Here is a 144,179-nt window from a genome sequence, read left to right as displayed (position 1 = left end):
TCCGGTTAGGGTGGGGGTGGTGGGTCAGGTGGTGGTCAAGGGTGGTGGGTCTGGGCATGGGTAGTGGTGTTGGGCCTGGACATGGGCATGGGTAGTGGGTGGGTTGGGCTGGTGGGCTTTTAGGGTTAGGTTTTTGGGTTAATTAAGTTTAGGGTTAGGGTTAGTGTTAGGGTTAGGTTTAGGGTAATTAATTAGGATTAAGTGGGGGTTTAGGGGTTAATGACTAACGGAGTTTAACGCCGTTAGTCATTAAGGGTAGTTTGATGTATTTTTTGAAAAGTGAAGGGTATATGGTGAATTTCAAAAGTCGAAAGGGTATATGGTGCAAAAAAAAATTTGTCAGGGGTATATGGTGAAAAAATCGTATTTATATGTTTTTTAATATGTGAGTTCTTTCTTTCTTACTCCTTTCATAAATCACGTGGGTAATATTAATAGATGCGAGATAAACTTTTATCCCACATTTTCTATGAAAAACTATAGCACTTAATTGCAAGAAAAACGTATAAACATGTACTCTTCCAATTTTTTTAACTTCTTCCTATAGAAAATGTGAGAAATAATTCAAGAATACTCGCTTCTTGGAATCTATTCTTCGCTTTTTCTAACTTATCTTTACTTTTGGAACTTATCAATCTCTTACTTTTCATCGCTTAAATAAGGTAATATTTTCTGTAAAAGCTTTCTAAGACACCCTAATTAAGAAATCATTAAAAATATAAGATAAAGTATGTAGAAGATAAATCCAAAAATTATAGGGCATGTATATGATTTTTGTTTTTCTTTTTTAAAAAAAAAATCTCCCATTTTGATTCTGAGATCTTTGACAACGAAGGTATCTACTGTAGGCAAAAAAAAATTGGTTGACAACACTTGATTAAGAATAAAGTACTTCCCCCGTTTCGTTTTAAATGCAACAAATAAATATTTTATATCTCACAAATAATATCCATTTGTTGCATTTAAAACGAAACTGTGGAAGTATATATATTTCATTGATGATAATTTTTCTATATTTTTCATCTCATTTTGCTATCTCCCTTTCTACTACACGATAACCCTAATTTACGTTAGTTAATAAAAAAGGGGTTCATAACCTAATCCTATTATATAAAGTTGGATTAGGATCCCACATATGGCAGGACATGAAAAAGGGCTGGGATATCTTTCAAAAGTCACTAGTAGAGAAACATCGATTTACGTCGGACCTGGGACACCTATTTGCATCGGACATGGGTCCGACGGCACAGGTCTTGACGCAGATGACCTATAATTGATCTGCGTCGTATGCGGAAACGACGCAGATCGTTTAACTATTTGCGTCGCACCTTGTATACGGTGCGACACAGATGGCTCTCACCAGCCCAACACAGAAAGGAAATTTGTGTCGCACATAGCCAATGGTGCGACGCAAATCACGCATCTGTGTCGCACCATTGGCCATGTGCGACGCATATTCTTCATTTTTTTTAAAAAAAAGTAGGATTTGCGTCGGATGGAGGGCCACATCCGACGCAAATGGCTCATTTTTAAAAAAAAAAAATTCATTTCACCATCAACAACCAGATCTAAATTACAGACTTGAAAATAGAAAGACAAACTCACATGAACGAAAATAAAACACCAACCAGATCTAAAAATGTCAAAATCATATTATACAACATGGATGAAACATAATTACAACATGGTCGAACCCAACATGGATGAAAATACAAAATGTCATAACAGAATGAAACACATGAACGAAAATAAAACAAAATCAGATCTAAAAACTGAACGAAAATAAAACAAAATTGAACGAAAATAAAACGAAATTGAACCTAAAAATTGAACAAAAATAAAACTAAATTGAATCTAAAAATCGAACGAAAATAAAATATTATTCTTCTTCAATTTTGTTCTTTGTCAGAACAAAAAAATACAAAACTAAGATAAAAAATTGAACCTAAAAATCAACAAAATCAGATCTAAACAAACAAAGAAATGTTCGAACTGGAAGTCACGAAATTTCTGGAAGTCATGGCTCTTCCTCAGTTGTTCTTTGTGAAATTCTGGAAATTCGAACTGGAAAAGCGAAGAAATGTCGACAGTCACGAAATTGAAAAAATGAGGAGGTCTTCAAACAGATCTGGAAAAAATGACAAATAACTAAAAATTAAGACATGCGAAAAAGAAGAAAAAGGAAAAATAAACAAGTTACCTTATTCTTGGAGTGCGAAGAACGAAATCAGTAGACTCATAAAACAAAATCGGTATTTCACGAACGAACGAAATGGAATGCTGAACGAACGAAATTTCACGAACGAAATTGAGTGAAGCGTGAAGAAATTGAAATGATGAGCGAACGAAATGGAGCGCTGAACGAACGAAATGGAGTGAGTGAGGGAGGGAGAGAGAGAAGAGAGAGGAGATGAGTGACGGCCGCTGGAATTTTTAGTTTAAGGAAAGAAATGGAGTGAGTGAGGGGGGGGGGGGAGAGAGAGAGGAGAGTGAGAGTGGAAGCGGATCCGCGTATAAGGCTGGAGTTTTTAGGTTAAGTTGTGGGCCGCGGATCTGCGTCGGACGGGCCATGAAGTCCGACGCAAATTGGGCTTTTGCAACGCGCTAAAGTACCATGCGACGCAGATCCGCGAAGACGATTTGCGTCGTATGTGCCTGAAGGTCCGACGCACATTGGGCTTTTGCAATGCACCTATGGTATATGCGACACATATAGCTCATACGGGTGCTCATTTACACATGATGTGTGTCGCACTTTTCTTCGCGTGCGACGCAAATGACCCTTTTGCGTCATTTCCGTTTCAGTGCGACACAAATCAGGGGAGGCAAATCGTGGTTTTTGTACTAGTCAGTAGTGATCAGGCTGGTGCATAGGGAATGGGCTTATTTCTATGCTCTTCTAGCACGATTTTTGGAAGCCGTTTGGTCTCCCAGGGGGTGCAGTTCATGAGCCTATGATCTCTTATGAGTCTGAAAGATCAGTTATTAGTGTAATAAACAATGGGCATGTGAAATAATCTACATGATCTAACTCTTTCACCTCCCCCCATATTGCGCTCTGGATTTCTAGATATAACTTATCAGGTGACCACCAAGAAATTGAGGATTAACTTGTCTATTGGGCTGCTAAAGGGGCCTTCTTTGACTCTAAGACCATCTATAGAGAAGAAATGTCCAAATATCCTCCCTTTCGAGGTAGAGTGGAAGGACATCTGAAATACCCCCTGCCATCCTAAGATACAACGTTTTCTTTGGGCATATATATGGAATGAGAATCCTACTAAGGAAATGCCACATAATAGAGGGTTAGGAAATAGTCCAACTTACGCCTTCTGTCAAACTGTTAATGAAACCAGAGAACATGTCCTCCGTGGCTTCCATAAAGCTATAGAGGTCTGGAACAAATGCGACCTCCCCCTAGCTTCTTTTTCCTAGATTTTAATAAATGGTTTACAACAAATATTCTCTTATCCAAAAGCATGATTGAAACCTTTAATCTCCTTTGGGCTACAATATTTTCTTTCCTATGTTGGAGAATATGGATAAGAAGGAATCAATGAATTTTTAATAAAAAGGATCTAAAACTAGAATATTTTTGGCGCCAATCAATCCTCATGGTTGTAGATTATAATTGCTCAAGACTTGTATCATTTTCTACCCTCCCCAAAATTGCAAACCTTGAACCCTCCGAAAACCACCACTTCGCCATTGTTGTAGATGCGGCCTTTTGCCAAAATACATATAAGTAAAAATTACATATAACCACCACTACATCCGTTTCACAATACATATAACCACCACTACATCCGTTTCACAATACATATAACCACCACTACATCCGTTTCACAATACATATACCATTTGCTTTTCACATATTCTAACACGCTTCTTTGGACAATAATATCTCTAGTTACATATAAGTAAAAATTATAAAAATTTAATATTTGAAATGCTCTCATTGAGACGAATTTAACAAGTTCACACTTGACTATGTCTTTTCTTACATAATGGTGAGGGAATTGTTGTCAAAATTGGTTAATAAATAGTGACCAAATGAGAAATGATTCATGTATTGTGAAACGGAGGTAATATTAACTTAGAAGATCTATCTTTTGAATACTTGCGATAATGTTCTAATGCAGGTGGCCGATGACCCCTTACCTATCTATAGTAATTTGTAATAAAACTATAACAGTCTAGTAGTTTAACATATAGCTTCCTTTAACCAGAAAAAACCAAATTAGGTTTGTGGGAATGATATGGAGCATGATTCATAAGACCATAACTGATAACTCATAAGGAGTAAGGACCAAAACCCTAAATAATCCTGTGCATGACATGATGACAATTGGAATCAAGAACCTCGTCCGGTCTTTACTAAAAACAGTTGGATTTGGTTACTAGTTTTACGTTCTGACAACCATTTTGTTTGCCTAGTTTGGAAGCAAAGTCGATATATACAAATTAAAAAAGGAATCAACACATTTAATACCCTCACTTCCTCACTTTATGCTACAAATATGTCATCTATCAATCACTACTATTGGCGTTGAAAAACTTGATGGAAATTTTACTTGTGAAAGTGAAAAATGTTAGAGTATATTGTAAATATATTGTATATATTTACCTCTGTGTATAATAGGAAAGGAGTGATTAGCCTCCTTGATAGTTGCCTAGATTATAGGACATATTGTTATGTATTTAAACGATTTTGGTTAATGAAAATCATTATGGGATTATCTTCCTTCATGGTATCAGTCTAACCTTGATCCTCTCTACCTTCCGCCTTTCTTCTTCCTCAGTCCATCTTCCTTGTTCTCGGCGCCGCCATGGCCAACACCAAGGGGTCCTCTTTTCACCCTGCCTTAGCCGTGTCCAATATCAAAAATAATATTCCCATCATGCTTGATATGGAACACGTCCAATATGGAACGTGGGCTGAGCTTTTCAAAGTTCATGCTCGATCTCACCGGGTATTACAACATATTATTCCACCGGAAAATGCCACGCCACCGTCTACGGACGCAGAGAAGGACCTTTGGGCCACCCTTGACGCCACCGTCCTTCAGTGGATTTATTCCACAATCTCCACCGATCTTTTACACACAATTATAGAACCTGACTTAACCGCCCTGGCTGCGTGGCGCCGCTTGCGGGACATATTTCAAGATAACAAAACATCACGGGCGGTTGTGCTTGAACAAGAGTTCACGCATCTTTCTATGGCCGATTTTCCCTCGGCTTCTTCTTACTGCCAGAGACTTAAGGAATTGTCGGACCAACTCTGGCAAGTGGGTACCACCATCTCCAACGACCGTTTGGTATTGCAACTTGTGTCGGGCCTCACACCTGCGTATAGTACAGTTGGCACCTTCATTCGCCAAACCACCCCACTGCCACCGTTTTATCAGGCCCGGTCAATGCTCACCCTCGAAGAATCGGGTCTCGCCAAACAAGCCGCTAATGACAACTCCGCCATGGTGGCCACTTCGAATTTTGATGTGGCGGAGCCTTCATCAACTTCGGCTCCTCCGTATCATGGGAAACCGAAATCTCAACCTTGGGTGCTTTGAGTTATTTTTTGGGTGTTGCAGTTACTCGTCATACAGATTGTCTGTTTCTCTCCCAGCGCCAGTATGCTTTTGAGATCATTGATCGGGCTGGTATGTCTACCTGCAAGCCCTCTTCTACTCCGGTTGACACTAAACCGAAGTTGGGTGCTACTTCTACTGCTCCTTATGCTGATCCTTCTCACTATCGGAGTTTAGCTGGTGCTTTACAGTATCTTACATTTACTAGGCCTGACATTTCATATGCAGTGCAACAGATTTGTCTATACATGCATGATCCTCGTGAGGCCCATATGCTCGCTCTTAAGCGGATTATTCGATACATACAGGGTACTTTGGATCATGGCTTACACCTCTATCCATCCTCCACTTCCACCCTCATCTCATACACTGATGCTGATTGGGGTGGATGCCCGGATACTCGTCGTTCGACGTCTGGATACTGTATGTTTCTTGGTGATAACTTACTCTCATGGTCAGCTAAACGCCAGCCTACTCTATCCCGATCCAGTGCTGAGGCAGAGTATCGGGGTGTTGCTAATGTGGTTTCAGAATCTTGTTGGTTACGAAATCTCTTACTTGAGCTTCATTGTCCTATCGTCAAGGCTACTCTGGTTTATTGTGATAATGTTAGTGCGATATATCTCTCTGGGAACCCTGTCCAGCACCAGCGCACTAAACACATTGAGATGGACATCCACTTCGTTCGCGAAAAGGTGGCTCGCGGCCAAGTGCGTGTCTTACATGTTCCATCCCGGTATCAGATTGCTGATATCTTTACTAAGGGCCTTCCCTTAGTCCTCTTTGAAGATTTCCGGAACAGTCTCAACATTCGTGAACCTCCAGCTTCGACTGAGGGGGTGTGTTAGAGTATATTGTAAATATATTGTATATATTTACCTCTGTGTATAATAGGAAAGGAGTGATTAGCCTCCTTGATAGTTGCCTAGATTATAGGACATATTGTTATGTATTTAAACGATTTTGGTTAATGAAAATCATTATGGGATTATCTTCCTTCAAAAAATGTGATTTGTCTGTGACTCTGTGTACTAGTGTAGTAGTTTATGGCTGTATGCGTATCTTTCTTCTACCACAAAAGGATAAAATTACATAAACACGCAACAGAAAAATAGATATAGTTAACTCCTCTCTCCCTTCTCATTGAAGTCACTTTGAGACCCAGGTGACATGTCTACGCCTGTTACTAATCATGGCCAACAATTTAAGGCCGAAACTAAAACCTGTTTTTTTGGGCTCAGTTTTGTTTTACTTTAGTTCAATTAAATTTCATTTACTTTTCTCTCACAGTTTCAATTCAGTACCGTTCAATTCAGTTTAATTCAGCTCAATTGAGTTCAATATTAAAAAATAAGGTGTAAGGCAAGATAATGACAATATTGATCAAACAAAGATGATCGCAGCATATGCCAATATGAAGGGGCGATGAATTAATAATGACTATTGTAAAAATAGTGCACTTGTAATTTTTTTTAGGGGAAAAGTAGTGAACTTGTAATAGTATATAGAGAGAGACTTTTGTTCCCCTTTTAGTGCACTTGTAATATAGTAACTATTGTGGTATATTATTATAGGATATTAAACATACTATTACAACATAATTATCATCAATAGTTATTTATTATTAGCTTATATTTGCTCACCAAAGAGTGAGGGATTTTTTTTTGACAAGCTAAGGACTTAGAAAATAAACTCGAGAAAGTAATATCACCCAGCATAGAACAATGGAGGAATAGAAATGAAGCCATATTGGGACTTTACAGTTAAGGTGGTTTAAGTGAAGTATAGAATTACCTAGAGTATACCTCAAAAAGTTACTCAAAGTGATAGCAATTATTGGTCTAATTTCCTATTTTCCTTGTATAATTCTAAATGTTCATAGGAGGAGTTCTTCCTAAAGGTTTGCTCACCTCTAATCATTTTTAGGTTGTAATTACCTTTATGCAATACAAGTCACTTAATTAGCAATAATATAAAATAAAGTGGAGAGAAGGGCACATAAAGTCAAAACTATATAGAAGTGAATCTCTCATTTCAATATTTAGAGTTTTATATTTAAAAAGTTGTACATTACCGACTAGAAGTATATAATAATTTCTTTTTAAAAAAAAAAATTTCAGAAGACCTTTTATATTTGAACACTAACTTTCCACCATTCAATATAATGTGTTACACTCTCAAATGATATCGTGACATAATTAATACGTTATATATGCATTAATGGTAACCTAATTGCAACCTCAATTATTTTTGCTAATAAATCCATTAAATTCATTTATTAGTATTGTGATCATGCTAATAATAATCAGTGATTAAGATTACAACCAGGCCATCAACTAATAGCTTAGTGTGTTGCTTTGCATATGTTTGTTTGGAATACCACCCTATACTTTAAGTTCTAGAATGAAACATTTAGCATCCATTTTGTAACCCTTAATTAGAAAATGATATCGTGAATAACAATTACTATAAGGATTATCTTATACGTTATGATTATGCCTTTCTAAAAGCAATTATAATGGAATGAAAACTAACATTCATTTTAAGCATGATAACGTAATTAAACAAAATCCTTATCATGATGGACTGTGTCTGTGAGCACACACTTGCTTCTATGCATTATAAAAGTACCACGCAGCACAATATGCAATTTCTTCATAGCTCCAATGAGTCAAATTAGTATTTAATACTCCTTAAATTTCATTATAAAGTCTAGTTTTCTTTAAATCCGTGCAATAAACGAGCTAAAAAATGAACAATATTGTATTATGATCTCATACTTCTATACATATTATCATCTTGTAGTCTTACTTTTGATACAATTTCTTTGTATGTTGTTATATATGCTCCTAAACATATATTGTAAATTGATAATTGTGCTGCATGGTTGTATATAACAACATAGTTAACTACTGGTTTGTATAACTATATTGTAAATTGATTTTATTATAGAGCAAATTTTGCTTACGTTCCGATGACAAAATTATAATATGTGCATTATTATTATTCACTTGAAAAAATTATATATTATATAACTATATAATCAATAGATCGTGGTTATGAGTATATTATGAATCATCAAATCTAGTATAGAAATTAAAATCTGTTTACCAAAATTATAATCAAACTAGAAAATTTAGACCAAACTACAATAAATTAAATTAAAATACAAACCAAAACATCTTATTTCAAGTGCAATGGACTTACTATGGACACAAATGTGATCGAGTTTAGTAGACGTCGGCTTAATGTGGAAGAATTGCTTCAACTTTTTATATACTATACTTTCTCCGTTTTAAAATAAATAAAACGCTTCTCTTTTGTATGTGAATTTTTTTCTAAAAAAAAATATTTCATTTATTTTAAAACGAATTCTTATATATAAAAGGATGCATAAATTCATACCATTTCTAAGATTTGTCATTTGCCTGTCAAAAAGCTTGTATGTATTGCTTATCATGAAATTTAAAAAAGGATTTTGTCAACCAAGATTTGACCAGCTTAGACCTTTTTGAAAACTTTTTGATGAATCGGGCACTGCACAAAAGAATTTGCACCGGAAACAGAGACCAATTAACCTGACAAATACCGGCACACTCCCTGCATGCTATGCTCTCTTCACTGGCTAGCTCTCACCCCAAGACATTAATCACCTAGTTTAAAACCAAGACCCAATAATATGAAACTAATATCCCACACTCACATTCACATGCATAGTCTGCCCTTCCCACTCATTGTAACCACCATGCTCATGCAATAACCTCTACTCTTGCTTACACTTTGTTATAATATTCTATTCTTTTTTTTGTGCAACAAAACTTGCTATCTTGGATATACAATATTAACCAAAAGGTCTTTTGAGTTAAGATCTATGTATAAGTATTGACTAAAGATTTTCAAAACAAATTATGTAATCTTTTCCCTCATTAATTGGTAAAAGCATGCATGCATAGTTTCTACTTTCTATTACAAAATTTATTTAATATATATTTTTTTTTTCATTAGGAAATTAAATCAGTTTAAGGACTAATTCATCAATATATAACATGTTAAGGAAATACACCAACATGATGCTGAGGGTAAGGATCGAACCTCTGACCTCAGGGGTCAAGGAGGAGCGTTCTACCCACTTGAGCTAACTCCTATCCTTAAATTTATTTAATTTATGAAACCACTATATATATAATTTGCATTTAAATATAGTATAAGATAATTAAATTATTAACCATTTAGGGTAACTAGAGTGGAAAAGTTAAGGTAGATAAATCGCCTCATAAAAGAGCAGAAAAAAAGATTGATGAAATATTTTGGTAGAAAGGGTAGGATAGTATTAACAGAGTTATGCTTATGCATTATTGTTAATTTTCTAGGAGGGAGAGAATAATAATAGTTTATATTATATTAATATGTTTAGTAATGAACTATATATATATATATATATATATATATATATATATATATATATATATATATATATATATATATATATATATATATATATATAGGAGTAAAAAGGACTTCTAATGCTAGAAAATAAACCATCTATAAAAGATATATTATTCTTAATACTAATCATATACTTATTGAAAGAATTTCTAAGATAATATTTTCCTAATCATATACTTAATACTAATTATATATTTATATAAGTGAAGGGGAGCATAGTGCCCCCTATGAATTGGCATTTAAACCGTTCTACATAAACAAAATTACAAACAAGGGTTTTAAAGCTACATAAACCATACGCAAACACTTGCCAATTTTCAAAAAATGCAATTAGCCTTAATTAGTAGCACGATCAAAGCAAATTACACAGCTATTTTTGACCAAAATAATAAAATAAAAAACTTATCTTAACAAACTGAAACAAAAAATATACAAAAATAATGTTGAATTGAACAATATAGAATCAAAGGTGCTTCTTGTAAAACAATCAATTTCAAACAAAAACTCAAAAAATACATTAGTGTTTTCGAATTGCTTGCTTGCAACATCTCAACAATAATCTCAAATTCTGAATACTACACTTCGAATCAAGGGACGTAATATGTTTACTTATCTTCTAACGCAATATCACATGCTCTCACTCTATATTTAAAAGATCAAGAATGAGTTAGATAAAAAAATGGTCATCTTAAATGTTACAACTATGAATAACACTTAGAAATTTCTCCACACACAGATCATACATAAAAAATTAAAAATCTAGTAATAATATATGCTAAAGATATTTTATCATACTCTAATAATTTTAATAAAATGCGTAAATTATAAGATGGTTATTATAAAAAAAAAATCAATTGCATTATAATGTACCTTATGATTTATGTATATTAGAAATTATGTGAAGGTTACATATATTAATTAAGAGCGTTGTCATCAAAATAATATCAACTATTCAATCAAAAAAATAAATAAATATCAACTATAGTGTGAAAGTGAAAACTTTGGATATAATAAAGGGTTAATTGGCTAGAACAGCACAACCTTGGGCTCAAGTGCAAGGAACAGCACAACCTTAAGCGGGTGCAAAGCATAGCACCAACTTAAACACGTGGTGCAGAAAATAGCATAAATGGCACCGGAGCACGGAGATTCCACCGGAGCTAGGGAATCTCCATTATTTTAAGGGTTAATTGGCAAGGAACAGCACAACCTTTGGCTCAAGTGCAAGGAACAACACAACCCTTATTTTAATAAACACACCATTTGCTTAACCTCCACTACACTAAATCTACCTTAAACCACACTACATCACCGCCACCCTCTTCCCTAGCCCACAACACTACAACACTACCACCTCCCTCAACATTATCATCTTCCTTCACCACACCAAACAACACCTCTACTCCAACAATGTCATCCTCTGCCCCAAACACTGCAACACCACCACACCAAACACCATCTCCACCACAACCTCGCATTACTCCCAGTCCACAAGAGCATGCGCTCCGTACTAATTCAACACAAAACAGAAGAGTTCCAAAAAGTTTGAGTGACCATGGCGCGACCTCGAAGCAGGCGCTCATCAAACCAACTCTTTTACAAACAGCACGTGGAGTGGTCTTTGGTGAATCAATAGTGAATATTGAGCTAGGAGAAACTGAGATCAGCGTCCACAATTATTACACGTCAATTATTAATGATGATAGATGTAAATCCAGCGACTTGATTTCGATATTTGCGCTGATGCAATTTGTTGATGATGTGAAGATCTGTGTTGCGTCGAACAGGGAAGAAAATCGCAAAATGAGGAAGTAGCACAGCAACAAAGAAGAGTAAAGAGGAAATCAATTTTTTTTTTGAGATTGAAGTTGAAAGTTGGCTAGAACAGCACAACCTTTGGATCAAGTGCAAGGAACAACATAACCTTGAACGGAGATTCCCTAGCTCCGATGGAATCTCCGTGCTCCGGTGCCATTTATGCTATTTTCTGCACCACGTGTTTAAGTTGGTGCTATGCTTTGCACCCGCTTAAGGTTGTGCTGTTCCTTGCACTTGAGCCCAAGGTTGTGTTGTTCTAGCCAATTAACCCTATAATAAATATACAAGACATAATACAGAGGTTTAATTCATGTACTGTATTCTCATACATTCTTTAAAAACACCCTATTACAAAGTGCAACATTAGTATTACTAGAATAACCCTCTTCCTACTCATCGAAAAGATGACGGTATTGCTGATAGCACAATGACGCATACATCGAGTGAAAGCAAGTTATAGCATTTGCAACGATAATAGTGGAGAAACATAAAACCCCACTTAACTTCATTCGAGGAACATGCAACGACGTTCATCTTTACATAATTACATATGCAACCACAACAGTTTTCCTACATCATCCATTTCATCGTTGTTGATTTAATAACATGCGCTAATCTATACACGCACTCAGAAAAGAAATTTTGAAAAAGACGAAGCTAATTTTAGACCTCACGAGGTACACAATTTCGCTTGCTTATGCAATTCATGTTACAACTGCATATGATATGTGCCGATGTGCGATGGCACCCTTCACAACCGGGAGTCACAAGTTAAATTTCTATAAACCGGCAAATTCTGCGGATACAAGGGGTTATCGGTTTGGTCCTACTTCTTCCCTTATGACAGAAGCTTGGAGGCTTAGGAATGGACTCCTTATGAGTTATGATGCTTAGAGTAATATTCAAGACCTCCATATTAAAAGCGACAATCAAGTAGTGATGTGAATATTACGAGGACATGTCTCTTGCCTATGGTCTATTCATACATCTATCTATATATATATATATAAAACAAGGTTCAATTGACTTATGTGTCAAGCTAATGCTCATTTTGCCACATGTCATCACTATACTTATTCTTATTCTTTTAGTGCCACGTGTACAATGGATCAATTACAATCTTATAAATTTGGTAAGTTTAACTCAACAAATGGAATTGCTTTACAATCATATTATTTACGGCACAGTTGCTAACTAATAGTAAACAATATTAATATTGATAAAACTTACCATTTTACATTACCATTTATGTAACTTATCAAAAAATTAATGTTATTATATAAGATGTTCATGTAATCACACCCTAATATAAACTGATTTTCTTCCACTTCTTTCTTTACACGAAAAATAAAAAAAATTCAAATGAATTAATCTCAAATAAAAAAAAATAAAACTACAAAACTACCATGTTAGCACAAAAACAAAATGGCGTTACCGTAAACAAAAACAAAAAAGATGAAGTTTACTACAAAAAATTTAAATTCATAAAACCCTAAATATTTAACAATGGAACAAACTTATATTGTCTATTTATTTTTTACTAACTTTAAAATTATTGTGTCACTCACCGGTAGAAATCGTCCTTATTTCAATAATCTTAATTCTAAATTTTTTTATTTGATGGGTAATTTTTAAATTCCTAATTGAAAGTTATACTACGAATATATTGAATTAATTTTCACTAACTGTTAAAACTTAGAATCTTAATTTTTTTCAATAAATTTCTCACTCACTAACTGTAATAAATTACAAAATTTTCAATACATTGGCATATTGACTATTTCATTCCAACCTTAGCTTATATTATTGATTTTTCTCACTCACTATTATCAATTTTAAGAATTACTCCCTACGTTTCCTAAAGATCTTCCCTCTTTCCGTTTAAGGGTGTTTCCAAAAGATCTTCCCTCTTTTGCTTTATTCCTTATTTGGCAAAACAAATTTCCCTATTTACCCCCTCATCATGTCACTATCATATGGTTCACCATTACATTATTAATTCAATTTTACTCCCTTTCTCTCTCCTACTTTAACTCCTTTTATTTGTTTATTTATCTTAACCCCTTTCTCTCTCCTACTTTACTCACACCATGCCCCACACAACTTGATTTTCCTTGGTATCTGTAGGAACAGTAAGTGGGAAGATCTTTAGGAAACGGAGGGAGTATATGACTCATTTTAGTATTATAATTATATATATACATGGAAACATAAAATCAGTTCAATTTCATCATTATTAGTCAAAAGCAAAAATTTTTAAATGAACTTACCAAATAATTTCAATCAATATTGACCCATTTAGAAAATTTCTTAAACTCCATATCAATCCAACTCCATATATTCCCCTCAAAAAAAAAAAACCAATCCATATATTTGCGGTTTTGCATGCGGTCTTTAAATCTTCTTCACTTTGTAGATCGAATGATTCTACACCTTGGTTGTATCAAGGAATTATAGTAACCATGCTTCAAATGCAAAGAACATGGAGATCAAAGGCTTAATTTCTTCATGAAAACCACATGCATGAGTTTTATATTTGTTGTTGATGCAAAAATCGATGACTTGGAGTATAATTTTGATGGATAATTTGTAGTTTTAAAGTATAAAAAAAATGTAGCTAAGAGAGATTTGCTAAAAAAACGTAGATAAGTTGTATGCAATAATCGGTAATAAGATATTTTGGTTCTATAAGTTTTAGAATCATCTAGGCGTGGGTTGTAATAAGATAGAGATTGTATGTAGAGAGAGATTTAGAATCAATTTATGGAGAAGATGATGTATGTAGTTGTAATAAGAGAGATTGTATGATATTTTTTATTAAGTTAGAACACATAGTGGACTTAGAGCATTATTTTATAACCAAGGGCCAAATTGTTTGAAGCATCATTATAGTAAAGTGGTATGCTCATTTATGGAGAATACAAAATTTGAAGCATTTTGATTGTGTCCAAATATAAGAAAATATAACTTTTACAATCAAAGTTAATCTTTAAATAAACACTATTTTACTAGCTTCCATTTCACTCTTTTTCACTAAAGGAAAGAACTTACCACTTCAGATATTCAAATGTGTAAAAAAATTATATGGACTTGGCCCACACTAAAATCGTATGGATCTATGCTAATTCATGTTATTTATTAAAAAAAATCACTATATAAAAAAATAGATATAATATCTGAGTAAATATATGATTGTAAAGTTTGATGATGTGGAAAAAAAACTGCAAAACTTTGCGCTAGCAGACATTGAAGCTAAGCTACAAAGCAATGGCAGCACATTACGTAAATTCAGCGAAATGCCATATCCTAATGATCTTATCATAGAAGACGGGCAAAACAAAATGATAATGGACGAGCTTTCCTATGACCGAGGGAAGTTAGAAGAGGAGTTCCAGCGACTGTTTCAAGGATTAACAACTGAGCAACGTGGAATTTACAATGAAATTATGTCAGCTGTATCACGAGGAAAAGGAGGGGTGTTCTTTGTATATGGATACGGAGGAACAGGTAAGACGTATCTTTGGAGATTGTTGTGTGCCTCATTAAGGCGTAAAGGAGATACCATTTTGCCAGTCGCATCAAGCGGAATAGCTTCTTTATTGCTTCTGCGCGCGAGGAAGAACTACTCATTCTAGGTTTGGACTCCCGTTAAATGTTGCTGAGAAGCAACATGTGTTGGCATTAAGCCAGGCTCGGAATTAACCAGACTCCTTATGAAGACAAAGTTAATCATATGGGATGAAGCTCCCATGATGCATAAATACTGCTTTGAAGCTCTAGATAGGAGTTTAAAGGATGTTATGCAGTTTGTGAATCCTGCAAATCAAGATATCACATTTGGTGGCAAGGTTGTAGTTTTTGCTGGTGATTTAAGAAAAATATTACCCGTGGTGCCTAAAGGAAGCAGACAAGACATTGTCTTCTCAGCAATAAATAGTTCTTACTTATGGGACTTTTGCCGAGTACTTAGGCTGACAAAGAACATGCGCCTTACAACAGGTTCAAGTAATTAAAATGTTGATGAAATTAGAGAATTTTCATAATGGATACTCAATGTTGGAGATGGCTAAGTTGGAGGGCCAAATGATGGTGAGGCCGATATTGAAATACCCCATGAAATGTTGTAGATGGGGGACATGACCCTATTGCGACAATAGTAGAAAGCACATATCCTGACATAGCGGATCACATTTGGGAACCAAGTTATTTTCAAGAAAGAGCTATTCTTGCTCCAACCAATGAAATTGCTGAGACGGTTAACGATCACGTGTTATCTCAATTGCCAGGTGAAGAAAGAACTTACTTGAGTTCAGATGCAATTTCAGTGGAGGAAGGAAATTTTGGAATTCATGAGATGTATTCAACAGAGTTCCTAAATACAATTAAATGCGGAGGATTACCAAACCATAGTATACGACTGAAGGTTGGAGCACCAGTGATGCTCCTAAGGAATATTGATCAAAGTTCTGGGCTATGTAATGGCACAAGATTGGTCGTTAAGCACTTAGGCGATCGCATTATAGAGGCTATTGTGGTATCTGGTAGTAATTTGGGCAATAAGTCTTCATTCCACGAATGACGCTGACTTCGTCAGACTCAACAAAATTTCCCATCAAGTTCCAACGGAGACAATTCCCTTTGGTTGTGTGCTTAATGACAATCAATAAAAGTCAAGGACAATCACTTTCGCATGTTGGCCTATATCTTCCTCGGTCTGTTTTCAGCTACAGACAATTTTATGTGGCCGTATCAAGAGTTACTAGCAAGAAGGGTTTGAAAATTTTAATAGTTGATAAAGAACGTGGAACATCAAATGTTACCACGAACGTAGTGTACAAAGAAGTATTTCAGAATGTTGGTTAAATACTCTTATTATTAATGTTACTCAATAATTAATTTTTATTTTCATCCACTTTGTTGACATGTATTTTTTTTACCTCAGATTTTCATGATTTATATTGCATGCGAACTTTAAGTGCTTCAAAATATGTTGCAACAATATTTACAGATATTACATTTGATGTACACAATTATCTCAAAAAATAAACTTCCCGTGCATTTTTGCACGGGTTAAAAGCTAGTACTAATATATTAAAAGGCGTGCGAAAGAACGTTTATGTGCCACGTGGCACTCTCCTCAAATTTCTAATGCAAATGCTTTATGTTTATGTATACTCCTCACTCTTAAAAAAAATGTGTAAGCGAAAGGAATCGAACACGTGACCTTTGAAATGAAAAGTAAGCGCTTAACCATCAGTACACTATGACTTTGTTGTTTAATGTTTGAAATAAAATATGATAAAGTCTTGTAATAATTGTAGTTAACTAAAAAGACTTAACAAGTATATACTCTCTCCGTTTTTCTATTGCTACATTTATGCCATGTCACTTTCAAATTAGAGTGTATTTTTTGATCCATTTAATGTATAATAATGAGAAAACGTGAAAAGTTGTATTTTTGGGTCGAAAAAGAGAAAAACAAATATAAACGTATAATTTATGGTGTGCCAAATAGGAAAAATGTAGAATTTTTTTTAAAAAACAACCATTTAAGGAAAATGTACGAATTAAAAAAACCGAGAGAGTACATCTTTAACAATCTTATTACGTAACTTCCAAGAGAATTTGATGTCATATTCTCTTACCACAATTCTTTTTAAGGTATTGTTTTCAAACTCAAAGCTTTTTTTTTTTTTTTACTTATCACGTTGTGACGTGAATTTTTCAATTTCTTAATGGATAAATTAAAAATTACAAAAAGTAGCAGAATAAAGTATGAAATATAAAATAATAACATATTTGTTTATTGTAACTGACCCGAGGCATCGCCCGGGCAAAAAAACTAGTGTTTATACATTAATTGTTTACATTAATCTTCTTTTTCGTCAATTCAACATTGGTGCCATTACACACGCATGTTTTTAGGGAAACAGATACGAGAGCATGTTTTTTGTCTAAACAAGTTCACTCCTCTATTATCTCACTCAATGTTCCTTCTTCAGAACCAACTTTGAATCATTTCCTAATCTTAGATTCCTTAGGTTTCTCCCTTTAGAGAAAGATTCCCTAACATTCTTTCTTGTACCTTAAAAAATTATGTTGGTCGGTTTGTAGAGATAGCGTGGTAATAAAAATATGTATGATCAATTCATGTGTAGAATAAACATTCCTCTCATATAGGATTGCTAGCATTGTCCTAAAAAATTTACTATATTTCACCCTACGAACCTAATTTAGTTTTTTTCCTTATAAAAATTTTAGAAAGACTGTATCCTTCAACTTTCCCAATCTATCTTACTTTATCTAATTGATAAGCATTTCAAATAAAACCTGTCCTTAAATTTGTGGTACGCAATATAGCTTGTGAATTTTGTATATATCTATTGTTAAATAGACTTCTACTCAAATTTAGTTTAATTAATTCGAGTTTATTACATATTTTTCAGTTTAAAACTTTTGCCATTCCTCTATACTTTATCCTTCACCACCGCTTACATCTCACTCTTCTCCTTCGTAAAATTATATATAGTTTTTGGTATATGATTTTCAAATAATATCACTAGTGGAAAAAACTTTATCTATCACTTAGTAACAGATGCGGTTTTTACAAAACCGCATCAGAAAATCAATTTAAAAAATGTGAAGGAAAGCTGGTAGGAAAATCTGATGCGGTCCATTAAAAAACTGATGCCGTTTCTTAAAATTTGAGGCGGTTTCTAGAACCGCGTCAGATTTTATTATAATTTTTTTAAAAACATAAACGAGCTTCTTTGTACAAGCCCAAAACAACGCGGTCTTTGTATGCCCAACGCGTTGATGAAAGGCCCAATGGTTGATGAAGGCCCAACACATTTGATCACCCTCATTACCACACCTCGCAGGCCGCAGATTAAACGACCCATACTAATCTCTCTCCCCCCTCATTAAAAAATCAAAATCCTAATAATCTCTCCTCTCTACTCGTTCCTCACACCCCGTAGATCAAAACCTAACCAAATTCTCACTCAAATCCCTCCTCTATCCTCTCATAAACGCCTCCACCTCCTCTCTGTCGTCTCTACTCCTCCCTCACAAAACAAAAACGAAGAACGAAAATGGCGTGAAGATGAATGAAAGCAAAGAAACGAGATGAACGAAGATCGAAAATGAAGAACGAAGAAACGAAATGAAGAACAAAATGAAGAGCGAAACGAAGAACGAAGAAACGAAGATATGTACACACAAGAAATTGGTTTGCTTGAGTTTTTATGGGATTTAGTTTTTGGATATGGTTTTAGGTGTTTTTTTTTCATTTTTTTTGAGATTTTGTTTTTAGATTTGGTTTTGGGTTTAGGCTTTTATTTCATTTTTTTGGGCTTCCATTTTCGTTTCGTTTTTTTAGGCTTCCATTTTCGTTTGATTTTTTTGTTCGAACTCTTAATTTTCCTTCGTTTTCGTATAAATATTTCTTTCATTTTCTAATTTTCGTTTTTTCTTATATATTGCAATTTTCGTATACTTAGTGACTGAATAATTATCTTTTTCGTATAATTAGTTTTATATCTAATTTTCGTTTCGTATATTGCAATTTTCATATAATTCGTATATTGTAATTTTCGTATAATTAGTTTTTAGATCTAATCTTTGTCGTTTATTTGGTATAGTTCTTAATTTTTGTCGTTTATTTTGGTATAATTCTTAGTGACTGGATAATTATTATTGTTTATTTGGGATTTAGTTCTTAATTTTCGTATAGTCTCAATTTTTAGGTTTGTAATTTTCTGTATATATGTTAAATTCTTATTTTTGTGTATTTGTGGAATTTTCTTTATTTATATTAATGATGAATTTATGTTTAGTTTATACATATAAATTCTTATTTCTATGTATTTTGAATAATTTTATTTTTGATAAGAGGTTTTTAGTGTGTCGTTAAGACACCAAAAATCACTTTCAAAACAATATTTCTAAATCCTAACAAGCATTTACTAAGAAAATAGTAAGGTAAGTCAAGGGTCGATCCACAGGAAAAATGAAATTAGACTACCTAATTGAATGACATTTGGGGTTTGAAAATATTTGGTAACAACTATGACTAGCTAATAACAAGTGTTTAAATATCAAAAAGGAAGACACTAGAGTTAAAGTTACTAATCTGAATAAGAACGTAATGGACAATGATTGTTGATGCGATTGTGAAGCAATGGAGACGATCATGCAAGGTTTAGTTTTCCTCTAAAATACTCGAGTCCTCTCTTGAATGGTCCTCAAAGAATAATCTCTTAATCAATCAACTAAATCCTTTATCGAATGGTCTTTAGTTAACTGATTAAGAGATTCAATAAATTCGGAAAACCCCTAATAAAGTATCCCCTTTATTTCTACCCAATATCTTGGCCTAGAAATTAAGTTGATTATTGGGGATGATAAAAGAGTTCAAAATTCGATTTAAGAATATTTGAATTCAAACTACCAAAGTATAAATGTGATCAATATATATCCTAAGGTTTCAAAATACCAAGATCAATGCATAACTTTCTTTAGAACATCACAATCTCATCAACAAAACATTTAAAACCCTAATTCATATTTTCACCCTAATTAACCCTAGATATGAAACTACTACTAATCATAGATTCTGAGCAATTAAACATAAAATCTATGAAGAATCTAAGGCTAAACATGATTAAAAGATAATTAAACTAATAGAAATCACAATTATGAGAATATGAGAACGAAATCTAAAAGTAACTAAGAGCAAGAACAAACACGAAGAGAATGAAATAAAAAACTGAAACTTCAAATAAATTCAATGAAAAGTACCTTCAATGTTCTCGGAATCACAAACTATGATTGCTAATTCTCAAATCTCAATAAAACTCAAGTGTTTTTTCTCTCTAGTATGAACTCTAAAAAATACTCTCTCAAAACTAGAATATAAAAGCATACATTTCAACTAAAACCAAAAACTTCGTTTAATGAACCCACAAGCTTCTTTTTTCGGAAACAACGGGTGCGGGCGCACCATGATTACGTGCAGGCGCACCAATATCAGGTGCGGGCGCACCTAACTCGTCTGCCTCAAACTGGAATGTTTCGTTAGATGGTGCGAGCGCACCTTATGCTTGGTGCCGGCGCACCGATGTGTTCTGTGATTTGCCTCTAAAACCGCTAAAGGTGCGGGTGCACCATTGTGTGCGAGGGCCTCCAAGCGCACCTCAAGCTCCCTCGGTGTCTCTCGCTCTTCCCCTTAACTCGTATCTCGCAATACTCGTCCCGAAAGGGTCATACCTGCAATAAAAACACGAGAAAACATGATGAAAGCATATGTACTAGAAATTCGATCAAAATAGATCGAAAATCTAGCAAAATGTCACTATATGATCAATCAATGATCAAGTGAGGAAGTATAAAGGGAAATGAGGAGAAAAGAGGAGAGAAAAGAGAATAAGGAGGACCAAAATGAACCAAAAAGAGGTCATAAAGTGCGTTAGAAACGCACTTATCACATTTCTGTATAATGTATTATTGTTGGTATATATATGTGGTAATAAACTGAGACTTGAGAGAGGAATGTTAGCGCTAAAACTGAGACTTGAGAGACGAATGTTAAAGCTGCAAACCTGCCGCTACAGGTCTGCAACTTTTTTTTTACCATTAATTTCTACATACTGATGCGATTCTTACGTAAAACCGCATCAGTATGTAGATTTAGTGATGCAGTTTGACCTTAAAACCGCATCAGGAAATCATTTTCTGATGCGGTTTTGGACCGCATCAGAAAATATTTGTAAGCTCCTGCGAACCCACCTGATGCTGACCGAAACCGCATCAAAAAGGCTAGTTTTGACCGCATCAGGTGGGGTTTTTTCCACTAGTGTATTGTACTGTTTTTCTATATAATTTTCCTTTCTTCTTCATATGATTATAATTTAATAATAATTCTCCAAGCAAATATATTCTACTTCGATCTATTATTATTAAAACATAATCCATTGACACATTAATACATTATTCATGAAATCCATATGAAGAGAAGAGAGATAGATATAGATAAAAAGTAAAACTAGTGTGACAAGAGAGATATATAGGAAAAACATTACCAAATTAAGAAATTTTGCAATAAATTTGAAATTTCGAAGTAAGAGAAAGATTGTAATTTAAAAACTTTGGCTCGTGTGGCGCCTCTAATAGAATCGATACATATTGCTCAATGTGCTCCCTCATTTTCAAACTCGACTAATATAGATCAAATTACAAATATAGAACATACCAATAATCTGGATCTGATCTTCGTAAAACCTCTAAAATAGTAATATGCACTTCCAATATCTACTAATCTCTCTATTTCAAAATATAAGGCATGAATGATATTTAAGGTCGATCTTTGACCGTTAGTTACTCTTAATTCATGTTGATAGAAAAAATTAAAAAAATGATGTTGTTATAGTATTTTTAAGACGAAATGGTCTAATCTTTATCATATTTATTTGTCATATTATAAGAGATACTTGTGGTACGGTCAAGATAAATTTTCACATAAAACCTAAATGTCTTATATTTCGAAATGGAAGGAGTATCAACCAAGTGACAATACCGACATTTGTCTTCTGAAGTAAAGAACTCATAATCTCATATAGATAGTTAATAATCAAAACCAAGACATAATGATACTACCAACCCCACCCAATATGATTTAGCTTTGATTGTTAAAACTCTCCTCTAGTATTACTTCATCTTAGTATGCATTTTCTTAAAGCTCTCCTCTCCTATATATAAATGTATTAATTTATCTTAGTATGAATTCTTCAAACTAGAATTTCACTTTTCAAAACCTATTAGCCTTTACAATAATATATTTGAACTTGTTAATTGGGCCATATTATAGCAATTTATTGAACAACCCTTATATGAACTTAAAACTGAACTCCTTTATTGAACTTAGCTTCTTATGAACGAACTTTATTACTATAACTTATATTCCTAAAAATTGAGCCTAAATATCAATTTATGTTATTATATCTAGTCCCACTTCTATGATCCTTAATGATAAATATAAGCGGCCTTCACACACAAGCCTTTGTTGACAGAATGTCTTACATACCATATATTTATATAAGGCTAATAGATCAATGCCATCTGAAGATTATTTGGCATCAGAAGGAGTAGCCCGTCAAATCTATTCTATGTTACTCACTATTTTTTCTTTTTTTTTCAATAAAAATGTGGACAAATTAAACTCAAATACACATTTTCTCTTAAGACTTAAATGGCTAATCTTAGCTAAAACAGTCAAAAGATTATACAAAGCACAACCCCATATTGTGATTATGAGTTATCACGTAATAGTAGAATATTAAACATTTGATAATATAATACTCGACGTTATTTCCGTACTCATCAATAGTTTATTAGGAAAAGAAAAGAAATATAATTAATTATTCGAGACATGCATATTAAAAGTAGTTCATTTATGAAATGATAAGTATAATTCGTATACCCCTCAAAAAAAAAAAAAGTATAATTCGTATAGATTTTTGTTTTCCAAAATCAAAGAATAAACTTTATAATGGTCAGTAAAATTTCAAAGGAAAATGGATATAAAGATCTTATTTTTATTTTCAGACGTAAGTTTTACTACTTGGTTAGGGACCCAACTGTAATAATTTTATATGGAGTAGTACGCATTGGCATTTGGCATCACATAATTCCAAATGTTTGTGCTGTTTTAGTTAGTGGAGCTTTTTACATCTTTAGTTATTTTTCTTTGATAGTAATGTCGTTGGTGGAAGGAATATTCAAGTACCATTATTATGCATCGCTTGATCAAAGAGGGGCCGCCACTGAAAAGTACAATTATATACTCACGGAAGAGCTCAGCGTACTTCTATTGCTAATTTTCCGCTTTTCTCATCGAAGCTTTCGATATAAGTATAATATTTCTCATGCGATAATTAATTTAACTATCCTAATACAAAAAATTGCCGTGTTTTTACCCGCTACTTATGTTGTATTTCAAAATTTATGGGAATTCCTATTATTTAAAAAATGCATCCTGTAACCTTACTATCTTAACAAAATGCATGAAATACTCTTTCATGACATGTTGTCATGTTTTCGTTAGTCACTAATCCTAATTAACCCTTCTTATTCTAATTAGACACTCTAGTCCAAACTCCAAAATCCTAACACCTAAACCCTGCGGCGGGTGCGGGAAGGGGCCAACAGGGTGGGGGTGTGGGCTACGGGGGGTGGGAGAAGGGTAGGGTTGTGGTGATTGGGTGGTTAAGGTTTAGGATGTAGTTAGGTGCTAGGTGTTAGGGGGTTAGAGCCTAGGGGTTAGGGTTTGCGGTTAGGTTAGAGGGGTTAATGACCAACAAAACTTGACATCGTTAGTCATTATTAAGGACATTTTGTGCATTTCACCCCTAAAGTAAGGTTAACTGGTGTATTTTTGAAACAACAGGGGTACCATATGAGTTTTGAAATACTATAGGGGTATCTGATGAAAAACTGAAAATTTGCCATCATCTTGTAACAAGACTAGGGAATTTTTATTAAATTTTAAGGAAAAAAATATGTAACTCATGACATATTAAGCTATTTCGCCAAATTCCATATCGATCTCTTACCAAATCGAGGCTACTGAAATACTTCCTTCGTTTTTTATATTTGCAACCTTCTTTTTACACAAGAATCAATATAAGAAAAGAAATAAAAAAAACTTCGTGTGCTAGGAAAGAGAGAACATATTGCAAAATAATAATAATAATAATAATAATAATAATAATGGAAATATGGAAAAAGATGCAAGTAATATAAAGGAAGGAAGTAAAACCAAGAAAGAGAGTTTAATTAACTACTAGTAAAGATCCATATGCTTCCTTCTTACAATTTTTTTTTTTATAATTAGAAAGGAGCCTTATTACTTTCTCAAATCTATAGAAAATATAGATGCCATAGCTAGAATGATCAAATCTTGATCAATGGAGGCATCATTGTGATTGTCCGTATGTAAGTCTTTCTCTCGACCAATTTATAATTGCTTTGACTTGTCTCTAATCTAAATATCTTAATAATTTTTAAACAAATTCTACATGTCAACTACAATTATATGTGCAAATCAACTTAAACTACATGCTTGTCATATGACGAAGAATTTATAATTTATTGCAACTTCCGCTTTCTTCCCTTATTTTCTCCAACTTGGGTTTCAATTTAATTGACAAGCCAATGTTGTATGTTTGCATGCAGTCTACTATATAGTTAACGTATCTTTGCATCAAAAAAATATACTAACGTATCTAGTAGAAGATTTTATTGCATAATTTAAGAGATTTGACATTAAGCCGGCCCTTAACTAGAATAATAGTGTTTGACTTTAATTTTCTTCTTTGGATGTGCATATAATGAATTTAATTAACTAATTCATAGGATTAGAAGAATGTATTTGCGATCTTTTAAAGAATTGGTTATTTTCCCTAAAAAAAGAAAAAAAGAATTAGTTGTTAGAATTTCGAGACTTAGTTTTACTCTTTTTTCTTTATAAGTTTTTCTAAACAAGAAATTCAACTACAATTTTCATGTTTAATTCTTTAATTGGAAATATATTTTTATTAATCAAAAAATGGTTTATTTTCTCATTTTTTTTATTACTTGTCAAACTTATTTAGAATGACTCTTATCATTCTCTTTAAAACTTGACTAGTTATATCCTTATATACTCTCTTATTTTTTTTTTGATTCTTATTGTATGATATCGTAGATTTGACATTAAGCATGTATCCAACAGTTTGTTCATATATTCTTTGTTCCTTCTTTAATTTGCCATAGTTTTAGAAACGTTTCATCTATTAAGTTATGGGGAAAATCCGGCCGGTTCAACCTAGGTCCTTTTTCCTTCTTCATGCATGCTACTTGCACCAAAATGTTCCATACAGAAGTTGCAAGTGAGACCAAGTCTTTCAACCAATAAGGTTTAAGACTTTTATTTATTAATAAGGACAAACATTTCACACCTCCCATCAATTCACACATCTCTAACTCTAAAATAGTTTGTATAAATGTATAAAAGCTCTTGGTTACTAAATTTTACAGAGTTGTGGGATCAGAAGTCACACGTATGATTGACAGCAAAAATATACTATATCTGTCACAAAATAAGTGAAACACTTCTCCCAAAAAAATCTCACATAAAATAAAAAATTATGTCATTTATTTTGTGATGGAGAAAATAATTAGCTAAATTAAGTGATGATAATCTGGCCGAGTAAATATACGTTAAATTGTTAATACTCCTCCCATATTCATATCCAACTACGTAATAGTAGCACGTACAAGAAGTTGGGGTGGTAAACCCCAACATCAACATTGAATAAAAAAGATAGTCTTACACACTTGTGGAAAAAAATTATTTGGCAGAAGTTTAGCCATGTATGTAGTACATGTTAGTGGAGCATGGAGGGACAAGGAGAAGAGATGGACCGATGAACATCATCCATTTTCAGTAATATATATATATAGACATGCATAGTGGTACATAGTATTAGTAAACTACATGACCATGCGTTCGTTACATAAATACAAGTGTCTGCTAGAAATGCATAAGATACGATATAAAAGGTACTTTACCTGACAACTGCTCTTCAAAGGGGAATAATTGTCCCTAATGATTTTGATAATACTACATCTTTAAGCTTTCTTTGTTGCTTAGGAACGTGAGTCATATAATCAATAATATAAGTAGGCCCTCCTCTTGTCTAACTTATTTTTATTTATCTAAATCTTATCTAAATATATTTAAATTTACATAAAATTAACTGAACTTATTAGATTTTGTATGAACTTATTAGAACTTAAAAGACTTATTTTGTGAGTGTGTATGTAAAATCTTACTTTTATTGCAGTGAACTTATCTAAATTTATCAGATCTTATTAGTACTAATTTGAACTTAACCAAACTTATTTTTTCTTATAAGAACTGAAAATAAGTTAAAAAGAACCATCAGTGTTCTCTAAATTTGTGGATTACCAAATGTATTATACTAAAATAAATTTGAAGTTATATATGTAAATAATTATTACTCCACTAGAATAATCAAGGTGCTAGGCACTTGAAAATTATTATTGAATACTATGTTACAAACATTCTTTGGATTGTTTGCATATTAAACTTTCACTTCACGAAAATTTCTCACCACGTCCACGTTAGAATTGAGTGGATATTTTCATATACAAAAGCAAGGAACTCATAAAAATGAAAAAGAGAAACCATAAGTAACCAATAATGATTACATAACAGCTCCAAAATATACCAACAATTTCCTTTTCTTTTTACTAGTACCACTATTAACTTGTTATATACTTCTGTCGATAGCTAAAAGTTGCTTTTAGCTCAAATAAAGGTCATAAATTTCAGCTACATATTTCATTAAAAAAATTGAATATAAGAAAAAATTCAGCTACATAGAATCTAGAAAGTTTGTACAAACCCAACAATATCTCTCGCATGGTTCTAGGGAAGTGATTTCACAGTTTGGTAACCTTCTTGTCCCAAATTGGTTGCAAATGTAACATTTTTTGTTTTATGGTCAAAAGTTCATAATTTTAATCCTATTTTTTCATTTATATACAAGAAGAATTAATTATTAGCATATATGCTATTATTAAATTCATTTCAAAGTGTATACTATATTATATTTATTAATATGCAAATAAAATATCAATAGTCAAATGTTTACATTAAGTATGGTCATTAAAAAACAAATGTTGGAAATAAATTAGGACATATGGAATGATATCTACATTATCTTGACGTATAAGAAATTGAAATAACTTACTTAGCATAATATTTTTTCTGTCCCATAATAAAGTTTTCATTTACTTTTTTTGGAAAGCAGTTCAACTTTCAAAAAGCTAACTATGAGTTGTCACTAGTGTGTATATGTATAGTTAGGTCATTCTCTCAAGTGAGTATCCTAGTAAATCAAGAAAAACAACATTATCTAAGATGGGATCAGCTCTAGCAACACCTTGATATATAGCATAAATAGTGTGCTCCTTTTAGATGGAATAACTGCTACGTATTTTGTTGGCTTCTTGAAAAACCTAAGCTATGAAGTAAGTAGAAAATCGAGCTAGTAGAGCTCTGATATCGTCAATGAGGGTTTGAATAATCCACGGACTAGAATAAAATCCTTAAGGGATTTATATCACTATTTGATTATCACACTTAATACAAAGATTATGACTTTGCTGAGATTGAGCTAGCAGGAGGCCTTTTTTAGGCCCCAAGCTTTTGCAGTAAAAAGAGCTGGCGTAGAACCAATATAACGATGTTGCATCTTATTAGATATGTCTTATTATATATATACTCCTTTTTTTTCTTTTTATGGAATCTTTTTAAAGACAAAATTAGTCATATTAGAAAAAAAAAATAAGAATATTAATATTTTTATTTATACTCCAACGATAGCTTTTAATCTTGTATGTTTGGTTTTGCCATTCTCCAATGCACATACGAAATTAGAAACAAAAAATTGAATAATAATAGGCGTTTTTCAAATTTCAATGGTTAAATCACAACAAAAAATTTCCTTGTAATACATATGTATAAGTAAATTTACTTTTTCTAATATGTACAAATAATAGTTTATTATGCTCATAAGCCAATAGTTCATGCTCATAAACTAATAGCAAGACGCTTTGATCTTCAAATCCCAAAATCAAAAACTAATCAATCAATAATGTTACCAAATACTCACTCAAAAAAATCATTTTATATGAACATTTATAATCTACGATAGACATAATACATATGACCATGAAAATTTAATAATTCCGAATAATTTTGATCATATATTTCAAAACCTGAAATCATTTTAGATAGACTAAGGGTGCGTTCTGTTCAACTTAAAAAATTAAGTTTCAGGTCCAATAAGTTCAGATAAGTTCAGATAAGTTTAGATAAGTTCAGATAAGGTCTAATAAGGTCTAATAAGGTCCAATAAGGTCTAATAAGGTCCAATAAGTTCCAATCAGGTGCAATAAGTTCCAATCAGGTGCAATAAGTTCCAACCAGGTCTAATAAGGTCCAATAAGTTCCAATCAGGTCTAATAAGGTCCAATAAGGTCCAAATAGTCAATGTTTAATAAACATTTGTATTATTGTCCACTATTTTGTTATTCATAATTTCATATCACTATTAGCGGATTATGTTATTATTAAAATTTTAATTAAAGTACCACAATGATTATATAGTATTATACTTGTATTAGTGTCTATTATTTTATTATTATTTGTATTATGTCTATTATTTTATTATTTATTTGTATTATATCTATTATTTTATTATTCATATTACTATTAGCTGATTATGTTATTATTAGAATTTTTTATTAAAATACCACAATGTATAGTATTATACTTGTATTATTGTCTATTATTTGATTATTCATATTGCTATTGAATAATATTATAATCATGGTCAAATAATTAAGGTTAACAATAATAATAATAATAATAATTATAATTACAATATTTTGCAATTCGTCTTTAAATAACTAGAAATAACAATTATTATAATTACAAAATTATTTTTTTGATTTTCTACTAGTGTTTTATAAAATTAAAACAACACAATTAGATATATTAGTGATGAAAGTTATGTATAGGAAAATATATAAATAGTAATTTTTTTGTTAAATTAATTATCATAAGAGATAATTAATAATCATTATTTTTTAAAGGACGAATTATAATAATTATTATTCCGTAATAAATTTTGAGGGGTAGTATTTACGTTAGTGGTAATATTTATGTTATTCATGGTCAATGTTTTTGTCTAATAAGGTCAAATAAGTTTCAATCAGGTTCAATAAGGTCTAATAAGTTTCAATCATGTCCAATAAGATCTAATAAGTTTCAATCAGGGTAAATAAGTTCCAATAAGGTCCAATAAGGTCAATCAGGTTCAATCAGGTCCAATAAGTTCCAATCAGGTTCAATCAGGTCCAATAAGTTGAATCAGGTCCAATCAGGTCCAATCAGGTTTAATAAGTTCCAATAAGTTCAGTTCAGGTTCAATAAATTCAGTTCAGATAAGTTCCAATAAATTCAGGTCCAATAAGTTGAATAGAACGCACCCTAAATCTTTATATATAATCGCATCAATTGTTTAGGCTATGAAAATCAGGATTTCCCTGATATCACAATATTTCAAGTTTAGGTGTTCCAAATCTTTGAGAGTAGATTGGTTGATTGACATCTCCACAAAAGTGTACATAAATGTGACTGCAACAAGATGGTGTGTCTGGATTACTCATATTGAAAGTTAGGAGAGAGAGAGAGGAGGCATGATGGGCTGGAAAGGGAATGATCAGCTTTTCAGAATACAAAACTACAAAAAGTTAATTAAAAGATAGAAAAGATAAATTGTGGAATTGAACAGCAAAATTTAGCTAATCTTAGATCATTTTAATTTGTTGCATAGAAAATAATCACGTCTCTGCCATATTATAAAATAGTAGTAATAGTACATATTCATAACAACTTAATACTCCAAAAATGCTTGACCAACTATATATAAATATATAGTATTATTATCTTAATTAAGTGAATAAATTATTAATGAACATAAAGGAGTAGTAAAATGAGGTATTAAATATATAAGGGAGAAACTAACAGCTAAAAGGCTGGACATGAAATGTTGCATGGAGGGTGGGAAGCACATGCACTCTCTCTCTATCTGCTTCTACAAGAGAGCACGTTTATGGCTAATTGGTGTTAAGCTTCTCTGTTACCAATCTCGTTGGATTCATATCATGGCAAACACCATCATGCATACCAAACTCGTCCTTTTTTTTTATATATAAACAAAATTGAATGGACGACTACGTTTGTGATTTTGTTTATAACTATCTTACTCAGACACGGATTGAGTGTGTACTCGGATACGAGTATCTAAGTATCCAACTCGGCTATTTTGTAGGAAAAAGTCAAGTTTCTAGTTTAAAAAGAAGTATCCAAGTAAAATCTTGTGTGGGAGACGACATGACACGACACAACACCCCGTTTTTGGGCTAAAATAAGGTGTCGGAGTAACACTGATTTATACCATATTAGTTTTGTTACTTTGGTCATTCTTTGATGAGTATTACTAAGTTGGTTATTATTTTGATTAAATATATAATGTTATATAGTCGATGATATCTAACATAGTTGGTAAAGTTTTGTGGAAGTAGTATTCGAGATATGGGATCGAATCCCATCTACATTACTATCCTAGTTTACTTTCTCGCTCTATTTTTTAATTGACCCATTTTCTTTAGACACACTTGCCAAGGCATTATTTTGAACATTTATATCTTTTGTTATCAATACGCAAAAATGCAAAAGTTGATATTTGAAAAATATAACATTGAGACAAATCTAACAAGATTCCAAATGACTATATTTTTCCTTAAGTACAAATCACAAGAGATAATTGAAGTTATATACTTCCTCCGTTTTGATTTAATCACAACCATTCACTTTTCACGCTTGTCGAGACATAAATTTGATGGTTAATATCTACTATAATATATATGTAAAAATTATAAAAAGTTGATATTACGAAAGTATTTAACGAGACGAATCTAACAAGATTCCACTTATAAATAGTGCAAAATGCTGACTGTTGCAATTAATTCAAAACGGAGGAAGTATGTAAATAGTGTCAAAAGTCAAAACGGTATCTAAAAACAACGGGAAGTATACACTAAGATTAGTTTACATGTGTTTTATTTATCAAAATTTAAGTGTGTTTTTATTTAAATTTATTGGAACCTATTGAAACAATTATGAAACTTTTATCTAAGATATAATTATTTATCTAAAATCAAATGAAAAGATTTTTAAATTAAAAGGAAGAGAAAGAATTGTTTGCATATTTTAATGTGTATATGCATTTTTTAGCACAATGTGTGTGTATCTTTTATTTTTCAAAAAGAAGTACTTGCGATTCGAAAATTAAAATATGCGGATGCACATTCTATTTAGAAATTACATTTATCCTTTTTATAGTTCTAATTTAAGAATTCCCTTATAAATAAATATATATATATATATATATATATATATACACACACAAATTTACATATGGTTACATATATTTACTATTTTTAATTGATTTTAACAAAGATTATCTATTTTGTGTCAAAAAGAAAAAAGATTATCTATTAGCATTCATTTATTGTCATTTTTTCTAAATTTAAATTGATAGGAATAGTAGCTTTTTTTAGGGGTAATTTGGTAGGAGTAATATGTAAAAGCAAACTTCATCCCAATCATCAATATTGAAGGTAGTACATACTACATAATGACATCAAATGATTCACATATATTCATTATGATCAATAAAGATAGTTCATAAGTAACATTGATATTTATTATTATGCAAGTGTGTTTCTTCATCCTCCATATCAAGCTCTCCATCATTCACATCATTTCCGAGTGACTACTCATTTGTTCATTGCTTTTTTTTGGCAAATTCTCACACTTTTTGTAATCAACTCTTTTGGTTCCATTAGTTCAAACTCATTCGATATCAAATTTCCTTGGATATATATATGTAAACGAATACATAACGAAGTGTACCTGGTGCAGCAATGATAGCAAATTGATATTTTTTTTCCCATATTTGATGTCTTTCATTAAATTTTATATCGTTGTTTTATTACCAATTATAGCATTAGTGCTGTAGCAATAGTGGTTAGGACCATCTCTCTTAGGTTTTTGAAATTAAAAGGACATACTCACATAAGAGATAATATAAATAATCATGTTTGTTTAATTATAATTTACTAAAGACCATCATTTCATATGAACTAAAAACCATTGTATATATTTTTCTATCTTTTTAGTTAATTAACATGTTTGTATTCCAAAATTAAATATGCATGAATGATCTAGGAAGTTGCATAACCAATACAATTTCAATCAGGATTTATTTTGTCGGAAAAAACGTATTAAAATAGTCATTTTGTTGGAAAGACCTAATAAAAACTTTTTTGTTTAAAAAGACCTATTATGATACTTACTTTTGTTATGCAAGACCACCTTAACATTTTACTGTCAAAAAGTCAATTTTTTGACATTGACGTTTCTTCCCTTGCCTTTCTCATAAATGGGACCAATTTATTTTTTTTCTATTCTAATCCCTTAACTTTACCAAACCCTTTCATCTTGCTTCTCATTTTAAGGGATTAAGGTAGAAAAATAAAATAAAAAATATGTTGCTCCCATTTAATGAGAAAGGGAGGAGAAGAAAGTTCATGCTAGAAATATTGACTTTTTTGGCCAAAAACACATTGAGGTAGTCTTAAGTAATAAAGAAAAGTATTATAATAGGTCTTTTTTTAAAAGAAAAAATTATTAGTTATTTCCAAACAAAATAGCTAATCTAATAGATCTTTGAATTATATATTTATATATGTACCACTCACTAGGTATGTTGTGTGCGCGCATGCATGGTACAAGCAAAACAATCGTCGGTTTTGCTCAATAGCATAATTCAAATTTGAAGCATTAAGAACAAAAATCCTATTGACACTGTCTCAGGTTCAATGGAGAATTAAATTATGATTCTACTACTTAATATTTTTGAACGTTTAGTTTAGGCCTTGTTCTCTTGACTCGCTCTTAGACTTATTTAGGGTTGAGTTCAATTCACTTCACTTATTCTCTATTGTTCAATTTCTCCCAGTATAAAAGAGCGTGGCCTTAATGTTTTTTTTTTTCCTTTCACTTCACTAATCTTTAGCTACCTGAAAAATTAGGTGTTTTTTACCATACATTTTCATTGCTTTTTAAAGATATATTCAATTTTTTTTTCGGCCTGTATTTTGGAAAATCTACATACAATACTTAATTTATTTCTCTTTCGACAAAAAAACATACTTCCTATGTTCTGAAACAAATGAAACACTTCTCTTTTTTACGAGAGAGCTTTTTGAGATAAGCATTTCATTTATTTCAGAACCGAAGAAGTATGAAACTTTTATTTAGATGCATTACAGAGGTTACCACTAGGGGAAAAAACATAAAGGGCTGCGCAGGAAGGGCTGCGCTTTTCGTAAAAGCGCAGCCCTACTAGTGAAGGGTTGCGCTTTTTTAAAAAAGCACAGCCCTACTAAGAAGAAGGGCTGCGCTTTTTTTAAAAAGGCGCAGCCCTTCCTGAAAAAATTTGAAATTTCGGAATCGCGCGCTTTGAAATATTGAGCGGGGATTCGTCAAATATATTATCCCTCATTCTCTCTCCTCTCTCACGTCCCTCATTATTCCTTTCCTCCTTATCTCTCACCCTCTCTTCTCTCTCTACCTCTCTTCTCTCTCTCAAAAACTCCCATAAACATTTGTCTCAAAAACCCATTTTAAGTTTTTCCGATTTGCACTAAACATGGCGACGGAGTCCGATTGCCTATTGTGATACCTTTTCGGAAGCGGAACGAGCTAACGAGTCAAACTCACCGCTATGCTGTGACGTTTAGGCTTTTTAAGCCATCCGAGTTCGTTTAAGCCTCCAAATAGCCATTTTAAGTTTTTCCGAAATTTTTTTTTTCCTTTAAATTATGTATTTGGGTGTTGTTTTATGTATTTAAACATTATTAGGTTGTAGTTCTTGTATTTTTTCAGATCTATAATGTTCTTGTATACTTCTCTTTGTTTATATATTTTGATTAATGTTCTTGTATACTTCTCTTTGTTTTGATTAATGTTCTTGCTTGTATACTTCTCTTTGTTTTGATTAATGTTCTTGCTTGTATACTTCTCTTTGTTTTGATTAATGTTCTTGTATACTTCTCTTTGTTTTGAATGTTATTCTTGTATACTTCTCTTTGTTTATTTTGATTAATGTTATTCTTGTATACTTCTCTTTGTTTATTTTGATTAATGTTATTCTTGTATACTTCTCTTTGTTTTATTTGATTTAATGTTCTTGTATACTTCTTGTATACTTATTGTATACTTCTCTTTGTATATTAGTTTTTGTTCCTATTTTTCATTTTCGTTTCATTCTTTTTATTGTTTTGGGTTTAGTATTTTCGTTTCGTTTCTCTTCTCTTCTGTTTAATTTCAGAAAATGTGAGATTATGAGTAAAAAAATGACAAAAAAATTTTTTTTTTTTTTTATTTTTCTTTTTGGTAGGAAGGGCTGCGCTAGTTAGGAAAAAGCGCAGCCCTTCTAGCCCAGAAGGGCTGCGCTTTTTCCTAACTAGCGCAGCCCTTCTGGGCTAGAAGGGCTGCGCTTTTTCCTAACTAGCGCAGCCCTTCTAGCTTAAGGGCTGCGCTTTTCTAGCGCAGCCCTACTTAAAAAGTGAAGGGCTGCTACTGAAAGGGCTGCTGTCAAAAAGCGCAGCCCTACATGCCTTTTTTAGCGCAGCCCTTCTTCATTTTTCCACTAGTGTACGTCAAATGAAAAACAACAAATTAAAACTAAAATAAGACCAAGATATACGTACAATACTTTAATCATCCTTGGGTCTTGGCTCATGATTGAGTATAGTACTTCTCCTATAGAAAGGTAACATTTTTTTCCCTTTCTTCTTTGGTATGGATTAAGGGTTAATTCTCTTCACCTCAAATGAAAAATAACTTTAGTCTATACTAATAAGTTTAGATGAGGTTTAACAAGTTCCAAAAAAGTTTATATAAGTTCAAACCGTTTTTTTTTTCCTCGAAAAAAAAAAAAAAGCTCAAACCGTTTTCAATAAGTTATAACACCTTATAATATAAAATTCAAAAAGTTTCAAGAAATTCGGATAGTTTTCAATAAATCTAACAAGCATAGATAAATTCAGTTTAAATAAATTCAGGATAAAAGAGATGAAAATAAATCACTCCAAATATTCCAAAAAAAGAGCTAAAGGATTATTGTGTGATCTGTTGATTGAAAGGAGTAGAGTAACATGTAGAACAACCATATATAGCAAACTTTAGGATGTTTAGCAAGCATTGATCGATGCATTCTTTCTAATCAAAGGGTTTATATAAAGTCCATGCAGTAGAAGATTGTGATCATTTATATTTGATTGGTCCAGATGACATTATTACTCGCCTAAATCCACATCGAACTGGTTGCCGCGCGTCTAAGTTACGTGATCAAACTTCCTTTTCCATATTTTTGGTACTTCTACTTTGTCAACTTGATAATTATAGTAGTTACTTCCATAGCGGATCACTTAACACATCTTCCAGTTTTATTTCTAAGCGTACATATAGCCGCAAGGATAACTGATGTAGACGAAATCAATCTATATATATATATATAACAAGGTTCAATTGGCTTATGTGTCAAGCTAATGCTCATTTTGCCACATGTCATCACTATACTTATTCTTATTCTTTTAATGCCACGTGTACAATGGATCAATTACAATCTTATAAATTTGGTAAGTTAACTCAACAAATGGAATTGCTTTACAATCATATTATTTACGGCACAGTTGCTAACTAATAGTAAACAATATTAATATTGATAAAACTTACCATTTTACATTACTATTTATGTAACTTATCAAAAAAATAAATGTTATTATATAAGATGTTCATGTAATCACACCCTAATATAAACTGATTTTCTTCCACTTCTTTCTTTACACGAAAAATAAAAAAAATTCAAAGAAATCTCAAATAAAAAAAATAAAACTACCATGTTAGCACAAAAACAAAATGGCGTTACCGTAAACAAAAACAAAAAAGATGAAGTTTACTACAAAAAATTTAAATTCATAAAACCCTAAATATTTAACAATGGAACAAACTTATATTGTCTATTTATTTTTTACTAACTTTAAAATTATTGTGTCACTCCACCGGTAGAAATCATCCTTATTTCAATAATCTTAATTCTAAATTTTTTATTTGATGGGTAATTTTTAAATTCCTAATTGACAGTTATACTACTAATATATTGAATTAATTTTCACTAACTGTTAAAACTTAGAATCTTAATTTTTTCAATAAATTTCTCACTCACTAACTGTAATAAATTACAAAATTTTCAATACATTGGCATATTGACTATTTCATTCCAACCTTAGCTTATATTATTGATTTTTCTCACTCACTATTATCAATTTTAAGAATTACTCCCTCCGTTTCCTAAAGATCTTCCCTCTTTCCGTTTAAGGGTGTTTCAAAAGATCTTCCCTCTTTTGCTTTATTCCTTATTTGGCAAAAAAAATTCCCTATTTACCCCCATGTCACTATCATATGGTACCATTACATTATTAATTCAATTTTACTCCCTTTCTCTCTCCTACTTTAACCCCTTTTATTTGTTTATTTATCTTAACCCCTTTCTCTCTCCTACTTTACTCACACCATGCCCCACACAACTTGATTTTCTTGGTATCTGTAGGAACAGTAAGTGGGAAGATCTTTAGGAAACGGAGGGAGTATATGACTCATTTATATTTAATTGTATATATATATATATATATATATATATATATATATATATATATATATATATATATACATATACATATACATGGAAACATAAAATCAGTTCAATTTCATCATTATTAGTCAAAAGCAAAAATTTTTAAATGAACTTACCAAATAATTTCAATCAATATTGACCCATTTAGAAAAAAATTTCAAACTCCATATCAATCCAACTCCATATATTCCCCTCAAAAAAAAAAAATCCAACTCCATATATTTGCGGTTTTGCATGCGGTCTTTAAATCTTTTCACTTTGTAGATCGAATGATTCTACACCTTGGTTGTATCAAGGAATTATAGTAACCATGCTTCAAATGCAAAGAACATGGAGATCAAAGGCTTAATTTCTTCATGAAACCCACATGCATGAGTTTTATATTTGTTGTTGATGCAAAAATCGATGACTTGGAGTATAATTTTGATGGATAATTTGTAGGTTTAAAGTATAAAAAAAATGTAGCTAAGAGAGATTTGCTAAAAAAACGTAGATAAGTTGTATGCAATAATCGGTAATAAGATAGTTTTGGTTCTAATAAGTTTTAGAATCATCTAGGCGTGGGTTGTAATAAGATAGAGATTGTATGTAGAGAGAGATTTAGAATCAATTTATGGAGAAGATGATGTATGTAGTTGTAATAAGAGAGATTGTATGATATTTTTTTTAATAAGTTAGAACACATAGTGGACTTAGAGCATTATTTTATAACCAAGGGCCAAATTGTTTGAAGCATCATTATAGTAAAGTGGTATGCTTATTTATGGAGAATACAAAATTTGAAGCATTTTGATTGTGTCCAAATATAAGAAAATATAACTTTTACAATCAAAGTTAATCTTTAAATAAACACTATTTTACTAGCTTCCATTTCACTCTTTTTCACTAAAGGAAAGAACTTACCACTTCAGATATTCAAATGTGTCAAAAAATTATATGGACTTGGCCCACACTAATTAAAATCGTATGGATCTATGCTAATTCATGTTATTTATTAAAAAAAAGTCACTATATAAAAAAATAGATATAATATCTGAGTAAATATAGATTGTAAAGTTTGATGATGTGGAAAAAAAACTGCAAAACTTTGCGCTAGCAGACATTGAAGCTAAGCTACAAAGCAATGGCAGCACATTACGTAAATTCAGCGAAATGCCATATCCTAATGATCTTATCATAGAAGACGGGCAAAACAAAATGATAATGGACGAGCTTTCCTATGACCGAGGGAAGTTAGAAGAGGAGTTCCAGCGACTGTTTCAAGATTAACAACTGAGCAACGTGGAATTTACAATGAAATTATGTCAGCTGTATCACGAGGAAAAGGAGGGGTGTTCTTTGTATATGGATACGGAGGAACAGGTAAGACGTATCTTTGGAGATTGTTGTGTGCTCATTAAGGCGTAAAGGAGATACCATTTTGCCAGTCGCATCAAGCGGAATAGCTTCTTTATTGCTTCTGCGCGCGAGAGGAAGAACTACTCATTCTAGGTTTGGACTCCCGTTAAATGTTGCTGAGAAGTCAACATGTGTTGGCATTAAGCCAGGCTCGGAATTAACCAGACTCCTTATGAAGATAAAGTTAATCATATGGAATGAAGCTCCCATGATGCATAAATACTGCTTTGAAGCTCTAGATAGGAGTTTAAAGGATGTTATGCAGTTTGTGAATCCTGCAAATCAAGATATCACATTTGGTGGCAAAGTTGTAGTTTTTGCTGGTGATTTAAGAAAAATATTACCCGTGGTGCCTAAAGGAAGCAGACAAGACATTGTCTTCTCAGCAATAAATAGTTCTTACTTATGGGACTTTCGCCGAGTACTTAGGCTGACAAAGAACATGCACCTTACAACAGGTTCAAGTAATTAAAATGTTGATGAAATTAGAGAATTTTCATAATGGATACTCAATGTTGGAGATGGCTAAGTTGGAGGGACAAATGATGGTGAGGCCGATATTGAAATACCCCATGAAATGTTTGTAGATGGGGGACATGACCCTATTGCGACAATAGTAGAAAGCACATATCCTGACATAGCGGATCACATTCGGGAACCAAGTTATTTTCAAGAAAGAGCTATTCTTGCTCCAACCAATGAAATTGCTGAGACGGTTAACGATCACGTGTTATCTCAATTGCCAGGTGAAGAAATAACTTACTTGAGTTCAGATGCAATTTCAGTGGAGGAAGGAAATTTTGGAATTCATGAGATGTATTCAACAGAGTTCCTAAATACAATTAAATGCGGAGGATTACCAAACCACAGTATACGACTGAAGGTTGGAGCACCAGTGATGCTCCTAAGGAATATTGATCAAAGTTCTGGGCTATGTAATGGCACAAGATTGGTCGTTAAGCACTTAGGCGATCGCATTATAGAGGCTATTGTGGTATCTGGTAGTAATTTGGGCAATAAGGTCTTCATTCCACGAATGACGCTGACTTCGTCAGACTCAACAAAATTTCCCATCAAGTTCCAACGGAGACAATTCCCTTTGGTTGTGTGCTTAATGACAATCAATAAAAGTCAAGGACAATCACTTTCGCATGTTGGCCTATATCTTCCTCGGTCTGTTTTCAGCTACAGACAATTTTATGTGGCCGTATCAAGAGTTACTAGCAAGAAGGGTTTGAAAATTTTAATAGTTGATAAAGAACGTGAAACATCAAATGTTACCACGAACGTAGTGTACAAAGAAGTATTTCAGAATGTTGGTTAAATACTCTTATTATTAATGTTACTCAATAATTAATTTTTATTTTCATCCACTTTGTTGACATGTATTTTTTTTACCTCAGATTTTCATGATTTATATTGCATGCGAACTTTAAGTGCTTCAAAATATGTTGCAACAATATTTACAGATATTACATTTGATGTATACAATTATCTCAAAAAATAAACTTCCCGTGCATTTTTGCACGGGTTAAAAGCTAGTATATATATATAAAAGAGGAACTTTTCGGGAGCATAGAGCGTGCCACCTAGGATTGCCACGTCATCTTATTAATTTAGAGATAATAAAATTTAGAGTTTGAGAGATAATAAAATTTAGAGTTTGAGAGATAAGAGTTTATTCACTCTACGGCTATGACAAAACCAAAAAAATTTATCTTTTAGGGATCTATTAGGATTGCCACGTCATCTTATTAATTTAGAGATAATAAAATTTAGAGTTTGAGAGATAATAAAATTTAGAGTTTGAGAGATAAGAGTTTATTCACTCTACGGCTATGACAAAACCAAAAAAATTTATCTTTTAGGGATCTATTATAACTAGGAATCTATTATAAGTACTACTATACTATGTATTCACTTTACGGCTATGATTCACATATAAAATCACAAAATAAAAAAAAAACCTGATTCTTGAGATTTGCCTAAACCATACGATAACATCTAATGAACTGCTGCAAATCTACTAAAGTAGCCAACATTTTCAATGACAGCTTCTTTGCATTTGTGGCAACTCAATATCTACTTTATTTTATTTTTAAACTTTTATTATAGTGATATACTGATATGTTAGTTGACAATACCGGTCAATATGCGTTCACTTATTAGAGATTGAAACAACCATTGCAATACTAACTTTATATCAACTTTTTATAAATTTTATTAATAGATAATTAAAGATATTAAAGATAATCTAAAAATAAGGGTATAATGACAAATATTTTATCAATTTTTTTTCTACTATAATAATGGGTTTGGGCATGAAATTAAGAAAATGAAAAAAATGTGTAATTTAGCATAGAGGTACTCCTTTAATTAACAAGTGTAGGGGATAAGTAAATCCTTAATAAAATAAGCGTAATTTCATGAGGCAATTTGATGAATAATTAATGATGATTTTATTAACATAAACTAAACGTAATACAAAATCAATAATGTTAACAAAAAATTACAAATAAAAAAATATAAAAAACAACCCGTGCAACACAGGGGCTTCAAAACTAGTCTATACTAATATATTAAAAGGCGTGCGTAAACCAGGAACGGTGCCACGTGGCGCTTTTCGTAAGGAGTTTTAGTTCATGTAATCCATGTACAATAAAAAAAAATTAGAGATTGCATAGTATAGGTTTTGATCCCGTGACCTCAAGTTCATGTAGTAAAGTTTTAACCATTAGACCAAGTTATATTTAGTGTTATCATATAAAAGTACAATATTAATAAATAAATTTTTTTCTTACCCGGGGCATAGCCCGGGCCTAATAACTAGTTTCATCTCATATCTTGGACGTTACTTTTTAAGATTTTAACCAATTAAACTAGTTGACATCCACACAACTTCCAGTTTTATGACCACGCTATTTAAATGATTGGTATATACTTTCGGCTTTACGAATTGGAATATAATTAATCATATGTTTTTGAAACGGGTGAAGTTTTTCTTGTAAATGACACAACTAACCAATTATAGGTAAATGACTCAACAACACGAGGCATGAGACAAACACAACACAACATAATATACTATGTGTTCGATCATAGGTCACGGCTAACCTCTATGTATGATACAACCTAGTACGATGCCCCCCCTGGGTCGTATAATATTGGGGTTTTTGGTTTCGGATTTGGGAATGGTCAGCCCAACGCAATATAGGATACAAGTCGTTGCGCTATGCCATACCCTTGCCAAGCCTTTGACGTGAACATCGGTGTACATGAACGAGACAACTCGAGATTGAATCGGTCAAAACTCGGTCAAAGCTCGACGCGAGTGAGCTCGAATAGAACTCAAGCTCAACTCGAGATGTTGACGAGTCGAGTTGAGCAACTCGATACTCGACTCGAAAACTCGAATCCAATCATTTATACAAAGTACCTAAATTTGGCATATTTTTTTACCTTATGGGCTCTTTTAACACGAGACACTTGCAAGCTACTCGAAATCTACTTGATCAGAACTCGACTCGTTCAAAATTGGGTCAAAACTCGACTCGAGTGAGCTCGACTCGAAATGCTAACGGATCGAGTCGAACTAGCTCAACCTCAAACTCGACTCGCATCATTTACACCCATAGACGTGAACACAATAGATCTGACTGGGCAATAACCCTATATTATATATAAACATTCAACTCTATTGATAAAAAAATACTTCTTATGCTTTTTGTTACAAGGTATGAAAAAAGAGAATAAGAAGACCTCCACACTAGAGTGACTCTTAGTACATTATTTACAAAAGTGCTTCATATATTATGAGTCTATGACTAAGGAGCATGAGGAGTTATGTATAGTATAATTTCTCCAATAATTACATAAATTATGTATTACTTCTTGTATATTTAAAGAAAAGAGAAAAAAAGACACCAAACTTTATGAATTATATTCTTTTAAAGAAAGGAACTTTATGATAAAATTGACATCTAGAATGTCCATTATTTCATGGGAATCATGGCCATCCATGATAAAATCCATCCCCTCCTAAAAAAAGATGGACCATAATGCTAACTTGGTCATAATAAAGTCAAAGTACTACATACATGATACATACAACTAACTGTTCAACTTCTTCTTTCCCCAACACTTTTCCTTTTCTTTAATATCTCTACACTTTTTACTTTGGAGTATAATGCAAAAATAATTTCCCAAATGTAGAAAACAAAACTTTTTTTAAAAAATACTTCCTCCGTTTCGAATTACTCGCTACACTTTGAAAATTCCACTATTCATGAATGAGGTTTGACCATGCATTATTTACTATTAGATAAAATCAAATGTTATAATGTAATATGTTGTTGGATTTGTCTCAATGTATATTTTAAAAAAAAATCAAAATTTTATACTTTACTCTAACACATAATTAAAGATATTAGTAGTCAAAGTAGTGCATCGACAAACGTGAAAGTCAAAGTGTAGCGAGTAATTTGAAACGGAGGAAGTATAAGGTTGATCTATTTGGTTAGAGATCCTCTTTTCAATCTTATAACAAAGATTCGATTCTCGCCTCTTTTAAAACAGGATCCTCAATTCTTCTTTTTCCCACCACATTCACATGCTTTTACAAATTACAAGAGATATTCATTTTACCTAAAAAAATCCGAATAGAATACATGCATATTCTCTTTTGTTTTAAAACTTTTTAAAAAAACAAGGTTGATCTATTTGGTTAGAGATCATCCTTCCAATTTTATAACAAGGATTCGATTCTCACCTCTTTTAAAACAGGATCCCCAATTTCTTCCTTTTCCATCACATCTACATGCACTTACAAATTATTAGAGATATTCATCTTACCTTAAAAAAAATCCAAAAAAAATACATGCATATTATCTTTTGTTTTAAATCTTAAATAGTAGAACTAGTCACCACCATCATTCTCTGGTCATCCTCTCTCTAACCATCTTAATTATTATCTCTCTTAAATAAGTCGTGTGTCAAGACATAGAAGTAGTACTAATATTTGATGCGTACTAACTTCCAAATCACAACTCACAAACTTCCAAAGTAAGAGAATTATTAGAGAAATCCCAGATTTTTCAGCACCTACTTCTCCCTCTTTATACTCCTCAAACTTCATTTCTTTTCCTTTTCTTTCTTTCTTTCTCTCTCTAAAATTATATTCACATAGAAGCAACCTCCATAGCTTCTACTTGCTGAATCAATCAAAAAGTGTTTTTTCTCCTTTCTTCCTCAAATAATAAAATAATATACATATATATACATATATATATATGTTTGTTGGTCCAAAAATAAATAAATGGGAAGTAGTACATCTAAGTTTGTGATTCAATTATTCCAGAAATTAAACTCCGCGTGCTAGCTGATGGAAAAAAAAACCAGAAGCAGAAGCAGAAACATCAGAAAATCAAATAGAGATCTAATATCAAGCAAAGGCAGCTTTTGGTACTATTTGATTTATTATATTATTACTTATACTAGTTGTAATAGTTGTAATAATAAGATATGACTATGGTTCCTACCCCTAAACTATCTAAACCACATTATTTTTATGGTGCTTGTGGTGGTGGTAGTGCTTCCGATGTAATGACCCGATTTGGTGGTTATGGTGGCTACAACGGGGACGACAACGGCAACGGCGACGGCGACGATGCTAGTAATATTGTTGATAATAATAATAACATTACTACTATTGCTAATAGTAATAGTAATAATAATGATAGGCTCCATAAAGTTGATAATAATGACAATGTTAACTCATGTGTATTAGGATCTGATTTAGGGATTGGTCATCCTAATTACTCTTACCATAATATTAGTCTTATGGCCGATGAACAACAACAACAACAACAACAACAACAACAACAGTTAAGAAGTTCTAATACTACTAGTGTTAACGATGATGGTGATGATCTTCGTCAGCCATCTGCTGCTGGTACCGTCGTTTCATGTTCTTCACCTCCGCCAATAGTACCATTATTAGATCATCACCATCATCGTATTGGTAGCTGCAGCAGCTGGCTGCAATTAGGTCGAGGTGATGGTGATGGTGATGGTGATGGTGATGGTGATGGTGATGGCGATGGCGATGGCGATGGCGATGGCGATGGCGATCAATCTCATCTTAAAATAAGTCCATCATGGCAACAACAACAACAACATCCAGCTCAAGTAGCCGAAGGCGGATTGATGCTAGAGCTGAACCTAGGAGGTGGTGGAGGTCGTGGTGGCGGAAGTGGAATGATACATCAAACGACACAGTTGATGCCAGAGTTTGAGTCTAGAGTTCCTCAAAGACCGCTTGATTTTCCAACTAGTAATTTGTTTGGAGGTATTGGATCAATAAGTGGAGGGACTAATACTTTTCTTTCCACTCATCCTATAATTCCTATATTTTCATCTTCTCAATCTCAACTTCCACCTCAACTACCTCATCTTCATCATCAGCATCAACCACAATTGTTATTAAGCGATCATCATTTTCTTCAGCAACAACAACAACAACAGATAGGGTGGGGATTGGCTAATCATAGAACAACTTTCTCTGCGGCCGCTACTGCGGCCTGTTCTTCATCTTTATCTCCTTCTTCATCTTCTTCTATGCCACCGGCTGTACCCGGTCAAGGCGGGGCGGGTTCCTTTTTAACCCGCCCGTTTACGCCAACCGGGTCGTCGGTAGATGCTGTGGATTCTGAATTCAGGCTTATACACCCACCTCCCAGAAGACTTCATTCTGGCATTTGGTTTAACCTTCAAGCTTCTTCTCATCAGTAAGCTTTTTTTTTTTCCTTTAATTGTTAAATATTGTAATGAATATTTATTTCTTGTTTTTTTCATAGGGTTAAGCTATATATATATGTGTAACATGGGTTTAATTTGATTGTTCGTATTGGTTTGAACGCAGATCAAAACAACCTTTTTTGCCTCAAGTATCCAAGAATTTTCTCCGGATAAAGTAATTAATTCTCCTTTTTCCTCTCTTTAATTAAGTTGTTTTAAGTATCAAAGTATATGAAAATCAGTGGAATTAGTTAACATGAAGTTTTTATCGTTTTTGAAATGTTTTTGTCTCGAAACCCCAACTATTTCCATGCTTATATGAAGATAACCGACTTTATTTTCATGTTTTAGTTCTAAAATCTCAATTATTTCCATGCAACATAGCTTCTTGAACATTTATAAAAATCTTAATTATACCATGAATAGAAATATATTTATCGTTTTTGAAATGTTCTTGTTCTCGAAACCCCAATCGTTTTCGTGCTTATACGAAGGTAACAATCTTTATTTTCATGTTTTAGTTCTAAAATAAAGTCTCAATTGTTTCCATGCGACATAGCTTCTCGAACATTTATTAATATAAATCTTAATTATACCATGAATAGAAATGTATGGTTTTAATTAATAAGTTCTTATTAATTTTATTTTGTTTGATTAGAGATGGGAGAATGACAGTTCGATTAGTGATGAAGTATTTGGCTAACAAGCTTGGATTAAATAGCGAATCAGAGGTATGTCCTTTTTTTCCTAGATTATCCATTTAATGAACAAATGCTAAGAATGCAACACGTCCCTAAATAATGAAGTATCATATACTTTTGTGATAGAAGAAACCTAGTTCATCTTATAGTTTCAAGACGTACGACGTTTAATCCAACAATAATAATTTTCATGCACATAACTACACTTATAGGTAGTATAATTAGATGGTGAGTAGAATCTTGATGTGGTTTTGTTTTTATTGAGATTAATGGGGTACTAAGTTATGCCAAGCAAATACCATAACTGTTTGTCTGATCTAGGAAATGTGTACGTGCTTCTCGAGTATGTATTGTTTCAAAGTTTCCATGCTTTAGGCAGTAATTATTTTAATGTGATTGAGATTTTAACCATTTATGTATATATTTTACTCGTAGAATGATATAAGGGCGTACTAAGAGGGAGAGGTGGTAGATTAGTGGAGTATCACCCTATATTTTAGGACATTGTCCAGAGTTCGAATTTTCATCCCAACAATATGTTCGACATTTAATTTTGGATTAGTTAGCTTTGTACCTAGCCTATGAGCTGGTGTGTTCTGCAGGCTAATAGTCTAGTAAGGGTTGGTCCTCGGACCAATTATCTTTCTTAATAATAAAAATATAAATACGTATGTAGTAAGGAGTGAAACATGGAGAGGTCACCACCTACCACCACCTTCATAATATTTGCTCAAATTTGATTGGGGTACGTATGTTTCCATAGATCTTCTTATTCAAGCTGGTGTGAATAATATATATGTCTATGTCCTTCACCTTACACTCAATTTTCACAAGAAAGCAACCTCCCAAATTTTTATTGATGTAGATATTTTTAACAAAATTAAGTTTGTCATCATGTTCCTTTTTTTAAAAAGAAAAAGGGAGGAAGTTATTATTATCCATGCACTTAATCAACCTAATAGGTGAAAAAGATATTTGAAAGCGGAATGAAAACTTAAAAATGGTTTGAAAGAGGTCCTTTCAAGAAGTTTTGCCATTTTTTTAGGGAGCTTAAGGCGTATTTCTTATCGTTTTTTATTTTCAAATTTTAGTTTTATGAAAAATCCAAGACAAAATTACGAAAGCGAAAAAAAGTAGTTTTTAGTTTTCTGTTGACGGGTTTTGGAATTGAGATGTGTAGTATAAGTATTATTGATTATATGTTTATTATACCTCTTATATCATATGACTTTTATATTCATAAAATCAAAAGCTGGAAATTAAAAATGATGTCAAATTAGTCTTTAATCATAATTTATAAATATGATTTTCTTACGGCTATATATGCTCTTAATTGAGAGGGTCTCTTAATGTTTTCTTTATCTCATAGCAATTATGTCCTTAATTAAGCATGTGAAATAATTACAAAACAAACTTGTCCATAGTTAGCTAATTATGTAGGACATTATCATAAAACAGTATCTCTAAGTATTTGATCTAATTAAATGATATGAATCCTTCCCAATCATCCATTTGAGGAAAAGCTATTAGAGCTTCTACAACCCAGAACTATGAAGGAAAACCCTTTACCCGTTATATATTAGAAGAATGGTTCAAGTGGAGATACACAAGGTGATAAAACTTGACCAAACCATGATAATATGTGATTTGTGAAGGGAAAGAAAGAATCACATAACATAATTTTCACATGAACTTTCCAGTCAAAATATAAACAGAACTCCTCAATGTAAGTCTCGTTTGAATGACATGATTGTTAATTTGTTTTAATAACTCCTACTAACTGTAAAAACCAATATATAACGCAAGAAGTACAATTTTAGACTATTATATTATTTAAGACACATCACTCTATGTATTTTATGTTTCAGTCGTTGTTCACAAGAATTTTCTTTTCAATCATGTTTTTGAAAATAACAGGAGTAATTATATATTCTTATACTCCCATATGTATGGTCTAATAGTCTTTTACCCACTTTATCGAAATATATATTGGGTATTAAGGCTATGTTCTTTTGTACTGAATCAAATTTTATCTGAACTGAAATGAAATGAAATGAATTAGACTAGACTGAAATTAATTAAACTGAATTTTTATGAACTAAACTGAATATTTATTGATTCAGTCTAAAAAAAAGCCTAACTAAACATATTAGTCCCACATTGAGGGTTCTTTTAGTTATATGTATAAGCAATAATCCTTTTGGAATATTCATAGGGACTTGTTAAGGCGCATTACATATATATACATGAAACCTGAGAACCTAATATAATGATGAGGGTGCATTATATGTATCTAATTCATGCAATCATAATAAATTTCTACGATCATAATATAATGATTTATGGACCTACTCTTTTTTTTTTAAAAAAAATGATTAACTTCGCTATACCAACTACTACTATCCAATAGCAACGAGGATACATCCTTGGCACACCACCTGTTGCTTCCATCTTACACATTGTTTGGTTACAATGGGAATCAAATTCCCAAACGAATTTACAATTTGTGGGAAATTAATTCCTTTATGAAATTATTAGAAATTAGCTAATTTAAATTATTTGGTAGTCATAAAGTAAATTGTAGTTTATAGGAATTTATGTAGGAATAATGGGTGACCAAGTGGATGGTAGGTAAATAAATTCGTACATTTTGTGGAAATTCTAAATACTCATGAATTTTTATTGCCCCATTTTCTCCATTTTCTATATATCAACCAAACAACTATCTAACTCTGAAAATCATGAAAATTTCTATTGCCTACATGATTTTTTGTATACCAAACAACCACTCTGAAAATCATGTTTAGTTCATTGATTAGTAATTCACGCTGACAAAATAAAATTTATTCTTCTATATATTTTTTTTCTTCTTTACTTCTATAAAAGGAGAAAAATGAATAGAAACTAGCATTTGACCTATGCTTAACTTGATATAGAAGTATATTTTATACAAGAAAATATGTTTTTTTTGGTATTATTGTGTTTCTAGGTCAAATCTGCATATTTAAAATCTAAAATCCTTATCACTATATCAAAATCTTAAAAAGATTAGTTTATTTGAACTAATAAGGGTATAGAAAAACTATCTAAAGATTTCCAGTGAAAATAAAATTGATATTTTTAATATAAGATTTTATTTTTCTTGAAGTGCAATATTCAAAATATGATATAAGTCGTAAATTTCCGACGAGAGAACGTTATGCTAAGTAAATGAATTTGTAAATGACAACAATTTAAAGTAACACAACAAATATTTCCTTGACATTTTTTTTTTCATATTCTACATTAGTAGATACAACAATAGAGAAATTTCACAAGAAAAACACATTGACTAAGAAACTTTCAATTTTATTTTTCAAAAAATGTAAGAATTGTTCATTAAAACCTATTAACGGGACTCAGACTAGACCTTAATATGCAAACAAGCCTTTTATATATAGGAAACCCCTTCCTAGGGCTAGATCTGTAGTGAGCCTCTAAGAAAATAAAGGTACTTGACTTAAGTTTAATAAAAAATGTCATGATACATTCATCAATACCATCTAAACAAAGGTGCAACACAATGACAATTTATTACTAATACTACCTTCGTTCCTAAACTATCGTTACATTTTGACTTTTAACACTATTTACAAATTTCAATTTGATTATATCATTTGTGATTTATCTATAAGGAAAAATAAAGTCAACTAGGGTCTTGTTTGATTTCTTGATATGTATTTTTAAAATATCAACTTTTTATAATTTTTTCAAATACAAAATTAGAGATATATTAGTATGCGTAAAAGTACAAGTGTAACCATTATCTAGTAACCGAGATAATATCTCTTAATTAGTAATATAAGGTCAATGTATATACATCTCTCTCTTTTCTGGCATGGCAAAAAAAAAAATTATTTTAAAAAATAATCAGGCAACTATTAACTGTCTAAAAACAAATACCAAATTCTATAGCTGAAAGATCCTATAGCAAAAGGTCAGACATATAGTAGTATACTCCATAAGACAACATATCTAATTTGGCTATAGGTATTATAAATCAATGTTGGTCAAATAATCATACAAATGATGGACGCTATGGTCACATAATTTAACTATTTGCAATACAATAATATTCCAAACAAACAAATATACATTCCAAGGTTACTATTACGACAAAGGATGGGAGTTAGCTCAAGTGGTAGAGCGCTCCCCCTTGGCCCTTGAGGTCATGGGTTCGATCCTTTCCCCCAGCATATGTTGGGGTATTTCCTTAGCATGCTATGCATGCCTTACCAGCCAATGTGTTGGTGTTTCCTACAGGCTAGTAGCCTTGTAGGGGTTAGCTCTTGGGCTAACTTAATTTCCTAATCAAAAAAAAAAAAAACTACGACGACGTCAAATTTTCATGGACGTAGTAAATAAAAGATGCAATAATATTCTTATAGATTATTCTTGTACATGATGTCATGTTGTCATACTTTCATACAAATAACAAGATTGATTATATGGAGATGAAAACAACAGGAACATGTTATATGGATTGATATATAATCTCTCCGTTTCATTTTAATTTACTCACTTTACTTTGAGAAAAAACAGAGATGAATTACAAAAGTATTAGAGAGAAATAAATTGAAAGGATAGAGAGAGAAACAAAAAAGTGGTTTAAAATAGAAAAAACAACAGTGTGTAAATTAAAAAAAATAGACTAAAAAGAAAGTGTGTAGATTAAAAAAAACGGAGCGACTATATATTATTCTTCCTTACCTAACATTTTATTCATAATAATGAAGTATGATGTTATCTTGACTTAGCTTAGGATGAGGATTGCATGAAAAAACACAAACATTCCTTTCTCTTAATTCCCACCCCAAAAAAATAAAAATGAATAATCATTTGGTCAACTCTCTAATACTTACGTCTTCGGCAACTAGCTAAGATTAGAATGCAAAGGATAATATTGTTGCAATCATTCAATTGCATAATTTATGAAAAAAATAATCAAACGTTCCAATCAAGAATCAGATATCTATCTTCCTTAAGCTCTTTTATTATATTTTATGTATCATTTGGTTGTCTTGTCCTCTTCATCAAAGATGTAAGCAACTCAACCCACGTAAAATCATGTAACACAAATAATTTTATACCAATGGAATAATATGCGACATATTTAATTAAACTTCTCATTTCTCTATCATAATCTCACTTATTTTTAATACTATTAGCTAGCTATCTAGGGAATAATAACTTAGTTAAGTCAACCTCTATATAATTGGTTAAAGTGCTTCTACATGTTCATCACCATGCCCAATATATCCAATACATACGTTGTAAACTTGTACAAAGGTACTATTGATGTGATACTAGTAATTATGGCAAACTTATTCTATTGAATAAAAAAAAATAGAATTGCTTTGATTTATTGCTTGTTTTAGTAAGTTTTTTTTTTCTCTTTTAATTGTCAAAACTTCTCTATTTTTGGGTAATAGGGACAAAGAATGTTATATCATTGATGTGGTGCAACAAAAGAGCTTTATAATGTTGTGGATGGTGGTCATGCATGCTTTTAGTTCTTATTCCACATCTTATTTTAGCTTTTGTTTAATAAAATATAAGGTCAAATGAATCTAAAATTATTGGTTCATTAATTAGGTAAGGTTATTTTAGCTTTTTTTTTCTAAAAAAAACTACAATTGTGGATTGTTTAATTCACGAGTTAATATTGAGTAAAATAAATTACAATAAAGTTCAATAAATGTAGATAAAGAGTGAACAAGTTAATCAGGTATAATCTTAAATAATTAGAATGAAGCTGAGTAGAACGTAACACATATTACTTGTAAAGTGTGAGATTGAATCACGTGAAAATTTTGAGTCATCATGCAAATTTTGTTTTTTACCTTCTTGGTCTAAATAGATATTTCAGGTTTGTTCAGCAATATGAAATATAAGTTAAGGTGATTATTTTTACATTTTGGTTATCTTTCTTTGTCAATTCAATTCAATCCAGTCCAATCAATCAGGATCTTAGAGCCTCTTACACTTCTACGATAATGAACTTCTTGCTGCTCAAGTAACAATACACTTACTCACCTTTAGCGTAAAAGAAAGTCGAAAGATTGCAGCATCAGTAAAGATCTTCACGTCCAAACCTCTCTTGTGACCCTATTCCCACATGGCATGCAACTTAGTACCAATCATTGTGTTTCTTACAAAGTACTCTTACGTGATTTTACCGCAATTCACGGTGTATGATATATTGATATTGCCACTCATCTCAACCTAAATGATAGTAGATGCACTTCCAAGTCTTCCATTAATACATTTGATTTTGGGAATACAAACTAAAGGAGCTTCGTAATGCATGCATTGGCATAACATCATCTAATCTATACTTCTAGTAACTTATCATAGTATAATGTATGCAATTAAATCTCTAGTAATTAAAAATCTTACACTATATATATTACTTTTTAGGATGTGAAAAAGAATTTTCAAAAAATTAATTTTCAAAAATTGAATTTCATTATATGATTTTACTTAAATCAGATAATGTTGAATATATAAAATTGATCATAAATCTTGCGAAAACAAGTTTGGCCGTTGATGTTTATTGTAATTGAAATAAGAACTGATTTTTTTTTATTCAAATGTCAAAGTTTTTTTTTCTTTTAGCTATCTAACCATTTGATAGCCATGTTAGGTCATTTGAGCGTGATTAAACAGATATTGTGTCACGCTCAAAGTGTGAAAAATCACATATACTTCCTCTATTTCGTTTTAAATGTAGCAAATGAATATTATTTATGACATACAAATTATTCATTTGTTATATTTAAAACGAAATGGAAGAAGCACGAAAAATGTTTTTCCTTCCCCACCTTGGATCAGTTGAGAATAATGACATCTTATTAATAGAATAGGAATACTATAACAAAACAAAGATCTTTTCAAAGAGGTAGCAAGTATACACATAAAAGTTCAGGAATGCTATAATGGTTTTTGTTCATATTCCGCACGCAAACGTGTTGTACTTATATGCATATATCATATATCATATATCATATCAATCATCATGATGAGCCTTATGCATTAAAATAAAATATATCATTAACTCAAGCAAATAAAAAGCACTGAGATTTCTCATCATCAAGACATGAAAAATAGTCTTAAAGAACAATAATGGTATATACCACGGGAAAGGGGAAAAAAAAAATACTATTGTAAGAAAAGTGGGCATGTTTTATCTCTGGCCTTACCAGTTACCCCTAATAATCACTTTCAGTAATTTATTATTCCTACATGGACTAGTAAGTGTGTACGAGTAAATATTTTATTTTTCTTTTTGTTTTACTTTCATGGGGTGCATTGACTTTTAATGAGATGTGTGAATAAAAAGTGCATAGAGCAATCAATTTATGGCATTATTATCTTTTGGTCTTACTTGCATTGGCACTCAATTTAATAAGGAGATGTACGAAAAAGAAAAGAAGAAAAAAGGAACTTTTTTTTTAATGGTACTAAATACTAATGAGTATTAATAGTAGTGAACTATTAAAAAGTGCTCCCGATGGTTGTCTTCTTGGTGGATTACGAAGAGAAAGAATATAAAAGTAATATTAGTTTATTAATAGAGAGAATAAATTTGGCCAAAAAACTGATGTGTAGTTTTTTATGATGGATCAAGAAAAAGAGGAGTAAAGAAGGAATTCGACGAGAGAAAAACATGATGGAGTAGGTGAAAGAATGAAAAAGTAATAAAATAATTAATGACCATAAACTATAGGACAACCATTAATTGTGCTCTTACTGTCTTACATACATCATCGTCATCATCATCATATTAAACAAACCAAAAGAATAGCAAAAATAGTTTACTACAAACCACCTACAAAACTACACGTGGAGAAATTCACGTCAAGCAGCCCATTTGCATGCCTTTCCATCTCTCTTTCTCACTTGCCCTCTTCGTCATGCTTTCGCTTGTTTACACTCAGCTCTTTGGTAAGCTTCTATAGCGTACGGACATACTATTAGACGCCTATGTATACATCTAAGTGTCTAACTTTTATCTTGATGTTGCTGAGCCAAGCTCGTTAGCGCTTTAGAAAGATTGCAGGGCGTTTATTCAGTAATTGACGCCTTGTTTATCTGGGTTGAATTGAACTGAAACGAGATGAAATGAACTGAAATAAAACTGTAAAAGGAAAGTAAGTGAACTAAAATATTGAAACGAAATAAAATATGATCAAAAGAACAAGGCTAAATCTCTAGTTTGTTAAGAGAAAGTAATACCAATTGTGGTTACAAAATTAGGGTTTTGCTTGATAATGATTGCTTAGTATTAGATATTATGTAGAGATAAGATTGAAAGATAACGATAATCTTTCGATATATTGTAATTAGTTAGGATGTGGTATCTTCTTTAAACAGCTAGTACTTTCCGTTGTTTATATTGGTTAAGTCATTAAGCATAGTATTAGATATTTACTTGATTACAAATATGTTAAGTAAAAACTTTTTTTTTGAGAGGATGTTAAGTAAAAACTAGTTATTGGATGTTAGTTGGAGTTGTTTAGTAAAACAATATTTGTGCAATCAACTTTTTTTGATTTTGCCTAAAAACATAGTTTTACTTTTATATGTAATTGAAAATACTTTCTCCCAATTTTGCCTTCACGCAATTATTTAAAAGTCGATGTTCATATCTTTTATTACAACTGATAATATGATTTAATGTACTTATACATATACGAGTATAGACATCGAATACCCTCATTAGTAGAATTTTGAACATATCATCATTTTTCAAACTTATATATGTATTTTGTTAGATATAAAAGGCCACTAGTTTATCTCTTAATAGAAATCATGAGATCTTCTAAGGTATGTAGAAGGCATTCAAATAATGTTGCTTTTTTTGTGACCCGACTGAAATTTAACTTATGATTTTCTAATCCTATGTGAACTTGAAAATCATGAAAATAACTTATGGTATCTCATACCTTATTTAATTTATTAAACCTTATTTTAGCTCTTATATAAACTTATTAGCTTTTATAAATCCTATATGTTTTTATTTACTCTTATCCTAACGGAACTAAAGGGGATACCATAGCTTATGGCCTCCTCTATCGTTTTGAAAATCTATTTATTATTTTTCAATGAAATGTTATACTTCCTCTGTTTCTAAATAAGTGCAACATTTCTTGTTTTCACGTTTACCAATGCATTATTTTAACCATTAATATCTTCAATTATCAATAAGTAAAAATTATAAAAAGTTGATATTAAAAAAAATTCACATTCAGACGAATCTAATAAGATCCCACATGAATATGTTTTTAATGTAAATCACCAAAGCTAATTAAAGTTTAAACTGTAAATAGTAAACACTATGCAAATGTTGCACTTATTTAGAAACGGAGGAAGTATAATCTAGTCCTCTTTAATTAAAAAAATCTAGACTATGCCACTGCTCATATACTCTATTTTCAAAACTTAATTATTCCTTACAAGTTTTATTTATATTAAATATTTATAATTAAATTATTAAGAACTTATTATTTTCGAACTTATCTAGCTAAGTGGCGTAAGATGACCTAATAGATGTGAGTTGTGACGTTGCTTAATTGGGTAAGTTAGAGAGGAGGGAATTTGGGAGATAAAAAGGGATGAAAAGACAAGTTGGAATTGTGGAAATACATTGACCCTTGGCAAACTTCTAGGGTTTGTAATGGAAGAAACAAGCAACGTGAATACGACGTGCATGAAATTTATGAATATAAAACTAATGACAATGAAAGATGTGTACATGGAAGTTAGGTTATATGTATTGTAAGATGTAAGAAAAAGGCACAAGAAAAATACAAGAAAAAGGGTAGAAAATCTTTTTTGCCGATTCCCCGGCGTGCTTTATGGATCCTATCGACTTTTATATACTTCAATACAAATACAAGGTGGTAAAATACTTGGATAATATTTCCAACCCATTATAATTTATAGTATATTTCTTTTTTGGGAAAGTGAAATAAGCAAACAAATATTGATATAATGTTGTTTACTTTTAGAAATAAAATAAATAGGTTTGATAGCCATTGAAAACATTTCTTATATGAAATTATAATAGCTCTAGTTAACTCTTTATAATCAATAAATAATCCATTTTGACAAAATTTTATCAATTACTTTTTCTTCCCTTACGAGTACAATCCTTTAATAAATGGTTTACATATTAAAGAAAAAGGAATTCCATACAATATGCTAATAAAATATTATATTTTTACAAAAATGGATTATCATACTGTTCTTACGTTCTTATAGTGTTCTCACCTAAATGATTTAATAAAAGTTTCTTAAAATGAGAAGAATTGAAAGGATTGATGATATGCATAATTTTAAACTAAATATGCATATTAGAGTTTTCGAATTGCAAGTATTTTTTTGAAAAACAAGATGCAGATTTTTGTTAAAAGAAATGCACATGATAAGAAAAATGTTGGACATTTAGGCACCGTTCTTTTGTATAGTGAAAAATTGAACTGAGTTAAATTGAGCATAGCTTAACATAAAAAAGTAAATGAATCGAACCGAATTGAGCATAAGTCCAAAAGAACATGGTATTAATATAAAAAATATGAAAAAAGCAATATATATAGTAGTGTATAGTCTATGTGTTTATGAAAATGAGAAGTCTATGAGATGATGATTTTGGCTTACGAGCAAAGTATGGTAGGACTTGTAATGATTTGAACTCGGGCAAAAGTTTTGATGGTGGGATTTGCGGGCAGATTAATACTCTCATATAATTCTCCTATGTGATTATAGGGCAAATGAATGTGGTATCTTCCAAGCGGCTGACCGCTGACCCATAGTGCTTTGTTTCGTCTTGTCGGGTGAAATTTAGACTTTAGGGAGGATGCATGATCAATAAAAGGTTTAAGAAGATCACTAAAATTACTCTTAGATATAGTTTATGATGTAGACGTTAGCAAAAAGTATTATAGCTAAATATTGATAGCATGAAATACGTACGTAAGCTTGTCACAAGGATGATCTCATCATTTAAGTTTTTTTTTTTAGTAATTGATAATAGTTATAGTCCGATCCATTCGTTTTTCTAAGATATACTCTCGGTTATTGTAGATATACATTTTAACGCAAATTGGAGAAAGAGTGTAAAAAGAGGTCCGTTTGATTTCTTTGCTTTTATTTTTAATGAGAGATGGAGTGTGTGTTTATTGTATTATAAGGGAGATAGAAAGTATGAATAAGAATGACAATGATGCGAGTCGAGTTCGAGTTTGAGCTATCTCTATTTGACTTGTTAGCATTTTAAGTCGAGTTTGAGCTGCATGAGTCAAGCTCACTCGAATTGAATTTTAACAAAGTTTCGTCCGTACAAAAAGTTAATCAAAATTCAATGCTAGCTATTTAAGTGACCTAATAAAAAAAATGGAAGGTTTCTTGGGGTGGGAGGAGAATAATCTTCTTGTTAGTTGATATTTTACTTTATTTTTGAAACTCCTTGCTGATATTTGATTTGTACAAGATGCTCATCTTATTTTTGTATTCTTTAGCATCTTGATTAATCAAATAAAACAATGTATTGTATGTGAATGCCAGAAGAAAAAAAATTATCTGAGATGACTTTCTAATAGGTGCTTGTGATTTGACTTTGACTTGTTTACTAATCATAAGCTGACATTATTAATTTGTTAATTATACCTAGCTACGTCTTAATTCCTGAACTGTCACTTTTTAGCGGATATGATGGAGATTATGAAACTGATATAAATACATTTTCTTTGTTTATATTTCAAAGCTTTCAATTGTGGCATATGCAAAGGAATATGTATGAAAATAACGTACCATCTGTTAGCTGGATATTTAATTATAGAAAAAATTGACAAGAAAATTTTAAAATGTTTGAATTATTGATTAACTTATATAGATTCCAATTTTAAGGGTTCATAACTTTTAGCAAGTCTAGGTGACTTAAAACTGACGAGTTTTTTACAAAAATCTCACATAGTTTCTATTTTCCTCCCTCAATTAACCCTTCTAGTGTGATCCATGTTTTACAAGTTATGACCTATTAAGCCAATTTCAAGTCACTAAAGTCCGCTAAAAGTTAAGATCCCCTAAAATTAGGATAGGTTAATTAATAATTTGGACCTTTTAAAAATGATCGTTAAAAATTAAGACTTCTATTGTCAATTGTTCATAAATTATATAGACAGAATATTAGTATTATTTTATAAGCTAAGATACTTTATAATATGAAAATAATGCATGGAATGTGTTATATGTATGCAGGTAGAGATAAGATGTAGAGGGCAACAAGTAGAAACATTCTTGACGTTGCAGTATGTAAGAGACAATATTTGGATTCGAAGGGACGTTGCTGTGACGTTGCTTCCAGACTCCTCAACCTCAGATCATGTCATGGTTTTGAATTATGGTAGAAGCACCATTACTACAACTACTACTATTTCTTCCACATACCTACCTAATTAATGATAGGCTAGCCACCTAAATTATCATGGATTGGGGATTTTTATTTTTCATTTCTCCTCATTCATTAACCCCAACTTCTTGTATCAATATTGTTGATCTATTAATTATCCTCCCAAAAAAAAAAAAAAAAGATACCCCCCTCTCTAATTAATTTGCTTGTAGGATAAACCAAAGACCCCAAAAATGGTATGTGTTTTTGGCATTGGGGGGTCCTTTGTAATTGTATAAATCAAATATTTTATATTCCGATAATAGGACATGTCATTTATTCTTCTTTTGGATCAGAGTTTTTATTCAAAGCCCTTCTGATTCTCTAGCTAGTTATTTGTTTCTGTGTGCGTCTTTTTAGATAAATGATAAATATATGAGCATAGTTCTTGTACAACTGTATTATAAAATGTTATGGATCTATTTTCTCATTTCATTTGCAATTTCACTCCAATAAATCACATCTAAGAAAAGAAAATGTGTGCATATGAATATATGAGCCTTATAATAGAGTATATATTGTTATTCTTATCACACTAATCAGGATATATGAACAAATTTGCTATTCTATTAGAGGTTAAAGATATGGATATAACTCAATTGTGAACTGGTTCATTCTTAACTCATCAGCTTGTAAATTAAGAAAATTAATAAATGTGTTTAATTTCCAACTTTATTGCATCATTTAAATTTCCAATTTAGCTCCAAAAGGAAAGTAAATGTAAGCACAAATTGCTTAAATTGTATATTAGTATGGAGCAGAATAGTCACATCATTTGATATCTATTAAGACTTTAAGAGTGCTTATTGTTGAAACATGATTTTTCAAGTCAAGTTTGAGTTTGAACCGTACTCGAATAACTTATGACGTCAAACTCTAACAAGGATTTTTGAGTTGGAGTTTGTGCTCAAACCTCCAATCTTAGAGCATAGTATAAACTATATTTATTATTTTATATTACATGTCAACAAGTTAGCTAGACAAGTTAGTTAGAGTTTGTTAGCCTTCTAACTAATTCTTGTATAAATAGTAATTCTTGTAAAAGATGAGATAGAACTTTCATTTTCTGATTTTTTTTTCTACTCTCAAAATTGTATTACTTCTCTCTAAATCTGTTCTACAATCAATAAAATGATACAAGATTTCTAGATTCTTCATGGTATCAGAGCACAATCTCTATCATGAGATTGAGGTTTACTTCATAATTCTGCTTTAAGAAATTCGATTCTTAGATTATCTTTGCAATTATATTGTCAGTTTGCAATTGTATGAAATTCTGAATTGAAGAAGATTTCAATTGAAATCGATTTGAAATTTATTGATTTCAAGACTTGATCAAATTGGTTGAAGAATCAATAATGGCGCAAGATTCTGAAATTTTACTTGATGGTGATCGAAAATGGAGCTACTAGAGGTAGCAGTGATAATGGAGGTAATGTTAATTCGCTTTTCATCTCTTATTCCGATAATCCTACTTCTTCGCTTGAACTGCTATCTTTTCTAGCAATAATTTCATGAGATGGAGTAGAAATGTGAGAAGAGCATTAATTGCGAAAAATAAAGAAGGATTCATCAATGGAACACTGAAATTACCAGATAACAAGGATAAAAGTTTTCAGAAATGGAAACGAGCAGATTATATGGTTGTCAGCTGGATCTTGAGTTCTATGAGTTCAGCCACTAGTAGAATAATTGCTTATTGCTGCGGTGGTATTGTTGTGGTTTTACCCATACGCAGCAATAAATCACGTAAAAAGAAAGGTAAAATATAAAATAAAGATATTGATGCGATTTCGGTCTAAAACCGCAACAATACGGTATCAACAGAATTTTTTTTGAAAAAAATTGACTATTTGACTAGACATATTGCTTCGGTTTTTGTTAAAAACCGTTGCAATATATTAAAATAATATTAAAATAACCGCAACAAAATCATTAAAAAAAGTATAAAAGATATGAATTAGGGTTTTTTTCCCTCACTTTCCTTCTCTCACCAGCCGTTCTGCCTCTTTTCCTCTCAACCTCTCATCTCTCTCATCTCTCTCAACCTCTCTTCATCTCTTCCTCTCAACCTCTCATCTCTCTCATCTATCTCAACCTCTCTTCATCTCTTCCTCTCAATCGTCGGTCTATTCCCTCTCTCACACGCCGTTCTGCCTCCACCGCCTCTCGTCAATTTTCGAAGCGAACGAGCAAAGCCAAGCGCTTCCTCTCAACCGTCGGCACGTCAATCTTCGAAGTGAACGAAGCAATGCCGACGAAGCCGCCAAGCCCACCGGCCTCGACCGCAAGTCGCTCCTCTACTCCGTCGTGGGATTTTTACTATTCGTTCGCATCTCTGCACCGACGTTCGCATTCTGTGTACTGGTGGTGGTTTGTATTCCGTTTGTCTCCACCACCACGTTCGTCGTTCGAGTTTCAAGATCTAAATATTTTCCCTTTTTTCTTTAATTTTTAATTTTTTTTGTTAATTCTCTATAATACGAGCATTCGAGTATTTTTTTCTTTGTTGTTTTTTTAAATTTTCATTGTTAGCCTGTTTTCATATTATTTTATATTTTGTAATTAGGGTTTGTAAAATATTATTTTTATTGAATATATAGCAGTTTGGGTTAATTATTTTTGTGTTGTTATTGTAGTGCAATAGTCTCCTTGGATTTAAAAATGTTTATATTATAAGTGTATTATAACTATCACAAATTTACGCCTTGAGTAATGAAAAAAATTTCTTTTTACCTGCCCTACGTAGATTGCTGCGGTTTTCTGAAGAAACCGCAGCAATATACTTGTATTTTCAATATTAAAAAATACATGTTGCTGTGGTTTTCCCAAGAAACCGCAATAATATTCCTACTTTTTTATTATTAAATACAGCATATTGCTACTGTTTTGCCCAGAAACCATAGCAATATGTTCAAATATTGTCACGGTTTAAAACCGCAGCAATATATTAATTACCTATTGCTGCCCCCTTAATTGCTGGGCGGTCAAAACCGCTGCAATAGGGCACTTAATGACTGCAACGTACAGTAAGCATTTATTCTACTAGTGAGAATTAGCTGATGAGTTTGGATTTATGGATAATTCAGCTGAATTATGGTCTAAATTACAATAACGTTTTGGTTAATCGAATGGACCATTAGTGTATCAATTGAAGAAGGAGATAGGATTATTACAGCAAGAAAACATGTCGATCATTGCTTATTATGGCAAGATCAAGAAACTTTGGGATTAGTTACAAAGCTTAAGAATGTTTCCTGTCTGTTCTTTTGGTTCTTTGAGCAATTGTTCATGCAATTTTTTCAAGAAAATACAAGATCTAGAAGCTGAAGATAAGTTGATGCAATTCTTACTTGGTTTGAATAGTGGTCTTCATACTACTATCTGTCTATTTCTAACATACTATCAATGGATCCTACACTCAATCGTGTTTTTCAATTATGCAACAAATTGAAAAACAGAAAGAGGTTAATGTTGGATCAATTGAATTTACTGCTGAAAGCAGTGCTATGGCAGCACAAAGAGTTCATAGATCATTTCAGACACAGAAGAATTCTTTTAATCCAATAAAATAAAAAGGATTGGAAAAAGGAGAAAATGGAGCAAGTATGTGAACATAGTAAGGGTAGAGGTCACACAATGGATCAATGTTTTAAATTGATAGGTTATCCAGAATGGTATAACTCTATCAAGGGAGGAAAGAAAGGTAATACAGGAAGTCATGGATACATAATGGTGGCTAATGCTCATGTTGATTATGGTGATACTCCACTTGATCAAGTTCCTCAAGGTCACTCTCGTACTGCTGGTGATGTTCTTGATTCTGATATGGCTACATTGATATGTCAGCAAGTCATGCAAATTATGAAACCCAAGCATGTTGATGCTAGTTTAGGAATTGGTGGATCTAGCAGCTTTGCTAGCTTTGCAGGTAACACATCATTATCTTTATCTTGTTCTGTATATAAACAAAATGATAATATACAAGCTGGATAATAGATTCTGGTGCATGTGATCACATGATCTTTAATGAAATGCTCTTGGTTGATAAAGTAGAGTTAAATTCACCAATTAAGGTTGGTTGACCTAATGGATCTTACAGATTGGTGAATAAAACTAGAAAAGTTATTTAAAGTGCAAATTTGGTATTACATAATGTGCTTCTGAAGGAAGGATTTAAACATAACTTGATGTCTATTGGACAATTGGTAAATAAGTCAGGAATAACAGTGAGTTTTAATGGGACTGGCTGTTATTTTCAGGATCATTCTAGTAGAGCTCTTATTGTTGTAGGCAAGAAGTATAATGGACTGTAATACTTCAATGCTACATGTTTGAAGACATTAAGTGGTCGTCACTAGTAGAATAAATGCTTATTGTTGCGGTCATTAAGTGGCCTATTACGGCGGTTTTGGTCGCGCAACAATTAAGGGGGCAACAATAGGTAATTAATATATTGCTGCTATTTAAACCGCAGCAATATCTGAACATATTGCTGCGGTTTCTGGGAAAAACCGCAGCAATATGTTTATTTCTTATTAAAAAAGTACAACGTATTGCTGCGGTTTTGGATAGAAACCGCAACAATATCTTGGTCTATTCCTGCGGTTGTTACCCAAAACTGCAACAATAGGTCCTAGTACAGGCAAAAAAAAAATTTTTGCGTTTTACAATTAATTTTTTTGCATTTTGCAATTAAATTTAAAAGAATATCATTCTCTTATCCAAGAGACTATTCCAGCACTAAAGTACCATAACAACACAAAATGAAAACATAACTAACAACACAAAATGAAAACAAAACTAATAAACATACCCTAATTATAAAAATATATAAAAAATGAAAACATAACTAATAAGCAAAAATTTTAAAAAAACGAAAAAGAAAAAAAAATAGAGATACAACAGTACATTATACATACATAGAATTAATAAAGAAAATTAAAAATTAAAGGAAAATGGAAAAAATAATATTAGATCTTGAAACCCTAACTATGAGATACAGAATTAGACGAACGCAACAATACAGAAGGAAAATGGAAAATGGTGCGGACATCGAACGAACTCGAGACGGTGGTGGAGACGAAGATGGCGAGCAACGGTGGTGGAGACGAAGACGGCGAACGACTTTGGTGGGACGAACACGACGGCGACCGACTGGGAACAAACAAACTCGAGACGAACAAACTCGAGACGAACGAACTTTGGTGGAGACGAAGGGGCGAACGACTTTGGTGGAGACGAACTAACACCGGCGAAACCGAAAATGAGATATGTAAATAGGGAAGATAGAGAGGAGATGAAGAACGATGTTGTTGCGAGGGCTAAGGGCGACGGCCGATCGATTGACCGAGATCTGTAAATCGGAAATGAGAGTGGAGAGAGAGGAGAAAGAGAAGAGAGAGAGGAGAAAGAGAAGAGAGAGAGAAATACTTTTTGGCCGGCTGATGAGGAGGAAATGAGAGAGAGAGAGAAATATTTTTTTAACTTAAACGACTGATGAGGAGGAACAAAACCCTAATTGGGCCGCACACATTTTTTATTTAAAAAATCCTATTGCTGCGGTTTTTTTGTAGGAACCGCAGTAATAGGTTGAAATAATTATTTTTTATATTATTTTAATATATTGCTGCGGTTTTGGTCAGAAACCGCAACAATATGTTGCATCAAAAAGTCAAAAAATTTCAAAAAAAATTTGTTCAAACCATATTGCTGTGATTTTCGGTCGAAATCGCAGCAATATGGTTGTTTTATATTTTTTCTTTTCTTTTTACGTGATATATTGTTGCGTATGGGTTAAACCGCAGCAATACCACCGCAGCAATAATCAATTATTCTACTAGTGTGTGACAACCTTGAGACTCAGGTTAACTGTAATAATGTTGTTACTGAACTGTCTGTAGATGATATTGTGCTTTCATCCAAGACAAGTACAAGTATTAAGAATAAATGCAATACTAAGGTTTCTTTAGATATGATTCATGCTCGTTTAGGACATTTGTCATTATCTAAAATGCAGCATATAGAAATCTGTAATTGCAAAGGCTTAAAGGAATATAATTGCAATTATATGTTTGCATTCTAAGCAACATAAGCTTCCTTTTTCTGTTAGCCTTAATAGAGCATTGCAATGCTTTGATCTTATTCATATAGATATGTGGAGAGCTTATAGAATTCTTACATTGAATGGTGCATCCTATTTTTTTGACTATCTTGGATGATTACAACAGGGTTGTATGGACTTTTTTGCTACACAAAAAGCTGCAAATAGCTAAAATAGTTGTTGATTCCTTGGAAATGATAGAAACACAGTTTAATAAAAAGGTGAAGTGTATTAGATCAGATAATGGTACCGAATTGATCAAAGAACAATGCTTAACTCTGTTTGCTCACAAGGGTGTCATTCATCAAAGAAGTGTACCTCATGACCCTCATCAAAATGGGAGGATTGAAAGGAAGCATAAACACTTATTAGAAATTTCTCGAGCTCTTAGATTTCATGCAAATCTGCCTAAAAAGTTCTGGGGTGATTGTTTGCTTGGTGCTACTCATTTGGTTAACATGCTTCCTGTCAAGATCTTACAGTGGAAATCACCTTATGAGGTAATGTTTCATAAGACTCCTCCTTATCATACATTAAGAGTGTTTGGCTGTTTATTTTATGCCTATAACATGAATATACATAAAGATAAGTTTGATACTAGAGCAAGAAAGTGTATTTTCTTAGGCTATCCTTATGGCCAAAAAGCTTACAAAGTGTATGACTTACACACTGTAATACTCCGTATTTTGAGAATTAATTCGTATTAATTAAGAAAATATAAAGAAGTTAATAAAGAGGATTTAATATTATTTAAAGAATAACAAGAATATAATAATATTAATACGACTCGGTTGTGTTAATTTCGGATTTATAAAAGTTAAACCGAGTTCACTCAATCTAGAGTTACCACTTTTAGAAGGCTATAAAAAGGGAAATAAGAGGAGGAAGTTGAGAAACCCTAAATTTCTTTCTCTCATCCCTCAGCCGTCTTTCACCTCCTCTCTCTCAATTTCTCTCTCCTCTCTCGCTGGTCTCCTCTCCCTCACCGATTCTTCCTCTCCTCCCTTGCTTCGTCTTTCTCGCTTGCTTCGTCTCTCTCGCCTGCTTCGTCTCTCTCGCCTGCTTCGTCTCTCTCGCCTGCTTCTGTGCGACGCTCGTGTGGACGAGGCTTCGCGCGTTGAAGGTTGTGCGAGCGAAGCTAAGGGCTCGAGTGAGTCGAGCATTGTGCGGTTGTGCGAAAGGCGCGCGACGAGGGCCAGTCGAGGGCTGGATTGAAGCTGTGCTAGTGAGGGCTGCGAGCGACGAGAGATCTGGTGCGAGGCTCGGGTGCGAGCAGGACGGGGCGTTGTGCGACGAGGCTCGAAGAGCGACGAAGGTGCGAGAGGTTTGGTGCGACGAGGGCTGCGAGTGCGGTGCTGGTACGAAGGTTGCAAGCGACGAAGCGTGTAGTCGTGTATGTGCTGCGAGCACCGAGGCTGGATCGAGGGCTGCGGCAGTGCGCGAGTGTGTTGCACCGTTGCCGGAAATTGGTCGTCGGAATTTGATTTCCGGCGAGCTTAACGGTATAAAACATTTTATATATTAAATATATTATATTAAGTTTAATTATAATTTATGTTTTCATAATTATATTAAACTATAATTAGTTAATTAATAATTCAAGTTAATAAGTTCATTTTATTATTCTGACTATAATTGCGAATATAACTCTTGGACATAATACTGGATTGGACCTAAGAGTTTTGGACATAAAACATGGTTGGACTTATAATTTAACTGGTTTGGTAAAGATAGTGGACTAATGACACTAACTAATATTAGTATGTTCACTAGCTTTGACTCTTAAAAGACGTTAAACACTCTATAAGAGAAAAGTAACGAAAATTCATAAACAAGGGGTTTATTAATCGTTTACTTCGAATTATTAAACCGTATAGTCTTAGTTACGTAGTAGTTGTTATTATTACCAACGACGTAGCACTAAAGTTTTATTTAACGGTTTAGGTCCCAATTTCATAAGCGGAACGTTCGATTAAGACAGCGAAAATTCTCCGTTACAAGGTACGTACGCGTACCAGTTTAATCCCAAGTATTAGTATCATGATTAGGTTGCAATCTATGTTATTGGAACCTAGAAGCATGATAGGGAATGTTTGATTGATTGAGATTGTCTGGTTAGACATTTGTAATTGAAATTGATATGTTGCATTGGAATGCGTAATTCTATCGTATATAAACAAGAGCATTTTTTAATCTATCCATAGTGTAACAAGGTTGTTACAAGAGATATGATTCGAGCATAAGAGGACAGGTAAATGATTCTATGTATCCATAGTGTAACAAGGTTGTTACAAGAGATACGATTTGAGCATTTTAATGAAGAGAACAGGTAATTGATTCTATGTATCCATAGTGTAACAAGAGTGTTACAAGAGATACGATTTAGCATTGTAATAAGAGAAAAGGTAAATGACTATATGTGGTTATGAAATGAATGGTTAATATTAAAATGAATTATGGCAATATCTTGTAGTTGGACTCCCTACAAGTGATGAACAATGGGGGAGTGTGGGACTTGTCCTACGCTCCTACGCAGGCCTACTGTGACGACAGTAGTGTCCTTATATTTTGACACTCAAGTAGGCGGAAGGTTCCGTTCGATCTTGGGGGTATGCATACTAAGGTGATGGGTGTGAGACGGAACAAAACCGTATTTGCATTTCATCTAACAGACCTAGTGTCTATTAAGGATTCAGTAGCCCGTATGATTCTAGTAAGATGACGGTGCCCGTTCGATGCCAATTAAAGATTAAAGATTAAAGGTTAAAGGATGTAACATAGTGTAGCATCATGCTTAAGATTGTTCATGTGTGCATCATTTATGTTTACATGTATTCAATGGTTCATTACGTACTCAGCATAGCTGATTGTGTGTTATTATGTGTTTGATAAACTGCGATAAACCATTGATGCTACAATGGGGAGCAGACTAGGTGTGCTGTTGCTGCTGCATAATCTCAAGCATACGGGGACTAGGCTTGGGTATTTACATTTAAAGCATTTTGAAATAAGTATTATTGGTTTTCTAAGACTTATATATGGTTTGTGGTTTGAATGAAAGGGGTCATTGATGATTCCCGAGTTGTATTTATATTTTAATTCCGCTGCATTTTAGTTTTCAAGTTAATGTTTTAAATTATCGTTAACCCTTATTATGCCTTGCGTTCCATCGCGGCGGTAACACGCCCGAAGTCGACGCGACGCAGCAGTGGTGGGCGCGCGTGGATTTCGGGGGTGTTACACACACTCATACTACATTTGTTTCCAGGGATGTTGTTTTCTTTGAAAACACATTTCCATATCCTACATCTGTTTCATCACAAAAGAATCATTCAACACCATCTCTGATTGATTTCAATACCTCCTTTGATAATCTAACATCTACTTCTGATGTTACTCATGCTACAACACATTCTTCTTCTTTTCTTCCTGATTCACCTGTTTCTAACAACATTCCTGCTTATAACAGTCCTTCAATTTCTACACCTTCTCATTTTCCTACTCACAATACTTCTGCATCTACATTTAATGATGTTGATGTTTCTGCTCACAATACTCATGATGTTTCTATTTCTCATGATTCTCCTCCTTACTTCTCCTGATTTACCTCCTCTCAGAGCCTCTTCCAGACTTGTTCAACCTACTATTAAGCTCACTAATAATTATGTTCATACATATATTCCTCACAAATATACTACTTTGTCATATAGTAGTAAGGTTCTTTTGCTATCAACTCACGTCATATTTTTGAGCCTAAAAATTATAATCAAGCTAAATATAATCCTCATTGGATTGTTGCTATGACACAAGTGTTAGAAGCTTTGGAGGCAAATGAAACATGACAGTTAACTTTCCTTCCTCCTGGCGAGAAAGCAATTGGATCAAAGTGGGTCTATAAGACTAATAAATTGAATTCAGATGGCGACATTGAATGATATAAGGCCAGATTAGTGGCTATTGGTTATCAGCAAATAGCAGGTCAATATTTCAACCAAACTTTTGCTCCTGTTGTAAAGTTAGCTACAGTTAGAATTCTCATAGCTGTTGCTACAACTAATAATTAGCCTTTGCATGTGTCAATTGGATGTGAATAATGCATTTCTACATGGGCTTTTGGATGAAGAAGTTTACATGTTATGACCTGCTGGTTATCATAAAGCTAAGAATGGAGAAGTTTGCAAACTGAAGAAGTCCTTTTATGGACTTAAACAAGCTTCTAGACAATGGAACAAAGAATTAAGTAAATTTCTTAAAAGTTTGGGCTTTATTCAATCCAAACAGGAACACTCTTTATTTACTTGAAGTTTGGATGGACAATTTCTGGCTATACTTGTCTATGTTGATGATATGTTGGTGACTGGAACAAGTTTGTCACAAATTACAACTGTCAAACATTGCCTTGATCAAGCATTTACCATTAATGATCTTGGGAATCTTAAGTACTTCTTAGGCATTAAAATTTCCAGAAATTCACAAGGAACTTTCATGTCTCAAAAGAAGTATATTAAAGACATTCTTACTGATTGTGACATGGAGCATTGTGCTAATTCTCCTGCCCCTTAACCTACTAGACTAAAATTGTCTACTGAGATTAATGATATTCTTCCAGAACCAGATGTATATAAGAGACTCATTGGTAGACTCTTATATTTAGGTCTTACTAGACCTGATTTGTCATATTCAGTACAACATCTTATTAGTCAGTTCCTACATCAACTCGAGTACCTCATCTTAGGGCTGCTCTACATGTAGTGAAATATCTACAAGGAACATTGGATTATGGCTTATTTTATCCTGCTCAGAATCAAATGCAAGTGTCTGTTTTCAGTGATTCAGATTGGAGTGCTTGTCATTTTAATATAGCAGATCCTTAAGCTCTTACGTTGTCTTTTTTTGGGCAAAGCTTGATTTCTTGGAAAACAAAGAAACAACAGACTGTCGTAAATCTTCTGTAGAGGCTGAATATAGAAGTATGTCAGCAACAACTAGTGAACTTGTATGGGTTTATGGCTTACTTGAAGAATTAAAGATGCTTGTTCCTTTACCTCTTGCCATGTACTGTGATAATAGTTCAGCTAAGCATATTGCTGAAAATCCCAAGTTTCATGAAAAGACTAAGCATTTGAAGAGAGATATGCACTATGTAAGAGAACAAGTTGAAGAAAGATTCATCCAAACTGCACATGTTCAAAGCTCTGCTCAATTGGTTGATGTTCTTACAAAGTCATTAGCTTCATCTTATCGTCGTTCTCTATGTTCTAAGCTTGGACTTGTTTCACATGCAAGTCAAGCTTGAAGGGGGAATATAAACTATATTTATCATTTTATATTACATGTCAACAAGTTAGTTAGACAAGTTAGTTTGCACTAGGAATCCCAAGAACAAATAACAAAGCAAGAAAGAACACACAAGAACTTTTACGTGGAAACCCAAAAATTGGGAGAAAAACCACGAATATGCACTAGGAATCGATGAATATTCAAGAAAGATTACAAAAGCACTCCAAGAACTCTCTCTATTGCCTTTTCTCTCTCTAATATGTGAATAATGATGAATAATGAATCTAGGGCTTTCAATAAAAGACGTATTAGGGCTTTTATTTATACTCTCGCATCAAAAACGTGTTTTCCGGACTAAACGCCGAACCGCCCGGGCGGGATTTCACTTTTCCAAAACTGCTTGCGCGCCCGACTGAAACTGCCCGGGCGAAATCCGTCCGACCTGCCCGGGCGAGACGAAACAATTTCGTCAGTTCTTCGTAAAATAGTCATAACTTTCTCGTTTCTCACCGGAATTGGACATATGACCTATCGTTGGAAAGCTCTCGGAACAAGATATCACTTCCAATTTGAATCACCTCAAAATCATTTATAGATTGAAAGATATGTGCATTCAAAGTCAGCCTTATGTCCCAAATGACGTTTTCCTTCTACGCAACCTCATCTCCACACCCATACACCTCCATGAGCTCCATATCACGCCATATACCCAACACGGAGACCATGAAAATTCAAGTTTTGCAAATTTTTTTGAAATGAATGAATTATCTTTTAATACATGACTAGAAACATGACGCTAAAAGTATTTATTTGGGACCATGTAAAATCAAATCAAACATCAATTTGATCAGAATGGTGACAATAATAGAAATAAACTTTGAGCAATATAGGAGCTATATACATTTCAAATTGTTTTCCCTTAAAGAAAAACAATTATTGTCACCATCACTTGCAACACTTTTAACCATATTTTATGGGGAGAAAACTAGTTATTATTGTATGGTACGTCCTGAATTAATAATACTCCCTTCCCAAGGATATGGTCGTTACCAAATCTATAGGAATGGTCTGAAAACATGCAATAATTTCTCAGGGAAGAAAGTTTTATTAAGAAAATAAGCATGGCATTAGATTAAACGTATGTATAATGTTTGAAGTGGTTAGCATGCATCAAAGCCATGCAAGAGAAAGTAATAATGCAACCATAATATATGCAACTAGCTTCAATATAAATTTCAGCGTCATGAAAGATATGAAATCCATACAATCATATATCATACTATTAAATATTAATTGTATTAGCACCAAAAAATATAGAATCATATTAATTGACTTAGCAATTAAGAGGATGTGAAGTGCATGAACTTGGCTTTTTCATGTTTTTTTCAACGCCTTGATGGATCAGTCACTTTCCAGATAGATTACATCGTATCTCCAATAATGCATCAAATTATATACTACTTCATTAAGAAGTACTAATTACAGTATATACTATTATTAAAATGCATTAAGAGTCCATTTAATTACAAGTTGACTTTATCCCCTTTTCTTCAAGAGAAATAATCAGAAAGCTCCTGAGAATTGTGATAAATGAATATACCAACATATTATTCCTTCTGTCTCAAAATATAATTTATGATTCTATTTTTCCACGGGAATTAAGGTAAGTAGAATCTAAGAAGGATAGTAATAATTATTTATATTTATTTAAATAAAAGTTGTATTGAAAAAGATGATTTTAAGAGATGGAAAATAATTGGTGAGAGAGCATTAAATATAACATCTTGGTCGAATAAACAAAGCAAAAAATTGATTTCAAGAAGCAAATAAATGATGGGAACACAATTTTTCTAGACAAATTACGAAAAAATATGGAACTAAATATGAAAATATAAACTATATTTTGGGATACCTAGAATAAAAATAAGAACTATATTTTGAGACCGAGAAAGTATACAATTATAATACTATTATTAAGTTTGAGTCAATATCCTCAAAACCAATTCATGACAACTCTGAGAATGCTCTTTTAGTATTGTGTTTTTGGCAGTCTACAAGTTGACCTTTGTTATTGAAGTTAATTATGCCACAAAACAAGTCATTGAATTAGTATTTTGTTACTTATTAAAGAATATATTATACTCCCCTCTCATTTTCTCTCTCTAAAACCCTAGCCTCCCTTACCCCTTCTTCATCAATTAGGGGGCTGCCATGAATATTTTCATCCATGGTAAGCCCTTTTTTCCCTTTTATTTTCAGTTTTTAGTTCATTTTTTTGTTTTGTTCAATAAATTAGTATCTCTTTATGAGATTTTCTCAAACCCTTTTATGGGGTTTTTAGTTTCTGTTTTGGAAATCTCCTTCTCCCCTATGGGAGTTGTGAGTATGGTTCTTTTGTTTTTAGGTATGAGAAATTATTCTCATTGGTTGAAGTTCGAGATTCAACCTGAAGAATTAGGGTTTCACAACTTCTGTAAAATTATGGAAGACTATTGGAGTACGTTCATCCCAAAATTTCCGCATCTGCAGATCGTATGCCGAACCAGAGCGAACTCACAGATTGCATTGCTTCAGATGAAGATTTTTATTAAGGCAAAATTAAGTCAAATCTGCGATGTTTATATTTCTATGGTGATATGTATTTCTATTAGAATTTTATGTTTTTCAGAAATGACTTGTAAGTGCCGTTTGGCGAAATATTAATGAAATCCCTTTTCTTTCTTTAAAAAAAAAAACAAGTCATTGAATTTATCAAGTAAAGTGACAAGAGACAAAAGTCAAACCATGGGGGGAGAAAAGTTCTAATACAACTTGCTCCAAATCTGATGTTATACCACCAAATCCTATATAATAACGTAACTAATTTTGAGTCCGATTTATGCTCCGAATTGTTATATGGACCGGAAAAAAATTACGACCTTACTAATAAAGTGAAATCTGATATAATTAGTACTGTCAATTAAATCCTTTACTAAATTTCTTTCTTATTTGTCATAAATTATATCTTGCTTTAAGAGGGAAACTATAAGATTACGTCGATCCTCGTTAATCCGTTATTGTGCATACTTGAGGTTGCAAGTTCAAGACTTATAATAGTCATATTTGTTTTGAATTTTTCAATTACTATATGAGAATGGCATGGAGTGAAACCAATGAAAAGCGAGAACGTGCAGCATGAAGAATATACATATTCCTTTTAAAATACTACCATGTTAGGTTTATATATAATACTAATCAATAAATGACAATCGCCCTAAATGTTGTTGTCGATGGAGTAGCGAGAAAAGAAGAGAGAAACGATAGAGGATATAGGGGAGGAAAGAATAGCAATTTGTGATGACTCAATTATTAGTGATTAAACCCTATTTATGATAACATGAAAGTATATTGATATAAATTTGTTATATAAGATAGTTTTATGAAATTTTTCCTAATATAATTGAACACACCTTTTTAATATACATGAAGAACTCTTTGGGGAAAAGAGGGGCTTGAATATAACAAGGAGAAGGCCAACATGTCATGTTTTTTTTGCTGCCTCTACCAAACAAGCAAGTAGGCCGGCCCATAGTCACCTTCACCTGTTTATGCCTGTTAGCCTTCTTAGCCCAAATCCACAAAGTATCTAAAATCTGGGCCCAGGAACCATCTGGTTGAGCAACAGTAAACTCAATCATGGCGAACAGCAGCTAATGGGCTATAAAGCCCATAACACACTATATTCTGCTGAACCACAGAATCCTCGTAATACACTTCCTACATTCCAAATTAGTTCTAATACGAGGGACTAGGAGACGCGAGCTTTAAGGAGTGCATATGAGTAGGTCACAATATAAAGAGATAGAAAGATGAATTCGTATGATGAGAACAAATTATAGAAGTGACTCATACCAAAAATATAGTATCGTTATAGCTAATTTGAAACTTACTTAAATAAGAAGTGTTGCAATTAATTTGGACTAAAAAGTATAGTATTAACTATTCGTATATAATCATAAGTGCCAAAAAGGGTAGTGAGCCTTGATACAGATAGGATTCAATCTCATATCTTGTATATCACCTCCGTGGTATTCATTTCACATGATTCAAAAGTGAAGTCATAACGCAAAACGATGAACAGAACATCTACCATGGATCAAAGAATTCGTAATTCAAATACCAACAGACCAACTACAGCAAAATGATCATAGAATAACAAGTATGACTTCATTATGCCATGCAACCTTCATCAAAAATAGCCTAAACCACATGTACCAATAATCCAAATGCAAGTTATATTATAATCCTACAGAAAAATCTGAGTGAATCACTTGAAGATATATCGATAAACTTACAATTTTACATATACTGATATAAGTACATATGATTCCTGTACTCTTTTATCACAACATACAAGTACCTTAGCATTAGCATATATGCGGAAGCAACTGTAAGAAAGTCATCTCACAAACATTAGCTAGTACACAAACAGCATCATCATTCTCTCTTTTTTTTGGCCACTAACAACATCATCATTCTTGAATAGAGTTGTATACATTATGCAAGGAATGAACTGATATTAACAAGCATTTTAAACAACTAACAAACAAACAAAAACAAGAATTTAGCGCTATAGCAATTAGCCAATTACCTCCAAGGTAAAAGAATAGACTCTGAAGGCCATTGACATGCTAACAAAATGTCGAATTCCAGGAGCTTTATGCTCTACCCAGTTATTACTTCCATGTTCGTGACAGAGTCTAGCATTTTTATAGAAGGACCTTGTAGAAAGTCGGAGATCTACCACGTGTAGGTATCTTCAGCCTTTCTGATACCCTGTAGAAGCACTAACATCGAAGCTGCAAAAATCTCGTAGTCTTACTTGGTAGCTAGAGAAGGAAGAACATGGTGAAATGGTTGGAGACTTGCAGATTGCAGAAGCCAACATTGCTTGCACCTCCATGATCTAAGCCACTACTGACCAGTTTGATTCTTGAGCCCTGACCATGGTTTTAAATATGGGATGCAATGCAGGTTTACAATTGCAATGCGCGAGTATTGCAGATGATTTATGGTTGTCGCTGCCCTATATTGTAGTTGCGGTGGGATCAAAAACCTTTACAATGGGGTCGCGATGCAGTGATGCAGTTGAGATTTGATTGTGGTCTTGACCTTGGAATCTGAAAGAACTTATGCCATAAATTGGATACAGGAAAAAGCTGAATCAGCTACCATAACAAGCAGCTTGAACCCTGATGCAACTTCCACGGAACTTGCTTATTTTGAAATAATAATCTCTATAGGAGAACATCAAGCATTGGATTATTTTGTACAATATACAAATATATGAACCAAGCAAGCAACATAATATCCTAGTAGATCTATACATTTACACTCTTGACAAGATTTCTAGCCTTGATCGAAAAAACAGTTGAAAGCACTGTAGAACATATCAATGTTCAAATTTTCACATCAATTTCATCAGTATATACTGCAATCTACAACTGAGGTTTTCCTATACACAGCGCGGGCGCATACACACACACAAACATAGTAGATATTGGAATTCAAAATAAAAATATAAACAAAAAAACACAAGGAATCAAATGGATTATATTACTTTAGAGAGCTAACAAAGCATTTGCAGATGAGTCTACAGTCTACACTAAGCCCTGAATACATTAAATTATGCAAAGAGGGAAGTTTGTTATGCTACTACTTTACTTACTTGTCCCATAAGCCACTGCTGAAGAAATCTATTCCTTCTATCAGAGAAAGGATCTTCTACTTTCACTATTGATGTTCCATTGCAAACTTTGATGGCGCCACGAAAAGCTAGAGGAAATAAGTTAGCGGTAACTGGTAAGATACATATAACTAGTATTTCAGGCTGCTGTAACGTTCATCATACTTCTCATCTAAAAGTTTGGAGGTTTTCTCCCGAAGAAGCGAAACTCAAGTACTGAGTCTGAAAGATCATTCTGTTAGTAACAAAGTTGAGAAGATCACCAAAATATGAGATGACTTAATCATTTGCATCTTTTTACTCAGAAGTGCAGTGCTACAAAAGGTACAGACAGTCATAGTGCCAATGTATAATATATGTCAGTTTAAGGGAGCTGTAGCCTGTAATACATACATATGTTGCAACAATGGCTACCACATCAAGCAGCAACAAATCGTCTATTAAGATGCAGTTAAATGAATGTAAGCAGGTAGATTGGTTTACCATAAGTATTCAGAACTCGAACCAACTTTCTGAAACAAAAATGTGAGTCTTACAGGAAAGAAAAGACTGAAGACATAGCAGGGTAAGTTACATATTCCAGATAATCCACACACACTGTCATTTGTCACAATTCACAAACAAGAAGTATCAGAATTCGTATTAGTACTCATTCAAGAATGAGCCTTTTATTGTTGAAAAAGATGAAGCCTAAAATATGGCAGTTTAATATCAGCTCAACAATATACCAGGTGAATCTAATTCAGAAAAGCGCACACTCCATTACTAGAATGCACACCCATTATACCTTAACTTTTATCATACACTTAGGCGTACCATACTCATATACACCCAAGGCTATTGTTTACTCATTGCTCATTTAAAATCCTTCAAATGAACAAAATATACACAAAACGAATAGTTCCCAATAAGCAAATGAGCAAACAATAGTCTTGAGTATACCATTTGTATCATAAATGTACTCCACACCCAACCACAGCTCCACAAGTCCCAAATTAAAAGCAAAACCCAAATAGTCAAAACAAAAAGGTATTTATATATTTCCATAAATAAGAATGAATGGCATGATAAATACAAATAGCAAGTGGAACTGGAACATCATACAAATAGGTGTACATACAAATAGGTATACCATACTCACGATACACCCAACAATATCATTTGCTCATTGCTCATTTGAGATCCTTCAAACGAACAAAATATACCAAAAACAGATAATTTTCAAAAGATAATCTTGGATGTACCACGAATGTACTCCGCACCCAACAACAAGTCCCAAAACAGAAGCAATACCCAAATAGTCAAAACAAAAAGGTACTTATATACTTCCATAAATAAGAACGAATGACATGATAGATAAAAGCAGAAAGTGAAACATCAATGACATAAATAATCAGAGACAAATGCATCATTAATATCATCATCATTATTATTATTATTGTTATTATTATTAATCATTAGTATTAACGAATTACTATAAGAAGAAACAAAAACAAAACATGATGTTACAAAATTAACAACATAGAAGATTACATTAATCTTTCCTAAGATTTAAAATAGCAGAATATAATTTCCTTCTAGAACCAACAGCATGAATCCCCATATCTTTAAGATCATCAAGTGTTAAAAAAGGCAAAACTTGTTCATCCACTTCATGGATTTGAAAAACAGGTGCATATCTTCCTAAACCTAATTCAACAAGCCATTTCCTTACTCCATCATCCAACAACCCAGGTTCGAATCCTACTCCCACCAAATCTTGTTGCGAATTAAAAACCCTAGTATTAGACCTCAAATTATTATCACTATGTTCTTCTTCATCATCTTCATCTTCATCTGCATCTTCATGTTCTTGATTTTCTCTCTCCTCGTCAGCATCACCAAACCCATGAAATTCATGATTTTCTCTCTCCTCGTCAGCATAAAGTGGGTCCACAACCTTGAAATTGGTTCGTACCCTTTTGGTTTTTTTGCGAACGACGCCGTTTGAGGTGGTTTCTGAGAAATCTAGGTTGTTGGGTAAATTAGTTAAAGGACGAATCTTTGATGAAGATTTGTTTGAGGAATTGTACGGAGGATGTAATCTCCATGTTTTGGGTGTACGGATAGTGGTGGGTTGGTCACCGATGTCGTGTAATCGAACACTGGGCCGACGTTGACGTTTTGGGGCTAGATTTGGGCCTGGGTTTTCCGGTGGGCTAGTGATGTTATGGGCTTGTATTGTTGCCGGAAGTGGGTTTATTGTTGGGCTGATTGATCCAATTGGATGTAACTCTGCTGCCATTTTTAGAGGGGAAGAGAGAGAATAAGAAGGAAGAGACTGTGTGTGACGGTGTGAGTGAGTGTGGGTCGGAGGGAGTGATGAAGTGTAGAGTGTTTGATGGGGGTGGGAATATGACTCTATGAGATGAGATTAAGGGCTCTAGGTCCGGTTGTAATGCTTGGTTTGGTTCGAGAAAATGTCCGATTCATCTCGGAGATGTACAAACTTTATACATTAAATCCTTGACATATTGAACTAAATTGAGTGTAAGTTGAACATGTGAGAGCGTCCGAACTGAACTAAAATGAAATAAACTGCGAAAAATTGAACTGACGGGGTTTAAGTGTTGCTTCTAAAAATGAAATCCTAGTATGTTAAGTTAATGAGTCAAGTTAAGTCGTGAATTTTTCTTATTTTGAAAAATATAAAAAATAAGAAAAGTCGTACTTTAATATTAAACTTATAAGTACAACCTAATATTAGTAACATTTATTTACAAACCCCATTATAAAAAAAAACATTTATTTACAAAAATATTACTTGATGTATAAACTTTTTTGAAATGAACTTTCACGCTCCCTTAGTAATCTTAATCAAGTTGGTTACTAGACATTTATTCACAAGTTACAAGTTTTGAATTCTGAAATTTAGTTTAGATTTTAGAAGACTTCTTGATAGTCAAGGTTAGGTCCTTCAAGTTATAATACTCATTTGCCCGTGGAACATGTGCGCGCTAACAATCATAAATGTGCTTTTGTATTAGCTCGATTCAATATTCATTATTTATTCAGGATTTTATATTTGACCTGTTAAATTCGATCCCTGCATTAAAACTCGGGTTGAAATATCGAATGTTGTACAATGAATCTTTGTGAAAGTTAGAATATAAAGGGTAATAAATGCAACAGTTTTAATTCTATCCACCGATATTTTTCAGCTTACAATTATTGCCTTCTCTTTAGCCGTTAAATTTTCTATGTATTGAATTTTGCTCGATTACTTGCGACGCTACTTCTGAGTATTTCACCAAGCGATTTCATCTATCTTTTTTTTTTTTGACATCGGCTAAATTTTACATAAATAAAAGGAGCTTACACATTGACACTAGGTCATTAAAAACCCTTACAACACTTAGAAAACAGGCTAAAAACGTATTACTACAACTCTACAAGAAACTAAAAGGGTAAAAATGACTTGTCTCCTTAGCTACTACATACCAGAGCAATTTCATAGTATTGTAAGTGTTGACTATTTCGTATTATCCTATTGGATCATCAAGCATTATCACGAGAACAATTGGAGACTAATAAGAACAAAAGCTGGTGAATTGCAACTGATTTGTCTTTGCAAGATCAACTGCATAAATACCATGAACCCTGTCATAAATTAGTAGATGATCGTTGAGAAAATATTAAAGGTAAGAGATTGGAAAACCATAAAAACCAGGATATGGAGGAGAATCCAAAACTGAGCACACAGATTACTATCCAATGTACTAGAATCCGCCTTAATATAGAAGTAAATCAGGGATGTAATAATCAACAAAAAAACAAATAACAAATTTACTACATGTAACCTATGTCTAATGGGATTTGCCCAGGATCGTCTAGTACACTTTAAGGGCCTGTGCTAAATGAAATTATAAGATTGAAAATTTTTGATGTATAGAAAAAGACGAAAGAGTTATTAATGAGTTTTTTTGAAGAACAGTAAGAGACGAAACAAAATCCCTGTAATTCGATCTAATATTTTTTAATTGGACCATTTTATTTTAAGAGCGTTATGCAACTGCTCACCCTGCACATGAACTTAACCGCCCTTGAATTTGCTTTATAGGTAACCCCGTCTTTCTTCACTTGAATGTGTTGCCTTTCTTTTTCTATTTCCTTGTTTGATTAGTTTACCGAAGTGAATTGGCCCTGACAAGCGTTCATCTGTTGGGGTTGTACTTATGGTAACACTAACACGTAGTACGGTAGTAGTATGTTCTTATTGACTTGGCTTAAAACAGATAAAGTAATTGTTAGCTAGCTGCTCATTTTAAGTCAACTTAAATTTATTGTTTTACTTCCTTCGTTCACATGTAAGTGCAATTGATTTTCAAGTTTCATGGTATGACCTTTAATGCACACCTTCGACTATTAATTTTCTTTTACTATATATCATGAAAGTTATTATTTTGAAGTTACATATTGAAATAAATAATCAAATAAGATCTCACATAAAAAGGGTTTAAATCTATACTACATTTTTAGAAAAATACTACTCCTAATGTATAACTGTTGGCATGTTGCAGTTTAAGTATTGCAGTATTGCAGTAATTATTTACGAGCATGCTGTAAGTAATATTCACAATGAGTAGTATATATACAACTATAGAGCATTGTACATTTGTACTAGCTTATGAAGTAATAGTTTACATTTTACAAAGATCACCAAAGATGATTTCCCAGTTGTTGCTGTAAATGCATGCAATTTATGCTGCATAGAGAGCATTTTTACAATTGTACATGTGCTAATTTATCTGGCTCTTCACCATGATTCCTGGTGGCTTAAGAGGCAACACAGCCGGATTTAAGCCGCTATCATCACCTGAAGATCATGCTGGCAGTGACTTTGTTGGTGGTGGTGCACTAAGTGGAAGCCCTATTATGTCATGTGGCAATAGCTGGGTGTGGCCTCCTCCAAAAATTAAGAATTATGACGAAGGAACGTGTTCGTGTGTCGTTTCACAGATTCAGCAACAGCAGCAGCAGATTCAGCAACAGCAGCAGCAGCAGCAGCAGAAGCCGCGCATTCTCAGTTTCAACTCTTTGATGATCCCTAGTACCGATCATCATCATTCTGAAATCCACTCTTCCTTCATCCCTCCTCCTGTATACCATCCTGTTCTCTGCTTCCTGTTACTGTTTTCTTTAGAGATATCTCCACCCCTCCCCCCAACAACATAAAGGTTGCATGAACTTATCAGTTCATGCAACCTTTATGTTGCATATCATAATTCATAATAGGCCTAACTAACGAAGGTGCAAAAGGATTTCTTTTGTCGCATATCATCGAGAAATTCGTTGCTGTCACAGGCTGATTGAGTGAGAGCTATTCACATTAGTGTGATCTCATAGAACTACATCTCAATTTTTCATGCAAATTGTAGAGTATTTGCCATTACTTCATTAGTACATTTCATAATTAGTTTAGTGTCAATGTTACAGAAACTAGCTAGGACCCTATTTTAACATATCTACTAATAAAACAAACATTTGATGTTGTATGTATACATACAGGAAAAAAATCCAAAGGCATTGAGGTTCCTCTTCTGTAAGGAGCTTACACACAGTGACATCAAGAAGAGAAACAAAATAATTGTTCCTAGGGTCAGCAAAACCTTCTAACTACTATCATTGCTGGTTTTGATTTAGTACGTTGACCGCCTCAATTTCCTTAAAGTGATCAAATGAACTTGTTGCTATGTTTCCAAACAGAGGGATGCTGAAATCCATCTCCCTAGTATCGAATCAAGACAAGGTGTTCGACTTTATATGGAAGATAAAGAAACCAGAGAAACTTGGTGCTTCAGATTCAGGTTTGATTTGCTTAGCTAGTTGCATTCAAACAAGACTAAATGGCTAAATCTTAGCCAAAGTTTTACTCACATGTTCTATGGAAGGCATTTTTTTTTAACTTGAGTCGTTTTGAGGCCTACTATTCCCCGTCTCTTATTTAGTTATCGAAAATTTAGCATGTAAGAGTTTTAATTGTGTTATATACGTGATACAATGTCCTCTCTTAACTTTTTATTGACTTTGTTTTATGGAGCAGATATCGTATTACCAATAACTCCAAAGTACATTCACTTGAGGGAACTAGTAAGCGCTTCTTCCCTAGACTTTGATCACATCCAACATTTCAAAATCATCCTTACATGAGGAAACTTCATACATAAGAAAAATTGATTAACTTGATTAATTGAGGTGATTTTTCCACCTTGTAGGACAATTTCTTCAAGTCCATGGTATGAAAGCAGGGGACTACATTGTCATTTACAAAGATGATGAGAGAAGAAGATATGTAAGTTCTTAAAACAAATTGAGTTATCCTCATATATAGTTGAGTACTAGTTTTGTTTAGTAGAATTAATGGAGTGCAAATAATTACTCGAATCGAGCAGGTGATTGGAGTGTCCAAGCAGGATACAAGAGAAGCACTTTATTACTCTTCAGTTACTACTAGCACTGTGGTTTCCAACTTGAGTATCAAAAGCAGTTCAAGCTATACCTACTTCAATCAACTTTCAGACTTCTCAATAGTAGATGAAATGGAGGAGGTTGCAACGCCACACACGCCTTATCCCTATGGCAATGCAACTTGTAATGGTGATGATCTAGTATCATGTGAGCTTGAAAGGCTTCCCTCATTAAAGACCTTCAAGTTCTTTGATTTACCCATAGACTACATTTTCTGGATATAACACCACACCGAAGCAACTCTTTAGAGGTATATACTTTGCTAGATGTTGATCATCAGGGTGGTAATTCATTGGACAATAATTCATAATATAGTATGTGTCTTTTCTTCGTTATTGTTTGAAGTGTCAGCAACAAGTTGATTTTCACGCTTACTAGTGCACAACTTTAATCGTTAACATTTGAAAAAGATGCTCTTACACAAGAGAGTGTAGCTAGATATAAATTGCATAAATGCAAAATTTATTCATGAAAGTAGATCATTTATTTGAGAATTACAAAGATGCACCAACTCTGCCCTCATTACAAAGTAAATTAGTGAATGAGGCGGTTGATTAGTACTTTAATAGATGATATGTTCATGATAAATTTACAAACATTATCAAATTGTATATTCCCTCTCTTCTAGTAGAGCAAGCCAAGGTGAAGGAAGTGCACTACTTTCATGCAAAGGAATTGATCGATATGGACTAGTTCTCCTTGTGCATTCTGAACCAGCAGTAGTAGCATATGATTCCTGACATGATAAAAGCAATATATGGAAACATGATTGTGGAAACCACCAACTTAAAAATCGCGTTCTATACTTCTATTCAACTTATTTTGACTTATTCGAACTTAGCAGAAAGTGATAATCAAATAACAACAGACTACGATGAAAGCTTGAGATACCTGTGTTTGCATCATGCTTGATTCTAGTGCAAGATAATTGACATCAAATGTGGGATCAACTAAAGCAAGCTCTTCCATTAGAGACTACACCGAGACATACATTTGAATGAGAAGAAAACAACCAAGTCTCAGAAAACTTTAATCTGAGGAATGTAATGCCTTGCTATGATTTATGAACATGTCATCTTTACCTTCACCTGATCTTGTAAAGAGTGGATATAGTTTATTATTGTGTCTAGTATTGGGACCTTTCCCGTTGTCTGCAAAAGTAATTAACATCAAATTTTAACCAAGTTAAGCAACATTACTTAACTTCAATATGTTTGTCAAAGGACCAACTAACTCAACCAAAAGCTTAAGTTGATGGTTGGAGTCTCAGAAATAGTTTAATACTCTATCACCCCCCTCACGCGAGAGCCCATTGGGCTTGAAGTGTGGATGCAACACAGGCATCTCCCTCATACCCGATGCTAAATACGTGACCTTTATGTCACGCTGGCTCCGATACTATGTCAAAGGACCAACTCAACCAAAAGCTTAAGCTGATGGTTGGAGTCCCAGAAATAGTTTAATACTCTATCAATGTTAGTATCACAATATATACTCCTATAGTAGAAACTTGGTAGATAAATCTCAAAATATGTACCTTGTCACAACCAGGAACAAGCGATTGCAAGAGCTTCATCTTGCTACTGATTTTCTGTCTTCTTACCTGAAAAAAAGTGTTTATTGATACAAAATGTACAACAACTTTGTTCAAACTTCAAGTAATGTTTATGAATTTGGGGTGATCAATAGTATAAATTAGCTTATTAAGTACCCTTTCAGCAAGACTATGACTGTCTACAGCTTCACCTCTTCTTGCCCTGACGTACACAAATCCATCTTCATTAACAGTTGCATCCTGTTCGTCATAATTCGTTCTTTCCTTACCTTTCTTGCCACTACTTCGAGTTCGACATACATTGTCTTCCTTCATGTCATTTCTCCGATTTCTTTGTCTACTAATTTTCTTATCCTGGCTTGTTTCCTATACAAAAGAAAACATAGAACAACTAACAATGAGCTAAAAATAAGTATATTGCACAAATTTTCTGTCTGATCATTATAATGTGTACATTTGTACGTGTTACCTGAAAATGGATAGAATTCTTGTTGTTATCAGAAACAACAGTAAGCACAACAACTAACAATGAGCTAAAAATAAGTATATTGCACAAATTTTCTGTCTGATCATTATTACATTTGTATGTGTTACCTGAAAATGGACAGAATTCTTGTTGTTACCAGAAACAGCAGTAAGCACATAAGGTACAGCTTGATGATTATCATAAAAATGAGAAAAATCCTCAAACGTAGTGAAATTATCTCGAATCCATGAGAAATCGGAATTTATGTTGTGAGACATGGCATTCGAGTTATTGTTAGTACATGATGACTCATAGAAGTTATCTGCAGGATGAAGATAAGGATGTTGTTCATCATCTCTTAAGCATAAACATGGAGATGATTGCTGGTACCATGAAGCTGACATTTTGATCTTATATAGTACTACTATAGTATAATTTGGGTTGAGTCTATATTCTGGCTAGCTTGCTGGTTCATAAATTAGCTTAGCATCTATATATATATGCACATATTGACAAACAACAGAAAAGAGACAGATAGAGAGGTCTAAATGCTAAATAGTGTTAGTAGTATATACCACCTCTGCTGTTTTTTCTTTGCTACATTGTCGTCGTGCACGGTTTTTAACGCATTATTTAATTTTTAAAATATTTCTTATTTCGTTTAAGTGAAAATTATAAAAATTTGATATTATGAATCTACACGTCGAGATGAATCTAATAAAACAACATATAATTACATTTTCACTTATAAAATAATCAAAATAATCGATCAAAGTTAGTGGCTTCATTCCCAAAGCAACAATGTAGCAAATTAAAAAAACGGAGGGAATATTGTAACAAATACTTAAAGACAAAGGAGATATATTTACTAGCTACTTCTATTCTCTATAAATCATAACTCCTAGTGGTGGTATAGTAGTATTTAAAGCTGTCGTTTTCACAAAATATTATTGCATTTGAATGGTCGTTTTTGGACTACTACTGCTACTGCAACACATATGCCCAAGAGAAGAATGAACATATACAATTGACCTCCATTCTCTGCATGGTATATGTGATAATGTGAATACTGTTGATCGATGTTTTATGAATAATAGTGGGAAGATTTCTCATACAGTTGTTGCATCCTGGAGCATTGTGGCAATAATCCTGCCTAGTACAACCAAAATTTTCTCAAGATTAAACCTAAAAATATTTGATTGGTCGAAATTTTATTAGTACAGAACCCCAATCAAAGGCTCATTACAAGTCCGAACACCCCCTAACATTCCGAACATTGGGTCTACTTAAACTTCGCTAAGAAAAATGGGGAAGCTCGCTCATCACTTGAACCAGACCCGATTCCTTAGAAAGTGTTGTGCTTGGACCTTGGACGGTATATGTGGAGAAAATGATGTGAGGATAAAGGGGAGTGGCGGGACTTGAATGCCACCTCTTAAAATTTAACGACTTGAAATAAAGAGAGTTAGGGACCAGACCAAAGTGAATGATATACTTCTAGAGTTGTAGTAAAGGCAGCCTTAGCTTGGTCAAAAAATAGTCTCTTAGATATGGGTTGCTTTAGTAGTCGGCGCCCATGTTTCTACCACGTGGCTCTGCTATCAGTGTCTGCAACTTTGCATATAAGTCTCAGTCTCAGCTTTTGTTCCTTCTGTGAAGAGGACATCAACCGGCTATGTTCCTTTGCAAATTTTATGTAGCTAGGACTTCAGGAGTAAAACTTATCCTCCACTGATAGAGGTGGGCATGGGCCACATCAGCACGTAGGCCGGCCTGGGCCGACACAGTTTGGGTCGGTCTCGACCCGTTGTTCAATATATGGGCCATAGGCTTGCTATGGTCAAGAAATTTTATTTTAGACTCGGTCCAACACGACTTCGTCTATATTGCCCGTGGATAGAAAGTCCCTATCTATTATTTGTTTTTTAGTCTAAAACTGCCAAGAATCCACAAAAAACAACATAAACACGGACCAGGCCCGCAGGAGGCACAATCCCAGCTCGTGGGCCTAGATCAGGCCGTGGACAAAATCTGAAAATTTCAGCCCTGCACGGCCCGCCACTCAGAGGCTTAGGCCCTGCTTGGTCCGCCATTGTCCCAAACTCGCAGGCTGAGCTCGTTAATAGGTCTGGCCCGACCCATGCCCTTTCATGGGTGGAGGAGATTTGAACTCGTGACCTTTATGTCACGATGGCTCCGGTAACATGTCAAATGACCAACTCAACCAAAAGTTTAAGCGGATCGTTGGAGTTCCAAGAATAATTTTATACTCTATGACTATCTTTTAAGAGCATTCATCGTATATGTCAGTGTTCCATATCATACTACATCCAAGGTTTTTTTTACTCGTTTGGTGTTTTGAAACTTTTCTTATTGTGCGAATTTTGCTTGTTTTATAATTTCAAACGGTTTAAAAAATAATTTTTAGTATATTATACTCATAATACATCCAAGTGTATGATAATAGTTGCATTATCTTTTCACTTTAGTCAAAGAGAAAATATACTTGGTTGATTATCGAGAATTTAAATGAATTTTTGATCAGATTCATGATAGATAGTACTTCTAAATAATAGTTGTAGTCGATCTTATTTTTGGATTATTGGCAAGTTTTTTTGACCCGACCCCCCATTATGTGCATCTTGTAGGTGGGATTTGTGTCCCTCTAAACGCCAACTACACCCTCCCCACATGAGAATTGCACATTACCATTATGCCAATTGCCACCCCCTCAATCAATTATATCCTTTCCAAAAAAAAATCTATCAATTCTATACTTATTGTAGTAATATTGTCAATTGGCTTGCATATGGGGAATAGAAAGGAAACGATTAAGAGATGAAAAATACAAAAAAAAACAAGTTCATAATGCTATGGTTTCATACTCCCATCCAAATATTGAGGGACTTTAATTATTAATAGAATTCGAATTTTGTTCCTCTATGACGAGATATTCAAGCTCATAGTTTATTTAATTGTTGTCATCCTTTGATACATGTCCGTCGTTTTAAACATATGCTACTAAACTCATTTTTTTTCCCACACATTGATAGGGGCATACAGCAAAGCTACGTTATTGGGTGTAGGATCATTTGACTCCACTTGAATTTTAATTTTCTGATTTAGTTTTATAAAAAATGAAAAATGTAGTTTATTTCTAAAACTTAATCGTATCCCACTCCCACCTAATTACTAGGCACCGTCTTATTTGAGATACCTTCCTATCCAGTATTATATTATTCTACGCCTAGGAAGTCCTAACGGTCCGTTTGGTAAGAGGCCATAAATAGTAGAAATGGTAATGTATTATAATGTAAATTTGTACTAAAAATTGTATATCATTACCTATGTTAATGCTACTTCATCCCAAAATATCTATTTCTTCCTAAAATCTCATTACTATCCATTACCACTTGGAAACTTGAAAATGTGATCGATATTGGATGGTAATGAAAATTCATAAAGGTATAGCCATGTTTTGTGATAAAGTTTCATTCACATGGTCATTGACATGACAACTTCTTTGCAAATTTACGCTAAATTTCATTACCATTACTACTATTTATACGACTGGCCACACAGACCGTAAGAGTATTGGTTCTCACGAGTATATACTTTTTCTTGACATGGGAGTACACTCCAAAGTTTGTTTCCTTTATTTGAGTTGTTTCTACATAACATACAAGTGAAGATACAAAAGAGTAAATATTGCCATTCCTTTCATTTTCTAAAGATTTTCATACTTTTCGTATAAAATATGTTTTCAAAATATCTTCCTACTTTGTTATTGTTCTTTATTTGGTAAAGATTTGTTCCCTTTTTAAATTACTTTACCTCACTTGATAGACCTATAAAATGTATACTCTCTCACAATCACAATCTCTCTCATATCTTTTAGCATCACATTCTTTCTCATATTTAATAACAAAAAAAAAAGAACTCACTTTTAATTTACACCCCTTTTTTCTCTTTGCTTTGATTTTTTATTGCTAAACTTAATAGGAAAAAAATTGGAGAATAGACGGAGTTTATACAAGTTGGGTCCCTATGTTGAAGGATAAAAGCAAAAGCCATCAATTTACACTTCTCTTTTGTCAAATTATTTTAGGATGTATCTTTTACGACTTCTTATTGAACTTTTTATTTTCCGTATATCTCCTCCATAACTAATTATTTATACAATATAACCATTTTTTCTCTCTTCTTTTATTTTACTTTATTGTTAAGAAGAAGTGTCCTATTGGACCAGAACCTCACATAGGTTTTCCCGAGTCAGCTACACAGGCAAGATCCTTTGGGAGTGGGGGAAATGTAAGAAAATCCTTTAAAGTGCCTTTAGTGAGATTTGATCGTACCAACCTTACCTATTATTCGTATCTCTTCTTTAATTTTCCACTTGTATACAATTGATAGTTAAGGAAAGTAATTAAACAAATAAACACATTTTTAACCTGACAATCAATAGTCGAGTTTTTTTTTTGTTATACAAGAGACCTCGAGTAAGGATCCTAAGTCCTAACAAGTAATTCGAGTACTATAAACCTAATAGAGACTATAATTTATGTATATCCAACAATCAATCGATTTAAACCAAGTAAAAAAAAAACTAAACTTCAACCACAAAACTTATGCAATTTTCAAAGAAGTTTGTGGTTCCTTTAATTATGGTGCTACCCTAAATTTTACATACACGATCCACGACACACCAACTGAAAAGAAAGGAAAGGAAAGGAAAGACATAAAACTCAACATATTTAGGCTCAAAAGCCAAAATATACCCACACCCAAAAACAAGAGAAATCTCAATAGATCAGAAAGTATTCTTGTCTTAGCTGCAACCTTAAATTTTAGTTTATGATTCAGTTGTATAGAAAATGAAAAACATAGCTTCTTTCTAAAACTTAACTATGTCCCACCTAATTACTAGGCATCGTCCTTTTTGAGAGATCTTTCCACCCGCTATTATATTGTTCTAGAGCTAGGAAGTCCGAAGAGTATTGGTTCTCACAAGTATATATTTTTTCTTGACATAGGATTACACTACAAAGTTTGGGTCATTTGTTTGAGTTGTTTCTGCATAACATACGAGTGAAGACACACACACACGAGAAAATATTGTCATTTCGTTCATTTTCTAAAGATTTTCCTACGGTTCATCTAAATTTGTTTCCAAAATATCTTCCTATTATATTAGTATTTTTTACTGGTAAAGATTTATTGTTTCATTTTTAGACTACTTGACTTCGCTTGTTAGACCTATATAATGTATACTCTCTCACAATTACATTCTCTACCACTTTATTCTCTTTACCTTGGTTTTTGTTGCAACAATTAATAGGAAGATTTTTGGAGAACAAATGGAATATATACAAATTAGGTATCTTGTCCTATGTTGAAGGATAAAAGCAAAAACCATCGATTTTACACTTTAAGCAGATTATTTCTTGTCAATTTGTTTTAGGATGGATCATTAATACGACTTCTTGTTGAACTTTCTATTTTCCTCATATCTCTTCCATAACTTTCTCATTTACAAGATAATCAATTTTTCTCTCTTCTTTATTTTTTTTATTGGTAAGGAGAGGTTACGCAAGCAATTAAGGCTCCTTGGGAGTGGAGGGAATGTAAGGGAATCTCAAACTTAAAGTGCCTATCTATAGTAGGATTTGATCTCACAACATCAAGACAAGTTTTAAAATACAAACCTTACCTATTATTCATATTTTTTCTTTTATTTTCCACTTGTATATAATTGATATTTGAAAAGGGTTAATTATACAAATCGACATAGTTTTGACCTACCAATCAAGAGTCGAGCTTTTTGGTATACAAGAGACCTAGAGTAAGGATCCTAACGAGTAATTCGAGTATTATTTGATCTAATAGAGACTATAATTTATGTATATTCAACAATCAATCGATTTAAACAAAGTAAAAAAAAAAACCTAAACTTCAACTATAGCCGGCAAAATAGACTCGTACACATGACCCGCCCCGAAATATCCAATCATAGACATGTTTCACCCGAAAACAATGACCCGAAATAGAAGCAAAATCCGAAATAACCCGGTGTGAAAGTAAAAGACCCGAATGAACCTGGCCCAAATCTACATGACTTGAAAGTGACCCGATAATGATGACCCGAACCGTTTCGAAAAGTTGTCATACTTCCTCTGTTACATACTAAGTGACATCGGAATTGAGCACAAGATTTAATTAGCATCACTTTCAAAAGCCAAAAAGTCATAATAAATACCAATTTATACAAATATATTAAAAGACGTGTGAACTAAAGCCTATGTGCCACATGACACTCTCCTCAAATTTCTAAACGCAAATGCTTTATGTCTATGTCTACTCCTCACTTTTAAAAAAATGTGTAAGTGATTCATCCACTTGCCATCACTTCTTTTTTACGTTTTCGTCAACCCTAAACCCTGAGCTATTTTTTATGCGCATTCCTAATGAAAGGAAGTTCGCCTGCTCATTCGGGGGAAAATGATGATAGGGCGGCCCGTAAGCTACTGGACAAGGATGGGGAAGTTACTCCCGCGAAACGATAAGCATGGCATCCTTTCTAAACTTCCACGCTCCTTCAGATTCACCTAGTCATAAGAATCAAGCCTTCGAATGCCGATCTTCGCTTGGGCCGTCTCGCGAAGATCTTCGATCCGAACCTTCCCATCTACTCTTTCTTAGAGGATGAACCATGCCTTCGCTATTGCAAGAATATAGCGATCGAAGAGCTATCGCTCAATTGGTTCGCGTATTACGAAAGTCGTATTGCCCGAAGGGTGATGCTGAAAGAGCGCAAGGTATCGAACATGTGACCTTTGAAATGATAATTAAGAGCTTAACCATCAATACACTATGACTTTGTTGTCTAATGTTTCAAATATTATATGATAAAGTCTTGTAATAATTATACTTAACTAAATAGACTTAAACAAGTATGTACATCTATAGCACACTTATTGCGTAACTTACAAGAGAATATTGATGTGATGATCTCTTACCACAATTCCTTTTAAGGTATTGTTTTCAAACTCAAACCATTCAATTTATTTTTACTTATCACATCTTTACGTGAATTTTTCAATTTTTTAACTGACAAAAAATACGAAAAGTAGCAAAATAAATTATGAAATTTAAAAATAATAACATACTGCCTCCATTTCTTAATAAGTGCAACATTTCCCTTATTTGGAATAGTCACAATAAGTGCAACCAAGCTCAAAATGGTAAAAAAAAGTTCAATATTATTACAAATATGCCACCAAAAAGCAAGAGGGGACTACAACTTTTTGTTTCATCACTTGAATTACTCTACTTTATTGTGGTCCCAACTTTCTCTCTCTACATTCCTTGGTATTCCCCCACTTTCTCTATGTTGCACTTATTAAGAAACGGAGGAAGTACTTGTTTATTGTAACTAACCCGAGGCATCGTCCGGGAAAAAAAACAAGTTACATCATCAAAAGGCCGGAGGAGAGAGAAAAACAACCCACACAAGTTTGTGATGAGTACTCTTGTCATTTTGTCACTTTCTTTTTTTCATTTAAGGTATGTTTCACTTATTTTGAAACGTTCTAAAATGGCAAGTGTTTCACTTATTATGGAACATGAAAAGTATTAGTTAATTTTTTTTCAAAAATAAGGAAAAAATTGTCACGAAATATTATGTATGGTCAGCCACTAACCGTTAATTATTTCACTTACTCTTATTAGTCTTATATGTTTTATTTATTTGTAAGATTATAAAGTTGATTTAACCAGATCCGATTATGACCCGACTCGCAATTCAATGGACTCGAATCGGATCCACATCTAAACGAACATGACTAGAATCAACCTGAATAGAAAGTTGATCCAATTATAACCCGCCCATATGATCCGTTTGTCATCACTAACTTCAACCCCCAAATTATGCAAATCTGAAAAGAAGTTTTGCGGTTTTGGGGCTCCTTGAGTTGGTGTGCTACGCTAAATTTGGTTATGCACACGGCACACCAACTGAAAGGAAAGACACAAAACTCAGCATATCTAGTACTATACTACTATCTTAGGCCCAAAAGTCACAATATCCCCCACACCCAAAAACAAGAGAAATCTCAAATTCTCAACAGATCAGAAAAGCATTCTTGTCTTAGCTGCAACGGTGCAACCTGCAACCCAGAAAGCTTGAAGCTTGCCCTTGTTTTCTGTAGCCCAAACAAACTTATATACTATATTGATATTGAAATTGCAAAACTTTGAATAAAATTCAGCAGAAAATGGAAGATTTTGTGTTGAATCTTTGAATACTTTACAAAAATGGCAATGGCAGCTGCAATAAGTATTGGAATTGGTATTGGAGTTGCTTCCACTAAACGCCCCTTTGCAATTCGTCCTCCTCATCTCATCTATTATGTTGCTAGGGTAAATAAATCTTCTTATTATTATTATTACTTACTCCCGTTGTGAAATAAATGAAACGCTTCTCTTAAAAAACTCTCACATAATAATAGGGTAGAGGTGCGTTGTTGATAGGAAGTTCGTTTTGATTATTAGTAGTAGTATTACAGTTATGCAATTCTCAAATTAGATACCTTTGCTTGTTTTTGCAGCTTCCACGAATTAGCTCTGTTATTAGCTCTGTTTCTGCAGTTGAATCTCCCAAACCAGATGCTCACATACCACTTTCAAAATCTCCAAATCCATCAGGTTTGCTTGTTTTTTATATTTGACCTCTACAACTTAATATCAGTTACATTTTGTTAAAGAAAATGCTACTTGATGTACAAAGTTTGTACCTCTCTGAGATGAATTGGCATTTTTTTGTGTTTTATTAGATTGATTGGAGTTTGGTCTTTTTCTTTCTTTCTTTCTTCATCTTGCTTGTTGTTTCTGCTAAGAAATTGAGGGTGGTCACAAATGTTGATGTGTGCTGAGAGACTTGATATAGGCCCCAAGAAGATATGTCTGAGCTCCGTCATCCGTACGTCGGAATCCTGCAAAACAAGGTTAGCCTACCCTGGGGTGAGCCCGGGGTCGCCCCTCCGAGGCTCAAGTCAGTAAATGATTGAGGTAGAGGGAGAAAGTGATCAATGTAGAGAGAGATGCTCTGGTTTTTGTAGCTTAGAATTGTCTACCTTTGTCTGATTAGACAACCCTTATTTATAGAGGATAGGAGCCTCAATGAATGAGGGTATTTTTGTCAGCTCCAGCTGGTGGAGGAGATTTGCTTCCCTAGATGTAGGGGTATTTTAGTAACTTTGCTATAAGGGGGCTGGTCTAGGAAATGGGCCCAAACACTTGCTTTTAATATTTGACCTCTATGTTGTTGAGACACGGATTGTGTCTACTCGAATATGGCATATGGGTGTCTAAGTGTACGACTCGGCTATTTTGTAGAAAAAAGAGAAGCTTTTAGTTTAAAATGAAGTATCCAAACGACATGACACCCGGTTTTTGAGGGAAATAAGGTGTTGGAGTAACATAAAATGAAGTATCCAAATGACACGACACCCGGTTTTTGAGGAAAATGAAGGTGTCAGAGTAACATAAAATGAAGTATCCAAATGACACGACACCCGGTTTTTGAGGGAAATGAAGGTGTCAGAGTAACATAGTTTGACCTCTACGACTTAACATCAGTATTATTTTGTTTATAGAAATGCCACTTGATGTATAATGTTTTTACCTTTTGGAGATGAATTGGCATTTTTTTGTGTCTTATTAGATTGGTTGGAGTTTGGTCTTTTTCTTTCTTTCTTTGTTTTGCTTGTTTTTAATATTTGACCTCTACGACTTAACATAAGTAATAGTTTGTTTATGAAAATGCCACTTGATGTATAAAGTTTGTATATCTCAGAGATGAATTGACATTTTCTCGTGTTTTTTCTTCCAAAATTTCGAGCAAAGAAAGATTGATTGGAGCTTGTTTTTTTTCTTTCTTTCTTCATCTTGCTTGCTTTTAATATTTGACCCTTACGACTTAATATCAGTAACATTTTGTTTACGAGAATGTCACTTGATGTACGAAGTTTGTACATCTCGGAGATGAATTGGCGTTTTCTCTTGTTTTAATTTTTCTTCCAAAGTTTTGATCAAATAAAGATTGATTGGAGCTTAGCCTTGTTCTTTCTTTCTTCATCTTGCTTGCTTTTAGCATTTGACCTCTACGACTTAATATCAATATCATTGCATACGAAGATTTTACTTGATTTACAAAGTTTGTACATCTCAGAGATGAATTGGCATAATCTCGTGCTTTATTTTTTCCTCCAAAGTTTAGATCAAAGTAAGATTGATTGGAGCTTAGTCTTTTTCTTTCTTCATCTTGCCTGCTTTTAATATTTGACCCGTACGACTTAATATCAGTTACATTTTGTTTACGAAAATGCCACTTGGTATTCAAAGTTTGTACATCTCGGTGATGAATTAACATTTCTCGTGTTTTTTTTTTCTTTCAAAGTTTTGATCAAAGAAAGATTGATTGGAGCTTGATCTTTTACTTTCTTTCTTCATCTTGCTTGCTTTTAATATTTGCCCCCTATGAATTAATATCAGTAACATTTTGTTTACAAGAATGTTACTTGATGTACAAAGTTTGTACATCATTTTGGCATTTTCTCGTGCTTTATTTTTTCTTTCCAAAGTTTTGATCAAGAAAGATTGATTGGAGCTTGGTCTTTTGTTTGATGTGGAATTTTACAGTTAAGGAAGGTACGAAGAAGAAGGCACCAGAGTGGAAGAAGTTGAGCTCCAAAGAATTGGGAATCACTACTTCCATGATTGACAAACCTACTAGATTTGTACTTAAAACACTCAGGAAAAAAGGTATCATTTTTACTCTCTTTGTATTGCTTTCTCTTGACCTCATCTTTTTCGTTTTGTTTTATCTTATCCATTCCCTTATTTACTCGTTTGTGGTGACGTTAAGAATCATACTTTATGCTTTGTGTTGTAGATGAGATCTATGTCAACAAGTTTTGCCCTTTTAAATCTTCAAATGTCTATTCATTTTCATTGATTGTGTTGTGCTCCCTTTGGTCCTATCTCCAAGTTTTTTGGAAGCAACTTTCACATGATTAGGAAATTGATTGACCTTCATTTTTGACATTCATCATTGTTTTAATATTGTCAAATGACTTTTGTTGCTGTATTGATTTTATTAAATTAATTTTGATGTTAAATTATTGTTATAGAGTGACTTCAATTTTGGATCAAAAGGAATAGCTTGCCACCTCGTTTTTTTGGATCGCAGGGAGTATATCTGTTTGCTACTTCTTATTAAAGGTTTTGCTATTTCCATGAACTTCTCTCAGGATACCAGGTATACCTTGTTGGAGGATGCGTGCGAGACCTTATCTTACAGAGAATTCCCAAGGATTTTGACATCATCACTTCAGCAGAGCTGAAGGAGGTTAGTCTTCAAGGTTTCAGTTTTCACTGCTGTTGTCAGTGTCAAATATGTCCTTTAAACCTGCTTTATCTCGGATGGTTTTCTTTGTGTTAAGATTTTTATAATCAAGAAAGCACACAATATAGTAAGTGCAAAATATATGAAAAGAATTCAAAGTTTTTTACGTGCTCCAAGTTCAGTCTCAGATAGTAATCCTACTCCAAAGTCCCAGTCACAGTGGAATGGGGTAACACAATATTTGTCTATTTAAACAACTACAAGTTAGACAACAGATATAATATAAAAAGTGCAAGTGATGTTAAACTTCCGCTGCTTTAAACGACTTGTGTGATTTCTAAAGTGATGTTAAACCCAATACTTGCTCGTTTTGGTTGGTTAGAGTGCATTTTTCCTATGGTATAGATTAATTATTTTTCTTGGGTTTAAGAAAACAATTCTATTGCGTGATTTCTACGAATGGAATTCATGGTGGGAATAGAATGGATGATGTTACTTTTAGGATATGAAGTCCATTTACTCCCCATGACGAGAAAGTGATTGAATTTTACTCCTGGTGATCTTATGTTCTGTGTAAGGCTTACTGCTTAGAGAGTGGCATTTTTATTCTTGATCATAAACATAACTGCGGAGGCCTCTGATTCACTGTTTGTATTGCTTGCAGATTGTTCGAACCTTTCCACGCTGTGAAATAGTGGGAAGGCGATTCCCTATATGTCATGTGCATGTAGCAGATTTGGTTATTGAGGTTTGCAACCCTAAATTACCATGGTTTAGTCTGACTGCTCAAGAAAAAGGGAAAAGAAAAGGAGGGGAGGGTGTTTTTTTCAGTCAAGGGTAATTATGATTTCATCAACTTTTTTATGTTCCAACGCGAGGCACTTTGTCGTCAGAACAGGTGTCAAGTTTTAGCACTGTTGCGAGGAAGTCGGGGAGGAATTTTAATAATCTTTTCAAAAAGCCTCGAGGTTGTGACGCGGACGATTATATGCGCTGGAAAAATTGTGTTCAAAGGGACTTTACAATTAACGGGTTATGTACCTGACTCTTGTAAATCAGATATTTGAGGTTACAAGTTGTTACTTCAACAAATTTTGTTAATTTTTTAATCATCCTATCTGCAATTTGCAGTTGTCAGTTACTCTCTGTCAATAATTCTTTTCTGACTCAGAATTTGCTGACACTTTACCATCTTTTTTCCTTGGATTGTTTTTTGCAGATTGATGTTTGATCCTTACTCAAAGATAGTATATGACTATACTGGTGGTATTGAAGATATTAAAAGATCTAGGGTTTGCTTCTCCCTCTCGCTGTTTTGACCTATTCTCTCTCTTGATGTTTTGATCTATCGTAGTTATCAAGTGCTTATTTAGCTTCGTATGCTCACATAGATGCGGACAGTGACCCCTGCATTTTCTTCTTTCACAGAAGATTGTGGTGAGTATTATTGTTTTTTCTCATTATTCTTTCTATTATATATCTCTGATGGGAAATTTGCTAGTTAAACTTACAACAGATATGGAATCTTATCTCCTTCATATTTGCCAGGATGGCAATGCATAACATCTTTGTCTGATGTTTCATCTAACAGAGCTAAATTTGATTTCTCAGCTCGCATTTTACGTGCATGTAGAATTGCCGCACGGTTAGAGTTTAAATTTACAAAAGAAATGGCTCTATCTTTGAAAGAATTATCTTTCTCAGTGCTTAGACTTGACAAGGTATCTATACTTTAATTCTTTCATGAATTGGCTCTCTCGCTTTTCACACATACAATCTCACAAACTGCTGCAGGGAAGGATCCTTATGGAGATGAATTACATGCTGGCTTATGGATCTGCCGAAGCTTCTCTAAGATTATTATGGAAGTATGGCCTTTTAGAGATACTCCTACCCCTACAAGTATGTGCTCTACTTTCATGTTAGCACAATAGCCTGAGATCTCATTGTATTCCACATCCTAATTAATTTTTTACACTATTGTTACTTCTCGTCTGCAGGCAGCATATTTTGTTTCCCAGGGTTTTCGAAGGAGAGACAAAAGGTCTAACTTGCTTCTGGTAAGTGTAAAAACTGTCATCTAAATTAGCTAAGGTCTCTATTTTTCTTTCTATTTTCTGTGTTTGTGTCTAGCCGTCTACGGGCCATTTACAAAGTACATTTCTTTACTGTCTAAAATTTACTGCTCAGGGTCATGGGGCCTTCTTTATTCTTTTTGAGAAGTCATGGGCACATATTGATCAACTGTCCACTATATAGTATATTTGCCTGATGAAGTTGACTCAATCATGAGAACGGTTATTAGATAGTAATCAACTAATTATATTAATCTCATAGCTACTCATTTCTACCCTAAAGTGGGCTATGGCTTATGTGACCTATCTGATAGACTGATACAGCGTTTAACTTGTCTGCAGTGTTTGTTTTCAAATCTGGACAAACTCCTTGCACCAGATCGACCTTGCCATAGCAGTTTGTGGTGAGGAATCTCATTCTCATTTTCCCAAATAACAGTTGTCTTGGTGCAATTTTTATTGCATTGACCACATGATATTTGGTATTGAATATTGATGCTTATAGTCTGTCATTTTAGCTGAAACATTTTCATGAGGTTAATGTACCATGTGACTTGAATTTGAATCTATATTTATATGTCTTTCGGTCATTTTCTATTATTCATGCAAGTGACGTTTTTTCTGTGTAGTGCCTAGTATTATACGGCATGAAACTGACACTGCATCTCATCTTTCTATCAGCTTTTTCTGATAATATGGTAAAATCGCTTGCTTTTCTTTCAAAAACATTTGAACTTCCATTTACCACTGGTTTATCTGGAACAAGGTGGCAAAGGGAACCACTTGTCTTTTGTGCTGACAATTTGCTCCTGTTTGTTTTCACGATATGAATGATATCTTTGAGAAATAGATTAGCTTCCCAAATTGTAGATGAATGCAGGGATTTATTTTTCTGTCTAGTGAACTTCTAGCTTCATATATGTATTTTGGTATTACTTTCACCTGGATAATTTGGCTTAATATATCCATGCATTCAGCATATTGGTTATCCATCGTCCATCAAGCCTTTTAGCATCTTGATTTCAGGATAAGCTTATTAGCATTTCACAAAGCATTGGCTGACCAACCACGGCATCCCTTGGTGATTGCTGCTTTCTGCCTAGCTGTCCATAATGGAGGTTCTTTATCTGAAGCCGTAAGCATTGCAAAGAGCATCACTCGGCCATACGATTCAAGTTTCCATGAATTACTTGAACATCAGGGTCAAAATATGGACGACGATTTGGTGAATGATGTCAAAGATCTTGCTGCTTCTGTTAAAACAGCATTGTGTCAATTAACTGATGTGACCATCGTTTCTCAAGCAATGGCAAAATATCCACAGGCACCGATATCTGATTTGGTAAGGTTTTGTTTTACTTAGGAAAAGCCTTTGGCGAACTTGTTCTCCACCAGAGACGGAGGAGGTATAGGTGTTGGGCCGACACCAACACCAAGTAGATTTAGTACAATGCTCCCTTGTTAAGATAGATTCAGGAAATACTCCTAAATCTATCCATACTCCTAAATCTATCCTAACAAACCCCTCCCATGTTCGGCAGAAAATAGTTCTCCATGGCTCATTTTAGTTACAGCTTAATCTGATAAATTTATCACTATCATCCTTGCTTGGTTTATGCGAGACTAATGTGTTGTTCAATTATTATGAACTTGCTTCTTCTTTCACAGGTTTTCATTTCATTGGCATTGCAATTGAGGACAGATAAGATTATAAGCTGTGTTGTGAAGGGAAGGGAAAAAGGATTTGTGCCAAAGCATGGAACTCGGATCAACTACGAGTCATTGGCTATTGGGAACTTGCATGAAGTCCGATATATATTATCAAGAATTATTTTTGATACAATTTATCCTACATACTTAGAACAAAGATGATAAACATGTCAATGGAAATATTACTTGAAAAGTAATTTTTTAGTGATTAGGAAATTCTTTATTAAAAGAAAAAGAATATTGGTGATGTAGCATTAGTGGAAGAATATTTAATTTGAGATGTTACCCTTATATGTTGTTTCTTTTCTATATTTTTTGCAAAAACAAATCACTATGGTTCTCTAATTTCTTCTCAATATATACTTTAGTCCGACTTAGCTGATCAAACAGGTAAATATGTCGATGCACAGCCTGGTTAGACCTTCTAAATCGTTTTTATGACATAAATAGTTTTTTTTTTCTACATTGTTTTTCTTTTTTGCTCCATCGATGTCCCTTCCCCTCCCCTTCTTTGTTGAACCTAAATAAACTTGAAATAACTTGATCTTAAGCCCGACGTCAAATATTGAATAGAAGGTTGTGTCCAATGTTCGTAAAATTACTTTTGTTAATAGTATTGTTTAACTCTAAAGGTCCTCTACACCTACATAATGATAGTATTGCTTTAAAACCTTGCTGTCTTTTACTCCAAGAGAAACGATACTTGAAGGTTTCAACAAAAATCTAAGTTCTTACAATCTGCTACCAATTTATTTGCATCGTTATATAGGAATTAGGGATGGTAATGTTCAATCCTAGTAGGTACGAATACGGTCTGTATTATATGATTATATCAAACATCAATAATGATCGAATAAATGTGTTAGAGTTTCACTTATAGTCAACGTGGGCTTAGATTTATTTTCTAGTCGATAACGTCATACCTACCTAATTATTTTTTTATCTCAATACTACATCGTCCATAAATAATAAAACATATTTGCAAGACAACTTCCAACGTAAAAACCAACTTGTTATTCTTCGAACGAAACTAATCCTATCCCATCCCATCCCACCCAAACCTACAAACACAAATCAAACCCGAACAAATAAAAAGGAGAGACCCAAACACAATTGACCTAAAACAACATAACACAAATTCACAAATTCAATCCAAATGACGTTTCTCCCACCTCTATTTGTGCTATTAGTTAGTACTACTTCCCTTCCTAGTCGGTAATGTATACAACATAAAAGAAAGTACTAAAAAGATTCACATATTTTAATCTTGGATCGATGACGTGTACGGTGTAGATCAAAAGTAGTACACTTATATCCTTTATTTAAATCTCTTAATTTTACATCGTCAAAATTAAATCAGTGTATTTAGTATCATCATCAACGTCATAGTATTTTTCCTCTATCTTTTTGCTTTCGACTCTTTGTTTTTCTTTCTCGATCTCCAATTTCATTATCAAGATCATCAACAATTTTTTTCTGATAAAGTTCGTCAAATCTTCATCTGTATTATTATCATCATCATCAAAGTTAATCATATGCGACGAATTATAACAACTTTCGCAAATCTGGAACCCTAATTTCTTGATTTTGAACAAAGAAAATATTGTAGATCTAAGTTAAAAAAAAAAAAAATCAAACATCGCGATTTCTTTTTTTATTTAATTTTCTGGTTACAAATCAGAAATCTTGTTATATAAAGTGTAGATCGTGAGATTTGATATAGGATTAGAGAACACGAAACCCTAGATTTCGCCGATTTCGCGGATTTCGCCGATTTTGATATTGATAGGAGAGAGAAAAATGAAAGTATCAGGTGGTGAAGATGGTGATATTCCAGAATCAGACGCCATTGTTGAGATGAAACATCAATCAAAGACTACGACGACAACGACGACAACGATAACATCGGATTCATCGAATAAAAAAGATAATAACAGTTATTGGATGAGAGATCTGTACAAGTATTCATCGTACAGAGGATATGGCGCTGCGTCAGGTTTATACAATTTAGCATGGGCGCAAGCAGTACAGAATAAGCCATTGAATGAGGTACTTGTTGAGCTGGATGATAAGAAAAACAATAAAAATGCAAGTACTGATGATACTAGTGTTAATAAGGAACAAGGTGAAGTACAACAACATTGTGTTGAAAGTAAAGAGGTTTTTGAGGTGGTTGACAGTGAGAAAGAAGAAGGAGAATTGGAAGAAGGCGAAATCGATTTTGATTCTGATGATACTGGTAATAATCATAATAGTAATGGTAATAAAGTTCAGGATGATTTTGGTGGATTGGAGATGGATGATGGTGAGTTGGAGAATCAAGTGTCTTCTATTCGTAAAGTTCTTCATAATGTTACTGTTGCTGAAGCTCATAAGTAAGTGTGTCTCTTTTGGTTTTTAATTATTCGAACATTGTGATGTCATTTAGCTTAGTTGGTACAGTCTTGTGTGGGATAGAATAGAATCCCGTCTACATTAGTGCACTTAGTTCATTTACACTAATAAAGAATTTTTCGAACATTGTAATTATTGTTGATTTTGATGTTTTTTTGGTGTTTAGATCATTTGATATTGTGTGTGCTCGATTGAGGACTTCTTTGGAGACGTTGAGAGAGTTGGTTTTGCATACATGGTTTCCTTCCAAAGACGCGCTCATTCAACAAGCTTTTGCTGCAATTCAGTGTGTATACTCTGTAAGCAAAACCTTTCGTTCTCGAATTGATGTTGAAATTTACCTGAGCTTGCCTAAGGTGGTGGTAAAGATGGTAATCGATTGTTTTCGAGTTTGGATGGGGGACATTGTAATGGTTTGCTATTTGTACAGGTTTACAGTTCTATGAGCCCTACCTTAAGAGATCAGAATAAGGATAGGATGTCAAGGTCTTGTCTTGTTCCCATTATTGCTTCAGTTATATGATTAATGAACGAGGCTTTGTTTTCCCTGTCTTTAATATTACCTTTCAATCTTTAATGTAGGTTGCTTACTTCTGTCATGGACCTTAGTTCTGTTCTTTTTACACCGGAACAGAGGAAAGAGGTTGGTTCTATTGCATTGGTTTTTCCCCATCAATCATATATCTAGTTGGTTGTCAATTGTAGTTTATGCAAGTCTGACAAGTTATGTTTCGATTAGGTGGAGGGTATGATTACCTCTGTTAACCCCCCGATTGTTCCAGTGAAACCCAAGTCGAGGGACAGGCAGGAAGAATTGCCTGTTACAGAGAAGGCTATCCTCACCGATTCTAATACATTGACTGTGAATACTGGTGACAATAAGTCAGACTTATTGAAGAAAGTGGGACCCGAATTGTCTGTTTATCAGTCGGAAAAAAAGAACACTGACATTTTATCAGAAGCAATGAGACATTTTCCGTCTAGCTTAAAGGTCAGAAGCAGTTTCGGCCCTCTGCTTGATCTCCATAAAGTTCATGATGAAGACAGCCTTCCATCTCCTACCAGCAAGACAATGCCTTCCTTGCCTTTCTTTGAAACGGCTCCTCCTCGAGTAGTGCATGGTTTGCAGAAATCTGGTGTGCACCCTTATGAAACTGAAGCAGTGAAAGCTGTGTCAAGCTACCAACAAAGATTTGGTCGGAGTACATTCTTAGCAACGGACATGCTTCCCAGTCCAACTCCTTCTGAAGATGGCAATGAAGGAGGAGCTGATGACTCTAATGAAGAGGTTTCTAGTTCTAGTGCCTATACTAATGTTGTTAGTAGGACAACAAATTCCTCTGTAGTGCCACAACCAGTTGTTTCTTCTGCTGCTTATACAAGTAGTTCAACCATGCAAGGGGTGATCAGTGGTACTAGTGCTGAGAGTTCTAGTGTCGGGTCTTCTCCTTCACTGCGAGCCTCAGCAAAGAGCCGAGATCCTAGGCTTCGGCATCTTAATCCTAATTTTGGCTCGTTAGACCTTAGTTTTTGTCCGTCTCCTATGGTTCCCAGTTCAGCATCTAAATTGGAGCCGCTAGGGGAAATTATGAAATCAAAGAAGACCAAGGCACTTGAGGGGCGCCTTCTGGATGGTCCTACTGCCAAGAGACCAAGAAATGGCCTGGAAACTGAAGATATGTCCATGAATGCAAATCAAGTAAAAACTCTCCAGGGAAGTACTCGAATGGAGACTTCTAGTTCTAGTATTTTGGGACCACAATCTTCCAGCAGAGGACTCTTGGGCCCAGCTATTGATCCTCGGAAACCAGGAAGTGGTACCGTTTCCTCCGGGATTACTACAAACAATCCTAGCATGGCAGTAAATAAAACGGCAAAGCCCTCAATGAATGTCAGTGGTTCTCCGTCCTTGCAGTCACTGTTGAAAGACATTGCAGGGAATCCAGGAGCATGGATGAATATTATTAAGGAGCAGAACAAATCCAGTGAACCTTTACAAAGTGTGTCACATTCAATGAACTCAAATTCAATATTAGGAGCAGCACCCTCTGCTATTGCTGTTCCACCTATATCATCTGGGGTGGGACAGACAAGTGCAGGATTGCTTCAGGTCCCTTCTCCGAAAGTGGTCACGGTGAGATTTTCTTGGACTTCTTGAGAAACAAATTTTTTTTTTTGAAGAGCTTTATTTGCTGCCTTTGTGATTTGCCATGTGACTTCTGCTCCCAGTACTAGCAATATCTTGGTTTGTATGTGAAGAGTTACATGTACATAGTTACCTATTATGTTTTGAGAGAATACATAATGTACAGTGGTTTTATTAGCTCGTTTACTCTCAGAAAGTGTTTCTTCTGCATGTTGCTTTTGGATTACTATGTCATTCTTGCTAGCTTTTCCTCTGACCCTTTTTCTGGAGGCTTTTGGAATCTTCCCTTAACAATTGAGGCTAACTTGCTGTAAACATGATGTAAACATGATGTAAATGCAGAGCTCACAGGATGATTCGGCAAAACTTCGCATGAAACCCCGTGACCCTCGTCGTGCCCTGCATGCCAATATGGCCCAAAGGACTGGCAGTTCTGTGCCAGAACAGCCTAAGGTAAATGGAGTACACAACACAACAACACAAGGACTCCAGGAGAATATCAATGCTCAAAGATATGTTAATGGAACGAGTCCAAGTGCTGCGTCATCTCAGACCCCAATCCTACCTGATATAACTAAGCAATTTACAAAGAACTTGAAAAACATTGCTGACATTATTTCTTCCCCACAAACGTCAAGTATACAGTCTCCGCTAGCAGTAAGTTCTTTGTCGGCGCAAGCTAATTCGGATACGACAAGTATTAGTTCTGGTGGACAAGCAAGTTGTAGTTCTGGTGGACCCGTGATTACTGGTAATCAGCGTACTGTGTGTGCATTGAGGCCCGAAGAAGTTGTCTCGGGCCGTCCACAATCACAGAACAATTGGGGAGATGTTGAGCATCTCTTTGACGGATATGATGATCAGCAAAAGGCAGCTATTCAACAAGAGAGAGCTAGAAGGCTTGATGAGCAGAACAAAATGTTTGCTGATCGCAAGTTGTGTCTTGTGCTGGATCTGGATCACACGCTTCTTAATTCAGCAAAGGTGAGTTTTTTGCTTAAGGTTATAGTATACTATATAACTCTGCCATTGTTAATATAATTGGCACTATTGACATTACATAGATGATAATGTGATTCTGTTTCTCACAGTTTTCAGAGGTAGATCCTGTGCATGATGAAATTCTGAGGAAGAAAGAGGAACAAGATCGTGAAAAGCCTCGACGACATCTCTTTCGTTTTCCACATATGGCAATGTGGACAAAATTACGACCTGGTATTTGGAATTTCTTAGAGAAGGTATGTGAATTGTCAACAATTATAGGGGTATTCTTTACTGGCTGGAGTTTTAAACGCAGCTTCAGGGACCTTAAGTGATCTTTCTGTTTTTCCAGGCTAGTAAGCTTTTTGAACTGCATCTCTATACCATGGGGAACAAGTTGTATGCCACTGAAATGGCAAAAGTGCTTGATCCAAAGGGAACTCTATTTGCTGGACGAGTTATCTCACGGGGTGATGATGGGGATCCTATTGATGGTGATGAGAGGGTACCGAAGAGCAAGGATTTAGAGGGTGTTATGGGTATGGAATCTTCTGTTGTAATAATAGATGATTCTGCTAGAGTTTGGCCACATAACAAGCTAAACTTGATAGTCGTGGAAAGGTGAGTGAGATCAACTATATAAGCAAACTAGGACGTCCACACTCCATTTTGGATGTCTTTCTTTTATTGAAGTCATTAGTAATGTTTTTTTTATGTATCCACCTCACATATTATTTTCGCCCACAGGTATACTTACTTTCCTTGTAGTAGGAAACAATTTGGGCTCCCAGGACCTTCACTTCTTGAGATTGATCATGATGAGAGACCAGAAGAGGGAACTCTGGCATCTTCTTTGGCAGTAAGTCTAGTCAAAAGCTACTATAGATTTTTGTGTGTAATCTGTTAGCAATTTTTGAGGTTACGGAATACGAGGGGTGGAGAACGGTGGGGAGAGGAGGAAAGCCGTGTGCTTCCGTTCTCCAGTTCCCGTTGCAAATCTTTCCAATAGTGGAAGGATTTGGCTCATTAAGGGGTAAGAAAAGGGATCCCTTCTATTCCCTTCCTGATTCCATATCTAATTAAGCGAAAATAGATTTCTTACTCTTGCTCTCTTTACCTGCACTCTAAGTTCCTTTATCGGAACACGCACTAATAGAGACGAGAAAGATTTGCAAAAGGTCTTTATGTACTTGTATGTGAAACAGGTCATTGAGAAAATACACCAAAACTTTTTCTCTCACAAGTCCCTGGATGATGTGGATGTGAGAAATATATTGGGAGCTGAGCAGCGGAAGATTCTTGCTGGTTGCCGAATCTTGTTTAGCAGGGTTTTCCCTGTTGGGGAAGCTAATCCCCATTTACACCCACTTTGGCAGACGGCAGAGCAGTTTGGTGCTGTGTGCACCAATCAGCTAGATGAACAAGTTACCCACGTAGTGGCAAATTCTTTAGGGACTGACAAGGTATTGTTTTTATTAATCTCTTACAGGTCTTCGATTATGAGATTGCTAATAAAGAATCTTTCTGCATAGTTGACTCATTCAAGCAGAAATTATATGTTGCACTCCCTTTTATTTCACATTTTGCCAATACGCCCTGATTGTGTTAAATCTGGAACAGGTTAATTGGGCTCTGTCAACTAAAAGATTTGTTGTACACCCTAGCTGGTGAGAATCACAGCCTTTTACCTGCTCGAGTTTATTATTAGTAGTAGTAGTCACTAGTTTATAATTCTTTTTTTTTATGATTAATGTTATTACATGGACTTCTGATGCCTGAAACTGCACAACAGGGTTGAAGCTTCTGCATTGCTTTACAGAAGGGTTAATGAGCAAGACTTTGCCATCAAAACTTGAACAGCTACGACTCATCCTGCTATAGGTTGAGTCTTTGAGAACAGAAACCATTAAGTGCAAATTTTGAGATTCAATAGGTAGCCTACATTCATGAAATGGCTGGAACTAGGGTGAACCTTACCTTAGAGGCTTAGACTTCCCTCATTTGCCAGTGAGTGCGATTGTAATCTTCATGGTGAGTAGCCCTAGTTTTCACTTTTCACCCCCTAATATTTTGCTCGACGTTTGGGATGATTGGATCCCTCGAGATTTGGAACCAGATTCTTGATGGGAGTATCTTCTGTTGGGGGTGGCTGTGCTAGCCGAGGAGGAAAGGATTCCACAGCAAAGGTTATAACTCAGGAAGTAGTAACAGGCTAACGGCTTAGACCTTTGATTTTACGTGGCATGGTCCAATGGTAGTGGGATGGTGGTAGCCTTGGTGGATGAATCAGTTTCATGGCTCACAAGAGGTTGATCTCAGAGGTCAATGTTGACTGTTGAGTCTTGCAAATATGACACTACGGAGGTGTTTTTGTTTGCTGAGGTTGTTACAAAAGTATGAAAATCCAGAGTGCATAATTGGAAGCTGGCCAAAACGATTGCTCTACTAAGGTCAAAATATAAATTGGAATGAACTAACTATATGAACTACGAAAAAGAACAAACACGAAAAAATCATTTTTTGAGGAAATGTGGACATTATAAAAGATTTTTTGGACCAAAATTGTGAGTTTAAAGTAAATCTGAATTGGTATGGCGGACTGGGTGGGGTGTGTCATACTATAATTGCAATATGCAAGTTTGTGAAGTTTCCATTTTAGGTAACCTCGTAGATAGAGGATATAGGAAAAGTAACAAAAGGTGAACTTTTCTTTCCTATTGTTTTTGATCTTATTTTGTTCCTTGGAAGCCTTTGAGAATATATCATCAAAGAATTCAGATATATTACACTGACCAACTACTCGAGAATGATTTAAAACGAATTCTTTGATTTTGATCTTCCAGATTTCCCCTGGTTTGCTGTTGACATTAGAATTGATCTAATTGAAGAATTTAGTATAATGTCTTATGGATTGCTTCAAGTTGGAGTCACTGCGAAAATGAAATTTAGTATAGTCTTAATATGCAAATATCAAAGGGAATGTGAACCTTGAACATGTTGGTAAAAGTAGATTGACAGTATTTACTCCATTAATGACTACTTATCTGAAATGGTCTTAGAGGCTGTTGTTTTTTTTGATTCATATGAGCAACGAAGGTGGTACAAAGTACAAAGAAGAGAAGGGGGAAGTTGGACTTGTGACTTATCATTCACATCACCTCAATGTTAATTACTAGACAAAGACATTCTTGATTCTTAAAGGCTATTGTTCATACTCGATAGTAACAACAGGCAGTGGGCAGTGTGGTTGTACTTGCTAAAAGTCAGGTCCTATGTTTCTTCTTTTAATGGTAAAATTACTAAAAACAGGTAAAATTTGTGATGAAATTGTACAGTCACATGAACCGGATGTTGAAACTTTTTTTACCTTAAATTCACATCATATAATTTCGTTACAGTGAGTTCCCTACTTTTGTAAGGTTTCATAACTTACAAGAAGTTGGAATTTTGAAGATGCTAAAATTACTTAGGCTCCGTTTGGTAGGGCGTAAAACATTTTCAGTGTAAAATGATTTTCATGAAAAACAATTTACAATGGAAAATACAATTCCAAAATTAGTTTTCCGTTGTTTGGTTTGATGTAATAAAAATAATGAAATCAAAGGAAAATGAAAGGGAAAGTAAGGAGGTAGTGAGAAGAGTGTACAAGAGAGATAAGGAAAATAGTTTTCCCTTCATTTGGAAAGGAAAATGGTTTTCCATCATTGGGAGAGTAAATTTACCCCAAAGGAAAATGGTTTTACACTCTTTTGCCAACCAAACAATGTAAAACTGAAAATAGAGGAAAACAATTTTTCGGGAAAACGTTTTACGCCCTACCAAACGGAGCCTTAATGTTTCCACATCAATGCACTAAATTTACTTTAAATGTTCATCTTTGTGGGTAGAGAGGGCAAAAAAGAATTGATCAAAATTTACTTAAATGCGACAAGTATGTTCTTTCCTTGAATATGTTTTGTTCATCTAATGAGTACGAGGCTGACTCGATAGACAATTCATCCTTAAATGTAAAAATGCAAAGATTTCCTAAATTAGGTAAAAGTTAGAAAGTGGCCATTTAAAATAGCAAGTCTTAAGTGGACTTAACTCACAACAATTTATTGTGAACTTAAATTGGTTATATTAATCATTATAGCAGAAAATTGATTAAATCATACAAAAATTTTATATCATATAGAATCTGACTATTAGATAAAAACTTATTATATCAAATAAAAACTTATTATATCAAATAAAAACTGACTATATCATACAATATTCTAGTGCAGAGTAAATTATTATGCATGGACTATTCATTTTTTATATTATAATAGAAGAAATTCATACTACATGGTCATGTGATTTTTTATATACTACCTCCGTTTTCTAAATATCTTCCCTCTTTCTGTTTAAGTGCGTTTTCAAAAGATCTTCCTTCTTTCACTCTATTCCTTATTTGAATTTTTTTCCCTTTTTACCTTCTCATGTTCCTATTATATGGTCCATCATTACATTATTAATTCAATTTTACTCCCTTTCTCTCTCCTACTTTAACCTCTTTTTATTTGTTTATTTATTTTAACCCCCTTTCTCTCTCCTACTTTACCCACCACACACCCCACACAAATTAGCTCTCATTGGTATTTGTAGTTATAGTAACAAGGAAGATCTTTAGGAAACAGAGGTAGTAATAATAATCAGTTCATATTTATGACAAAAAGTTTTAACTTTACGATTGAGACATTCTATTTTGAAAAAAAAAAATACAAATACAAACAAAGGGCTAAAGGAACAATTTAGTTTTTTTTTTTACATGTCACTTAAACTATCATGCTTGTACCAATTCGAACAAGTTTTATGAAGCAATATGTCTACTAAAATCATTTTGTTCCCTCTAAAAATTAATTAATTAATTTTTTGTATAGGACACTCTTAAATTAAATTGAACATATATTTTAAAATGAAAAAGTCCACAAAAGTTAATTGACGAATCATATTTTTCTGACGGATCATAGTTTCGAAAATAACAGGAACAATTTCAAATAAAATGTTGAAAATGGACTTCACTACTTTAATTTGCTTAGATTGCTTGGCTTTTACAAGATGAAATAAAAGATGATGTATTAATTCCCTACAAAAATGAAGCTATTAAATAATAGAAATAATATTATAGATGTTATCGAAACTTATTTTCTCTAAGATAAGTCGAAATAAGTTGATCAAAATCCTATCTAATTGAAATTATCCATCTAAAATACTCAACAAGAAAAATGCACTTGGTAGTTGGTACATCGCTAAAAATTATACTTCCAAGGATTAATGACTTCCCTAGTAGACCTAACAGTGGGTCGGCATGCCTCGTGTGTAGCCTATTTCGGCCCGTTGATGGGCCAATATGGTCCGATCTCGTTGCTAACATGGCCCGGCCCGCTAGTTTGCGAGTAGGCCATAGACGTGTCGTGACTATAAAAGAAATTAGTGGCCCGTTTTTGGCATGAGTGCGCAGTTGCAAGCCACGTGCATTTTTTTTTGTAAAAGTTGGCCCAGCGCGACATTACTCACACTTATCAGGAAGGATCAAAGTACGACCACTACAATCCATCAGCCCGTGGGCCAGTCTCGATCGTGCACAATTCTATTCCTTATATTGGTTCCATGCACACGTATGGGAAACCAACATCATTATCGAATAAACTTGAATATTTTTCTAACAAAAAGAAACACAATTAGATATGAATGTCCTACTATTCAACCATTATTATGATTTATGTGGAATGAAGAATATAAATTATGTCAAATGGATAAGCAAAATTTATACTCTTATCTAATTATGTATGTAATTCTCTTTAACTACATATTATGTTATAAAAAAAGAAAAATATTTTTGTTAGATTGTCTTCCAAATTGCATTTACTTCAATTTTAAAAAAGAACGAGTACGACATTTATACTTTTTTACAATATTCTAATGCACACAATAAGTTCAATATGAGTCCAATCCGATTTTACGAGCCTATCCCATCCCCTGACACAACAATATCTCTCTCTTCTCACATCATAATATATGTACAAATAGTAATTGTAATCCGTAACCAACCTAATGAACATACTTCTTCCATTTTTTTTTTACCCGCAACACTTTTATAAAGAGGAAATAATTGTGACACAAGGGTTCGTTCGGCATCACTATAAGTTTTCAGTTTTTGGTTTTATGAATATAAAAGTCATATGATATAAGGAGGATAATAAACTTAAAATTAATCATACTTATACTAAACATGTCAATTTTAAAAACTGACAACTAAAAACTGGAAACTACTCTTTCTGGTTTTCATATTTTTGTTTTTGGTTTAAAAAAAAAAAACTGAAAATTGAAAACAGAAAAATATAACGAACAAGTCCTTATATATTTCTTTTCTTTTCTCTCTATATCTCTTTTCAATTATATAGACGATGGACTCTTTTTTTTTTCTTCTCTACCTCTCTCATATCCAAAAACTATATTAGAATTGTTAAAAAAAAAGTGTTGCTGAGTAGAAAGTTTGTAATATAACATGTGCCCATCGCACACACATTAGACAATTTGATGCAAGAAACACACAGTTAATTTTGTTTTTTTTTTACTAGTAACTGCAATATCCAATTCCAATTCAGTAGTAATCACAATCCAATTTTCTTCGCCGGCTCAGGCGGAGGTGTGCATCCAACAACAACAAAAAAACACCACTCTTTTTCCTTCATTCTCTCTCCTCATTCCTCAAATTCTTTCTCATTTTGACGACATTACTGCTTTACTTCCACGTAAATCTAGCACCAAAACAAAAAAAATCAACCACTGAAAAACAACTACAACACACACTAAAACAAACAAAAAAAAATGGATACCAAACGTACAGAAAGTCCGATCTATGCTCGTCGATGGACTTCAGAGCCAAACAATATCACTTCAAATTCTTCTCATCTCTCTGGACGACCACACCATGTGCGCACTTCATCCGCTGCTACCATCGATTCTCCGACTGCATCGCCGACGCGCGGTCACCATGCGCGCACTACGTCTGCTACTACTGGAATGTCGAGTGTTAAGCGCACTCAAAACTTCGCTGCTAGGGCTGCAGCGCAGCGTTTAGCGCAAGTTATGGCTTCTCAAACTACCGACGAAGATGATGATGAAGACGATGATGATGATACTGCTGATATGCGATTTCCGGCACCGGCATTGTCGAGGAATATCATCAATGGTGTTGGAAAGAATGTGGTTTCTTCTAATCGTAAAAGTAGCAGTACTAGATCTTCTTCTCCTGCTGTGAGTTTTTGATTTTTTGTTGAATTGTGGAATTTGATTGCGGAATTAGTTCAGGATTGATTGATTGATTGAATTTTTTTGATTGAGTGGGTAGTCAGCGAGGAATTCAGTTGATGAAATGCCTCCGATTCGAGCGAAATCTAATGGAAGATCAGCTGTTTCTGTTCGATCTGCGGCAGTACCGGCACTGGTTTCGCTATCGAATGCTACTGCATTGAAAGGCCAAGCTTCTCTACCGCCGTTGGATTCACCTTCTGTTGTTACAACATTGAAAAGCCAAGCTTCTCTACCTCCTTTGGATTCTCCTTCTTTTAGGTCTCAGAAAGATAATAGTAAACGGTAATACTAATTTCTCGTCTTATAACTTTGATGGCGGTATACACAAATTTCGAGTCAAAATATATACGACAGGAAATAAAGTAACAAAGAGATTTTATTTCGATAATGTATTGAGTACAATCACTGATAATAGTTAAGTTATTTTAATATAGAATAATAAATTTTTAGTGTCTATGTTGACATGGATGAGATTGTGCTACTGCAGCTAATATTAGTTGATAACTAAGATCAATGTATGTGCTCCGTTTCGATCAGTTATGTTTGGTGCTAACTGCATTTGCATTTGTGATAATATCTGAAATATGTGCAATGTCAATGCTATATTGAATTGTTAAAGGTAGGCTTTGATTGGATGAATTGGACACAACCTTGCTACAGATATTATTAGATAATACAACCTTAAAGATGAGAATTCTACCTTTGATTGCTAAAGATGATAAGTTATCCTTGTTTTTGCTTACACAATCTTGCTAAAACGGAAACTACGGCCTGTAGCTTTTCGAATATGAAATTTTCCTGTTTAATAACTAATGCCATCACACCTACGATTCTACAGTACTATGACACTGTAAGGAAGATACTGGACTCATATTTAGCCTTTTTTTTGTTGTTGTTGTTGAAGACTTGATAGCTAACTCACTTCTTCACCATTAAGAAAAGGGCATGGTGTAGATTATATAGCTAGTATTACTTGCTAAACTTGTCCGAATATAATCGACATATATTGAAGTTTAAACATTTGGAATTCTCAATTCATGTTGCAATGTTCATAATTGTTGATGTAGCAACCACAAGATGCGGTTTATGTAACCACTAAGGGCATGCTTGGATTTGGGGTAATGGATTAAGGGGGTAATAATAACTTAAAACCACCTTAATAAAGGAAAAATGGAGGTAAATTGAGGTGGTTGCAAAGGGATAATGTGATTTTGTTGTGATGAGAAGAAAGGGAAGAAGTTATCACCTCCAAATGAGGGTAGCAATTACTCTAGGGGGTGGTGGGTAACTATTTCCCCCATTGTGAGAGTAACAATTCCCCTATACATTCCTTTTTCTTCCTACCATCACTACCTTATCCCTTTTATCACCACTTCTTCCCCTTCATAATCACTTCTAACCACCTTACTTTCCTTAGTTTGACTTTTTTTTATTACCCCCTTAATGCATTACACTCAATCCAAGCAAGCCTAAGCATGAATACGTTCAAATGTGTAAAGTAAAGTGAGGGTTAGTTTTGGAGGGGTATTGAAATGAGGACTGGCCTCTGTTCCTCTTAAAATGATGTTAATCTTCCTTTTTAGTAGAAATAACTTCTATCGTGAAGTATCTATTTGCAGACAAAAAGGCAATGAAGAGCGTGATACTACGTAAATGCAGCCTAAATATTGTAACTTGTGTCAAGAAGATGGCTTTTGTAATCATAAGTAAATTCGCCCACAAATTTTGGCATCACTTTCCAAATTTATGTCAGCTTTCTTAGAGATTATTGCATTCAAGTACAGTACTGGCCATAGTATCCTGTATTCAGTCTTTACTTTTCTTCGTTTATGTTTCCACATGGTGGCCCTTGCCTAATATACCACTTTGTACAAGCCTTTTTTCTTTTACTTTAGTAGAAACATGTATATGGCAAAACATTGAATGATTTATCATAGTAATAATTAGACTTTGATCAGCTGTTGTCGCTTGCAGATACTTTACAGATATAGGACAAAGTAATTTAAAAATGACAGGACATCAGCAAGATTCTTCTGCGCTTCGAGATGAAGTATGTCATGGTTTTGATTTATATATGCTCAAATTTGTCAATCATGCATCTATATGAAAGAGGGGGAGGATATATGGTCTTGTCTTTTTCAAATTTGGCTTGACTAACACATCTATATTTTGCAGTTTGATATGCTACAAGAGGAGAACAACAGTGTGCTTGCCAAGGTTCATACTCCTGCAACTGGGTTCATCATAATATCTAATCTTTTTCTATTTGGTTTCATGTGTTATTTTCACATCTGCAGCTTAGAGAAGAAGAAGAAAAATATAAGCAAGTAGACGCTAGAATTAAAGAGCTTGAAAAACAGGTTTTTCTTCATTCCTGTTTTATCTGAGAACTTATCTTATTTGTTCGTAACTATTCTTTTACTTGTGTGTTTTATTTTTCATAAAGCATGCATCGCTTGCTACCTGAAACTTGCTTTATCTCCCAATGAAAAAGGCCTCTTTTATTTTTTTCTTGCTTCTCCCTCCAAGCCATATTGGAATACAAGCTGAGATTCTAACCCCTCTTTCCTGTTGGCCTTTTCATGGATCTCATTATGAGAATGTCATTTAAACCCGTAGTCTTTACCTACTTGTTCATTAGTGAATACACTGGATGAATTCTTTTATTCCTGATTCCTTCTCTTTGTGAAGTTTGTTTCTGTTGTGCTTGTTGAACTGTGGTTCCTTATGGTTATAATTTTTCACACCTGCTTACCTTTAGGTATTCTTGCAAACACTTACAGTTAGGCACAAACATCATGTGGCAGTTTGTTCTGGCTTTTGCAATATATCTAGATGCTTCACAATATCTTGATATTGTTTTGTCCTGATCTAACTTTTTGGATGAAGTAAAATTCACTGCCACCTTCATGGCTTCCAACTTTTTCTTTAACTTGATTGAGAGATGCTTGCTGTTGATATGTGATCTCTCAATATCTGTGTTTCTTCAGGTTGCTTCGCTTGGGGACGGAGTATCTCTAGAAGCTAAATTGTTGAGCAGGTACCATGCTGGTCCAATTTTCATGCGTGACCAAATATGGGTTCACTTCTCAATTTTGCATTTTGGTAATCTTGCTTAATTGCTCTCTGCAGAAAAGAAGCAGCATTACGTCAAAGAGAGGTTGTTAAATGTTAACACCATGGTGTTTGTATCTCCTTTTCCCTTTTTTTTCACGAGCTTGCTTTCTGGTTTACTGGTCCTTAAACTGGAAATTTTAGCTAGTAAATGGATTTCCATTTATTGAATGAGGGGGATTTTTGTAGGTTTTATCCAGGAACCTTTGTACATCAACCCCGCCCCCCCCCCCCCCTCCCTCTCTATTTATGAACTTTGTTCTATACTCTTGATTTCCTTACTCTTGATTTCCTTATTCGTATGATATTTATGAAGAGTTCTACTGCTACAGGCTGCACTAAGAGATGATAAGCAATCAAAAGATGCGAATAATAAGGGGATAGATAACCTTCGTTCCGAAGCCAAGGTAAACTGTGATTGTGGCTGAGTTGTTTTGGCACACAATTGCGACAATTAGTTTCTTAATTGCTTGCTGCTACTATTGGTGCTGCATGTGAGCTTATTCTTTTTTTCCTTGTTTTGAAGAATGCTAAACATGAAGTTGAAGCTGCTGCAGTGCGGCTTCAGAGTGCTGAAACTGAAGTTAAATCTCTTCATTCAATGACCGAAAGAATGATTCTGTCGCAGGAAGAGATGGTCTGTTCCAACTATGTACTGCAGAACTTATCACTGATCATATGGAGATTATCTCACTGATATAGTTATCATGACAGGAAGAAGTAGTTCTTAAGAGATGTTGGCTTGCACGTTACTGGGGGTTAGCTGCTCAGCTTGGTAATATGCTGTTATTTTCATGCTTTCTTTTTCTTCTATATTTTGATCATTCTTTATGATTGTAAGAGTACTTAGTTTGTTCCTTTCTTTCTTTTTAATGTTTTTCTTGCTGCATGCATTGCTTTACATTCTGTTCAAAATGAATGATTGGCTTCCTTTCAGGGATTTTGAGGATTCTATTGTTCTCTTGGGCATAGCTTTCTTAAGAGCTAGAATGACTTTTCATGGAAATCCTAGAACTGTTAACTTATCTATGATTATATTCGTGTCAGCTTTCTTTAATACTTTATCAAAATTATAGGACTTGCCTTTGTTTTCTGAATTCAGTATTCTTTTGTCTGCGTTGCCTTGCATCATGACTCTATGAAATAGTTGGGCTTGTTTATAGTAAGAAAATAAAGGCAAATTGATGTCTTCTGGATTTAGACATAACCAAGTATGACCTTGTTACTAAAAGGCTATCAGTTGACCTCAAGGTTTAGTCACCTACAGTATTATATAACAATTAACATTTCTGGCTACCTTAGCAGCAACTCCACCCATATCCTGAAGATCTATATCTTTTTTATGTCTTAACCAAACTACCAGAGCTGGGTCATACAAAATTATTTTAATATGGAAATTCGCAGGCTTATATGTTTGCACTACGCGATCAATGTGCATTTGGTCCATTTGCTTGATCACTGTTGTTGTTTGGGAGGAGTTCCCCACATTAAACGTGTCCATTCAACTAAAGCTAGTGAATACTTTCAATTTGATCGATACTTTTAATAGCTACATTTTTATCTCGCAGCCTTTTGAGGTATTAGGTTTCACAGTTTATCGAACCCAGAGATGGTCATATCATGGTGGGGTGTGTTGTTAAGAGTAATGGAGCCACTTTTTGCAGTTGCTTTATCACAGCTCCAGTAGCATGATGATGTGTTTATTATTAAATTTTACAAAATAATTTACAATTTGCAAGGAGATCCATATGATACAACATGATTGGAGACTGTAATAAGGCCTGCACAAGTGACAAATGCAAGTGGATTTACTGTTTGTAGATTCTAGCTATTGTGCACAACCAGGGTATTTTCTTGATGGACTCCATCCTCAATGATTTAGAGTGTTAGGACCATGCAAGCAGCTAATTTCCTATGTTTTCTTCTCCCTCCCTTAGCAACAAATAGTACAGTTTAGAAATTTTATCAATCAGAAATTTACTTTGCTGGTTCTGACTCCGCTTTCATGCTTTTTGGCAGGTATATGTTCAGATATCGCTACATCCAAGTATGAACACTGGTCTTCATTTGCTCCTCTTCCTTTTGAAGTAGTTATTTCTGCTGGGCAAAAGGCTAAAGAAAAAAGCTGGGAAAAAGGTTCTACCCTAGAATTTGTGTCCCCTAGGCCCTAACATTGTAAAGTTGTGGGAATTTTTTTAGCCCTCTCGTTTGGAGAAGAACGTATTGATTTCTTTACTCATTACTTATTTCTGTCATTGATATGCTTAAACAGATGGTGAAGACTCTGAGAGTAAAAACAAACTTAACCAAGACTTGAATGATTTTACTGGAGAGGGAAACATAGAGAATATGCTTTCAGTTGAAATGGGCTTAAAGGAGCTTGCATCGTTGAAGGTTCCTTCCAGATTATGTTATTTGCTATGATTTTTTGAAGAAAACGCCACTATGTGCAATCTGTTATGACAGTCATTCCTCATCTTTCTTTTACCTTCTTCCCATATGCTGTTAACTTTATTATTCTTCCAAACTTTTGACTCAATTCTAATCTTTGCAGGTGGAGGATTCCATTGCGTATGCATTCGCCCAGCAACGCCGGCCAAATTCTTCTAGATTATCTAACTCAGGTGTACATGATTTACCTGATGACGTTTTTTCATACCTGCTGCGTTGCATCGATCGTGATTTGCTTAATGGCCATCTACGATACAGAAATGTTGTTATTTATACCATGAAAATGTTGTCAAGTGTTCACCTTCCTTTGGAAAGAGGTTTTTCTTTGAGTCATTATTCAGGAATCTAAAAAAAAGCATAAGCTAAATTAAAACGCTGAAGCTCCTCAGAATAGATGGAACCCTTTGGCATTTTCACGCGCTCCTGAAGTAAGCTAAGTGGAAAAGGCTCTGAAAACAGTCAAACACAAGATATTGTACCTGTATGCAATGAAATGTAGGCTTGTTTTGGGTGTTACATTCTAAAATGAGCACCTGGTAATTGTTGCTGGTTGCTTGCACACCAGCAAGATGATTATAAACTTAGGAGAGAGTTCAGCTTGGCATTGGAATAGGAGCCTGTTAATATATTATGTTAGCCATGTACATTGGTGATTTATAAAGGGAGTTTCCTTTTTCCATCCTAGCCTGACAGGGGTTAATACTGAGTATTTGAAATTTTTGTATTTCAATGTATTTGCCAAAGGTTAACTTTATTACCAAAAAGGTTGCTGTAAAATCATATTACGAATCCCTCAATAATCATTATGGCTCTTTATTCGGCCAGTTCTGATAGAAACATGGCTGGTTATTATGCCTGTCAACTGGGTACCTGTTATTATAACTGCCAGATAATCCAGCTTAAGTGGTACTTTGTATATTCATTACATTTTTTTCGTGTTTGTTAGAAGGACCTAATCTAACTGAAGCATAGAGGGTGCAGGCTTACACCAGATGAATGCAGAATAAATTTTATGTTCATTTCTAAGATAATTGAGTTAAGAAAAGCTTGAATTTTCTTGTCATTTTTCATAATTAATGGATGCTGTACTCCTATATTCATCATGTATTGACTATCAAATGCATCCGTTACCACGGCTGTCAAAAGGCAGGGTCACATAAAATATATTGCTGCTTCTTTTATGAAAATTTGTGAATTTGGGATACCTCAAATTATCGTGTATCTTATTTAGTGTGGACTGTGGAAGGTAACTTTTGTTTGAGAGCATATCATTGAAAACTTACTTGGATCAGAGAGTATTTACTTTTTCTCACAAGCATTGATCATGCCTGGAAGTCTGGAATTACAAAAAAACAAAAATTGCTTTTAATCTGTTTATCTGAAAGGAAATTTTCTGCTTATGGGTAAGTCTGAATACATATGGATCTCCCAAGGCATTGCCAATTAGTGGGATCCCTAGATGTTTGTGGTTGTAGTAGTGGTGGTTGTTGAAAAGAAAATACCTTTTTTTACGTGTGTGCTCTATGTGTGGTTATGGGGCATTGAGAATATTTCTGCTTATGTTTGTACTATATTGATTTGCTGTTCCCTCATGTGTCTTTCTTGTTTGCATGCAGATTTTAAATCTCCAGGAGATGCGAAGTATATGGAAGCTTTCGGTATTTTTTTTTGCTTTTTGTCATTTGACTGCTTCTTATTATGCTACTTGGACTCTTCTTTTACCTTAAGTACTGTGTCGAACCTCGACACTGGCATGGTATGAAGAAGACAAATTATTTTGGACCTAAAACATGGAAACTTTTCTATTAATAGCGGAATCTAACACTTGGACACCTACCTGTGTCTAAGTAACTACGCTACTAGAATTATAGACTATAGAACACTACATAGAGGTTGCTGGATGGAACCATACTTCCTTAGGTTTGCGATTTCTTTTATATTTCTTAATATATTTTTTAAAATATCACTAAAAGAGAAATGTGAAGATATCTCTACACATAAAGCCTTTCAGTAACGATTGTTGAAGACATTTTAAGCTCAATAAAAAGGAGTATGCTAAATGATGTAGATTTTATGCTTTGTAAGCTTAACATTTGTATTTGGATTGGATTGTGAAAGTGATCTTTCTCATGCTCATGCACCTTCCATAGATGGTTAGTTGAAAATTTCTTAGAAGCAGGTGTAACTTGTAAGTTCTTCACTTTGCTGCTCTAGTTAGAATTCAAACCTCCATAGATGGTTAGTTGAAAATTTCTTAGAAGCAGGTGTAACTTGTAAGTTCTTCACTTTGCTGCTCTAGTTAGAATTCAATTTGTAAGTTTGATACGTGAGTTTATTGCACATTGTGATTTTAATCTAATTGAATTAATGAATGACACTCTATGGTGCTTCCGCTCTTTGAATTATGCTATCCGATTTTTCGTGATGACTGCTATGAAAAATTCTGCTGAAGCTCTTTCTTATTCATCTAGAAGTAATGTACTTTTTATTTTTTGTTTTGAGTGAGGATGTGACAAGTGAATTTCATAGATGTCATGTACTTATTTAATATATGATTGTGGTAGTTCAATAACTTCCGAATCCTTTTCTGTTGGCAGAGCTAACTCCAGAGGAGTCTGAAGATGTTCTTTTCAAAGAGGTTGGGCTCTTTTCCTTTTCAGCTTTTCTTCACTATAGGCTCTTTCTGTTTTTTAGTTTAGAAGGTAGATGTAATTGATGTTTGAAAGTTCTCTAGGACTGCCAAGTGCCATCTCTTGATCTTTATGACCCCTGCTTCGTTTATATCTATTGTTTTTTACAGTAAACTGTTAAACAGTAGTTGCACCATGCTCATATTATTAAGGAGGAGGATTGTGTACATGATCAATGGTGACATCAACTTTTACAATCTTAATAGTATTCGTTTAAGTTGGAACTATTTAGTATTGGTGTTCATTGATCTTGTTACATCATACTGTGGGCCTCTCAGTACCAGTCCTTCAGCCAAACACTTGTTCTGTCATGTGCCTCTCCTCAACTTCTGGTTGTGTTTGTGGCCACATTATTGGCAGCAAGCTAATGATCTTAGATATTTATGCTGTTCAAAATTTGTAAATTTAAGCTTTAAAAAGGATCAAATAAAGTTGCATAAAGTGCTTAATGGATCTCATCATAGTGACAATAATAGACTGGGATCCAGGAACTAAGAGATGACCTTTGTGGTTTCAGCTTCAGCTGTAGGTTATCCAGTTTCTTCTGATGTCAATTTAAGGTTATACGCTTTTGAATGTTGGATGAATAGGCATGGCTAACTTACTTTTGGAGAAGAGCTCTAAACGTGGGTATAGAGAAGGATACTGCCAAAGAAAGGCTTCAATTTTGGATTGGCCGAAGCAGACATTCACCAACTTCACATGATGCAGTTGATGGTACTTATTCTTATCTGGTCTCTTTACAGTGAACACTGATAATCCATTTTAAATTGAAAAAATATGTAAATTGAAAAAAATATGCAATTATTTACAATTGAGCTTTGTGGCTCGTGGGATCGCTTGTTTGTCCATGTTTGGGTGTGGACGTGCCGGTGTTTTTAGATGTGGGCCTGTAATTTGATAAATTTCTCATAAAATCACAGACGGCTGTCCACCTCGCAAGCTTGTGCTGTTATTTCATCACAAAATGTTGTAAAATTGGCTAAGAAACTCTTTTTGGGTTGTTTGCCTACCTGCAAAAAGATTCATGATTGATACCAAGTGATCTGAGCTGACTATCAGAGCAACATATGTTTTCTAATTTGATTCATTTGATGCCACTTACTCAGTTGATCAAGGTTTAACGGAGCTGAGGAAATTAGGGATTGAACGTCGACTCTGGGAAGCATCTCGCAGAGAAAATGATGTATGATGCATGCCACTGCATAAGTTACACGTATTTTCTACTACCACCCGAGATCTCTGTATTTGCTTTTGCTATCTTATAGAGTTTGTGTAATTCAGCTCCTATAGATGTAGTTATGTACATAGCTTAATTTTGTCCTGTCTGCTGGGTCATCCCTGTTCTGTTCTTGGGATTCTGGCATTCTACATGTTATATACTTGTACTTACCTTTTACTAGACCCAACATTTCTACCTCGAATGTAATACATAGTTTCCAGCAAGTGCAAAATCTGAGTTAAGAAACCCCAATCATTTTGTTCTTGAGACCAAAGCTGTTCGTGTTAAGCCCTCAGATCAAAGGAATGAAGCTTAGGAAGCAGTTCCGCACACGAGATGAAGGGGCCTAAGTTAAATGTGGCTTCACAGAAGAAAAAAAAGGGAGCTGGAAACACTCCTTGAGGATATTTTTTGTTTAGGGACGTTGCAAAGACTTCTCTTTTCTCAGAATCACATTATACTAGCCAATCGCCAGAGCAGAGTACTGGTCCTGGAGCTTCTCTAAGTAGTGACTGTCGGCACTCGAGTCTTCTAGTTGTGGATCTCACATAAGTAGACGGGTGAGTGATGTTTCTTAAAGAGATGAAGTAGGTACTGTGTTTCTTAATTGGATTGTGCAATGATGACTTTTCCTTTGTTTCTCTGTTTTGAATTTGCCTGGTCTTAACTCACAACATAACAGCAAAAGCCAAGGGAGTAAAGAGCAGTTTTGGTACATGGGGCCATCAAGCCATGTGCAGCATTGCCATTTCCCATGTACTACTAGTAGTTAGTACTTAGTATTACAAACAAAAAGTCTTGTGTTTTGCTAGTAGGAGACTAGTAGCTGCCTCATAGTTAATAGGCATGCATATGCAAAGTAGCTGCTGCAGCTTCAGCCACTCGAGTTTGCACAGTTTGATTAGATGGAAGGGTGGATATGTTAAATTTTTTGAATATCTTGATTTACACTGACAGATTATGCAATTAACACTTTTGGTCTGATTTCAGGCACCTAACAACCAATATGATTACAATTTTGTTTGCTATATGATTTTTTTGTCAGTGTTTCGGTTGAGTTTTGACTTCTACACGTTGTCAAATCTGACATTGTGCTTGGCAAACGAGGTATCTTTTTAACTTTAAAGCCCAAAAAAAAAAACTATTTTGACATTGATTTTTTATCAAAATTTGCCTAATTTGCAGCAAATAGCTAACAACCAACAAATATCTACCAAACATAAACTTAATGCTATTGACTAGTCAGATAAACCAAAATGAACTAGCAACAACTATCAACAAAGTACCTTTTTTTTTTTACATGAAGTGTAACTGTATAAGGTAGTTTTGTACTAGTTTATCACTGTCATTTGCTATGTGTGGTAAGTCTGTTCTTGTGAGTTGTTATAGGCAGTCTTGGGGAAAATGTACCTTTAGGGTGTGTTTGGTTGGACAAAAATCATTTTCAATAAAAAGTGGTTTTTTGTCAAAATCATTTTTCAGAGGAAAACACAATTCTAGATCGATTTTTCTTTGTTTGGTTGCAAAGGAAGTGACTTTCCTTGCAGTCCATTTTCCTTTGTGTTGTATGTTATTTAATAGAGTGAGGAAAAGTGTGGCTTCCCTTACCTCACTAATCCTTGGAAAATGAAGTTCAACCCATATTTTCTCGTCTTTAATCCGGTCCAAATCAAACAGAGGAAAGTGAGGAAAATAGTTTTCTTGAAAACACTTTCCTCTCAGCCATATACACCCTCAATGTGCAAACTGCAGTCCAACAATTAGCTAAAGAGTCTTAATTACCCAGTAACTGTTGTTAAGAGAGGATTTTTCAAGGACATGAGGAACATGAATTATAATAATGCACACTCATTCCTTTCACCAAACACTTGAAAAAAAGTAAAATATGATCCATGATTCATGATTCTGCTCCCTTAGCTTTCTCTAAATTCTATAGATATAGATATTATACATCTTTTTCCACACTGACACTATTGTTGTTCTCTATGTGTAACTTACATGCTGGAAGCATTTTCTTTCTTGATTGTGAAGTCTCCTTAAAGTTCATCATTTCTAAATTTTGAACTAATTGGACTAAGTGGGGAAAAGTAGATGCATATTAGAAGGTGAATGCATATACTAACATTATATTGTTATTCCCGTGAAAAAACACATCATTTGTTATTAAAAAGTTAATTAATAGTTTATAATTGACTTTTTTTGGGGTGAAAATCTTTATTTCAACAAATATTATGTAGAAGAAATGTTATTTTGGTGAAAAAAGCTCTTAAAGCGATTGTTATGTTCTACGCTTCTACCTATCTATAAGTTCTTATAACTTTTGATATAGGGGTATTTCTTTATAAAATCAATTGTAAGTTTGTAACCATGAAACCAGTATAATATATTATTGTAACTTCTTCTTGACGAAAAAGGTTACCTACTAGAGCATTTCTTACATAACAAGAGTTCATATTTTGTGGCGATAACAATATTGAAATAACTCTTTATCATACTTCCTTCATTTTTTTTACATGTACACTTTTCAAATCATGGACTCCTAGTCAATTTTCGGAGAAGGAGAGATAAAGACAAAGAAAACAAAAGGGTCCCATGTGAACATGTGATAGGAGAGAGATAGAGAGAAGTTATTACCCAAAATAAAAGTGTAACATTTAATTTGAAACTTCTTAAAATAGAAAGTGTAACATGTAAAAAAAAATGGAGGAAATATAAAGAATATTTAGCGACAAGAGTTGGCTCAAGTGATAAGCAGCTTGATGTCGTTTAAGGAAAGTCACGAGTTTGAGCCTCACCGTATGCAGGAATTCTTGTGGTGAGACTCACCCACCAAAGCCAGGTGTACGGCCCGGGTCGGACTCAGATATAGTCGAAGCAAAGCTCCGGTGAACTGGGTGGGAAACCAAACAAGTAGGAAGAATTATTTTTTTATTTTTTATAAAGGTAAGATTAAAAACATTAGGCTACCCTCCTCTCGAGGGTAACACCTAATACGTCAGATACAAGAATAGGAACAAGTAGGAAGAATGGTTAGATAAATAGTCTTATTTTTTTATTGTATTATACTGTAAAGTCTTGCAATATGAGTAGTATATAGACAAAATCTTTGTGGGTCTGTCTGAAGAAGTGCACCACAGTGGAGCAGCATAGTTACCTGCTACCAGCCTACCCTTCACTCTAGAATATATAGATACCCATCAATTCAACCCAACGTCTCTCTTTTTCTCTCCATTCACTCACTCTTATACACTTATACTCTCATCTCATAGTACAAACAAACACATTTGAATTGAGTAATAACCATGAGTTTCCTATCAAAGAAAGCAGTGTTAGTAAAAATGCTGCTAGTTTTGCATGTAGTCATTAAAATTGGGAGTGTAATGATGTTAGAATTTGAAGCTGACAAAATCACAAGTTTACCAGGACAACCTTCAGTGAATTTCCAGCATTACTCAGGTTATGTTTATGTAAGTTTTGCTAATCAAACTCAAAACAATCACAATAATCAGAAAGCTATGTTCTACTACTTTATTGAGGCTGAAACTGAACCTGTTTCTAAGCCTCTTGTTCTATGGCTCAATGGAGGCCCTGGTTGTTCTTCACTTGGAGTTGGTGCTTTCTCTGAAAATGGACCTTTTCGGCCTGCCGGTAACCGCCTTATTATCAATCACTATAGCTGGAACAAAGGTCTCTTTAATTTTCTGGGTATTTCATTATCTGCATTATATCTAAATTACTCCTAAGCAAACATCCCATCTTTTTTATTTTCCTGAAATTTTGCAGAAGCAAATATGCTGTATTTGGAAACACCAGCTGGAGTTGGTTTCTCTCATTCAACTAATATTTCCTCTTATGAAACTGCAAATGATCATACCACAGGTTTTCTTTATCATCTTGAGATTTTTTTGTCTTTATGAAACTGTCATTTTGAGCTAACAGCGAACTGAAAAAGCGAATTAGATAGCGAATTATGTTACACTGGTGTTTGTGAAACTGTCATTTTACTTCTTCTTCTTTTGTTACAAGTATAAGTTTATGTCTTCATTGGAGTATATTTTTATTTTCAAAAAAAAAAGAGAGAAATTTGATTACTGAATATTCAAGTATATTACTGGCTATATTTTGCACAAAGAATAGTACTTTAGTGGAGTTTTCTCTGCCTCTCAACTCAGCAACCCCACACAGGCACCCACCCTTGTATTCAACTTTTTCACATACTGCTGTGCTGAATGTGGAATCTTATCTGCAAGGCTTATGTTATTATTATTGTTTTTTACCTTTTCTAAGTTAAGTCCACTTCAATACTTTCTGGTTTCTTTTTCTTCTTCTTTACTTCTTTTGTATTTCCCTTTTTCTTTACTTCTTTTTAAGTTTTTATAGTTGGCAAATTTTATTTTATTTATTGTTTTTCAGAAAAGTAAAGACTTTGTGATTGATAGATTTTGGTCACTTCCTTATACTTTTTTGTTCTTTTGAAAAAATAAAAGCCAGGGACAATCTAAAGTTTCTGCAAAAATGGTTTCTCAAGTTCCCACATTACCAGAACAGAAGCTTGTACATTACTGGGGAAAGCTATGCTGGTAATTTTCCTTTACTTTATTTTGTAAGTACCTTTTCTTGGATAAAAGAACAGATTACTCGATCCATTTCCATATCCCTCGTGATATATATACTCACTCGGTCATCCATTTCTAATGCATATCCCATTTTCGCGAGGGAATAGTAATAATTGTTCTTGTATCTATTGACTATGCAACATGGGGGAAGGCATGTTTATGACTGATAGTAGGTAAATTACAGATAATTTAGCATAATACCCTTACAAGGATGTTTTTGTGTACTATTTGATGTGCTTTTCTCTTAGTAATTTTAAGATACAAGCAAGAATCATAAGACAACCATTTTGTTTGAATTCTCTATGTTTATCCATGAAACAGGTCATTATGTTCCCCAGCTAGCTGAACTTATGCTTCAATACAACAAGAAAGAAAAGCTGTTCAACTTGAAAGGAATTGCAGTGAGTAACACCCCTACATAATATAAGATTACTTTTGCACTAATTTCTCACTAACATAGTTGCTTCAGACTATCCTACTAACCATCAGTTCCTGCAGTATGTTACATGATGAAAACATTTAGCGTAAAGTTTATTTCCATCCTCGATTGCAGTTAGGTAATCCAGTTCTCGAGTTCATAACTGACTTCAATTCCCGGGCAGAGTATTTCTGGTCTCATGGATTGATATCTGATTCCACCTACAATGTATTTACTTCGGCTTGCAACTACTCGCGTTATGTGGGGGAATACTACCGAGGTTTTGTGTCACCAATGTGTTCCAAGGTGATGAGCTTAGTGAGCAGAGAAACCAGCAGATTTGTTGATAAGTATGACGTTACCCTGGATGTTTGCCTGCCATCTATATTCTCCCAATCCAAGTTCCTTACCCCCCATGTGAGTCAGTCTCATTATCATTATTACTTGCTCAGCATGCTTATCACCTAAAAACTTCGTCTAAATCTTTTCAAGCTTGCTCTTCTTTGTGTATATGAACATCACAGCAAGTTGGTGAGACTATTGACGTCTGTGTGGAGGATGAAACCGTTGGATACTTAAATCGGCGAGATGTGCAAAAAGCTCTTCATGCTCGACTTGTAGGAGTCAATTCATGGACAGTTTGTAGCAGGTATTTCTCTCTCAAAGCTTGTAAATTTCAGTTTTAATTTTAGACCGATGTCATGTTTGTGGAGTACCTCTCTTTAGCTGTAACACATTGATGTCAAATTTATGTGTCCTGATGTATGACACTGATATTCATGCTTAACAGAATCCTGGATTATGAGATGCTCGACTTGGAGCGACCAACTATACATTTAATAGGCAATCTCGTTAAGGCAGGAATTCCTGTACTGATTTACAGGTAATAACCTTCAGCTTTATATCATGGTACAGTCTCTGCCTCTTTTTTTTTTTTTTTTTTTTTTTGAGTTATATATTTTTTTCTTTTGCCTCTGATTACAGTGGGGATCAAGATTCGGTTGTTCCCCTAACTGGAAGTAGAACACTAGTTAAGCGGCTGGCAGAAGAGCTAAAACTAAACACAACTGTTCCTTATAGAGTCTGGTTTGTGGGAAAGCAGGTCAGTCTTATTCTCTTCAAGAAGAAGATTTTCTTAACCAGAAAAGCTTATAAGAAGCTAAAAACTAACTTTTGGCTGTAACAATTAAGAAAATGGCTTCATTTGTCCAGGTTGGCGGTTGGACGGAAGTGCATGGAGATCTCCTTTCATTTGCCACAGTAAGGGGAGCATCTCATGAAGCTCCATTTTCTCAGCCTGAGAGATCCCTTGTGCTTTTTAAATCCTTTTTGGAGGGGAAGCCTCTCCCAGAAGTACTGTAATCATACGTGAACGAGTGAGTGGACACAAGAAACAGCCAACATAATTGTAAGTAGGATATTTCAAGTTATGGCTTCGTGTGAATTCTGTACCAAGTAAGAAATAATGCAAAATAGATCAAAAGATCGACTTAAGATCTTACATCCAAGGGAAAAAAAGTTCTCTAATTATAACTGCTAAATCTGGTGAACCAAAGAGGAGATTTATTATAGTTACAAAAACATGGATTTTTTTTCCGAAGCTCAAAATTGTTGGACTCTGAGAAGGGCCGACTTACCATGAAATTTACTTTCATTCAGAGATGATAAGAGGATCTTCAACATTCATGTTCAAACAGTTGAATTCTAAAGCCAGTATTGGCTTTGATAACATTACAGAAAGACTCAAATGTCTTCTGTTTTCGTTAGTTTCTGCCATAGCTCGATGTGCAGAATTTGAACTCTGCTGCTCTTCAGCGTCCTGTCGTTCAGTCCTGAGATCTGTTATAGGAGGAGCCTTATATATCTGTAGCGGCTGTATTACACGCACCCTGTATGTAAAAAAGAGTCTTGCTTAGGAAAACAGAAAACATATAAACGAATAAAAGACTACTTTATCCCAAGTTTAAGAGAAGTCTATAATATGAAGTCATTTTTGTATGTAAGTAACAATATCTGGCAGAAAGAACAAACCTGCACTCCATTTGGCAAGAATACTTGAGAAGATTGGGATTATACTCTGTGCGTCCACTACAAGTTCAGCAGATGAATCCTTAGAACTTTTACAAAAATTGGAGCTCCACACATGCAGAACTGGAAAATTACCTAAAGCTTGGAAGTGACATTTTGATGAATGGACCCAACCACACTTTGGAATTCTCTTCAGGCACTAACCGGATAGAAACACAAACGTAGCGAATTCAATCAAACAGTTCTCACACCACAATCAACAGAAAACAAACAGGAACAGATAAAAGAAGACTAGAAACTATTCCTCCTTTTCAAAGTTGCATATTAGAACTTGAGCAAGAACTATGAACTCATTAGTCTACAAGATCATAGTTGCTGTTCAAGATCACTAAGCCTTTCAAACAACGTATGCGCAAGAAAACCTACCCGATACACAGATATCTTATCAGGGTCAAAGAAATGTCAAAGTTGGTGCATGATGTTATTATATCTGACATCTTAAAAAGACTGCACTGACAACCTGAAATCAAACTCACCAGAACTCTGGAGGTTGATACTGAAATCCTCAGATGTGTGTGTGCGTCCGCTTAATTCAGTCACTTCAGTATCCAAATGAAGCCTTGAACTAGGTTTGGTAGTTGCTAAACCAATCATGTTCAGGAAGCGATTACCTCTGCTCCTCTCTGGCCGAGGATCTGTTGCCAGTCTCTGCTCTGGACAGCAGGGAAGCAATATAAGATAGCATTCAGTTATTTAAACATCAATAACTTTTGATCTTCCGTCTAGTTTCAAAATCACTATAAATACTGAATCCACAGCTAGTGATGGCCTTCTGAACCAACTCATAATTAAGCTTGAATGGCAGCATCTTAACAGCCTTTCCAGAGTTTTCTTATTTTAATTTTTTTTTTGACAAGGATTACGCATCACTTAACATTGCAAAGTTACGAAAAGAGCATACTGAAGCTTTAGCTGAACCCACCTGTGTAAACCTAGCAACGTGACTCGGAAGTCCCACTTCCTACACATGATCAGATCATAATAAGTACCAAAAATTGAGGAGAAAATATACAAGTATTTTCTTTCACCATAGAGCAGGTAACAAAACAATCATACTCCCAGGAACAATAGGATATGTGCTTGATATTAAGATCAAACTGTTCCATTATGCTTCCTAGGTGCACCCAAGGCTATAGTATATTGCTCATTTGCACATTTTCTTTCGTTGCAAACGAGCAAATGAACAAGAAAATACCCTTGCATGAACGAGCTAGGTGCGCGTAGATGCACAGTAGATTTGCATACCTTCCGTCCATGAAGACATGCCTCGTTGCTGCTCACAAGAACCTTAGACGCCCACCTATTTGACAAGTATCCAGAAAACAATCAAAGTCTCAGTGTTATACCATGTAGCATGTTCCCATTTTACATACTGATGACCACAAATATTTAGAATCACTGTTAAGTTCTAGTTTCTAAAAAGTTCCAAAAAAGAAATGAAGGTATTAGTTTTATAAACAAGTGGAGCAAACAATTATGCACAAGTTAGTTGAACTTTTCTAGCAACCAGCAAACTTTCCCAACTTGGCAAAAGAAAAAGTTGCTGAGAGAGTTACTACTACATGTCAAATGCTTAGTCAGAAAGCAGAATGCAATCTCTTTTTTTCCATATACTCCCCACCTTTCTTTTAGTTTGCTACAGTTATTTACTTAAAAACTTCCATTTTCTAGTCTAATACTCCAGTACAGTTGAATCAAGCAAGAAAAGTTAAGTTTACAGAGGAACATACGCGCAAGATGTCGGTGGATTCCAAACAATTCCTGCAATAACCACTAACTGAAACAACAAACCACAAGTACAAAAAAGAACATCAGTATAGTGCACTTTCCTTTCCATATAGGACATGGAGTATTGTATAAATCAAAATACATTCTTTCACAATACATCTCACATTTCTGCAAAGTCTGAGCAGTAAATTGCTTAGGAAAAATTTACAACTATCTAGTAAAGTATCTTGCTGATAACAGTTTCCCCTTAAAAAAAAAAATCCTGTTGATAACAATTATGGAAGAAAAATACTCATGTGACTGACTCTCAACTAGAAGGAGGGGAGATCTATATTCTATCTGTTGTTAATGGTCGAACGGACAAGCGAATCTTAGAACTAAGTAGCTAGCATTGGGTTGTTAATTTGTTAAAATATCTGCATTTATGAATTGTATCTATCAAGGGAGCTAATTAGATCCTATACACAAGGGAGAATGAACGAAATCACTTACACTTGAATATCAAGACTATAAGATTATCAAGTAGTTTAAAGCAATTGAGAGTATTTAAAAATGAAACATAGGCAGCTACCTCATCAAAGACTCCAGCAGGGCTATGATCATAGTTAGCATAGAAGAAGCCACCCAGAGTATATCTGTATTAATCCAAAGTACACTGAAATTTATTAACTCCAAAACAGATTATAGTTCTCTAAATTAGGCGGTTAACGAGACAGATTAGGAAAGAAAGAAGCCAAATTTGTATCAAAGAAAAGAAAAAAGGAATACCCAAAAGCTTGAACTAATGTGAACTCTTTGGGAATGAGAGCTCGAGCGACATCGGATTTAACTAGATGGAACTGATACAGGGCTCTGCTAAACACAAAGCCAAAAATGTATTTAAACTTTAAGCAGATAAAGTTGAGTTCTGAAAAGCGAAAAGTGGGGATTATATAGTGTGAAGATAAGAGATAAGATAAGATAGTGAGAATGAATGAAAGAAGGGAGTACAGACCTGCCTTTGAACCTCCAAGGTGGTTTCCCATAACCTGTACTACAAGTTTGTGCTTCCATCATTATTTCACTTTCAAAAAACCTGCTGCTAAGAAGTTAGTTATATACAGTATATTGTGGACTCAACTCAATCCGCTTAAATGAAAACCAAGTGCTGCATTTGTTTGGTCCACAGAATTGTTTTCAGCAAGTATTTGGAGCATGTTCTTTTGGACTGAAGTGAAGTGTATCGAACTGTACTCAACTGAATTAAACTGACGTGTACTGAACTGAATTAAACTGATGTGTACTGAACTGAATTAAACTGACGTGTAGTGAACTGAATTAAACTGACGTATACTGAACTGAATTAAACTGAACTGAATTTAAGCTCAAAAGAAAAGGGCCGTAGTAGCAGTATGAGACTATAAGAAGGTTTTGAAAAGACCAAGATAGGCTGACTCACACATTCCAATCTATATTCTATATCCTATATATTCTTCTATATTCTATATATTCATGTCAGAATCATATATCACTTATGAAAGAATAGACATTTAACTAATAACAAAGAAATAAATGAAAGAAGCTAGCTTAGTGAGTACCTCACATGTGAGTGTAACCTGGGTCTGGGAAGAGGAAGAAATCTGCAGATTCAGAGAGAGATTGAAACATCAGCAGATGGATGGAGATGGAGATTCTGATTGTGATTTAGATGGCATATATATTTTTTTTTTTGAGGTAAGATGAAGTCCCTTGTTCTTGCAGAGTGAGACTCAATTTCGGGATCTCTAGGATTGGAAGTGATGTCAATACCACTAAACTATTACCCGCGAAAATGACATATACTAGTTATATATATTATACTCCATATACATAGTATAAGAATTATATATGTATAATTATTTAAGTGAGAAGTGATGGGCCGTTACCCCCCCTCCAATCTCAAGGGGAGGCTTGACTGACATGGCTCATGCTTATTGCCTACTGCATTGTTGTAAGAGTGAGTATGTGGTATGTGGATAACACTTTTTAGTTTAATAGTTTATCCCTATTCTGAAGCTGATAATAAGAGAGAGAATACTAGATCCAAACTAGTTTCTCATTTGCCGCCAATTCACTTTCTCCACCACTCATTATCATTTAACATTTACTTACTAGTTACTCCCTCCGTCCTTTATTAATTTACCCGTATTTCTTTTAAGGATGTGACTTATTAGTTTATCCCTTTTTTTGTTTTTGTTATTTTTGGAATGGGACCACAAACTTTTCATCACACAGACATTCAACTTTAATATAAAATAATAGTTTCTCTTTTTTTCTGTGACCTACAACATTATTTCTCCTAAAACTCTATGCAAAAGAAAGGGGTAAACTAATAGAGGACGGAGGAAGTACTATATATCCTAATTTCCACTCTTTTTCATTTACCTTTTTTTAGGGAAAATTCCTTAGGTACCCCTGAGGTTTGGCGTAATTATTCCCAAATTATCTCCCACATTTGGAAAATTCTTCAAATACCCCTGAGGTTTGTATTTGTGCTCAAAATACCCTTCTTATGGATGGAATCTAACGCCATTAGGTTTTCCTTTCCTTCTCCCCAATTTTCTTTTTCTCTCTCCATCCATCATCCTCCATTGATGAACATGGAAGCTTTCTCTCTCCTCCCACCCCCACTCTAAAGCCCTAACCACCCAACCCCCACCACCTCCCCTTCCCGCAGCCCCCTCCCCTACTCTCCGACCACCCCAGCAGCCCCCCTCCCCCACCAGATTAACCCCTCCCCGCAGCCTGCGCCCCTCCCCCACCCCGTCGCAAGAACCCCACCCCGACCAAATCGACGCCGAGAACCCTGTCGAAATCGACCCTACGCCTTCTCCCACCCAGTCGAAATCGATGTCCATTTCAGTTTGGTTAATGAGCAGTGGCGAAATCGATCTTCTTCAGTCGGAGATTTGAGATTTGGGAAAAACATAGGAGAAAGAGAGAGATTGCGAAAATGGGGGTTGCGGCTGGCAGAGGTGGGGGGCTGCAGGGGTGGGGGAGGGGTGGGGGTAATGGGAGGTGGTGGGGGTTGGGTGGTTAGGGTTTTGAGTGGGTTGGGAGGAGAGAGAAAGCTTCCATGTTCATCAATGGAGGATGATGGGTGGAGAAGGAGAGGAAAACCTAACGGCGTTAGGTTTCCATCCACAGTAAGGGTATCTTGAGCACAAACACAAACCTCAGGGGTATATGAGGAATTCCCCAAATGTGGGGGGTAATTTGGGAATTATGCCAAACCTCAAGGGTACCTGAGGAATTTTCCCCTTTTTTTTAATCTACTATAGGATCTGGTCGACACAAGTTTTTGGGTAGCTTTTTAGAGCTTGTTTGATTAACCTTCAAATACATGAGAAATTAGAATTCCAAGGAAGTAGGTATATGTGTTGTTGTTTGGTTGGCTAAAATATGGGAAGTAGAACTTCCTAGAAAGTTCTATTTCCTACAAAATGGAGGAAATAACTTACCTAGGCCCCCCTAGGTAGGTGGAAATTCCCATGGAAAATAGAATTTCCCATGTTCAACCAAACAAAAAAATGTACTTCCTATGAAATGAAATTTCATGGGCAATGCAAATTCAAGGGAAGTTATACTTCCCAACTTCAACCAAACGGCCCCTTAGTGTTTGGACTTCTGTTAAACGCTAATGAATAAAAATTCGAGTATTTGGTTAGGTAATAGTGTGAGTAGCTGAACTTTAGTGATAGAAGTAGTGCTTTCAGAATGGTTAGAAAAATTAGAATTTGTAGCTTTTTGGAGGTAGTGGTTAGTGGTGTATAAATTTTACATTAAATTTTATTTAAGTTATTGACTAACTACTTGTCATGTCAAAAAAAAGACTAACTATTTGTAAATAGTTAATTCGAGAGCTTCTTTCACCAAATATCAATAATTCATATCAATATTTTGACTAGTGTAACTTAATTCGCTAAGTAATTTACATTTTCATTTCGATTTGCTCAAAATGGACCAAAAATAGGCGAAAATCGATCATAGTTCACTTTTTTCTGGATCGCAGGTCATTGAGAGATTAGGAAATTATCTCACACTAATTTGTGACAGCTAACAACTACACCCTAATAGCTAAAAGTTACCACTACAACTAGCATTATCGAACACATGTAAATTACAATAGCTGCTAGACGTACATTTTCAATAGTGTCGAGACAACTTGATATGGGGCCGGAAAAAATGAGAGGAAAAACTAAGGAACACTTGGGGAGAATTTTTGGATGTTTGGCAGACAAGTGGAGAAGCAAGTAGGAAATTAAGGGGATAATTTTCACAGTTCATTTGATGCTGAAATTACTCACGGTACGCCCAAGTGCAGAGTGTAAGTATGGTAAGTTGCAAGGAAGATACATAGGTAAACCTCGGCATGGACCGGGCTTGGGGAATGGTGGGCCGGGCCTAAAATTTCCAAATTTTGTCCACGGTCCGACCCAGGTCTGTGGGCTGGGCTCGTGCCTCCTGCTGGCTTGCCCGTGTTTTATGTTGTTTTTTTGGATTTTTAACAGTTTTAGGCTAAAAAACAGAGGAAAGGGACGTTCGGCCCACGGGCCATCTAGGCGAGCTCGTGCCGGTGCGAGCATGAAATAAAATTTCTTGACCGTGACAGCTTGCGACCCACGTAGCGGACAACGGGCCGGGCTGGGCCGAGTCGTATGCCGACTCGGCCCATGCCCACCTCTATACCCGGGTCATGTGAAAATTCTATTGTGCTCCAAGGAGCATGGTGTACACAGTGCACCTAGTAAATTAATTTCATTTTCGATGAGTAAATGTTCTATTTCAACAAATGTTGTTTTAAGCATATTTTTCAGCAAAAAGAATATGTTCTATGTTCTGTGAAAATTGTTCTAATTTCAATAAGTAAATGTTCTATTTCAACAAATGTTCGCTTTTAACATATTTTTCAGCAAATGTTCTATTTCAATAAATGTTCGTTTTAAGCTTATTTTTCAGCAGAAAATTATGTTCTATTTTCCGCAAAAATTGTTATATTTTCGATAAGCAAATGTTAATTTTAAAAAGGAAAATCTAGTCGGGTACCCTGAGGTTTGGCGTAATTCCCAAATTACCCTTCATATTTGAGGAATTTCTCAAATACCCTCGAGATTTATGTTTGGGTCTAAAATACCCTTATTATAGATAAAACCCTAATGCTATTATGTTTTCCTCTCTCTCCCCAATTTTCTTTTTCTCTACCCATGATCCTCCATCGATGAACCTATCCGGTTGTAGTCAAAATGGAGGTGCTATGAATTAGGATACGACCCGAAAGAAAAGACTGAATGAGAATATGAGATACACAAAACCCTATCACGCAAACTTACATTTTATTCTTTCTTCCCTTCAATTTTCCACACTCAACACTCTTTCAGTCTTTCTAGCTTTCTTCATACTTCACATTTCATCTCCCCTTTGTCTTGGTCCTCCTTTGTCTCTTTACGCCGTGCTCCCCACTTTCACAAACTTCACCACTACCATTCTTTTCTCTCTCTCTGAAATTCGTCGACTTTAACACTTTGCACACTTTTACAATCAACCAAAAATGGCAGCTTCTTCAATGCATTTCCATGGCGTCAAACCTATTCTCAACCCTAAACTATCACCAAATCCAACTTCTAAACCTTCATTTCGGAATTTCAATTTCAAATTCGGATTCAATCAATCTTCATTAACGATTGCGAACAAGAACAAACCATCAACCTCTAGAATAACTTGTTGTTTACAGGTAGAAGAACGACATATTCAACCTCAATCTCAGAGTAATGCAGATGATGATAAAGAAGATCATGAATTCTCAGTAGTAATGAAGTTTGGAGGATCATCATTAGCTTCAGCTGAGAGAATTAAGGAAGTTGCGCAACTTGTTCTCAGTTTTCCTGAAGAAAATCCTGTTGTTGTTCTCTCTGCTATGGGCAAAACCACCAACAATCTCCTTAATGTATGAATAATTAATTAATTACTAACCTCTTTTATTTTATTTAGTTAAATTCTTCAATTCTATTGATTATTATTTTGATTTTGGTGCAGGCTGGCGAAAAGGCGGTAAGTTGTGGTGTTTCTAATGCCTCTGATATCCCTGAGCTCACCTGTATTAAAGATCTTCATGCTAGGACAGTTGCCGAGCTCGGTATCGATATATCTGTTGTATCTTGTAAGCAGCATTGTATCTTTTTATCCAATTCATTTCGTACTTAATACTTAGCTCGCACATAAAAGAGAGAAGTGTTTCATTTATTTTAGAACGGAGGAAGTATTGCTTCTTCTGTTTTGTTGTTGTTAGTTTTAGTAGTATGAATGTTAATTTGAGTTTCTGATTGGCGGTGGTTGTTTTTTGTACCCGAATTTTATAGCGCATTTAGAGGAATTAGAACAGCTACTTAAAGGTATTGCAATGATGAAGGAGCTCACTTTGCGTACTAAAGACTATCTTGTTTCATTTGGAGAGTGTATGTCTACCAGAATTTTCGCGGCGTATATGAACAAAATTGGTGCTAAAGCACGCCAAGTATGTTTCACCTTCTTAACTGCGTCTTTAGTTTATGTGAAATGTCACTTTTTTTTACTAAGATGTTGAGTGCATCCATTCTAATTAAGCTGCAATGGTTACTCTTTTGGAAAGGTTATATCTTTGGGGTTTGTCAGCATGATATGTTATGTATGAAATTTGATCAACTCATACAACATTAGTGATAATACTCCATTCTAAAAGGCAATGTCATGATTCCAGTTTTTGAAATTGTTGGTAAGAAAGGCAGCATTGGTGTTGTTTGTATGTAAATCATGTTTCTCCCGTACGCCTGGAGACTGACAACTTGAACAGAGGTAACCCCAAGCTTGAATAGTATAAAATGACAGGAACCACAAATTTTTCATTAGATGTTTGTTGTATGAAAGAAGTACTTCTTCATAGAAATTTGAAGACAATTGCATGTCCATAAAGCTCTTTGTCTGAGATTTTTATAAGCAACTGCTTTTCTCATTAGTTCAGACCACCTGTACTGCTGTAGAAGTACATAGCCACTTTGAAAGGTGTCGTTGAAAATTAGTCACAGTGAGAAATATGTTCTCAAGCTGTGCTCTTTTACTTCTCCAATGTTAAGTCCACGAGTATAGACTTTTCTAGCTTCATTGTAGATTTGGCAATGCATATAATTTTCCTAGTCGCATGGCACTGCAAACTAAGTAAAGGCCTACATAGGGATTTCGCAAATTGCAACTGTCGACACCTATTCCTTTCAATCTCATAGACAATTGCTCTTGAATGATGGGTCCCAGTTATTGCTCATGAGCCCTCTGCCTGTAACCATAAAAAGGAGCAAAACGAGGATTCGTGATCACTTGAATATGTGATCCCTTTGGGTTCAGAGCTGTTTCCTTTCTGTTGTTCTATGTTAAATTTTGCTAACTGTGTTACTGATTAGAATCTTGCAGTATGATGCATTTGGTGTTGGCTTTATTACAACGGATGACTTTACCAATGCGGATATTTTGGAAGCAACCTATCCAGCTTTAGCGAAGAGGTTTTATGATGACTGGGCTGCTGATCCCGCAATTCCTGTTGTCACAGGTTTCCTTGGAAAGGTTATTACTGCTATAGCAATATTAGCTTGGGAATCTTTTCTAAAAAAATTCAGATTGTCTGTCTTTACTTTAATGTGAATTTATATATCTATTACTAGGGTTGCAAGTCTGGTGCTATCACAACACTGGGCAGGGGTGGCAGTGATTTAACAGCTACAACCATCGGCAAAGCACTGGGCTTAAGGGAGATACAGGTTCCTTTTTCTTATATATACAAGGAATACAACAGTGCTGCAAAAGGCTGTACCATTCAAGACTAAGAATTTACCTTTCGTCTGAATTTTCTCAGGTATGGAAAGATGTTGATGGTGTTTTAACCTGCGATCCAACGATATATTCTCGAGCTCAACCTGTACCATACTTGACATTCGACGAGGCAGCCGAGCTTGCTTATTTTGGGGCACAGGTAAGCACTAAGTAGTTTGGAGTGATGAATTTAATTATTGGTTGCTTTAGGGATAGATAATGTTTAAAAAGGGGAGATACAACCTTTTCTCTGTTTGGAAGTTAAGCAGGAAATCATATAAAATAGTCTCAGCTTTTTGTCCACTTAGGTTGTTCTATCTCTTATGCCTGTGTGCAACATTTTGGAGCATTTTGATATGGATGTGACCCCTTGCAACATGGGTTGCAATCTAATTAGCCAAATGTGCCATTGAATTTTTATTCCTTTTTATACTCTTTCTTTCTGTTTTATATGCAAGGCTGTACAGCTCAAATTTTAAGTGGACAATACATGACTATTTGTAGGTTTTGCATCCGCAATCAATGAGACCTGCTAGAGAAGGGGATGTTCCTGTCAGAGTGAAAAATTCCTACAATCCTAAAGCACCAGGGACACTAATCAACAGGACACGTGATATGAGTGAGGTGTGTATTGATCTAGGTTATGTGATGGCTTCCATTTTTGCATAATTGGCATTGACAGCTTCCTTCACAATTGGATGCAGGTTCTACTGACTAGCATAGTGTTGAAGCGGAGTGTTACCATGTTGGATATAGTTAGTACTCGTATGCTCGGTCAGTTTGGATTCCTAGCAAAGGTCAGGTTACTTTATCCATTGTACTGCCTCGTTCCTTTCACTTACTTATTCTGGTTGCTCCAGATTTTAGTTCTATGTGGGGTAATTTGGTTCATTAACATGCAGGTATTCTCAATATTTGAGGATTTGGGGATCTCTGTTGATGTTGTTGCCACTAGTGAAGTTAGTATATCACTGACATTGGATCCATCAAAGCTTTGGAGCAGAGAACTTATTCAGCAGGCAAGAGTATGGAGTTATACACATCGTTTCTCATTGGAAAACATGAATATGCATTTAGAAGAGTATAGGCTTGTTGTGGTAGAAAGGGTAATGGAGCTAACTCTGTTCTGCTATGGCAGGAACTGGACCGTGTAGTGGAGGAGCTGCAAAATATTGCAGTTGTCAATTTGCTGCAGAATAGATCTATTATATCCCTCATCGGGAATGTGCATTATTCTTCTCTAATTTTAGAAAAGGTGTGTAGATCTCCATGCAAGGCACATTTTTAAAGTTTCTCATTTGTTATCCCCTTCTGACCCTTCTCATGCGTGGTTATGCTCTTCATAGGCCTTTCATGTTCTTCGAACTAACAATGTGAATGTCCAGATGATCTCGCAAGGGGCTTCAAAGGTTAGCGTTTGTCAACTTTACCCCCGTTAACTCCTTGAGACATTGGCTTTGTGTCAGCACTAAAATTACACACTTGGTGCTTTTCAGGTTAACATATCTTTGATAGTAAATGATGATGAAGCTGAAAAATGCGTTAAGGCACTTCATTATGCCTTTTTTGAGAGCGACGATGTTCCTGGAATGCATCTCAGTGCTGCAACGACTGGAAATGGCTCAGCAGCTCGCTTAGATAACTGATATGTTTTGAGCTCTTTTCCACTCACAGCACGTTGATTCAATGATTTTTTCTTGGCTTACTGCACCTTTGTATGAGACGAAACCAATCTTATGGAGTCCTGAAGCTGCAGTTATTAAAGGCCTCATTGTTTGGCGATGTGGGGGGAAATTTCCCATGTACTATTGACTCAGAGTTGAGCTTTTTTGTCTGGTGTGAAAGCTGTAGTATTTGTATTAGAACTTAGAATCCTCTATTGTTGTCCTATTTAAAAGGAAAGTAGTCATTTTGGTAATCTGCTCCTATTTTATTTCACAGTAACTTAAAATTTACTCGAATACATCATTTTTAGTGATTCAAAAAGTACCATCTTAAAAGCTTAAAAGAGATATTACCTAAACTTTTGTGCATAACACAATGTAGTAATTAAAAAGGAGAGAGTACTCCATTGACACATTCTTTAAGATACCCATGTAAAGAGAAGATAGATAGAGATGGATAACATGTGGAGGTCGTGTGATATGAGGAATAGAAAGAGAAGATATTCAAAATAAAGAAATGTTGCAATTAATATAAAACTTTTAAATAAGGAAAACGTTGCCATTAAAAAAGAACAAAAAGGCTCCTGCTTGTAGTTTCCTAAAGTTGGGCATGCTATTTTGAAGAGTTTTTTTTTTGTCCGACTACTAGGAGTTTCTCACCGCTTTTGGCGAATGGACTAATTTCCCGCGAAAGTCTGCATGAATACCTCAAAGGGTAGTATCCCCCAATTGGATTTTTTCAATACCCAAAACCTTGAATTCGAAATTTGTAAGAAGCGAGAGATCCTTAACCACTTACGCTAATCCCAGTTAATACTATAAGTAGGCAATACTACCGCAAATCCGCAATAGGCAGTTAGGTACTGATTTCTCATACTTGTAAAGTTGTAACACTTTCAAACTCAATCCACTAATAATCATAATCTAAAAACACCATTCTGGAAGTAAGAAAATATGTTAGAGAGATTCTTTAATGGCGGTAGCACTTTCGTTAGCCAACCATCCCAAGAAGCCTCCGATCAAATTACGCTACTTTCCGGCCCTCCATCCTGGTAACTCTCTCTCTTTCCCTACCTACACTAATACATTACAATAATACATGTACAATTTTCAACTACCAATTTCAAAAAAAATTGTGGCATAAAATGTTTGAATATTGAATTCAGCGGAAAAACATCGCTGCTTTTTCAGTACGCCTTGAACTTGGCAGCTCAGTTTGAGTCCTCATCACAGGAATACATTGTCTTCATCTGCAATCGCCGTCGTTTCGAAAACAAACCTCCCTTTCTCTCTCAGGTCTTTCTTCTTCCTACCTATATTCATATCAAATGCTTACATGGTTATATATCTTCTCCCTTCTTTTTTAATTGCAACGTTCTTCTTATTTGGAAATTTCATATTAATTGTAAAATTTTCTCGTTTGATGATTTCTTACATCTTCTATACAAAAATCTGTCAGAGTGACGTACTCTCTCCAGTCTTTATTAGTTTATCGATTTCTTTTACATAAAGTTTTAGGAGAAACAATGTTATGTAATATAAAAAGAAAGAGCAAGTATTATTTTATGTTAAAGTTCAATGTATATGTGATGGAAAGTTAGTGATCCTATTACAAATAGAAACAAAAAAAATGGATAAATTAATAAAGGATGTCTTAAGAAAGAATATAAGTAAACTAATAAAGACTGGAGGTAGTATGTTGCAGTTATTATAGAACGGAGGAAGTATTTAGTCGCTCACATATTTTAACTGTCTATCTGATTTCAGGGAATTGATATTGATGCTTCCTCTTATAAAACTATCTTTCGGCGAATCCAAATCAAGTTACTTACTCTACACTGCTTCTCTTATTAATTATTAGTTTAGGGCTCGTTCGTTATCGTTTTCAATTTCCAATTTTCAGTTTTTTGGAAAATCGAAAACAAAAATATGAAAACTATAGAAAATAGTTTCCAGTTTCCTGTATTGTCAGTTTTCAAAATTGACCTATTTAATATTTCGGCTTTTCTACATTCTTGTGTTTCTTCAATTTCTACGTTTTACCCCAGCTTTTTAAAAATTGCACACGGTACCCTCAAGCTTACCTTTTTTAATGTACGATGCCCAAACTGCTGATTATATGTCATCAATTTCATTATTTTTTTAAAATTATTGGAACTAATTTGACTTATACATAGTTTAACCCTTAGAATATTATTCACTAATTAGATTCGTTCCACTGGATTATAAAAAGTAGACGAAATTAATGATGTATAATCAGCGGTAGGGGCATTGTCCGTTGAAAAAGGTAAGTTTAAGGGTATTGTGTGGAATTTTGAAAAGCTTGGGGTACAACGTAGAAATTGAAAAAATACAAGGGTATAATGTAGCAAAATACAAGGGTATATGTATGACTAATTTTCAATCTATTATACCCCTTAATCATATTACTTCTATGTTCATAATTTTGTGTGGTTCATTTGTGGTTCCCCAGATATTTAGATGATTATGACGATGATGGTATGAAGAAATATTTTGCTGCCTTCCATCTTCTGCAGCCTTTCCCCATTGCTGTTATTATTGATGATTTTGGTCAATTCTTTCTTGAAAGGTATTTTTTTGTATCATCCTAATTAATTGGTTACATTTCACTCTAATTGCATTTTGACTGATATTGTATCATAACTATTGATCTTTCTTAAACTGGATGAAGCAAGTGTCAGCAGAGGTACAATAATCCCCGTGGAAGGGACTTAGCCATGGTTCGAGTTTTAGCCCTTTGTCATAGTGCAATCACCCATGCCAAGTGAGTTTTTGGCTAGCTTTTTACAAGTTTGATTACAAATGTCTTTGCTTCTTTCTATGCCTATTTAAGCTGTGGTTCACTGCCTTTCGATATGACTTTCGTTCCTCTGTGATTGCTCTATGATACTATAATTACTAGTAAAACAGGAGTTTGCCAGCTTTTGCTCTCTGATACGCACCATGGCGACTCTCCCAGGCTCTTATTCCTTTATAAGAGATGGATTTCGTCGATTCTTACTGTCCAAGGTAGGTGGGTTGTTTAAATTGTCTGTCAATCTGATCTGTGTTGTGACTTGTCAGTCTGCTAGTTTTTGTAACTATCAGTTACTATGTTGGCGACGAATGAGTCTAATATGGAACTATGTTCTTGGTTGAAGGTGAAGGTGATAGGTATGGCTCATTTCTACTTCAGCATAGCGCGGACGTGACAGGAAATGGTAAAAGGAGTGCTAAATACTCTATAGCTTTTCAGTGCCTGGTTTTGGAGGGAATTATAGAAGAAACCCTGATGTGAATATACATGTTTTTTTTTTGTCACTTGGTTGGTATAGACATAGTTAACATTTTTGTATCTTTGTTATGCTTTTCAAATCCCTAATTTTGTCTGGAATTTCTGGATGGCTGGCAACTTATATATCTGAAGGACGGTAAGGCAGTTAAATGAGGCAAGTATATGTACTGAGTTTTTCCTTTGTAATACCTTAATCTGAGTTTTATGACTTATGAGGAGTATTTATTTACTAACAACTTCATAAACAACTAATGCTATTATGCATTGGCTTACCTAAACAACCGATACAAATAGGTGGTGGAAACACTATGGGAACTGATGTTCCTCACCTTTTAAGATAGAGTGCAAGCTTCCTTATGTGTAATGAAACATACAAAGAACAACGCGCACCAAATAAGACACATCTGTAGCACCGCTATATCTTCCGGCTTTAAGCATTCCAAATACATTCTCATCAAGAGATACACGCAGCAATGGCCAATCAGGTACAAGACGGAATCGATTTACATTGCACCTACCTATCCGACAAACTACTTCTTTCACCTAACGAGCAAATACTACAGAACCTTTAAAATCATATCAAAGAGGGTGATCTGATGGTAAAGACCAATCAAAGAAAAGTTGAAAATGCATTCTTGATGCCCTAGGCATCC

The 144,179-nt window shown here is 34.2% G+C and overlaps 13 protein-coding genes and 1 pseudogene across 18 annotated transcripts in view; 10 read left to right on the top strand and 4 right to left on the bottom strand.

Annotated features, from left to right (window-relative positions):
• Window positions 1-15,043: 15,043 nt before the first annotated feature.
• On the top strand, window positions 15,044-16,763 carry LOC125498470 (uncharacterized; annotated as a pseudogene).
• Window positions 16,764-39,293: 22,530 nt separating this feature from the next.
• Window positions 39,294-40,089, top strand: LOC125498471 (uncharacterized). The gene has a single exon (XM_057395848.1). The coding sequence runs from the start codon at window positions 39,294-39,296 to the stop codon at window positions 40,038-40,040; it is 747 nt and encodes a 248-aa protein (XP_057251831.1). The 3' UTR covers window positions 40,041-40,089.
• A 3,531-nt stretch (window positions 40,090-43,620) lies between these two features.
• LOC104897478 (uncharacterized) lies at window positions 43,621-58,986 on the top strand. Its single transcript, XM_010684362.4, has 4 exons — window positions 43,621-45,501; window positions 45,636-45,686; window positions 46,170-46,242; window positions 58,513-58,986. The coding sequence occupies exons 1-4, from the start codon at window positions 44,237-44,239 to the stop codon at window positions 58,711-58,713; spliced, it is 1,590 nt and encodes a 529-aa protein (XP_010682664.2). The 5' UTR covers window positions 43,621-44,236; the 3' UTR covers window positions 58,714-58,986.
• Window positions 58,987-77,344: 18,358 nt separating this feature from the next.
• Window positions 77,345-78,094, bottom strand: LOC104897477 (uncharacterized). The gene has a single exon (XM_010684361.3). The coding sequence runs from the start codon at window positions 78,092-78,094 to the stop codon at window positions 77,345-77,347; it is 750 nt and encodes a 249-aa protein (XP_010682663.2).
• Window positions 78,095-81,277: 3,183 nt separating this feature from the next.
• Window positions 81,278-82,597, top strand: LOC125499101 (B3 domain-containing transcription factor FUS3-like). Its single transcript, XM_048647615.2, has 5 exons — window positions 81,278-81,447; window positions 81,556-81,656; window positions 81,893-81,939; window positions 82,065-82,141; window positions 82,242-82,597. Exons 1-5 carry the CDS (start codon window positions 81,337-81,339, stop codon window positions 82,539-82,541), a joined length of 636 nt encoding a protein of 211 aa, XP_048503572.1. The 5' UTR covers window positions 81,278-81,336; the 3' UTR covers window positions 82,542-82,597.
• Window positions 82,598-82,707: 110 nt separating this feature from the next.
• Window positions 82,708-85,015, bottom strand: LOC104897476 (transcription factor BEE 2). The gene is made up of 6 exons (XM_010684359.4): window positions 84,467-85,015; window positions 84,029-84,238; window positions 83,855-83,920; window positions 83,400-83,468; window positions 83,209-83,292; window positions 82,708-83,053 (listed from the first exon to the last, which is right to left on the bottom strand). Exons 1-6 carry the CDS (start codon window positions 84,740-84,742, stop codon window positions 82,919-82,921), a joined length of 840 nt encoding a protein of 279 aa, XP_010682661.2. The 5' UTR covers window positions 84,743-85,015; the 3' UTR covers window positions 82,708-82,918.
• A 7,269-nt stretch (window positions 85,016-92,284) lies between these two features.
• Window positions 92,285-99,836, top strand: LOC104897475 (hypothetical protein). The gene is made up of 14 exons (XM_010684358.4): window positions 92,285-92,756; window positions 92,945-93,041; window positions 95,037-95,159; window positions 95,648-95,745; window positions 96,407-96,490; window positions 96,641-96,774; window positions 96,962-97,034; window positions 97,134-97,179; window positions 97,354-97,463; window positions 97,537-97,644; window positions 97,743-97,802; window positions 98,160-98,221; window positions 98,844-99,159; window positions 99,486-99,836. Exons 1-14 carry the CDS (start codon window positions 92,652-92,654, stop codon window positions 99,687-99,689), a joined length of 1,620 nt encoding a protein of 539 aa, XP_010682660.1. The 5' UTR covers window positions 92,285-92,651; the 3' UTR covers window positions 99,690-99,836.
• A 1,036-nt stretch (window positions 99,837-100,872) lies between these two features.
• LOC104897474 (RNA polymerase II C-terminal domain phosphatase-like 3) lies at window positions 100,873-107,829 on the top strand. Its single transcript, XM_010684357.4, has 12 exons — window positions 100,873-101,902; window positions 102,088-102,220; window positions 102,352-102,407; window positions 102,504-102,564; window positions 102,661-104,055; window positions 104,410-105,051; window positions 105,159-105,305; window positions 105,401-105,669; window positions 105,796-105,907; window positions 106,254-106,511; window positions 106,669-106,715; window positions 106,841-107,829. The coding sequence occupies exons 1-12, from the start codon at window positions 101,328-101,330 to the stop codon at window positions 106,902-106,904; spliced, it is 3,759 nt and encodes a 1,252-aa protein (XP_010682659.2). The 5' UTR covers window positions 100,873-101,327; the 3' UTR covers window positions 106,905-107,829.
• A 3,782-nt stretch (window positions 107,830-111,611) lies between these two features.
• LOC104897472 (hypothetical protein) lies at window positions 111,612-122,497 on the top strand. Of its 2 annotated transcripts, XM_010684356.4 has the most exons (17): window positions 111,613-112,332; window positions 112,427-112,671; window positions 114,364-114,439; window positions 114,565-114,606; window positions 114,687-114,749; window positions 115,380-115,429; window positions 115,522-115,549; window positions 115,836-115,910; window positions 116,030-116,140; window positions 116,218-116,278; window positions 117,523-117,639; window positions 117,776-117,897; window positions 118,058-118,127; window positions 119,571-119,612; window positions 120,552-120,592; window positions 121,235-121,361; window positions 121,754-122,497. In XM_010684356.4, the coding sequence occupies exons 1-17, from the start codon at window positions 111,904-111,906 to the stop codon at window positions 121,834-121,836; spliced, it is 1,782 nt and encodes a 593-aa protein (XP_010682658.2). In that variant the 5' UTR covers window positions 111,613-111,903; the 3' UTR covers window positions 121,837-122,497. The 2 variants fall into 2 exon arrangements, with proteins under 2 accessions (XP_057251422.1, XP_010682658.2); XM_057395439.1 differs by lacking the exon at window positions 115,522-115,549 and having other exon boundaries at window positions 111,612-112,332; window positions 115,380-115,462; window positions 115,835-115,910.
• Window positions 122,498-125,011: 2,514 nt separating this feature from the next.
• On the top strand, window positions 125,012-128,441 carry LOC104897470 (serine carboxypeptidase-like 45). Its single transcript, XM_010684352.4, has 9 exons — window positions 125,012-125,553; window positions 125,650-125,745; window positions 126,354-126,446; window positions 126,804-126,883; window positions 127,036-127,317; window positions 127,425-127,549; window positions 127,691-127,783; window positions 127,885-128,002; window positions 128,113-128,441. Exons 1-9 carry the CDS (start codon window positions 125,169-125,171, stop codon window positions 128,260-128,262), a joined length of 1,422 nt encoding a protein of 473 aa, XP_010682654.2. The 5' UTR covers window positions 125,012-125,168; the 3' UTR covers window positions 128,263-128,441.
• LOC104897471 (protein NEOXANTHIN-DEFICIENT 1) lies at window positions 127,953-132,435 on the bottom strand. Of its 4 annotated transcripts, none has more exons than XM_048646407.2 (12): window positions 132,294-132,435; window positions 131,711-131,791; window positions 131,485-131,568; window positions 131,288-131,351; window positions 130,719-130,765; window positions 130,234-130,288; window positions 129,911-129,949; window positions 129,465-129,636; window positions 129,064-129,127; window positions 128,932-128,988; window positions 128,538-128,789; window positions 127,953-128,256 (listed from the first exon to the last, which is right to left on the bottom strand). In XM_048646407.2, exons 2-11 carry the CDS (start codon window positions 131,770-131,772, stop codon window positions 128,552-128,554), a joined length of 882 nt encoding a protein of 293 aa, XP_048502364.1. In that variant the 5' UTR covers window positions 131,773-131,791; window positions 132,294-132,435; the 3' UTR covers window positions 127,953-128,256; window positions 128,538-128,551. The 4 variants fall into 4 exon arrangements, with proteins under 4 accessions (XP_048502364.1, XP_048502362.1, XP_048502365.1 ...); XM_048646405.2 differs by having other exon boundaries at window positions 132,299-132,378; XM_048646408.2 differs by having other exon boundaries at window positions 131,711-131,794; window positions 132,294-132,309.
• Window positions 132,436-136,021: 3,586 nt separating this feature from the next.
• LOC104897469 (aspartokinase 1, chloroplastic) lies at window positions 136,022-140,520 on the top strand. 2 transcript variants are annotated; one of them, XM_010684351.4, is made up of 12 exons: window positions 136,022-136,678; window positions 136,768-136,891; window positions 137,091-137,245; window positions 138,172-138,321; window positions 138,420-138,515; window positions 138,611-138,727; window positions 139,072-139,191; window positions 139,272-139,364; window positions 139,470-139,586; window positions 139,706-139,822; window positions 139,914-139,976; window positions 140,064-140,520. In XM_010684351.4, exons 1-12 carry the CDS (start codon window positions 136,283-136,285, stop codon window positions 140,211-140,213), a joined length of 1,698 nt encoding a protein of 565 aa, XP_010682653.2. In that variant the 5' UTR covers window positions 136,022-136,282; the 3' UTR covers window positions 140,214-140,520. The 2 variants fall into 2 exon arrangements, with proteins under 2 accessions (XP_010682653.2, XP_010682652.2); XM_010684350.4 differs by having other exon boundaries at window positions 139,470-139,592.
• Window positions 140,521-141,120: 600 nt separating this feature from the next.
• On the top strand, window positions 141,121-143,736 carry LOC104897468 (hypothetical protein). The gene is made up of 7 exons (XM_010684349.4): window positions 141,121-141,283; window positions 141,398-141,527; window positions 141,999-142,054; window positions 142,705-142,821; window positions 142,924-143,016; window positions 143,155-143,261; window positions 143,393-143,736. Exons 1-7 carry the CDS (start codon window positions 141,186-141,188, stop codon window positions 143,527-143,529), a joined length of 738 nt encoding a protein of 245 aa, XP_010682651.2. The 5' UTR covers window positions 141,121-141,185; the 3' UTR covers window positions 143,530-143,736.
• Window positions 143,737-143,897: 161 nt separating this feature from the next.
• LOC104897467 (inactive leucine-rich repeat receptor-like protein kinase CORYNE) overlaps window positions 143,898-144,179 on the bottom strand; it is a 2,452-nt gene continuing 2,170 nt past the window's right edge. Inside the window, exon 2 of the mRNA XM_010684347.4 lies at window positions 143,898-144,179. This exon is cut by the window's right edge and continues 480 nt beyond it. The gene's annotated coding sequence lies outside the window, so the exon portion shown is untranslated.

The sequence above is a fragment of the Beta vulgaris genome, chromosome 6 (genome assembly GCF_026745355.1).
Source record: "Beta vulgaris subsp. vulgaris cultivar EL10 chromosome 6, EL10.2, whole genome shotgun sequence".
Lineage (NCBI taxonomy): Eukaryota > Viridiplantae > Streptophyta > Magnoliopsida > Caryophyllales > Amaranthaceae > Beta > Beta vulgaris.
This window is presented reverse-complemented; position numbering and strand designations above follow the sequence as displayed.

Coding starts and splice junctions, on each gene's coding strand:
- LOC125498471 (XM_057395848.1), top strand. CDS start 39,294: ATGTTTGTAGATGGGGGACATGACCCTATTGCGACAATAGTAGAAAGC.
- LOC104897478 (XM_010684362.4), top strand. CDS start 44,237: ATGACTATGGTTCCTACCCCTAAACTATCTAAACCACATTATTTTTAT. Junction 45,502..45,635: donor CTTCAAGCTTCTTCTCATCA/GTAAGCTTTTTT, acceptor GTTTGAACGCAG/ATCAAAACAACCTTTTTTGC. Junction 45,687..46,169: donor AAGAATTTTCTCCGGATAAA/GTAATTAATTCT, acceptor TTGTTTGATTAG/AGATGGGAGAATGACAGTTC.
- LOC104897477 (XM_010684361.3), bottom strand. CDS start 78,094: ATGGCAGCAGAGTTACATCCAATTGGATCAATCAGCCCAACAATAAAC.
- LOC125499101 (XM_048647615.2), top strand. CDS start 81,337: ATGTTGTATGTATACATACAGGAAAAAAATCCAAAGGCATTGAGGTTC. Junction 81,657..81,892: donor ACTTGGTGCTTCAGATTCAG/GTTTGATTTGCT, acceptor TTTATGGAGCAG/ATATCGTATTACCAATAACT. Junction 82,142..82,241: donor ATGATGAGAGAAGAAGATAT/GTAAGTTCTTAA, acceptor CGAATCGAGCAG/GTGATTGGAGTGTCCAAGCA.
- LOC104897476 (XM_010684359.4), bottom strand. CDS start 84,742: ATGTCAGCTTCATGGTACCAGCAATCATCTCCATGTTTATGCTTAAGA. Junction 84,239..84,466: donor AGAATTCTGTCCATTTTCAG/GTAACACATACA, acceptor TCTTTTGTATAG/GAAACAAGCCAGGATAAGAA. Junction 83,469..83,854: donor TTGTTCCTGGTTGTGACAAG/GTACATATTTTG, acceptor TTACTTTTGCAG/ACAACGGGAAAGGTCCCAAT.
- LOC104897475 (XM_010684358.4), top strand. CDS start 92,652: ATGGCAATGGCAGCTGCAATAAGTATTGGAATTGGTATTGGAGTTGCT. Junction 96,491..96,640: donor TAGCAGATTTGGTTATTGAG/GTTTGCAACCCT, acceptor TCGTCAGAACAG/GTGTCAAGTTTTAGCACTGT. Junction 98,222..98,843: donor CCTTGCCATAGCAGTTTGTG/GTGAGGAATCTC, acceptor TCTTGATTTCAG/GATAAGCTTATTAGCATTTC.
- LOC104897474 (XM_010684357.4), top strand. CDS start 101,328: ATGAAAGTATCAGGTGGTGAAGATGGTGATATTCCAGAATCAGACGCC. Junction 105,306..105,400: donor TTTGGAATTTCTTAGAGAAG/GTATGTGAATTG, acceptor CTGTTTTTCCAG/GCTAGTAAGCTTTTTGAACT. Junction 105,670..105,795: donor AACTTGATAGTCGTGGAAAG/GTGAGTGAGATC, acceptor TTTCGCCCACAG/GTATACTTACTTTCCTTGTA.
- LOC104897472 (XM_057395439.1), top strand. CDS start 111,904: ATGGATACCAAACGTACAGAAAGTCCGATCTATGCTCGTCGATGGACT. Junction 112,333..112,426: donor CTAGATCTTCTTCTCCTGCT/GTGAGTTTTTGA, acceptor TTGAGTGGGTAG/TCAGCGAGGAATTCAGTTGA. Junction 117,640..117,775: donor AGAAAAAAGCTGGGAAAAAG/GTTCTACCCTAG, acceptor ATGCTTAAACAG/ATGGTGAAGACTCTGAGAGT.
- LOC104897470 (XM_010684352.4), top strand. CDS start 125,169: ATGAGTTTCCTATCAAAGAAAGCAGTGTTAGTAAAAATGCTGCTAGTT. Junction 125,554..125,649: donor TCACTATAGCTGGAACAAAG/GTCTCTTTAATT, acceptor GAAATTTTGCAG/AAGCAAATATGCTGTATTTG. Junction 127,318..127,424: donor CCAAGTTCCTTACCCCCCAT/GTGAGTCAGTCT, acceptor TGAACATCACAG/CAAGTTGGTGAGACTATTGA.
- LOC104897471 (XM_048646405.2), bottom strand. CDS start 132,363: ATGTTTCAATCTCTCTCTGAATCTGCAGATTTCTTCCTCTTCCCAGAC. Junction 129,128..129,464: donor TATCAACCTCCAGAGTTCTG/GTGAGTTTGATT, acceptor CTATCCGGTTAG/TGCCTGAAGAGAATTCCAAA. Junction 128,989..129,063: donor ATGTCACTTCCAAGCTTTAG/GTAATTTTCCAG, acceptor CTGAACTTGTAG/TGGACGCACAGAGTATAATC.
- LOC104897469 (XM_010684350.4), top strand. CDS start 136,283: ATGGCAGCTTCTTCAATGCATTTCCATGGCGTCAAACCTATTCTCAAC. Junction 136,892..137,090: donor CGATATATCTGTTGTATCTT/GTAAGCAGCATT, acceptor CGAATTTTATAG/CGCATTTAGAGGAATTAGAA. Junction 139,823..139,913: donor CTTCTCTAATTTTAGAAAAG/GTGTGTAGATCT, acceptor TGCTCTTCATAG/GCCTTTCATGTTCTTCGAAC.
- LOC104897468 (XM_010684349.4), top strand. CDS start 141,186: ATGTTAGAGAGATTCTTTAATGGCGGTAGCACTTTCGTTAGCCAACCA. Junction 142,055..142,704: donor TTTCGGCGAATCCAAATCAA/GTTACTTACTCT, acceptor GTGGTTCCCCAG/ATATTTAGATGATTATGACG. Junction 143,017..143,154: donor AGTGCAATCACCCATGCCAA/GTGAGTTTTTGG, acceptor TATAATTACTAG/TAAAACAGGAGTTTGCCAGC.